The sequence below is a fragment of the Catharus ustulatus genome, chromosome Z (genome assembly GCF_009819885.2).
Source record: "Catharus ustulatus isolate bCatUst1 chromosome Z, bCatUst1.pri.v2, whole genome shotgun sequence".
Classification (NCBI taxonomy): Eukaryota; Metazoa; Chordata; class Aves; order Passeriformes; family Turdidae; genus Catharus; species Catharus ustulatus.
In genome coordinates this window covers 26,410,395-26,554,573 of record NC_046262.2, presented here as the reverse complement: position 1 = coordinate 26,554,573, position 144,179 = coordinate 26,410,395, and the positions used below count along the sequence as shown (strand labels likewise).

The window sequence follows — 144,179 nt, the reverse complement described above, 5'->3', positions numbered from 1 at the left end:
CATCATCATTTAACAGAAAGATTCAAGATACCATCTTCCTCAATACCTTGTTGAAAAACAGAACCACAATTGAGTTGGGTCTGGCTTTCTTTAATTGCAAATGAATTTAAATTGAATTTGTATATGATTGACCCAATTCTTTTAATTTTTATTCAGCACTTGACAGAGGAGAAACCAGAAGATCTTATCAATGAAGCATCTCGGTATGGATGTAGAAATTAATTTTATATCTCAAGATAGGAATTGCGCTGTATAAAAGTTCATTGGAAATGGGTCCTTTTATGGGGCTTTTTTCTCCTGCTTTGCTTAAACTGAGGTAGATTGGTGTAATGAGGTAATATATGAAAAAGTAACTTCATGCTTCATTTGATCTTTCTGCCAAGAATTGACTCTTCTATTTTAATAGTGATGGGATTTTATTTAATTGAATGAGATGCACCTGATTTGAGGGAATTAAAAGTTTCGTGTTAGGATCTCTCATGCTTGAAGCAGAACTGGAGATAAAGGAATATGTTTTAATAAATGTGTGGCCACAATAATGAAGAGTACAGTAATTTCACGACCATAAGGCGCACCGGACTATAAGGTGCACCCCCCGAGGAGTCAGCAAAATTCGCAACTTTGTAGATCATATAAGGCGCACCGGACTATAAGGCGCACTTTTTTTTTGCAGTGAGGCTCTGTCCCCAGCTCCCCCCGCGCAGTTGCTGGCCAAAGCCCCGCCTCAACCCGGCAGCCATGGGCCCCCAGGCCCGCCTGTACCCGGCAGGGGTGGTACCGCAGGCCCCCAGGCCTGCCTATACCCGGCTGTCATGGGCCCCCGGGACCGCCTGGACGCGGGAGCGGGAGCGCCGCGGGCCCCCTGGCCCGCCTTCACTCAGCAGGGGTGGTACCGCGGGCCCCTGGGCCTGCCTCCAGCCGGCTACCTTGGCACTGCCGGCTCCCCCCACGGCTCACAGCTCACACTTCTGGGTAGGCAAATTTCTCAACTTTGTCCATCAGATAAGGCGCACCGGACTATAAGGCGCACTGCCAGGTTCGAGGGAAAGTTTTAGTCAAAAGGGTGCACCTTATAGTCGTGAAATTACTGTAATTGTAACAGTTGAAGTCTTCATAAAGCAAAGAGACTTCAAGTATCACATTTCAAGGACTACACGCAAGGCAAATAGGGATTGGTAAAGTTATTAAATCACTAGGCACTTCAGATTAGATGACATACATACAGTCAACAGACAAACAAACTAACCCTAAAATAAAAGAATCTAGCAAGCCTTGATTTGATCTGTTAGGGCACAAAAGAACATATTTGAGGAGAAGTCAGTAGTACTTTAATAATTCTCCGTGATGTTCTAGTTTGATTAATGCTTGCCCTTCTGTACTAACAATGTTCATAGTATCTTTTGGGGCCATAGAAGAGATTATGTTTCTGCAAAGTATTTGTTTGTTAACAATGTCTTTTTCTCTCTTTTTTTTCTTGAAACATAGGCAGGTTGCATTAGCTGATCTTATAATCATCAATAAAACGGATTTGGTTTCGGAGGAAGAATTGAATAAAGTCAGAACATCTGTGAGGTATAAAATTTTGGCATAACTATAACACTGTACTGCCTCAAAAATTAGTTTAAACCTAGTTACTTCTTTACTGCTGTTAGAATAGAAATTAGATGTCATTATTAGATTGGCAAAAATTGATAAGCTTGTGAGGGAAAAGATACTTTCTCTCGCTAAAGGTATTCCAGCACTTCTATGTGCTTGCACAATCTTAGCATTTTGTCAGTCTAGGTAAGATTTGGTGTTATTTACTAATGACAGGCATTTCTCTTAAGTGTTTATGTTTTTACGTTTCTGAGCAGCTGTTGCCAGTTTTGAGAATTAGCAGAAGTGAAGAAAAAATCTGCTGGTAAATATGAGTTCACTAGCAAATGCAAAGTTATAGGGAGGAAGTTCCAAACAATTGTCATGGGAGCAAAGAACCAGTGGTCTGAATCAAATTAATGATCAAAGACATTATTGTTTTCTATCAATATCATGATAAACCAAATTAAACATTAAAATTTTTAAATACGTTACAACTATATTAGTTTTTTTAAAATAAGAAGATAAAAGTGCTTAGACTGAGCAGAGTGTGTTATAAATAGCTTTGGATAGGAAAATGCTATTCTCACTGGTGGTATCTTGTTGTCAGAACTTGTGAAATTCCCTGGCTGTTAGTGGAAACCAAATATCTCAATCCATATCTGGTAGTTATTTAACAAGCTGGTAACAGAGGTGGGCTATTTCCCATGATGCTGTCCATAGTGAACATATTCAAACTATATATCATAGTTTATTTTCATCTAATTAATGATTTTTCTGGTTTTTTTTAGGTCAATAAATGGACTTGTTAAAATTCTAGAGACACAAAGATCAAGGTATTAAATGGCCACTGTTACTAGGTACTAGATCTTGCTTCTTTTGTGACAGTTTAAAGTATTCTAATAAATCAGCTTTATTAAAGGAAAACTATTGAATTAGAAATATTTAATCCAATATTGATACTGTGTCTAAGCATCTAGAGAAAGATTTTTTTTTTTTTGAGGAAGTAAAAATGTATTTTTAATTTATATTTTTCTTTGTTAGTGTTCCTATCACAGAATCCCAGAATGCGTGAGGTTGGAAGAGAGCACAGTCATCTTGTCCAACCCTCTTGTCAAGCAGGGTCATTCCAGAGCACGTGGCACAGGATTGTGTCCAGATGGTTCCTGAATGTCCCCCATGAGGGAGATTCCACAGCCTCTCTGGGCAATCTGTTCCAGTGCTTGGTCACCCTCACAGTAAAGTAGTTCTTGGCTCATGTTCAGGTGGAACTTCCTGCGTGTCAGTTTCTGCCTGTTCGCTCTTGTCCTATTGCCTGGCAGCACTAAGAGCCAGGTTCATCTTCTGGCACCTTCCCTTCTGATATTTATGTACACAGAGGAGGTCCCATCTCAGACATCTTTTTGAGTCTGAACAGGCCCAGCTCCCTCAGCCTTTCCTCATAAAGGACCAGGTGCTCTGGTCCTTTAAACATCTTTGTTGCCCTCCCTGGACTCTGTCCAGGAGCTCCACGTTCCCTGCACTGAGGAGCCCAGAAGTGGGCACAGCACTCCAGGCACAGCCTCACTAGAGCTGACTGAAGCAGCAGTATCACCTTCTGTGAGCTGCTGGCAGCGCTCTTCCTGATGCACCTCAGGACACCCTTGGCCTTCTTGGCCACAGAGATACACTGTTAACCAACCTTGTGACTGAAGAGCAGCTTGCAAGGCCAGTTTGGTTTTGAGCTAATAGTTGGACGTACACTACAATGTTTTCCTTCTATTGTGTCCCCTTAAATATTATTGCTATTGCAAATAAGTTGTTCCTATAAAATGACTTTGAAAGCAGTGGAAGGAAGTTACAAGAACAGGAAAAATCATTGCACCGTTTTTCTATTTCAATTGAATTTCTGAATCAGATTTTTCCTGTAGTAAGAACTTAAATAGATATTGTATTCCCGGGAGCATTAGGAGAGCAGTGTATCTTCCAGACTGCTAGGAATGATTTGTGCAATTGTTGGATTATTGTGGTCAATGTTCATCAAGTATAGGTTTTTGATTTAAGCAAATTTAAGGAGAAGGTAATAGTCATAACCTTAACAAAGTATACTTAGCTTTTTAAAGTTATTGTCAAATGTAACTGGAAATCATAGATAAAAATACTTGCTGTTGTTGGGTGATCAGATAGCACCAATTTTCAAGAAGCTACAAAACTACATGATTTGTGTTTTAAATGGCCATTGGGGGAGATCCAATATATGATCTCTTTGCATATTTTATAGTGTCTGATGCCAGCTAGCATCAGATATGAAATTAAGTGGGCCACAGATTTAGTCCTCAATGACAACTGTTTGTTACTTGTAAATATTCTTCTGTAAATGACTCATAGGGTCTCTTCCATTATTCAACATGCCAAATGTGAAGTAAGCACAGAATTAATTTATTGTCATGTTATTTGATGACATACTCTTTTTAAGGGGGGATTTATCCCTCAAAAGCCAACATTTAAAAGGGAGGGTTACTATGTGGTTTTTTTTTAGAACACTGCTGAGAACAGCTGACACTGAGCTGGTCATGAATTTTGCACAGGAATTGTTTGTGTATTCTATTATAAGTCTTTCATTTTGGAAACTACTTGGTACAACTGCTGTTGAATGTAAAAGTTTGATGATTCTGGTTGTACTCCAGAAGTGATTTTTTTAACCTCTCTTGTTCCTTTTTATTTAGCTACATGTCATTAACTCCATCTGAAAAGCTATCAGATGCTATTAGCAGTGAAATCTATAGTCTGTATTGCTTTGTGAAGAAAAGTTTCTTATGCAAGTTTATAGGTAGCCATTCTTATAAGCAGATATGATCAGTACTGCCAGTAATAATATGGTATTCTGTATTACATTTTTCAATTGTCTGTTTCAAATTGTAGAGTTCAAGTTCCTCATAGTAGTTATTGCCTTATAAAGTTGTTTCAGTTTTGTTTGCCAACAGTTTGTCAGTATAAACTATATATATTCCAGGGATTTGTGTCTGTCTTGAGAGGCCCAAGGTTCCTTTTCCCATTTAGGGAAAAAAATTATTATTTAGGCATCCAGTATAGGGGATTTTATCGTATTTTTGGAAATACCTTGCATTTTACAGTATTTTTTAAAATTTTGTTTCTGTACTTACATGTTATTGTTTGAATAAACACAGCATTTCCTTGTAGAAGACAGTACCAACCACTGATACCCAAAAATAACTCTTAAGTATTAATGGCATTAGTCTGATAGACAAGAAGAAAAACATAAGCTTCAGTCAACACCTTTAAAACCTGACATTTAAATACATCAAAAATACAAGGCTTTCTTTTTTCCCTCTCTTTAGAGTTGATCTCTCTAATGTCTTGGACCTACATGCGTTTGACAGTTTATCTGGAGTAAGGTATGATCATGATTTTGTTGTCTTCTATTAGAAAAAATATCTGGGTATGAAATAGACACACTGAAATCCTGACTCAAATTTGCATCTATTTCTTCAAATTTTCTGTTTTCAGTTTCTGTTAGAAATTCTAGTTTAGTCTGTCCTGTCTAGACCAGGACAGTCATATTTTAAAAATTATTGCTTTATAAGTGGTAATATCAGATGGAATTCTTTTTTTCTTCAAATACCTGCAAAAACCTTTTTGACCTTATAAAGTTAAATGAGCCAGAGTGTGTGTGGTTGGCTTTTTCCCCAAAATGTAAGTTTTTCTGGTTTAATACCAGAATAGACTTATACTCTTCTCTGGTTCTTTTAAAGCATTTCAGAATTTTTCTCCTTTGTTTCTTGATGAAATGTTGGCCTTCTTAGATTTCACAGAAAAGAATGAGGGACTGAGGTTCCACAGCAAACAAAGGCTCTACAAATTCTGATCACTGTGTTTCTCATTCCTGGGTTTTTTTAATGCCAAATGGATGCTTCAGCATCCTGGATGGGTACAGAAGTAAAATGGGAAGGGAGGGGAAAAGGTCTTTCTGTTCATTGTGTGTGCTGAAGCACAGCAAAGAGAGTGAAGAGTACTGGAGCAATCATAAAGGAAAGGAGGGAAAAGGAGGGCAGTATCAGCTTCATTTTTCTTCCTAGATACACACACTTTTCATTTCATATAATGGAATGGAGCAAATTCCTTATTCACAGACTGGAGAAATTACAGGACATGCAAATTAGTAACCTCTATAAGATAAACATGTGCTTGTGAGATTTCCCTCTGAACTGATACAGTACAATCAAAATGATAGGTTTGGTCTTTTTTCTGCTGGCACTGACTGATCAGTGAAATACTGTAGTGTTTGTTTCAAGATTTCTACCAATGGCAGCATAAGGGAAATACCAAACTAGGCATCCAAAACAAAGTTAAGGGAGGAGGGAGGCTGATATATCCTTTAGAGGCAATAGATAACTGTTAGTAAGCCAGATCATACACCCATGTTCCAAGTCCTTATAATGGATCAGCTAATTGAATTAACTCATGCTGGAGCCACACAACAGAGATAAAGCAGTAAAAAGATGTGAACCAGAAAAGGATTGTTCTTGATAACAGCGGTTCACAGTTAGATCTGATTACTTGTAATACTAGGTGGTGTTCTGCGAAGTTTGCTAGTTTGCTGCACTCTACAGATTTGTTAAAGTTCTTAAGGAACTGACAAAAAATTCTTTATTGCTTTCCTCAGTCTAGTCTTCTTATTTCACTCAGTTACTTTAGAGCTTCTCAGTATTTGGTGTTCAAACAGGGGGAGCACTCTAAAATGTCAGCATTTAAAGACAAATTCTAAAAGTACCAAGAAGATTGTAGACTACACTAATTTCACAATTATAAACCACACCATTTTGACTAAAATTTTGCTCCCAACCCAGAAGTGCGGCTTACACTCAGGAGTGGCCTGTATGTGAACAAATTTTGGAAATTTCCCAACCCAGAAGTCCGAGCCTGCAGCAGCCCCGAGCCGAGCCGGAGCCCGCCTGGCCCTGGGCGGCGGGGCAGCGGCGGTGCTGCCCGGCCCCAGGAAGCATGGCAGCAGCAGCGACCGGGCAGGCCACATCCCCGCTTCCTGGCGGCAGCAGCGAGCGGGGCTGGGGCCGTTCCATGGTGGCCACCCCGAGCAGGGCCGAGCCAGTAAACCCCATGATCCTGCGATTCTTTTACTAATTGGCAACTTCGTGAAAGTTGCACACGAATCCTCGCTGTGAACGAAAGTGTGGCTAATAATCTGGTGTGGCTTATATATGGACAGAGAACGAAATGTTGCCGACACCTGGAGCTGCGGCTTATAATCAGGTGCGGCTTGTAATTGTGAAATTACTGTACTTTAAAGAAGTTTGGTTGATTTTGTTTATGTTTGAACTCAGCACAATAAAATTGCTTACCTGTTTATAGTTCCTAGATACAGAAATTCTTACATAAAATATTAGTGGTGGTTTCAGTGCCATCACCAGAGCAGAAAAACTCTTTGCATTCAACATCACTTGAACACAGTACATTAATAAATTTGTTCTTTTAACGGCATACTACAGGATCTGTATGTATCTGTTAGCAGACAGATACAACATCTGTTTGGTGTGACTGTGTGGTGGAATCTTGTAGTCTGTATGTACCCTAAAGTCGCAGGAAACACATCATGAATTCTGGATTCTATGAAGGGCAGTGAGAGACTAAGACAGCAAAGCAAAGGAAATAGGACAAGTAGGAATGTGAAATGTTGCTTCTGTAGCAGACAGTGCTTTTTCCCCCACCAAAAACGCTTCTAAAAATTTTACAGTTATCAAATTAGGAGGAGGGATTTTTATAGGCAGTGTTCTCTGAAGTAGCAGAGAGCATCATTGTAACTTGTGCTACAGTATTTATTCTCTGCGTGTTATTCACAATATAGAGAGAAAACAGAAACAGTACAGAAGACAGTAGATGAAGAAATTTTGAGCTGTCTTGATTAATCAAGACAGATGTGGATGTGAAATCTAAAGCTGCAGTACAATTTTGTGTTGTTACACAAAAAGATGCAGTAAGACCCTAAGTATTAGTTTACAAAAGAAGTCCCCAAGTTTCTTTATTGAATAGAGAGCATCTGTTTTAAATTTACAGGCACACTGCATAGTAGAAGTGAACTGTACGCCTGAGAAGTGGAAGCTGGTATATAGTATTTCAATTCATGTTACAGATTTTGTTCTCTCAAGCAACATCTTTGTATATTCTTTTTTTCTTGATTTTCAAATAATTGTAAAGTTTTTTTAAAAACCAACATCTATTAACTTGATAAATTCAAGTGGTTTATTTTTTCTTGCTTGCTTTAATGATGTAGAGTTTGCCTTTTTTGCACAAAGGAGTATCATGGATGTTGTGTTCATTGAAGTATCAATGTTTTTATTGCTGAAGATACTGCAAATCAGGACTATAATTGTCTTTGTTTCAAAAACCCCAATTTTCTAACACAGAAAATGAACTATATAAAACAAATATAATTAAACATTTTATTTTGAGATTAAAATGGAATTAACTGTTGAAGCTTATTCTGAATATCTAGTCTATATTTGATATTTCAGTTTTGCTGTACAATGCTGGAGTTTAAAAAATTTTGAAATAATGACATTTTGCCCATCCTACTCAAATGTGCCATTTAACTTTCCTTATTTTCAGTTTGCAGAAAAAGCTTGAGCATGTAAAGACAACACATGCACATCTAGATAAGGTAATTACCAAATTACCAAAAAATACTGCTTTGATGTTTTTGTAACAACAGGACTGTTCAATATTGCATACTAATCTTGTTGCTGTTTCAGAAGGTTTCAGTTAGGGAGTAATGTGTTTTAAGGTATTGGAAGATTACCTATATTACAGAAAAGGAATGTGCTTTGTTGTAGATAGATTCTAAATGGCTGTATTAAGTCTCACTTTCAAAAATAGCTTATAAGCTTCCAGTACTTCAGACAGTCATGTAATTTCTTGATTCACATGGGGAATATTAGTGAACTAAATAGAACTGCTTTTTTATTTGTAATGTATTTGCAGAAACAAGTCCTAAATTTGTAGCCAGTCTGTACTGTAGATCTTCTGCCCAAAACAAAATATCTTTGGTTGAACTGTGGGTCACAGTCCTGATGGGGGGTATCCTTAGGCAGGTGGGTTCACTCATAGGCCTCAAGTTCCCTCAGTGGCTGCAAAAAAGCAAAAACTTAATTTTTTAAAGTTGTCTTAGAAAACTGGGCTTTCTTCAGAAAGTTTCTATGATTAAATTTAATTTTCAGGTTAAAATATGATGCATAAATGCATGTATTTTTCTTCTTAAACTGTCTATTTTAACTATGAAGTTGAGACCAGGAAAAGGCAATTATAATTTAATTTTGGAACTAAAGATTAAATATAAAATCAGTTCATTCTTAATTATAATGACAATGTTCATAGTTTTTGTGTAATCAAAATTGTTAAATATGCTCAGTTATAGAATCTTAATAGATCCCTAAAGTAGATAGAAATGTTAAGTAGAAGCCTTCCTGAATGTTATGAGTTATAGTATCCTCATATCATTAAGGAGATAATTGTCAGTTCTGTAGTGTGGAGTCATTCGACAGAATTCATTGTTCATTTCTCTGTTTAGTTTAACACCCGCATATTTAAGATGATTGTTGAGACATTTGAGGCTTAAATGAGGGCAGAACACTTCCCACAGTAGGCTGCAAGTCCTTGTTGTATGACAAAGTGTGTTTGTTATCTTCCCGTTGAAGGTCAGCAGAAACAAACTGCACTGTACTTGGAGTGCAGTGAACTGCGGTCTGCTATGTTTTGAGGTGGCTCAGAGTGTTAGCTCTTGGTTGTTTAGATAAGTTTACTTGGTCATTAGACAAACATTTGCTGCTTGTTCCTTTAATTTTTTTCTGTAAGTTAGACTAGTCATCTGAAGGTGGTCATTTGAAAGCATCACAGGAAGTAACTCTCTCTCTATTCTTCCATACCATTGAGCAATTAGAGTGACAAAAATAAGACATATTATTTCTTCTTTAAATAAATTGCTAATTTTAAACTACATGTTCTATTTTCATATTTTCTTTTGATAATTGATCCCGAGCAGTCAGCTGGTAGTTGCTTTGGAACAAAATTTGACTTCAGACATCTTTATTTTCTGAATGTATTCCTACATGGTTTGTTAAGAAACAACCTTCTTACAAGGCAAGTACAGGTTGCCTTTTATGAAAACTGTGTTGATTATTTTTTGTCTGATGGAATTCTCATGAAGATCAGTGTGCAAAAAAATAGCATTTTTAACCATATTTGAAAGCTTGATCATAATAGTCTCAAAAGCAAAAAATTGCATGGTAGCAGTTAATGGTATTAAGCTGTTCGAGGCATTGTATATGCCCAATAAGTGCACACCCAAACAGAAACAAAAAGCAAAGCTTCATTTAGCAAATTAGAGCAGAACAGAAATAGAGATTTTTTTTAAATCGATGTTACCATATACTTGCCTTTTTATGAGGCCAGCTTATAAAGAACACTTTTTGAAATTACTGTAAGGAGATGTTTATTCAGTGTGATAATAGTAAGTGTATTTTCCCATTTGCAGGCTATAATTACAGTAACATTTGAAGTTCCAGGAAATATAAAAGAAGAAAACTTAAATCTCTTTATTCAGGTAAGTTATATATCACCATCAGCTCAAAAAATCATTGTGGCTTTTTATAGAAACTCATCCCATGCCACTTTGTTTATGGAAACAACTTCATCTTTTCATAGAATCTTCTGTGGGAGAAGAATGTGAAAGATAAGACTGGGTGCACCATGGATGTCATAAGACTGAAGGTTAGTCAGAAACCACCAGCTTCTTTGTTTTGTGCTTTTTATCTTTACACCTAAAAACCTGCAGTGTGCTGTGAGTTACGGACCTCAAAGGTGCTGCTGGATCACTGTAGCAGAGCAGATGAAATGGAGAGTAGCAAGTTGTTCCATGAACGACTCAGAAAGACATAGTTGGCTGAGGAGCAGACATTGAGATGCTACAGATTAGATCCTATAGATTGCTAGATGTACTTAAAATTGTTGCCATAATATGCAGAAATTCAGTTTGGCATGACATAGGAATGCAATCGTAATTGTGGTTACAATTAACAACTTCTTACAGTATTGTCAGGCTGTAATTTTAAAGATGCAGCTCATAAGTATTTGTCTCCATGGGCACTTCATATGTTTTTCAGTTGCCTGGTTTGGAGAGGAGTAGAGGTAACAATTCAGGATCTGTTTTCATTTACCTTATATCAAGCAGCTGAGTAAATAATGAAAAAATGAGAATCCAGTCAGTCATTTGGCATGCTGTAAGATGCCTGAGAACACTTGACCGTCTTAGACAGCAGTATAATTATTTTAGTTTTATTGGAAGGAAAATTTTTTTCTTGCCTTTTCAGCAACAAAATTAGAGTATCCTTGTCTTCCCCTTCCTGACAAATAGAAGAGAGTAGCCACTGATGTGTATGAAGCTGCCTGAAAAGCAGTAATGCCATGCACAAGTATGTTTTTGGTGTACTGAGCGTTGGAGTCAAACTAATCCTTTATGAGATGTGAGGCCTGTGATGTGTGCTGTCCTTCAGTTACAGACAAATACACCAAAGCAAATGAGCCTCAGGCAAATAATTACAGAACAGGTTCCAAAGTTTGTTGCTTTTATATTTATATTTTATCTGTAGTCATAACTCTTTTGGCAGTAATAGTCATAGAATTCCAACTAGTAGGTTAAATGGAGACCTATTTTATGAAATATTTTTAACTCTTTCTTTCTTTAGGGAAGTGTCCTGTTTTAGGGCAAATTTTGGGAGGAATTTTCAGAAAGCATATAAGACATGTTTTACAGAATGTGTTCCACTGAAGTATTTCAGAACATTGTACTATGAAGTGATGAAAACTGTTTTAATAGAGCTTTTGATATGTGAGTTAATGGACTCACACTGACTATAATCCCTTCTGTTGCTAGTTGTTGTACTTCACAAATGCTTATTTTTTTCTCCAATATTCAGAGATTCTGTTTCAGAAAAGTAAATATAGTGTGCATAAGAGCTTAATTGGACTAATCTGAAATCAGTCATTTCATTGGCAGGCAGTCTTTCATGGACTCCCATGTCAAACACTATATATGTATTCAAAGAGGCATAGAATATGATGACATTTAATTTTTGCTTGAGCAGGCTAGGAACTGACAAGGGTGGAACAGAAGGCAAAGTGTAATTGGTTAAGTGTAGTTCTTAGCCTTTAACAAAATAAGGAGATGTGAAAGTGGATGTTACAAGTAGACATGTTGATTGACTAACAAGTGCGTAGTTGCCAGAAATACTATTCCCTCTTGAACTGGATTAAAAGTTTTGTTTCCCCTCTTACATACTTTATTTTTAAAGTTTTGTTTATATACCCTAACAGTTATTTTTCTGATAAGGGACTGGTATCTATTCAAGGCAAATCTCATCAAGTGATAGTCCAAGGTGTCCATGAGCTCTATGACCTAGAAGAGACTTCAGTAGCCTGGAAAGAAGATGAAAAGAGAACAAACAGGCTGGTCCTAATTGGTAAGTGGAAATTACCTATCTCCTTGTTTGAGTTTAAGAAGCTGGTTTTTTCAGAGACAGTCCTCTGACTTGGCCAGTGAAAAGCAATCAGACTAAACTGGGCAGAATAAGTGCAGTGAGTATGTTCAGCATAACCCTTTCTCAGAGGTTTATCCATCAAGACCTCCTGAGGTTCAAAATTGCAGTTGAGAGGAGTCTACACTATCCTTATTTGTGCCACCAAAATCAAATCAGTAAAATACTAAGCTTTCATAAATTATGTTGGCATATTTAATGTTACTTTTAAAATCTGTAATTATAAATTGGGTGATGGGAATAGTTTGAATGTTTTGGCAAATATTGAGTAACTATAAGGAGGGCTTTAAAATGTTTAAATAAGTTTTGTTTCTGAAAAGCTTGAAGTGCTGAGTTTCTGTGTTTCTATTTTCTATTCTGTTTGCTGTGCAAAGTGTTGTATTATCAAAAATCACCTACTTTTTCCCCCTTTCCCTTATTTGTGCAGTTGAGACTTACTTGAAGTCTCTTGTTGCCTTAGTTTTAATTCTGCTATTCTCACTGATTGCTATAATGAACTTTTTCTTAGGTTAGAAGAAGCTACTTGTATGTGGATTTTTGCAATGCACTGTAAAATACAGTTAGATATTTTATTTCTCTTTACAGGCAGGAACTTGGACAAGGAGACCATCAAAGAAGTATTCATAGCCACTGTGAGAGAAGAACAAGGAAACAGTTGACAGAAAACTATAGAAAAGTTAAATGTCAGTTTTAATCCTGCAAGGATTTTATAAGAGAAAAGACTGAATGGCGTATACTGTAGTAGTTTCTCTATCCTCTTGCAGTTTATGCAACAGTTAATCCCTGAAGTCTTCCCAAAAATTCCAGCTGACCTACTGTTTAAAGATTAGCTTTTATGGTCTAGTATCAAACACAATTCTCCTATTTTGGATTTGGCTGAACCTGTGTCAGCAACATCATGTAACTGTGCTGAAATGCAGATAGGCAAAAGGCTGTTATATTCTACATGAAGTGTATATGGGGATATGGGAAACGTGTTTGAAGCGTAGTGCTTTCTCTTTCTAACTCTCTTCCACTAGGAATGAAGAAATAGTGATTATTGCCAGGGATGTACAGTAATTTCACGATTATAAGCCGCTCCATTTTGACTGAAATTTTGATCCCAACCTGGAAATGCGGCTTACACTCAGGAGTGGCCAATACATGAAAAAAGTTTGGGAATTTCCCAACCAGGAAGTGCGAGCCAGGGAGCTGAGCACCTGCTGGTAAAACCCGGGATTGCGCGATTGTTACAAATTGGTTACTGTGTTGCACGGCGGGTGGAGACGGGCTCCCTGCCGGCAGCGCGGGGCGGAGAGGCGGGGGCCTCCCTCCTGCCGGCCCTGTGGCCTGGGCGGGAGGCAGGGGACTCCATGCTGCCAGCCCTGCGGCAGTGGGGGGAGGTGGGGGCTCTGTGCTGCCGGCCCTGTGGACCTGGGGGGAGGCGGGGGGCTCCGTGCCTCCCTCCTGCTGCCGCCCTGGGTGCGAGCGGGCTCCATGCCTCCCTCCCGCCGGCACCACGGGGCAGCGCGATTCCTTTACTAATTCATTACTTTGTTGCACGTGGGTCCTCGCTGCGAACGAAAGTGCGGCTTATATTCCGGTGTGGCTTATACATGGACAAAGACCTAAATGTTGCCGATGCCTGAAGCTGCGGCTTATAATCAGGTGCGGCTTGTAATCGTGAAATTATTGTAATCACAGTACAAAATGTTTGGTGTTTACTATTAAACTGTCTTCCATCTCTTTCCACTTGCTTTGTGATTTTCGAATGTATGCACCCATCCCAGGTACTGCTAAACCTGTTGTATAATGAAACTAAAAATACCCAGGTAGCAGAGGCACTAGATCCCATGGAGTAAATGCTGTCTGCACAAAAGCTGTGAATGCAATATTTGGTCACAAAGTCAGCAGTTTGTAAGATGTAGTTGAACTCTTCAGTCTTCTAGGCCATGACCTTTGCCATTCAGGATTTGGGGAGCTGGGGACTGCACATTTCCACTGTGTTCTGTGACACTACTTTGAAAACATAGTCTGAAGCTTTTATCTCTCTACTCATTACAATTTAGAGTTGAACTTCCTTTCCTGTACATTCTCCAGTTCTCCAGTACTTTTTGTTCATCTCTTAGCTTTAGAGGCATGATTTGACTACAGCTGTGTGAAAGCAAAATTGTTGGGGGGTGAGGGTGGACCCTGACAATGCTTTTTAGGGTTCAGGGTTCTGATACTAGGGTAGGAGTGGCAAAAATAAATGAATAGCAGATGCAACGGCCTCGAGTAGTAACATAAAGCACTTTAATAATGGTGAAAACAAATGTGGGACAAGGCCCAAAAATCCAAACACAGATCACTAGGGGTTGATGGTCAAGGACCAAGATGTGGGGTGGTCTAGGGTATAAAAGGGAAGCAGGAAAGCAGGTGGAGTCGAGGTCAGGGTCCAATGGGTAGAGGAGAAAGTGGTGCAGAGGTGGGGTTAGGGAAGGTAGGGACCAATGGGGAAACGAGGAATGGGGAACATTCTGGAAACTGGGAGTGGTAATGATAACTGGGAAATGAGGGTTGGAAATATTCATAAGGCATTAACATGGGCGATCCCATAACCCCTGGGAACTTTTTTCTTTGGGATCACCACAACTTCAACTGGTGCCTGCCAGGGACAAGGGTTAGGGTACAGATCTTCCTCGGTGATGACTCCCACACAAAATGAGTCAATGCAAGAAGATAATGTAGAATTCAAAACGTTTACAAACAGAATTCTAGGATGTGCAATTCTGAAGGATGGACTTTAGCTACAGTGCTTGCTCTGGATGCTTGGTGATGTCTGAGTAAATAGAAACTTGTTTTCAGTACTAGGGGTGTATTACTTTCACACTAACATTAAAAAGAAAAGAAAGACGGCCATTCCTTCAGTCTCTCCCTCAGCCAGTATCAGCGGTCTTAAATTTTTTCACTTTGCTTCTACTGGAATATATAAGTTTGGAATTTGTTTTCAAAAGACCTGAGGATGGACACATTTATTAATCTTGCACTGCCTGGAGCTGGTGTCTCAATTGTTTAAAATATTTAAGTCATGTATCTTAGCTATGATAGAGCTCTTTAGTCTCCCAGTATGTACATCAGCAGGCATTCATTCCTCACAGTACAAGTAGTTTCAGATAGTTTGAAGTAGTTTTCAGGACTTAATTTTTTCTCTAAAGCAAAGTATAAAGAGAGAATCATCTGCTTACACAATGTTGCTTTCTGTTTAGCACACTTGGTGGCATTTGAGTGAACCGGTGTTCCTGAGTGATACTGTGACTGTTTCCCTTGGCAATTAGAAGTCTTCATTTTTAAAACTAGTATATGTTCTCACACTATTTTGGACTGTATAAATGACATACAGTCCTGCATGAAAATTTGTCAAATGATTGTCATCACTGTTATTCATTGAGTAATAAGATCACATAAATTTTAATTTGTGGATAATACGTTTATATTTTTTGCTGCTTTTACTTCCATTTGTCACAGAAAAAGTGATCAAAATACCTGTTATCTTACAAATGCCTCGTGTAATGGAAGAACTCTGTTCTCTTTAGAGCAATTAATCTCAATTTGAAAAAAAGTTCGGAGACCTAATAAGAAGAGCTTCAACTGTGAGTCATAAAGGAAAAAGCCATGGATGGCTTATACAGTTATATTTTAGATGCTTGTTTTTTAGTATCTGCTCACCCACCACACTGTAAAATTTCCATGATGACTGTCAGTATACTGGAGGTTTTTTGTTGCTGTAGAGAGGCATCTCTGCAGCTGGAAGTATATGCTCTGCACTCTGTATAGTTCATGTTGATACTACTTACCCTTTCTTGCCAGGATTTTACCTGTGCTGCTTGCAATGCTAATGTCAGAGAAGCTCTAGTCAGTATGCATATCTTTATCTCTGCTTGTTTTCTGTAAACTGGCTGTGTATTTCAAGGCATCCCCTGGGATGGAGAGCAAGCAGCTGCTGAGCAGGGTGGGAGTTTGTACTCCTCTTGCTGGCTGTCAGGATGCCCCAGATGGTCCTCAATTCTGTTGACACATAATGACACTGGAAACATGCCGAGGACCTCATCTTTATCCTTGTCTCCTGAGAAGATTGCTGGTTACATTTCTTGATATTTAACCAACCTACAGTAATTTCACGATTATAAGCCGCACCATTTTGACTAAAATTTTGATCCCACCCCGGAAATGCGGCTTATACTCAGGAGCGTTAATATATGAAAAGATTTCTGAAATTTCCAAACCCAGAAGTGCAAGCCAAGGTGCCGAGCCGAGCACCTGCCAATAAAACCCGGGATTGCACGATTATTACAAATTGGTTACTCTGTTGTGTGGCGGGTGGAGGAGGGCTCCCTGCCACTGGCAGTGGAGGGGGGAGGTGGGGGGGCTCCCTCCTGCCTGCCCCGTGGCCTGGGGGGGAGGCGAGGGACTCCGTGCCCACCTGCCGCCGTGGGAGTGGGAGCAGGCGGGGGGCTCCATGCCCGCCTGCCACTGCAGGGCAGCGCCGGGCCGGGGTGAACGAGCCTGGCGGTAGCAACAGCAGCTGGCCCCAAGTAACCCCACCAAGCGGCAGTGCCAGGCTGGGTCACCTGGCCCTGTCGGCAGCCCTGAGTGGGCCAAGCCCGCCCGGCCCGGAGCCGAGCCATTAAACCCCAAGATCCCACGATTCTGTTATTAATTAGCAACTTTGTTGCACGCGGGTCCTCGCTATGAACAACAGTGCGGCTTATAATTGGGTGCGGCTTATATATGGACAAAAACCTAAAGATTACTGACACCTGGAGCTGCGGCTTATAATCTGGTGTGGTTTGTAATTGTGAAATTGCTGTATTTTTTTCTTCTGGTCTGTTCTTACATGCACAACCCGGAGTACTATGTCTTGTCTTTACATCATGCCAGAACAAAAAGAGGAGGAAAGATAATGACAACTCTGTAAAAGCTGTGAAAGTATGGTAATATTTGTGTTATTGGGACATTATGTCAAGGATGGCCTTCTCCAAGGAATTAGAATTGGGGTGAAGTGAGGTTGTGGAGAGGGGTGAAAGGGACAAGTAGACACCACTCAGCCCTATCTTGGGGTTGTGGTGTGGATGGTGGGACAGCCAGGGGATGTCAGTTTGGGGTGAGAAGGGATCTGGTGAAGACAAGAATTAGCAGTTGTTCATGTGCAGGTCCTAACAGGGACACACCTTCTCTGAAGAAATTATGGCCATCTAGACCTGGGCTTAGTACCCAGCCAGATAGCTCCCACTAATGGTGCTTCAGTCCCTCCACCAAGAGACACAAAGCTCTAGGTAGGAAGTGATCCTGTCGACAAACCCCACACATTTTGTTCCCTAGCAGAGGCAGAGGAGTTTCTGTACTAGAGACAAATTGCAATGATTTGTTTACTCTTGTGCCTTCATGAGTACCAAACATCTGCAGAAATACACTTTACAAGGCAGCCCTTTCCCCCACAGTGTGTTTTTCCCCCTTTCAGTTTGTTTTATGATCTCTGTTTAACTTGAAACTAACAAAATCTAAATTCTTGCACTTTTGTGCCATTTGATGATATCATCTGTTGGGTTTAATCTTCAGGAATTACCCAGGAAGAGGAATGGATGATCATGGTTTTATTTATTATTTAAAATGCAGTCAGTTCTGAATTTGGTAGTATTTTACTACATTCTTACTTTTTAATCCTTATGTGTGACCTCCTGCCTGCTGGAGCAGGTGGTTGTCCATGTTCCATCTCAACTCCTGTAGGCAGGATGTGACCAGAAGGGACAGGATGGATAGGGTTGGGGTCCCAGTCACCTGCTGTCCTCATGAGCCACCCTCTTTCTCTACTGCTGTCATAAGCCCAGCTGCCCCACAGAGCTCACAGCAACAGCATCTGCCTCTCCTTGTGGGGCATTTCCTCTGCTACCAGGTACATTGACCCAAAGAGCGTCCATTGTTTCTTACTCCTCCCTCTGTCCACATGAGTTTTTTTGTGTTTGCAACCATGCTTTGCTCATCCCACACTGCTATACAGCTTCACATTGCACCCAAATTTGTTATAAAAATGATATATTCACTACATAAAGGTCCAGGTCTGCATGGTTTTAACTGATGGTAGGTGAATTGCTTCTAGCAGTGGGATTCCAGTGCTAGGTCTGTGGTGCATTTCTTATCACCCCTTATGCCTGTACAACAAATCCTACTCTCCACTTCTCAAGGCCACTGATACTGTATCAGGCATATTTCCCTATGCTGCATTATTACATTAAAGCCACGAATATCTCATCCTACACAGAATGGTACCTTGTTACTACTAGCTGTAAAAAATGCGGTTGTAACATCCAAGGATAAAAAAGTAACACAAATTAGCAATTTACACCTGGCCAGTTACAGAAACTGCTGTCGTAAATAAATTGAAGAAGTCAGAGCTTCAGGCAGGTCAGGAAAAGATTGGCCAGACCAGGTGTGGCAGACCTCAACCCGGAGGTGCTGCACACTCAGTGCAAAGCTTGTGCCTGTTACTGGCAGTGGCATCCTGCAGGATGGCAAGGCTGCATTCCCATCCCAGTGCCCTACACATAGTCCTTTGCTCTTCCAGCCGTGTACACGCAGGCAAAGGGAACAAAGTCTGGCTATGGCCAGCAGCTTCACAGAGACACCTGCTCAAGGCATCAGGGCTCCAGTGCACCTTGGCCTCAGTCCCACACACACCAACATCCTCAGAAATTTTCACTAAAGGATACAACTGCAACAGAACAACCATCAAGCAGTCTAGAATGTGTATTGCCCATTAAGAAATGAGTAAAACACTTGTAACTTGCATTTACTTTAAAATATTGATCTAAAGTGTGGTTTACTTGTAGTGCTTGCAGTCTTTGAGCATAATGGAGAGTCCCAGTGATCTTACTGTCCTCACTCAGCTAGTCTGAAATACCTACTAATTTCACATTGCTCTCTTAATAGGATTCAAATCTGTTGCATCTTTTTCAGTTTAATAATTTCAATCAACAAACACAGCTAATTTGTCATTTGATTTCTTTATTGCTTTCTCTGTACTGTTCTTGAAATGTTCAAGCTTTTTTAAAACCGGAATGAGGAGCTAATAATGATCTTAAACTGTTAAAATTGGTATTTTTTATAATTTCACATAAATGCAACAGACAAGGCTACATTTCTCTGTCTTGACCAGTGCAGAATTTTGTTTTAATTCACAAGAGATTGTTCAGAATCACAGCATTGAACCTCATCTTATGGAGAAATTTTATTAAAAACTCCTATACATGTTACAGTTACCTGCTAACAACATATAACAACATAATGCCATTCTAATGTTATATGAAAGGGCCTGGTTGTTGTAAGCTGATATGGCTGCTATCAGAGTACTGGGGGCTACCTGAGCAAAGGCTTGACATTCCTATGACATTTAAGCTGCACTTTCCATAGAATCACAGAATCATAAAATAGTTTGGTTCAGATGGGACCTTTAAAGATCATCTAGTCCAACCTCTGCACTGAGCAGGGACATGTTCAACAAGATCAGTTTGCTTGTCAATCACAGCCTGAATAAACAAAACTTCTTAAATCACAGTGGTTTTATTTGTTATTTACTATTTATTATTTATTTGTTATTAATTTGTTTATTTGCTTATTTGTAAATGTTCTGCTACTTGTTTCTGAAAACATGCCTGTAGGATCAGCATCTGCCTTAGAGGAATTGGAGGAAGGTGAGTAAAAATGAAAACTGACACAGTTGCTGGAGTTCTGGTTTGCAAACAGGAATAAGAGAAAGTAATATCTCAGAGGAAAACTTGAAGTTAAGACTGCAAAGCAGCATTTTACTTGAGCTGAAAGATTTTACTATCCAATAAGCAAGCAGATTTTACTCGGTGAAGAACTCTGCCATTGTTTCCTGGGGAAACCCAATTTGTTCCAAAAGATGATTTATCCCAGCTGCTCCATTCCTTTGTTTTTGCCTTATAATAGCCTATCTACTCACAGGCAGGAAAATACCACATTAAACGAGTATTTGGTGTCATCTAGTGGTAACATTTGTTTCAGCAACTTTGTCAGCTGTTCAACGACACAGATGTAGTATTCTAGGAAACTCTATCTGATTTTGGTCTGATGCTTTTTTCTAGGTAACAAAGGGGAGAGTTTATGAAAAATAAAAATCTGTATCCTTTTAGACTGAACCTTCCCAACATGGTCCAGTCTAAAATCAGAGATTTTTTCCCCTGCAAATTCTTTCCTTCCTCTTCTAAAAGTAAGAGAATACTGATTTCATGGTTTTGATGGAGGACTTTGATGATATAGTTGCAAAACTGAATTATGATATCAAAAATGCCTGAGAAGATCAGATTTAACTTTCCTGCACCACCACCATAGGAAGAGTGATAACTTTAATCGTGTTCTTCAAAAAGAGTGGTCAGAGTGCAAAGTGTTGTCTTCATTACACATTTTTAGTTTGGTGGGGATTTTTTTTACCTCCCTCCACCCCCCAGGTATTCCTGACTCTACAGGATGGAGAGTGTTCTGATTAATGATATAGCCATGAAAGTGACTGGATGGGAATTGGCATCATTGACATAATCTGATCCAAAGTAAAACCTGACAGGCAAAGGTCAACAAGAGCAATTCAAACCAGCATCCTCAGTTAAACAGGTAGGTAGAAATAGCCCTTCACTTCTGTGCAAAGAGAGCATCCTAGGAAAAAGAATTGGTAATTCCAGAGTAACTAAGTCAGCATGTTACTTCTGTAAAAGCATTGTGGTCTAAATAAGACAGACTTGGTCAAACGACTTCAATGACAGATTCATTTTTGCAGTGGTAAGCTGCATCAGGCAAAACCAAGAATGGAAGACACACCAAAACAGAAAGGTTAGTTTGTCTGACAACAATTTTCCAAAGGTGCATATACTAATGGATATCCCTAACTAAACAACCTTCCTGGCTTGCAGGTCATGGGAAGTGAGAGCAAATTCTTCAGAGGTAAGCCAGAAGGTTTGGTAGGTTTGCAAGAGAGAAAAATGAATCAGACTTTGGCTGCAGACAGAGTTCCACAGAGGCTGGCAGAGCAGATATGCCCACAGAAGGAGGCGCTGCTCCACCACTTTCCACACCTCACAGTGGCACCTGTAATCCCCAGTCCCCAGCTACCAGCCAGGACTTGGATCCAAATCTCTTCAGGTATCCTGAAATTACGCCTTTGATTCATTTTCTGTGATTTTTTCCCCTGGACCTTAGTCAAAGGTTTCTCCTGAACTATTTTTATAATTTTAAAGGACTGTTCTTATGTCTGTCTAATCTTCCAGAAGAAGATTGAATATGGAAGGGTTGTTTAGCAGACATGGCATGCTGCTGTGAGAAATCTTCTTCCTTTCATCAGGTATTGTCAGAAGATAAAACAGGTTCCCTGGCAAAATATTTTTTCAGGTAGAATTTAAACTATGTATGCTGAAAAATTACTTGACCCTTGACATAAGAAGAATTCTTAAAAAAGAGAAAAAGTACTTTGACCAATAGAATTCCCTTAAATGGCAGAGAAAGACACAGCTGACATGGTGAAGTTAACTATTTTTCAGTGGGTGCAAAAACACCCAAAGCAAACCATTAAGCAACTATGCAAAGTGATCTATACCATGATGTTGACACTTCTTAAAGAATCATCGGAATTCTGTCTGTGATTTCCTTAAAACAGGGCTCAAAGTGTTTTTTAAAAGGCCAGTGAATTTGTTTGTTGAACTGAGACTTAAACATACTGTGTCTTTCCCAAAAACTCAGAAATAAAGCTATTAAAATCCTCCTCCATTTGTTTTTCTATGCTGTTTGATTCTTCTTTTTTGTTTTTTTTTGTTTGTGTTTCTGTGTTTGTGTTCCTGAGTAGTTTAAGCTTTGAGTTCTTGCCAGAGATGCAGCAACTCAGAGCAGTGATGTTATTTTGCTTTTATAACCTTGCTTTATTGTTGTAGAAGGCCAACATATATAAGGCAAGGATTCCCTGTATCAATCATTATGTTGATTGTATATCTTCCTTCAGATATGTTGGTGAAGGTGTGTTGTAGGAACATTTCTTTCCCTTTGTTTTTAAACTCTCATATGTTTGGACTTAATGTTAAAAATCATAGCTTTTAAAATACATGAAAAATAGATCTCTACTATAAATTCAGTCTGTCTTTCATATACTAATCTGTTGCATAGCAAGAAAACCAGCAGTATTTCTGCAACCTTTACTACCTAGCATCCCTGGGCTAGGAGAGAGACAGGCAGGATAAATCTGAGAATGCATTTGGTGTTAATCACTGCCCAGCTCCCAGCACCAAACCATTCTGTCTCAGCTGAGGTTTTCATTTTACTCAGTAATTCCACCACTGAGAAGTATGGAGATACACACAGAACATGCTTGCTTGGAAGGAGGAGACTTCAGACCCTGAAATAATTTGTTTGCCAGGAAGCCACAGTGCACAAGTGGGTGATGATGTGAAAGAGGCCATTCAGTTGGCAGTATCTGTAAGACGCAGCACATTGTAGAACATGATGTCATCTGAGCATTACAGCCTCAGGGCCTTGTCATACATCACTCTCATTGGATGCACTGGCAGCAGCTATTTCTTGCACCTCTGGAAATCAGACCGGGAATCTGCAGGTCTGCAGCAGTACGAACGGTTTGGAAGTTGCGTTCTATTCTTTGTGTATCATGAGCTGGAACAACAATCATATGGACATATTTTCCACTCTTAATTAGTGACATAATTGGTAAATAACCATAAATGGAAGTGTAAGGCTTCCACAGTGTATCTGAAATAAGTTCCTGCTAAATCAGGCCTTGACAACAGTGCTTACTTGGCAGTACAAACAGCTTGTTAAACAGAACATATCTATCTCTGTCACACAGTCTAGCAAGATTGTGGTGACTGCACACTTAGTTTTACATAAAGTAAGATTAACTAATCTATTTTCAGTTAGAAAGAGAGTATGACTCACTTGAGAATGGGTAAAACTATTTGAATAAACTTTATGCATCCTTTGGACATTTTGGAGGATGTTGCTTTTATAGGAGTTGCTTTCTCTGTTAGGTTAATGATGACTGTCTTGGCTCCTTTTCTCAATCCTTTTCTTCCTTCCTGTTTCTCCTGATTAGATGGATAGTAACAAGCAATTTTATAAGTCAGACCTCACTTACACAACATCAGAAGTTGTTGGCATAGCAGTAAATCAGTTATCAATTACAAGAAGTATGTCTTCAGGAATTTTTCCTGTTTGGGCTTTGTAAATCAATTTGCATTTAAGTTTGTGTGAAAATGTTCCTTAAAACAATCAGCCTGTTTCACACTAATTACAGACTTGCAGCTGTAGTGAAATGTAGCCTTTCTGGGGATTAAGTAAAATTTCCAGGAAAGAACTTCATGGGTATCCATGAAATCATAAATACTACTTCTCAATAAAACTCTGCAACAAGGGAACTAAATTTCCTCTAAGGATATAAAATACATTTTATCTGACTTTTCTAATAGAAATGCTTCCATAGAAAAACTTTAATTTGTGAACCAAAAGAAAAGATATAGTCAGTCAAAATATCCACCAATTTTTAAATTTTATTTAAAATTTTTTATTTAAAATTTATTTTAACTCCTAAGTAATTTACATTTTGAAACAAAATCATTGCAAGTTTAAGAAAAAAAAAGAAAATTCCTCATTTGGAAGCACTGGAGTATAGAAGTGATTTTGCTCTTATTGACAAAACAATATATTAATTGAAATTGCAATTTTTAGAATGGATTAAATAAACTGACATTTTATTTTTAGAACTTTTTTGTTTCAGTAGCTCAGGTTAACAACTTACAATAACTGCATGCCATTTTTCATATGATAACTGCACTATAACAGGAACTGGAGTATCCAGTTCAGTGGCAGGATAAGAATTTGAACTTCAAAACATGGCACCATGGGGAATGGCTGAATTAATTTTGAGTATCCACATTTCTATCTGGAACACATATTGCATGAAACAACCACAAAAATCCGTTTCCATCTAAAACTCAGGTATTATACTTAGTGATGAACTGTGAGTTAAAGGCAAAACTCGCTTAGTTAATGGTGCTGGTTCAATTCCTCTGCAACATTTGCAAGCTGATACAAAATATATGGCAGAAAGGAAGTGTCACATCAATGGCAATTTCCTGTATGTTGGCATCGAATCAGAACTGGGCCGAGCTTCCATAATCTACCTTCAGGAAATTCCATTAGTATTTTCTGCCATCTTGCAGAGGGGACACTTCAGGCCACCAGGTCAACTAAATTAGAAGTAATTGTGTGGCTACAAAGGGCTTCTGCTGCACTGGGACAGACTTCTTTCCTTCAAGTCCACACAGGCAACAACTCAATTCCCAGCTCAGTGCAAGAAAAACTGGGCCTATAGGGACAAAGGCACCTGTAAAATAGTGGTTAAAAAAAAAAAAAAGATTGTCAAACACAAACATATAGCTCTTAAAGTAATTAACACTGCCATGTTGTCACAAGACAAACGAGTTACGGTAAGCATTTTAAGGCTCAGGAATTAAAAAGCTTTAAGAATCAAATAAAAACCCAAGAAGGGGGTGGAAACATTCCTGAACTAGATTATACACATATCAAACCAAGTTTCTAAAATTGGCATTCAGAAAGCTTATTGTTTTAGTTGGAAACAGAACAAATTTAACATGTATCCTGTCACTCCATTAAGCTGGTTTTTATTTTAACAACCTTTAAAAAACTCACTCAGAACACAGTTTGGTAATACTAAGAATACATTTAGCGGTTGTTTCCCAAGAAGATATTCCAGACTTTTAATATCATCCCAAATTGATAATTATTCATCGTTGAAGATACACAGCAGTAATCAGTAAATGCACTGCCGTACTGGCCATTTACAGAGACCCCCACTTCTCAGTGACATCTGCTGACAACAGGACTGCTTATGAGACTTGCATTGCTATCAAAAAGAAATGGAAGCCCTTACCCGTGGATAAATGTATCAACATAATGCTAATCTGGGTGATGGTAAACTGAAGAACTGAACTAAAAAAAAGTAAAAAATTGATCCTTTTCTTCAGCTTTTGTACTGAAATGTTCAGGCTCTCTAAATTAACTTCCTCATCCTTTGCACTGTTCCTGTGAAGAAAATCCTGGTACTTTATTTTTTAAAACAAAACCTGAGGTACCCCCCAAAATAGCATGACTTTATGACACAGTTTTGCAAAGCATTACAAGAGTCATAATGAAAGAGGTGTTACATAAACTTTTGGATGGACTTACCTAAAGCAGACCTTGAGTTTGAATCAAAAAATTTACAGTGCTCAGTGCAACCCATTACACTTCTGGTAGTGCCTTTGTCAAGGCAATGCTAGAAAAGAATGTAAAACATATATTTTCATTACTCTACATAAATTACTTGGGTTGAGACAAGCGATTCTGGAAAATTGTCATTGATTGTCCCTCAAAATATACATTCTGAGAATGTCAGTGTTTGCAAAGTTTTTAAAATTGATTCAAATTGATGTATTTTCTTCCAAAAAATTCCAACACATTTTCTCCATCCATATGAAAAATGCAGTCAACTCTTTATTCCAAAGACTATCACGTTTCTTCTTACTAAGTCATGCGTTTTCCTTTATTTGGATCTTATCTCTTCTTTCTAACACTTTCCATATTTGTTGCTGTTTTCTTGTTGGGTATTTGTCTGGTAGATGGCATTTACCTGATTTTATTTCAGCTCTCACTAATGCACACTAATGCAATGTCATGGTTTTATTGCTGTCAGTACCCAAAATTATTTAAGATACAGCTACCTCATTTAAATTGTGCTTTGTTTATATTAGGGGTATGAGAACTGGCGCTTCCACAGGCCAGATTTTTCCCTTTGGCTGTTTAAAAATGCATTCTGAATCAGTATAGGAAGCCACAATCATGACTACAGACTAGGAAGTCTAACAAAAGAGATAAGATTACTGCATGTGCTCTGGCCCTCTGCTGCACTATATGGCCCACTGTAAAGGTATTGTGCCAACAGAGCTAAAATTCTTGTATCTGCTTAGATGGATTACTTTTTTAAACTGAACTGCTGGGCCTTGCCTACCCTAGCATGTTTTACTGTGTTTTACTGTGGTGGCAACCTTCCATGCCAAAGACACGTATGTGTAGAAAATTATATCTTAAACTGTCACACTCTATCTGCTATGAACCATTAAAAAGCTTGCAGAAATAGGGCTCAAATCCATGACTGAGTTCCTCTGGTTACCATTCAGACTCTCACCGACTCTTAAATACTGAATGAATTACTGAATGAACTCTTAGCCTCTGTAGAAGACAAAACTGTTTTACTCCACTTTGCCTGGCCACCTGCTACCATTGCAGCTAACACGCTGCTGTGTTGAACCACAACACTCCACGGGGTTTCTGAGTGGTGTATGAGAAGACTTCTTCGTAGAAACGAGAAAAATGCAAAACTATTTTTGCCTGCTCAGATATAGGTCTATCTACACCAGGGATTTCCTAAGCACAAGAATAACATCGAGGTTACATGACTATTTTTCCCAATTCCCCTACCAAGAGAGTTGTCCTGGCAAAAGAATGCTGTGTAGGCCCAGCGTGAAAAGAGCATTTGGATGGATAATTTCAGCTGATGTTTGACAGTCACAGGCTGTCATCTGTAAACACCGCCTTTATACTGGGAAATGTCAGGCATCTTTGCCAGTGCCACCACCTCTGCATTTCATTTAAGCAGAATGAACCCACGTCAATGAACTAAGCTTTACCACACAACTGTATGAAATCATAGGGAAAGACACCTTCATGGTTGGCTTTACAGAGAGAGCCTGGAGAGAAACCAGTGCGGTCAGTAAGAAAGCCACTCTTTACCTACTGTACAAAAACTCTGCTTTTGAGCAATACAGTAAGAAGAAATAAAAAATCGATTCTCTTTGTTCGTTCTTTAATTGCCGGCTCCCCCGTTTGCTCACCTGGGACAGTACCACTGCCCGGCCTCACCCAGCCGGGATTCTCCACTACGTGCGGGGGCACCCGGGGCGGGGGCCCGGCGCTGACAGACCGTGATCCCCCCGAGCAAGTGTGCAGCGCTGGCTCGCCCGCTGCTCGCTGCCTCCAGTTACATCCCTGGCAGGAGCCCGCGGCTCTCGGCTTCGCTTTCTAGGGTTATTTTTGGCCGGGGCCGCCGCATGCTGATGGCAGCGAGCTGGCGGACCGCGGGCGCCTCGCCGGGCTGCGCGGCGCCGGCGGGGCCCCCGGCGGGGCGGGCGGCGAGGGGGCGGCGCGCACCCCGCTCCCGCCCCGGCTCCCCCACCGCGCCGGGCCCCGCCCGGGGACCGCCTCTGGGCTCCCCACGGCCGGCTCGGCAGCCTGCGCCAGGCCCCGCGGAGCACAGCCGGGCGGGCGGCAGCCGCCATGGAGCGCACCCCCATCCCCGTGCTCACCGTGCAGACCGCGCCCTACGAGGACCAGCGCCCGACCGGCGGAGGGGGCCTGCGGCGGCCCACGGCGCTCTTCGAGAGCCAGCGCAACTACCTGCCCAACTTCGTGCAGAGCCTCCTCTCCTCCGTCGACCTCCGCGATCGCCAGGGCTGCACCATGGTGGTGGGCAGCGACGGCAGGTACTTCAGCAAGACGGCCATCGAGGTCGTGGTTCAGATGGCCGCGGCCAACGGGGTAAGCTGTGCCCTCGCCCTTCCCGCCGCCCCTCGGCGGCTCCCGCTCCCCGTCCCGGCAGCGGCACTCCCGGGAGCGCGGTGCGCACCGAGCCTTCGGTGCCATCACCGACAGCGCTCCGGACGGAGCGAGCCCGGAGGAGCCCGGGTGTGCCGTGTTCCAGCTGTGCCCGGAGGAGCCCGGGTGTGCCGTGTTCCAGCTGTGCCTGGAGGAGCCCGGGCGCTGCTGTGTTCCAGCTGTGCCCGGAGGAGCCCGGACGCTGCTGTGTTTCACGCTGTGCCCGTTTGTGCGTGCCCCGGGCTGTGACGCTGCACCTTGGCTAGGTGTTGGCGGGGATGGTGGCAACCTGTGGAGACTGCCAGCTACTTCACACCTTGTTTTAGGATGAGGAAGGCAATATTTCAGCACGGGAACGCCACTCTTCAGGAGAAAATGTAGCGGTTAAACTAAAACAAAGCATCTGCTGCTCAGGATGTTTTAAAAATAATTCAAGGAAAATGGTAGTGTTGAAGGAAGAGGAATTCAGCATTTTACCCACACCTTAGGAAAATAATAGTTCTTTTCTCTTGGTCACTTGCTAACAAATTATAAAATGCAGTGGTGTCAGAAACCTCTGGTCAGACTGGATACAAATTTTTCTTGTGCAGTTTTGAAAGTAGGAAAGAATTCAGGAAGAAAACTTATGTCTTCTGCTAGATACATGTGCATTCATGTGTGAATGTGCATGTATAGAAATCTGGATGCACAAGATTATGCAGGCTTGAAGTTCCTACTTCAAAGCAGAGCTGAAACTGCTATCACTTGTTATGATGCCTAGACTGATCCTCTAGATTTGGCAAAAGGAGTGATAGAATTTTATAGGTGGGTTTTTTTGTGGTTTTGTTTTGTTTGGTTGCTTTTTTTTTTTTTTTGGTAGGGATTTTTTTTCAAAAGCTCAGTACTTTAAGGGCAGTCCTTTCAAAAGATCTTTCAATTTTGAAATGAATCTCCATATGTGTTTGAATTTCCCCTGCATGTGGGGAGTGAGTGTAGGGCTGAGGAGGTGGGCTGGTGTGTGAGGAGTTGCAAGGAAGGCGGGACAGGACACAGAGGATTGCTTCTCCCTAGCCCTATTGCCATTGCTGCTCCGTGGAGATAGGCTCACTGGTGGAATTGTACCTGTTGACTACATGACTAAAGTGCAGCAATAGCTAAAGCAGGAGCCCAGCAGCAAGAGCTGCCCTGCCGAGGCTGAGGTTCTTGCATGCTCCTACAAGAATGGGTTACAGTGCAGGGTGACCACAAGAACTGAGACGCTGAAGAAACTCAGGGCTTAGAGGAGCAGGGGCTTCCCAGCTGAAAGTTACGCTAACTAATTTTCCTGCCAGCCTGCCTCCTTCCTACTGCTTCTGTCACATTCCCGCCCCATCTTTCTGAAATATCTTTCTGACCTCGGGAGTTCCAGTTTGAGATGATTCTGACACTTTGCTGTAATAACTCTTTCCCCTTTCTTAAGTTACTGCACATTTCTTTGAAACACAGTTTCTCCCTGGTGCTTTCTGAAACCAAACCCCAAACTTTTCTGCTTGCTGTTCCCACAAATACTTGAATTCACATATGATTCTATTGCTAATGACACAGTCCTCAGAAATTCAGCAGCCCAGCTCATAGGGAGCTATTGAGAGGGCTTCCCATTTCCATTTTCTAATGCTCTATGCTCTCTAACATTCTCACCCTGCTCATCCTCACCTCTGTTTCTCTCAAGCACAACGTAAATGCATACATTTTACATTTACTTCGTTAGTACTGTTTGTATGTTTTACTTTTTGGTTGTTGAAATACACCTGTGGGGAAAATATCTAAATCTCCTTGGTAGCATTGTTCAGTGCTGTGCTATATAAATAGGGGGAGAGGAAGAGAAAACTCATGAGAGCAAAGATCTGTCCCTTCGGATGAGGTTAATATCATGAGAAAGCATGCTGCTGATTTCGCAGGGAAAGAAGTGAGTTGAGGTAGGCTGGATCAGACGAAACCTGGGGAAGGCTTGAAGGGTGCATTGAAAATGTTCAGCTGCCCTGAGTGCCAGCAGTGCTGATAAACTGAACTTTAATTTCCTTCCTGGAAGACATATACCGAGAGTCATGGGTAGTTGCACTGGCTGAGTACAAAAATAAAAGTGATTTTCTATTATCATCTGTAAATGGGCTGCCCTTTAGAGTTGCTAGGTTCCTCTTGTTCTAAATTGGTGACTCATCCCACATTCTCCCTGTGCTAACAGCCTAGCACGGTTGGCATAGGCTCCAGTACAAGAAATGAGATGAGGTCCCTTGCTCAGTCAGCTGCCAACTCTTGGCCTGCCTTCTCATCCTCGGTGCTGCTGGCTCCTGCCCTCCAGCTGCAGGTACATGCTCCACAGCCACAGCCTGCTCAGCCTTCCCGTGGTGGCAGCAGCTACAGGCTGGCTCCACGAGCACATGCTGCACCAGCTCCTTGTGTTCAGAGCCAAGGGTGGCTAACCAGGGCTGCCCTGCAGTGGGACACACAGCTGGGATGGTAGCAAGCACATTTGGTTGAGGGACTGCATGTCATGGGAAGGGCCAGACGGAGGTCCTGTACCATTCTGGGTTGCAACAAGTAGCAAAGTGGAGTGGTTAGGAGATGTTTGAGGGTCTATTTCCCTTTTTACCTGTGTTGTGCCAGTAGTAGTGTCTGTCAACCTTAATGTCTGGAAGAACTGAGGTAGAAGGCTCCTGCAGCTGCAATACAATTCCTCTATGAATTGGAAGCAAGTATTCTATTAGACCCGCCAACTGCGTGGGGTATCTCATTTTTGATGGGAAGTTTAGGATACATTTAAAAGAGAAGCTCTTACTTGTGAGTCTCAGTGACAGATCAGAAGGCAGTGATCTTACTCTGAATATGAAAGTCATGACAACATGCTAGAGAGACTGCAGAGTGTTGCTAGTAATGCTGCAGAAGTTTGAGATGGCAGAGTTGAGTTTTCTGGTTGTTGCCTATGTAATACCATATTGGTTTTATTTTCCATGGCCTTTCATGCAAATCTTGCTCTCCCTCCCTGGGTCTGTGTGATATTTATTTGCTTCTACACTGAGTGTGGTGTTCAGTCATCTTTAGGATACTGCAGTAAAATACAGGAAGGCACAGCCCGAAGTTGTTCAGGATATAATCTGCCTGCTTCATGTTCTTTCAAGTATAATTGACTGAGGTATGTGAGAGATTACTGGGAAAAATAATTTTAAAAAGCATTAAGTGACTCCATGGCAATCAGCTGAATCGTCTGAAAAGGCACAGCTGTGAGCAGTAATATTGCATAAAAGTGTTCTTGTAAAGTACTTGTTGGGGTACTTAATTCTTTCAACCGTAACTATTTGCTGAGCATCTTTGTTTCTGCCGTTGTTACTGAAAAGTACAGTGGCAAAATAGAATGTGGCATAGGGACAGAGTATTAGAAGAGATGTTGCATGCCTGTGATCTTGTAGCCATGTAAGTTTTTGAATTCCAGAGATAATCTTTCCGTGCTATGAAATTGTCCCAAGATTTTCAGAAGGGTATTACTGGAACTTTGTGAGTCAGTATGTGGGTACAGTTTGGTTACTATTTTAGCTCAGATTGTGAGGAGTCTGTAAAAACAGATATTAATTAAATTGATTAAAGAAATAATTAAATGCTAGTTTAACATTTGATTCAAAATGGAGAGATTCTGAACCAAGAGAAGACAGCTATGTGCATTCCTGACACCAAAATGAAAAAAAATCAAAGGAAGATGGATAGCACATTTATGCCTCTAAGGTCTGCACTGTCCTCAGTCAGTTTTGTAGCAGCACTGATGACCTTAATATAAGGTGAATCTTTATAGTAATCCCTGCAAATAAAACACCGATGTATCATTTATGCAATTTGATCTGTAGGATCCTTAATTTGGAATACTAAATATTGCAATATTTATATAGTACAGAAATTAGCATAATAAATAATATTTCAAAGTAGTGTAGAAATATAACCTCATGGCAAGTGCTTAAGGCAAATCAAATTATTCATTTATATTAATATTTGGCATCCAGAAAAATGGGAAAATTGGTTTGTGCATCATCTGCTGAATGGGAAGAAATTAAATATGGTGTAGAGATAGTCCTAGGTAATTTGTGCATTCTGAATAATTCAAGTATTGTACTAACTTTAAAAATACCGTATTGTGTATGAAGACAAAAACTTAAAGTTCACTACCTTAGATTTAGAAATACCAAAAACATGCTTGTCATAAGCCTGCATGCAAGTGTAAACACATTTTTACTTGAGTACCTCTGGAGCATTCAGAGTGGTTATTTTCAAGTGTTTTGTAAAATGTTAACGCTGTCATATTCCTTTTGTTTACCCATACACAATGCTGTTTTAAGAGCTGGCACCCATTTCTGACAGCTGTATTTGGAAGATTGAGTCATTGCTCTGGCTTTCTACATGCTTCATAGTTTAAAAAAAAGGAGGGACAATATTAAAAACAAAACATTTCAAGGTTTTTTAAATAATATTTTTCTTTTAATGATAATTTTTTGTTTGTTTCTTAATTTATTAACTCTCCTGTCTTCTAGCAACATTCCTTAGGCTTCAGTATTATCAGCAAAAGCTCTGAAAAGAGAAGCAAGTGGACAAACATTCTTGCATCAGAACTTGAGGTAGAAATCTCAGATAGAAAAATGGATTTTCTGCACTTTTTTCAAAATTCAAAAGCAGGTCCTGTGATTCTTAGTGGAAGATAAATGGCTAGACATAGTTTGTGATAGTTGAAAATTATCAAAAAAGTAACTAATGGTAGAAGTTGATAATTTCTTTTTGATCTTAGATTTTAAAATTCAGTTAGTTCACAAAACCAGTTTAAATAAATAATCTTCTAATCCTTTGCTCTTCTGAAATTATTTGGACCCACACTTCTAAGTAGCCATTAAGGTCCTCTTGTGAGTGTCAGAAGAAGGTAATCTCTAGATGAAGGAGCAGCTCTTTATGGACAGAAGGCAGGTAGTGACACCTCCTGTGCTACTGCTTTACCACACGGACTGTGGAGCCATCAAATCTCCTTCAAACTAGAGAATGGAATCTGAAGTTCAATTCCCAATCTGTTTTCTGATGGGAAGTGGGAGGGATTCAGTGTTCTGCCTTTCCCTCTGCCTCCCCTAACTGCCCTGCCTCTTCCCAAACTGCTGCTCAGTAGTGGTGGTGGTGGTGATGCAGGTTTATTTGATTTTTGGTTTTAGTATTGATGTTATTAAGAAATTCCAGACTTTGACCATATCCTTCTAAGCTCCGCATCATATGTAGATGCCTCAGTTCTCGTCTGTAACACTTAACCTCCCTTTTGGGCACCCCAGAAATTGGAGCTCTCTTGTATTTCTTTGTAAATACATTTCTTATTGGCTCCTAGATTATTTATGTTGAGCTGAAACTGTAGTATCTGCGTAGGGGATGGAGGCATGGTTTTGAAATTGGAACCTTGCAGTGGAACTGCACATAATACCAAGCACATTGAGTCAGTGTTTAATAACACCGCCTGAAAGGTTTTTTTTTTTTTTTATTTTAAGAATGGTGTGAACTTCCCTTGCTCAGCTGTGCCCTGGGAAACACACCCTGTTGGTTTGGAATAGCCAAGGAGTCACTGATAGCTCCAGGAGGAGCAGTGTTTGCTATGGGTCAGGACATCCAAGGCTGTCTTGCCAACAGAAGTGCAACTACAAGAGACTGCAGGTCCTAATGTGGAGTGATAGTTGTGATTACACTGAAAAGCTGCTCTACGAAAGGCAATTTTCTTTCTGTTCTTTTTCTGTTAAAGCCCCAGCCCTGCAAGTGCATCCTTGGAATCAGCCCTAAACTGTACTAGTATCTGAGAGCTTTTGCTGATTTGTGGGGTTATCTGTCAGGTTTTAGTAGTAGACTGATAGACTTGTGTTGTGCTTGGGAGCTTTGGAAGTGTTTGCAATTGTTGTGCTCTTGCTTTACTGTCGTATCTGGGCCACTGTGGTTAAGTGTACCAGGCTACAGTATTTTTTGTCAGTGCTCCAGCTTAGCATGCAACCAACTCATGGATATTTCTCTGCAAAAGGGTATGTTCTGTACCAAGACTTTACCATTTCTATCCTGTACATATATGCTTATTATGTGATTGTGTTTATATACAAATTTTCAAAAATTTAGTACTGTTCAGAGTACTTTGGTTTGTTCTTTCCGTGTAGATTGGCAGATTGGTTATTGGACAAAATGGGATCTTATCCACACCTGCTGTTTCGTGTATCATCCGTAAAATCAAAGCTGCTGGTGGAATTATTCTAACAGCTAGCCACAGTCCTGGGGGACCTGGAGGAGAATTTGGAGTCAAGTTTGAAGTTGCCAATGGAGGTATGTATTTTTTTCTTTAGGCACTTTTCTTAAAGACACTAAAACATTGCATCTTGGTATGCTGAAAATGGCCCGTGAGGATAACTAACTGTCTGTAACTATGGGTTTTCAATTTGCTCTGTTAAAACTGTGAAGAACGTAGGCATCTCTTTTTCTTTAAATAATATAAGTGTATTTGTATACATGGGTATGAAAAATAACCATTAAACATTCATTGAAGCCCTTGGGGTAGCTGCAAGGTTTCTGTAAACAACAGACTTGCCATCCGTTTTTTAGTCATTTATGTAGCCATCAGATCACCGTAACAGTTCTGATCCTTTTGTAAAGATGCCTGTGAGGGAGCTCTGTTTCCCTCATAATTCTCTATTGCTTGTCTTAGCACTTACTTTAAAGCATGTAATTTCAGAAGTACTGTAAGTAAGCAGTATAACTCACTGTCTTGTGTGGAAGAAGGCAGTTCTTATGTTTACCCAGGAAGTAAATGGTCTTATCCAGTTAGAGAGTCATACCATTTACCACTGCAATTCCACCATTGCATAAAGGAGTTTTTGTGTATAGCTGAAGTCTTGTTTTCCAAAATTGACAACTAACACGTGTAGGTTCTATATGTTTTATTTTATAGAACTGTGCACCCTCATATAACATAGCTCAGGTTATGTTGCTGACACCTTGTATACCCCACACATGTGCAGTGCTTTCCAGCTGAAAAAAATGAACTGAATGTGCTTATAAAATGTTTCCTTCCCCATTTTGAAGGTGGGAGGTGCTCTCCTCCTTAGATCGGGATGCTTTCTTCCTTCTCTCTTGTGTAGTTGAAAAATGTGCATGGTTAAATGAGTGTGATTTTATAAACAGAATAGACTTGAATCCCAGAAGGATTAAAGGGTCTGTGTCAGGTCAGCCAGTAAGAAAGCCAGGGTCACAGCACACATATACCAGAGCCAAACCATTAGGTGCATTAGTACTCTATAAACTTTAAAACACCATATGCATATAAAATCTGCTTGATAAATGGGTAACAGTTGGTGGTGCAGTCTTTCTAGTGTGCTTTGCCTTTTCAAAGACAATTCAAAAAGGCTATTAAGCTTTATATATGAAACACTCCTCAAACACAGGTCACAAGGTTTAATTATTTATGTTAATCAGCAGGGCCATAATGAAAAGTACTGGGTTTTAGCTCCAGCTGAGAAAATGTGAGTTAAGTGTTAGGCAAGGTGTTTGAACTAAGACAGTGTTTAGGCACAGCAGAAAGCTCCAAGGAAAGGTTATTGTTACTCTGTATCCTTGCTCAGTCTGTTTTGCAGCTCCAGATCAAGCAGAAGTGATTTGTCTCTGTAGCTGTAGAAGAGAATGTACAGTGACTCTGTGGAACCTCCTTAGCTGGATATATCAGTACACAATACATCCATCTGTCAAGGAAGATCTGTAGCTGATGGCATCCTCACCCTTTGGATGGGTTTGGATTAGATGAGTAAGAAATCATTTTGTAAGCCAAATGAAGAGTTAAGCGGCTGGTTTTTAGTATATTGGTTTGGCCCATCCTGGTACACTTCATCTGAGATGGAAGACACTAATTTATGTGGCAATGCACTGCATACACTAGTATTGCTAGACAAATGGAAAGTTCGCACTGAAGAAGCCTTCAAGGACATTTTGGATGAGGAGAGAGAGCACAACAAAGGGAATAAAATAAATAATTTTTAGAGTAGAAGTGTAGCTTTAATATAAGCTGTGCACATAAGCCAGAAAGGACTTGCTACAATTCACACTCTGCAGCTCAGACTCAGCCTTTGTGCTGCATGTGGCATAGTTCATCTGGTAATTTTTGCATCAAGCCTACAACTTTAATTTAGTTGACAGTAAATCTTTGAAAATAAAGCCATTTTTCAGGCTTAAGCAATGAAAGTAACTCCCAAGTAAGATGTGTTTTCTGTTTCTGAATGACATAACCAATCCAGGTCATAATTGCTAATTCTCAAGCAACTAAGGTATTTTGAATTCTAACGATGATAAATCTCATTCAGGGTAGTGAAGGGAAACTGCAATACAGCACCACTGTCAAACTGGTGAGAGTTCTACAAACGTATTTTTTTCTAATTAAATAATGTGAAACGCCAAGCTATCTGATCTTCACAGGCATGCATTTGCAGAAAGTCATATGAAACACCAGAACCTGCTCCTGAAGAACAGGCTTTCCTTCAATGGCTATGTTGAAATTGCATACAGAAAAAAGACAGTCTTTGACCCATGAACCCAAACAAATATGACTGTGGTTACCTCATCTTTCCTGCCCCTGGATAGTAATTGATTTAAATACTCTATGTGAATCAAAATGTTGTAATGCAGTCTATTTCCATGTTTTACTTTTTATGAAAAATGTTTTAATCCTATGCTGTAGTGAAAGAATAGACCTTGTTTACCACAGTGCTTTGTTTTTATATATTCCATAGTAACTCAAATATATTCAGAAAAATGTTTGCTATAGGAAATCTTTATTTAAAAGAAATGCCCCACCACATTATTTTCTGTTATAGGACCTGCTCCAGACATAGTTTCAGAAAAAATCTATCAAATCAGCAAAACCTTGGAAGAATATGCAATTTGTCCTGATCTTAGAGTTGATTTATCACGCCTAGGAAGACAAGAATTTGATCTAGAGAACAAATTCAAACCTTTCCGAGGTAAGGTATGCTTTTACTCATGCTAGATCCATTGAGTCTGTATTAGTATTGCAGCAGAATTATAATGGGTAATTATATAAGAAGAACTTCAGTTCTTCTACTAAAAGTTACCAAAATACTAGGTAGTATAGAATCATAGAATGGCTTGTGGTGGATCATTCAGGATAATTTTCTTCCAACTCTGCTGCTGCTGAAAGGCAGTGCAGATTGCTCAGATTTCCATCCAGCCTGGCCTTAACACTTCCAGGGATGGGGCATCCACAGCTTCTCTGGGCAATCTGTTCCAGTACCTCACCAGTCTCACAGTGAATAATTTTTTCCTAAAATCTAATCTAAATCTCTTCTCCTTCCATTTAAAACCCTTCCCCCTTGTCGTAACACAATTTACCTGTTTTGAAATTCTTTTTATAAGCTCCCTTTTAGGTACTAGAAGGCTCTCTTCTGAGCCTTCTCCATGTTAAATAATCCTAGTTCTCTCACTCAGACTGTCCTCACTGGAGAGGTTCTCCATCCCTCTGATCATCTTTGTGGCACTACCTTGCGCCTGCTTCAACAGGTACATGTCTTTCTGGTACTGAGAATGCCAGAGCTGGATGCAGCACTGCAGGTGGGGTCTCACCAGAGCACAGCAGAGGGGCAGAATCCCCTCCCTGGCCCTGCTGCCCACGCTGCTGTGGATGCAGCCCAGCACACAAATGGCTTTCTGGGCTGTGGGTCATGTCCAGCCTATCATTCCCAAGAAGCCCCAAAGTCCTTCTCTGAGGGGCTGCTCTCAGTGAGTTCTTCTCCCAGTTTGTACCTGTGTCTGGAACTGACCCAGCTGCAGCACTTTGTGCTTGGACTTGTTAAACTTCACGTGATTCTCACAGATCCTCTTAAGCTTGTCCAGGTCCCTCTGGATGGCATCCCTTCCTTTTGTGGTGTCAGCTGCACTACTCAGCTTTGTGTCATCTGCAAACCTGCTGAGGGGACACTCAATGTCGCTGTTGATGTCGTTGGTGAAGATATTGAAGAGCACTGGCCGGTCCCGAGACAGAGCCCTGAGGAACCCACTCCTTACTGGCCTCCACCTGGACAGAGAGTCATTGACTACAACACTCTGGCTGTGTCCATCCAGCAACTCCTTTTCCATCAGATCCATGTCTCTCTAATCTGGAGATAACATGCCATGTGGTACAGTGTAAAAATACCTTTAAGAAGGCTAGGGAGATGACACTGATGTGTCATATATCACCTGAAAGATCAAAGCAGTTGCTGGAATTGTCCTATCAGCTAGCTGCAGTCCTAGGAAACCTGGAGATTGCAGTGAAGTTTGAGGTTGCCAGTAGAGGTAGGGTTTGTGTTTTTTTTAATAAAGCAAAAAGTCTCATCCATAGACTCCCCATGTCAGGTAGCCAGTATAGACCCACAACCGCAAAAAGTCTCATGTTGATCTGCTTCTTGATTTTCACACACAGGGGCTCAGTCTGTTTATGGCTGTTTATCAGAGGCAGCTCTTCACAATCTGACCCTTCCTTAACACTGAGCACACCTTCACCACTCCTTCCCAGCCTGTCTCTTCTGTAAAGATTGTGGCCCCCAGCTGTGTGCTCTAGTCATACTCATCCCACCACATTTCTGTGATAGCAATTAGGTCATAGTTTTCTAATTGCACTGTGGTTTCCAACTGCTTTTGCTTGTGCCCAATGCTATGTGCAGTTACAGGTGAGTGTTATGTTTGTTTTGCATTTTAGGAATCTACGTTACAGACTTTTAAGTGCATCAGGTCTCATCTTTCAGCCAAGTATCTTTGCCAAATTTATGCTTGCTAGTAGTTAAACACAAAACACAAACGTTTTTGTTCTAGGAATGGTTTGTTATTGAAGTCTAATTGACAAAAGAGTAAGTGAGACTCTCAGTTTATTCAATCTTGCTAACACTTTCTGAAAAGTTGTGGGATTTGTACAACCAGTGACTCCAAATGTAAAGGGCTTGCTTAAGCACATGTTTAATTTTAGGCATAGTGAATACTTTTATGCTTACAGTTGATTTTAAATTATCTAACACAGCTGTTCTCTTGAAGGAGTCAAAAACAAATTAGGGGATCCTGACATGTATTTCAAACTTAATGTATATTTAATATATTTCAAATACTGTAAAACTCTTATGTGGCCTCAAGAACTTTTCCACATTCCTGATGCCCTAGCATTAAAACCATTTTGTTTTCTACCCAGACTTCACATTCTGAGACAACTTAAATTTTGAGAAATAAAATTTTTCATTTAAAAAAATCCTTAAGTTTTGATTTCACTGGGGTAATTTATTTTATTGCGAAGAACATGTTTGGCTTTTTTAGGCAAACAAAAAGCAAAGAGAATTTAGCTCCAGCACCACTCTGGAATCATAGAATTGCTACGGTATTAAATTTTGGTTTTTAAAGTGTTTAATCTCTCCAAATAGTATTTTTTTATTTAAAACAAGACACTCCTCCCCCCTGAATATATATAAAAGTGCATTGTATGCAGTTTTTCTGTATGTTTTTCTAAGAAAAAAATAATTTCCCAATCATGTCTTCCAAGAATACATGAGCCAGAGACGTAGAGCTGTCAGGGAACCCTACAGAAGCAATTCAACAGGCTTAAAAGTGCATGGATAAATACAGTTTACACACATTTGGATGCAGACTGAAGCTGCAGAAAGACTGAAAATAGTCTAAAAAGTAATTTAAGATACTATCTGATGTATTTGAAACTTCTGCATTTTCTTCTGTTGTGTGAACTAACTCCTGTCAATCAAGGCTACAGAGGTGTTGGAACAACTGAGGTTGGGTTTGGCAGGAGTTAAAATAATTTTTAGACTTTAATCCTTCATGTGCTTTATCTTCACGTGTGAGCAGCTCCACCAGAGTAGCCACATTTGTTTATATCTGTAAAGCTTAGGGCTGACTAAAATGCTGTTAGGAGCAGGACATGGAAGATATAAAATAATATAATATTAATGAGTGCTTAAAACTTTCAGCATATACCATAGAATTGACTCTTTTTCAAGTAGGTTTTACAGATTGTTTTTCAGCCTTGAGATCCTTTTTTTTGTTTCTTCAAGCATTTTGTTACAATCTATTTTAAGTGTTTTTCTCAGGCTCAAAAAATGTCTGTGACATTTTCGTGTTACTCTAAAGAAGAGCATTACTGAGAGGTCAGTGTTTCTGAGCAAAATTGGATGAGATTCTAAGTAATAATTTAACTTATAAGTAAGATATTTCAAGATACTTATTTAACCAGATGAAAAAACATTTGTATAACATATGCTTTATAATTTAGTCAAGAAGAGTAATTCATTCCAAGATGACTGAGAAGCATGGATTTTGACAGTTGTTTGGTTACTACTTTCATTATGACAGACTTATTTTCATTAATTCATTTTTGTTTAAGTTTTACGTCCAAAAGAGCTAGAAAAATTGTAGTGCTCTGCTATTTTGAATTTAAATTTCAAGTTGTCAAGACCTTAGCAAAAAAACCAGATGTTGTATCTGAGCCTTACTTTCCTAAATCAATAAGATCTACAGTTCAAAAGTGTAGTTTGTTGTCCATCTACAACAAACTGAACACAGATATTCCTGGTGCCAGAGTTTAGAAGAACAGGTTGTATGCCTCTCTTGAAGGAATGATGCAGATAGATACTGCTGTCAGATAGAAGAATAGAACCTCTGGTGTCAACTTGTCTTTTTCCTCGGCGAATAAACCTATTTAGCTTGCAAAGTTTTTCAGTGGTTCAGTGAACAATCTATGAAGAGTTTACTTTGATGTAACATACACTCATGAATGTCTTCAGTGAAATAGGAGCTGCCAACTTACATTATCTCTGCAGTCTTTTGGCAGGCAAAACTGTTGATCTTTTCAAGGCTTAAAGCCTGACAGTAGCCACACTGAAGGCAGCAGGAGTCTTAGACTTTTCCTTTGTGGACTTCAAAGCAAAGCTGTGTCATACGGGGGTTGTGTGCTCTGACTTTAGTCCAGTTGGGTGGAAGAGAGCTGGAAGAAATAACTTCACTTGGGTGAATAGTATCACTTTTTTTTGGTGTGATTTTTCTAGTGGAAATTGTGGATTCTGTGGAAATCTACCTCAATCTCCTTCGAAGTATTTTTGACTTCAATGCCATCAGAAACTTGCTGACTGGACCCAATCAGATTAAAATAAGGATTGATGCCATGAATGGAGGTATGAATTTAAGTGCTACTGGAACAGAATTGTAGGTACACTGAAATAATTTCCCAAAAAAGTTGTACACTGTAATGGTTTCCCAATAACAATACAGCATATAAATGTCGGACTTTTCTGTAATAGAATTTAAGGGTAATAAGAAAGGATTTAAACTTTATAATACCTACAAAGGCAATCTTAGCAACGGGTTAGATTTCTTACCAGTCAAAGACATTTATCTCACTCGATTAATAAGTAAAGACATATGTGTCCAATAAAAGTTTTCTTTCTGCATTTGGAAACAAGCAGGATGAGGTAATCTTGCCATGAGAGGGTGATGAAGTGTATTGCAGTGTCCAGTGACCGAGGAGGTTACAAGGCAGTCTCTACTAAGAGGAAATTATAAATGGTATAAAACTAGTTAAGTCTGAATAAATAAATTAAAGAGCCAGCTGAGACCTCTGTCTCACTAATGTTAGAGGTGAACAAACTTCAGAGTACTGTGGACAAGTTGAAAGAGTCACAGAAGACAGGAAGGGGATCAATGGTGTGCTGATATTAAAAAAATATAAGCTGTGTCACTTGGGGAAACGCAGACCAGGATAAGATCTATTTTAGGCTACATTATGAATATATAAGTAGGGATTTCTGCAGATAATGAGTTGAAGGATAGGAGTATAAGTAAGACTGTTCAACATTATCTTATGGAAAACAGATTACATCCAGAAAACCAGATTTCATTCTTTAATGGGATTACTAAAACAGACCCATAAAAGGAAGTGGATAGACTTAGGAAACTTCTGTAAAGCATTTTATCTAGTACAGCGTGATAGTTACTGTTTGAAATACCATAGTGAGTTCCCAGTCAGTGTGAACACACAGTTCACTGTGGCCAAGGATTATAGTCTGCGTCCAAGCAGTGTAAGCACCCAGTGTTGCCAGGCTGTGTCAAAAGGACAAGATGGGTGTTCTTGAGCAATGCAGAGGGAGCAGTGAGGAAGGCACTGCCTCTTGTCATGTACCATACTGGAGAGAATATTACTAAAATACCTGGGAGCTCTCATGTTCAGGTCTGTTCCTGACTGTTAAGAGTTTTTACATGTTGTCAAAAGATGCATAGTCTGTCTTAGGGTTAGAAAAATTGATGCATCACGAACATTGAAAGGACTTTGTTTACTTTATTTGCAAGCTGACATAGAATTGGCTTTATAACCTTGCATTTTGTGGAGAGATGGGTATCTGTAATTTATGGTACATGTAGATTATGTGTATACAAGTGGAATATATTTTTATGCTTGTACACACTGCTAATTTGGCACATTGGCAGAAAAAGGAGTAATTTGGCAGGAGTCCACTTTAGATAAGAACCTCCATCATGGTATATTTTACGGAATTAGCATCCATATTTTTATGGAAAGAAGTTTCTCTCACACAATTTTACATCAGGTCTCAGCTGCTCCAACTAGCAAGATTTGGGAGTAAAGTAGGAGAAAGAGAGAGCAGTCACTCACACATTTTTTACCTATGAGTGACCTGTTCACACCTGCGTCAGGGATGCAGAGTACTCAGGTAGTGACTGTTTAGTCACAAATACATGTAAAATGTATGGTACATAAGAGCATGGGGTTTTAGTTGGTCATATCTTCAACAAAATAATGAAGTTTTTTGGAGTTAGTTTTGAGAAAATTTTAATCTATTCCCTTCATGATAACAAATGTAGTAAAATTCTTTGGTGGACAAATCTATGGCAATTTTCACATGAGTTGGAATCTTAAGGTAGGTGTATTTCCTGTATGTATTCACCTACTCCTTAGTTTCCTTGCTATTATGTGTTATTTAGACACATAGAATACTGTTTTATTTTTATTCTAGTGAGAAAAACTCCGTTATCTTTGTGATAATTTCTTCACTTAATAATGGGTAGAAAAACCTCTGCGTCTTTCACCATTGTGATTTTCATGTTGAATTGATTATTTTTGTACTGATTAATTATTTACTTTGTGGACAATCACATACTCCTCTGTGAAATAATGGTTTGGGGGTTGTTGCAGGGACAGATGTATAGAATTGCTGAAATATGTTTTGTATGCAGTGTCCACAGTGAAAAATTTGAATGTCAAGCATACGCTTTTGTGATTGCATGGCAGATTTCTGTTTTCACAGTTATGGGACCTTATGTGAGAAGAATCTTGTGTGATGAATTGGGAGCTCCTGCAAATTCTGCCATCAACTGTATTCCTCTGGAGGATTTTGGTGGACAACCTCCTGATCCAAATTTAACATATGCAACTGCCTTGCTGGAGGCTATGAAAGGTGGGGAGTATGGATTTGGAGCTGCTTTTGATGCTGATGGGGTAAGTATTTACATCTGTCTTGAGGTTCCACCGTGGTTGTTGTTTTGTCTGGGGTCAGATATGAGATGTGTAAGTATAATTTGTCTGATTTTCAGTAACCCATTGAAGCTGAAAGTGGTATTACTTTCAGATACAGATGGTAATATTTGCAACCCATAAATCAGACACATATGTTGTAATTTTTCTTTGCAGATGACTGCAAATCAAAAAGATTTTGCAGGCAGGATAAGAATTATTTAAATATCAGGCTGGTTTTATCTTGTGCTGGTGTAACACTTTTTTCCCTGGTTAGGAACAGACAGCATATAGATGATACAGACTTTTCACAGTAAGCAGTAACATCGTTAAGTCCTTTTTGATAAGCATCACGCATTAAGAGCTTTTTAGCTAAATAAAGCATTGAATCGTAATTTCTGTTTATTTTAATTTTTAATGTCTTATTATCAGCTTAAAAAAAAAGGCAATGTATTGCAAAAGAACTTTCTACCCGGACAAAGTGGGAGAAAGATTAAAAGGTTCTGGAAAACAAAAGCTGTTTTCTATTCTCAGTAAACACAAACCACTCTCTTACTCCCTTAATAGTGTGTGTCATTGGAAAAAAAATTCTCCTACACAAGCATTCTCTTGGCAGAAACAGAGCTACTCAAGTGACATGTAGGAGGCAGAAGCTAGAAACTGATCTGGAGCTTCGATTTGCAAAGCAGGAGAGAGTGATGGTGTGATAGTGAGAATATAAACCTGCCAGGATGATGCCAGTAAATTTTTCTTTTCTTTTTCCAAAGAGGGATGTGAGTAACCCAGAGCCTGTCCTTCTCTCTACCTCCAGTGGACCTAGGAAAAGAAATGAGGTGTCCTCAATACATAGAATTTAGGATGCTATTTTAAATTTTTTTTCTTCTCTAGGACCGCTACATGATCCTTGGCCAAAATGGTTTCTTTGTTAATGCATCAGATTCACTGGCTATAATTGCTGCCAATCTGTCTTGCATTCCATACTTTTGTCAGATGGGTGTCCGAGGATTTGGCAGAAGCATGCCTACCAGCACAGCTCTGGACAAGTAAGATGAAATATTTATTTATATCACCTTGGTCATTACATTAGTTATCTCTACTTTTTATTACATAGCAATCCCAAAATTGTGAAGCCTTTTGGCAAGAGCTTCTAATTTTCCCAATCTTCATGTGCTTTATTTTTTAAACAGATTTTGACAAGATTTTGGTTTTGCCTATGCTAATTTTTCTCATCTTTACTTGCATTGAAAGAATTTAATTCAGTCTGGAGAAGAAGTAAATTAGTAAATCTCACATACAGATATTTTACTGTATTTTTCCAAAAAACTTTATTATTTTTATTTGTAAATAATGATTTAGAGCCTAATCTGGCAGCCCTTTTTATGAAAGTCATGGGAGGTGAAAAAAGGTAAAGTCATAATTCAATACTAAACAAATATTCAAAAAATCAAGACCTTCCTCAAACTGATGAAATATGAGCATCTTGTGCTAGCAGCTGAATTTTGAACAAGTTTCACCCAGGCCTAAATTTTTTGTAAGTATCAAGACAAGATGATTGCATATTATTACATTAATATATTCTGTTTGGAAAAATATTGGCTAAATCAATTGTGTCTCAGTGTTCATCTGGCTCTGTAGCTTTGCTACGACAAGAATGATCTGCTGCTCCCCTTAAATATGCCTAATCAGGAAACAGTAATTTTAAAGTGAAATGTAGGTTGTGTGGAAAGGTTGATTGCTGTATCTACAGTTTGCTTATTCAGGAGGTTTTGAAATGTTACTAAATTCAGAGCTTGCAGCTCCCTCTAATAATTGACACGGTCTTTGGGAATATATTCCTTACTTGTAGGTAGATAGTCTAGTTTAAGGAAATACTGTTAGGTCAGTCATTGATGTGTTTTGTTTATTCTGTTCAGCAGTCCAAAAATCTCATTATCGTTATATTGAAATGTGATGTAAAATAAGTAGAGTTCATTTTATATATAAACATCTTATCTGCATTTCTGTAAGAACTGAAGAAACAATGACATTTAAATGTTTTTCTATCTTCTTTTCATGAAGTTTGATTAGTATGTCAGAAAGCATGAACTCAAGTCCCCTTCAATAACACTGTGACTGTTGGAATTATATTCTTTGTGATGTTTACTTGACCTTCTGGCACAAAGATTGTCTCATGGTGGTTACTGCCTTATTTAGTTTTGTGGAGCTGAGCCTGATTATTAAATAAAACTGAGCAACTGATAATGATGGAACCATTTAAGTATTTTCCCTTCCATTCTTACAAATTTTTATTAAGTTTTCCTGTATCCAGGACACTTGATTTGTTTTTTAAATTTATTTTGTTTTGTGGTTCTCCTTGTTTTCTTGACGACTTACAAGTTACATGCTGTCGTGTAGTTCAGTGTAGATCATGCAGTTTTCACATGGATTGTGTGGTTCCGAACCGCCTGCCATGGGCGGGGATACCTTGCACCAGCTGTGTGGCTCAGGTTGTGTGACTGGACCACTTTGGCTGGTAAGGACTGTGGCAAAACTGCCACTGAGTTCCTCAGCCTTCTTCATGTCTTCAGTTGCCAGCTCTCCTGTTTCTTTCTGGACAGAGTCCACATTTTTCCTAATCTTCCTATGTGATCTCACTTATCACCAGTATACCTATAGAAACTATTTTTGTTGCTTTTGACATCCCTGACTAGATTTAATTCTTTGAGGACTTTATCTTTCCTAGTCTTATTCCCAGCTACTTGGACAATTCATTTGTATTTCTCACAAGCTACCTGTCCCTGCTTCTACCCTCTCAAGGCTTTCTTCTTGTGTTTAACTTTGTTCAGGAACAGCTTACTCATTCACACAGGCTTCCTGGTGTTTTTGCATTACTTTCTTTTTGTTGGGATGCATCTCTGTCAAGCTTGCAGGAGGTGATCCTTGAATATTATCCAGATTTCTTGGGCTCTTCTCTCCTCCTGAGCTTTGTCCTGTGTCACTCTCTCGAGCAGATCCTTGAAGAGACCAAAGCCTGCTCTCCTGAAGTTCAGGGTGGTGAGCTTGCTGTGTGCTCTCCTCACAGCCCAGAGGATCTTGCATTCTACCATTTCATCACTGCACTTCATGTTCCACACCAGCCCCTCACTGTGGTGAGATCAAGGTTTAGCTTAGGATGTCTCTGTCGCTTGGAGAAAAAAAATAATTCATCCATGGCATCCAAATACCAGGAACTTCCTGGCTTGCAAGGGACCTGCTGTGTTGACCCTTCAAGAGATACCAGGGTGATTGAAAGCCCCCATGAACACCAGGGCTTGTAAGTGTGAGGCTGCTGCTATCTGTTTGTCGACAGCTTTATTCATCTGGTCTTCCTGGTCAGGTGGCCTGTGGCAGACCCTCACTGTAATGTCTCCTGCTGTCACTGCTCTCCCTTTAATCCTGACCCATAAGCTCTCCATACCCCCTTCTCTGTCTCTGGGTGGGTGTGTTGGGGCTGACTTCATGGATTACAGCACTAATCCAAGAAAGAAGTATCATAGACGCCTTCCTTGGAGTTTAACTGAGTTTTGGCCTGCTTCTGAACTTGGGTATTAAGAGTGGCTCTCCTCTGGGGAAACTGGATTACAGTAATTTCATGACTATAAGGCGCACTGGATTACAAGGCGCACTTTTGGATGTCAGCAAATTTCTGAACTTTGTCCCTATACAAGGCACACCTGATTATAAGACACACTTTTTTTTGCAGTGAGGATCTGTGCGCAACAAAGTAACAAATTAGTAACGGAATTGCGTGATCGCGGGGTTTACTGGCAGGTGCTCAATTTGCAAACATTTTTCACAGATTGGCGTGGCCTTTAAACGCAGCCCCAGGTGTCCTCCCCGTGCATGGGCCCCAGCACTCCCGCCCGCCCCCAGTGCTGGCTTGCGAGGCTCAACTCGTGGCTCAGCTCACGGCTGGCGCGGCTCGGCTCACAGCTGGCACTTCCGGGTTGGCAAATTTCCAAACTTTGTCCATATATAAGATGCACCAGACTATAAGGCGGTCTTCTGGGTTTCGATCAAAATTTTAGTCAAAAGGGTGCGCCTTATAGTCGTGAAAGTACTGTAATGCCTGTCCACTTCACTACTGTCTTCTGAGGTGCTGGAGGCCTTTCCTGAAGTCTGTGCTAGACAATGAATGAAAACCCCCGCTTTTTATGGTGTGTCCACATTGTGTGCCCAAGTTTAGCCTAAATAATTGAACTGGAGCTTTCCTTTAGCTCTATTAAAGAGGAACAAAAATGCAAAATAACTTAAAGATTTAGGAAATCTGTTCCTTTATCACTTGTGTGCGTGGTGTGTTGCTTAAGATTTTTTCAAAGGGCATTATTAAAGAAAAAAGCAATAATCCAAAGGACTCTAAATGTTGCTTAGAAATATGGCATTAGCAAATGGAGCAGTGAATTACAAGAGAATTCACTCAAAATATTTTACCAGTGTTGAATGTGTTTGCTTGAAGTGACTGCTGGAATATACTAGTATGTACTGTAGGGAGAGGATAACACTTGACAGGAAACATCTGCTTTAGTATGCTCCAACATCAACAGGATTGTGGCAGACTTCAATTCTCTGGCAACATGTACCCTTAGGCTGGTGTTCTTTTTGTTTTGGGGAATGTGAACCTGTGTTCCCTGTTCAAAAAACTATTCTTGTTTTATATCCTTCTATTCTGATTTATCTGATGCCTGCATAACAGGAAAGGAAATGAAATACTGAGATGTTAGCTAACAGCGTACAAAATGAGAATCACAAGGGTGAGTAAAAATTGTTCCTGTAGGAAATATGAAGTTGGGTACGTGTATAAAATACAATTCCCTTCCCTTCCCTTCCCTTCCCTTCCCTTCCCTTCCCTTCCCTTCCCTTCCCTTCCCTTCCCTTCCCTTCCCTTCCCTTCCCTTCCCTTCCCTTCCCTTCCCTTCCCTTCCCTTCCCTTCCCTTCCCTTCCCTTCCCTTCCCTTCCCTTCCCTTCCCTTCCCTTCCCTTCCCTTCCCTTCCCTTCCCTTCCCTTCCCTTCCCTTCCCTTCCCTTCCCTTCCCTTCCCTTCCCTTCCCTTCCCTTCCCTTCCCTTCCTTTTCCCTTCTCTCCCCTCCCCCTCCCCTCCCCCTCCCCTCTCCCTCCCCTCCCCCTCCCCTCCCACTCCCCCTTCATCTTTGATTTCTTCTCTTCTTTTGCTAAATGCTTCCTTTTATTTTTCTCTATCTTTGTTCTCTTTCTTACTTTCCAGGTTGCCATATTCTTCCCTTGTTCCTCTTATCCCACTTCCTTCCCATTCAGCCATGACCTTACTCTTTTTATCTTTCTTCAGCAGGATAATTTGGTCTCACTCCCTCTTATCTGAAGTAGGGTCACTGTGAATTTTTTAAGACACCTCTGTCAAACTGAGTCCATGTCACATACATGCAATTTTTAAATTAGATAGAGCAGAAGGACAATTTGTGTTCTGGAATGCTGCAGAAGGACAACTGTGTAAAACCTTTATGAACATAATTTAACATGTTTGAAATGTAATACAAAGTTGGGGAGCACTGTGGTGGGAAAGGTGTTTAGGATTTGTAATTTCTAAAGTAACATTGCAATATTAAAAGTGTCCATATAAATCCTTTGTATACTTGTATATATAGTTTAAAAAATGTTTTTTTTTTCCTGTATCAGTTTTCAAATATATTCTACAATTTACACAGACATGACATGTTTGAGAAGACCTGTGGAGGAAAAACCAGCTATCATTACAAGGCACTAATGTTCTTTCTTTAGCTGTGCCTCTTAGGTTTATTTCTACAATGTTTCTAGCTGCTATCCTTTTGCCCCTGAATATTTTTTAAGCAGTGGAGGTGATTTATCATTGCGAACATTTTCTAAGATATTCTTAAGGAGTTGTCTTGGTCTTTATTTTTAGTTTGATGCTGGTTTTGTTATGCTATGCTATAGAGTGGCATGTTTGACTGTTGCAAACCCACCATATGCTTGACTATGCAGCATTTCAATATCCTAACCTGCACTGCTGAAAACATGCTAAAATCATGACAGGCTACATTTTAAATGTATGTGGGGTAAATGTTTATTCTCAACACTTTATAGGACAACAGCAGTTTGATACTGAAACGCTTTTTCAGTGAAAGATAAGAATGACCATATATCAATATATCAGCATACTGTTGACATTTACATGAGAGAATTAATCTTGTGTTCTTCAGTGGCTACTCATGAAGAAAAGGTCAGAAAACATTTTGGTGTCCTGTCCTGTGAAATATCAGTAGAATATTGATATTTCAATAATATCTGAGTGTCTGTGTTGTGCTTTATGGATTAATGGCAAGAGAGGCTAAGCAATCCCATGATTCACTTTTTTTCTCTTGGCACACAACTTAGCTTCGGGGTCTGAAAGGGATTCCCTGGCCAGGTCTGGGCCTGAAGGCAGCTGTTCCCTGTTGAGAATGGCAGGCTGCAGAGCAGCCTTGCACAAGACACAGCTCTTGCACGGAGGTAGTTGGATTCTGGCCTGTGCATGGAGTGGGCTGCTATAGCTGCTTAGCTTAACATGAGTAGGTTCATTGGTTGTGCAATGTGAAGCTTGCAGGACTGAGCACATAAAGGTGTATTGAAAACTATTAGTGTATGAAGAAAAGATGAATTGAAAACTATGCAGTATTCTGTTCTCAGCTTTATCTTTGGCTGAGAATGAGGTCAGTTTGTCAACCAGAGTTAGACAGATAAAGATTTGGTGCTTGGTGAGAAATAAATAGGTTTTGTAACCTTAATTGACTCCTGTTTAGAAGTACACGTATTTGTAGTTCTCACAAACAAACATACTTTTGTCTAGGCTTAATGTGCCATATCTGAAAAACTACCTGAGAAAAAGAAACATTTTGCAAAACGCAGTGTGCAATAGATTGATGGTGGGTAACAGAATGTCAGAGATTTCTTAGTGCATGTCTTATATTTCAAAAAGTACACAGCTACAAATAAACAGCAGGAATTCCTACAAATGTCCTGGTAAAAAGTCCAGAAGTGTTTTAATTAAAACAATCTGAGGAATTCTTCATCAAGTCACTTACAGAAGGCTTTGTGACCACTTAAAGGTTAAAGGCCCCTTTTCTTTCAAGGTCTTAGGCAGTCTTACTATGTGCTTCAACTTTGACAGGCTCCCTGGTGTGTCTGTTCAGCATGTCTGAGCATGTTTTGCCCACGCTGGAAAGTTCAACTGGTATCAACCCAAGAGCAACCTCTTCCATCAAAGGATTTTTTTGTCAATGGGTGACCTTCATAGAGAATGCTTCCTGCTGATTTAAAAGAAAACATTTCTGGCACAGAATTTCAAAACTGTGTGTTTAAAATTCTACTTCTAGAGTATATTAAAGTATAATCTTCTTAGGTTGTTTAGAAATTAAGAGCACAGTAAATTGTTCTTTACATTCTGAGTGTTTTGAAGAATGTCACTGTAAGATTGGCAGAGCCAGGGTACTTAAAAATATTTGAAGAAGTTTGAGTGCTGTTAGACTAAATTGTACTTTTAGTAATAATCACTTGAATTGTTACATTAACTTTGAAGGAGAAGAAACTTTGTCTCGTATTTCCTTTTGTGGGGAAAAGAAAGAGGCCTAAAATCTTTCCAACATCAATTTGATTCTGTAGTAATAGTCTATACCTATGGCATATTATACTTCCATATTCTTTCTGTATTTTTTCTATGAAACACTATAATATACCTGTAAAACTGCTTTCTTCCTTTCCCTTCACAGACAAGTCCTACAACCAAAAAGAGAACTTATTAATTTTCAGTCTCTAAAATCTACAGAACAGCTTGCAATTGAGAGAAAGGAAAACTAGTATAATCCAGGCCATCTAAATCTAAATAGCGTCATTGGGCTTTTGAAACTGTCCCACGTTATTCTTGTATCCATCTCAGTACTTAATGGTTTGAACAAGTGGAGAATTAGGTAGGTAAAAGTCTGGTTTGATGCTCAGGCAGTTGGTTAATGAACTGGTAAAAAGTGGGGTACTGCAGGGGTTCTGTGTCCTGCTTAACATCTTTGTCAGTGGTCTGAAGGGTGGGATGGAGGACACTCAATCCCGGTTCGTAGATGACACCAAACTGTGTGTGTGGTGCCTCTTGATGTGCTGGAGAGCAGAGCCAGCAGTCATAGAATCATCAAGGTTGGAAGGGATATACAAGATCATCCAGTCACCTGTCACTGTCACTGCCACTGTCACCCCTGAACCACTAAACACATCACCAGATCCAGACACCTCTTGAACATATCCAGGGATGGTGACTCCACCACCTCCGTGGGCAACTTATTTCAGTGCCTCACCACTATAACAGTGAAAAAATCTTTTTCTAGTATCTAATCTGAATATCCTGTATCTTAGCTTAAGGCCATTTCCTTTGTACTCTCACTGCAGGCACAGTAGAAGAGACCAACCCCTGCCAAGTAACAATCTTCTTGCAGAGAAATTGTAGAGAGTGATTTGGTCTCCCCTGAGCCTCCTGTTCTCTAGACTAAACAAACCCAGATTGCTCAGACATTCCTGCTATGACATGTTTATTAGATCCTTCATGAGCCTTGTTGCCCTTCTCTGGGCATGTTCCAGAACCTCGAAGCCCTTTTTGAGTTGAATGGCCCAAAATTTGACATGGTACTCGAGGAATACAGCACGATCTCTGTTGTGGTCCTGCTGGCCACACTGTTCTTGATACAGTCAGGGGAACCTGGACAACTGGCAGGAATGGATGGCAAAGACCTAATGAATTCAGCAATGACAAACCTGAACCTTAGAAAGGCAGAGCCCTACAGTGATGCAGACTGCAGCAGAGGAACTGAGGAACAGCTCCGCAGAGACAGGACAGCATCCTGGGGCCAGTGGTCTGAGAAGTTGTGTGCTCTGGAATCAGAAGAGGCCAGTGACATCCTGGGCTGTATGAATACGAATGTGGTGCAGAAGCTAGGGGAAGTGATTATTCTCTGCTTTTCATGTGTGGAACCATTCCCAGATATTTGGGTTTGGAGTCCCACTATAGGAAAAACATCAGTAAAGTGGAGTGAGTTCAGCATGGGATCACCAACACAGATGGGGGCGTGCAGCACAGGCCCTAAGAGGAGAGGCTGGGGAGCTGGGTTTGTTCAGCCCAGAAAAGTATGGCTTCTCTGGTGGGACCTAACAACAGCTGCCTCTACCTACGGGGTGGCTGTGGAGAAACTGGAACCAGGCACTTCCCAGCTGAGCATGTTGGAAGGACAAGAGGCAAAGAAATTTGAAAGAAGCCCATTGTGTTCAGGATATTGGACTAGAAACTTCAGTGGTTACTTCCAATCTAAATTATAGTACTGTGTACTTAGGAAGAGACCTTTGCTGGAAAGCCCTTACACCACCAAGATTGTTGAGCCTGCCTGCACTTTTGCACTCTTGAAGTTCCTATGTAGCGGCAAGGTGTTTTATAGAAAAAGTTTATGTTGCCTTATATTATTTATTTTTTTTATTTTCTTCAAAACCAAGGAATTGCCCATCTGGAGAAACTGCATTGTTTCTATCCTGATCATTTTCTGAGCTGTCCTGCTGACTCTGCATGAGAGGATGGAAGTAGTATTATAGTACTTGGGAGGTGAAGAAGCAGCTAGGGAGGCAATCAGTAACTTCTGATATGTACCTAAAGCCATTCTTTCTGTATTATTTAGAAAATTCAGAGTACTGGTAACCCACTTTGAATTGCAGTCAAGCCAAAGTTTTGTAACACATGTAGTAGATATATTCACATCTGGTTTGCATCTTCGTCAGTGATCGTAGACACAGTGAACCAGGTGACCTTACTGAAGTGAGCCAGGAAAGGCTAATGAATATGAGACATGTATTCCTGAGTTAATGGAGGGTATTTTCCCTGTGCTTAGTTCGCAGGATTATTGCATTTCCTGAAAGAAACCATGGATCATACTAGTCTTTAGTTATGACCGTATTGAGGTTCAGCTCACAATTATCTGCAGAAGAATATAAGGAGAATACCTCTTTATTACACCTTATATCATGCCATTTTTCTTCTCTGGTATAATAAAACCTTCCTGACAATTTCTGTAGAATTAGAAAATTTAGAAAGCATTTACTCATTACCTTCATAGGCCTTTGTATTGCTGAAAAACAGTAGGTGGGTTCTATATGCAGCAGTGACTGTGCAGGACTTGAGACTAGAACAGAAAAGGTCCCTGTTTAAGAGTGGGGAGGTGAGAAGTCTTTAACTATTGTTTTTTCCCTTGTTCATGCATGGGATTTTTTTGTTTTTCTGTAGTTTACATTAATTACAGACCCGGCTTTATTGTTGCACTAAACATGAAGCTTTTCCTTAATGAGACGAGGTCCACTACTAAAATTAATTTGTGTCATTTTATGCTCAAGTGTGTCTTATATTCTTACTAAGCTTCATTTTCCAGGGACCAGCTTGCTTTAATCAGCCTTTTTGTTTGTTTCTGTTATTTCCATGCATTAAGAAGATGGGTCTCCTACCTTATTTAGGAAACCATTGACAAGTCAAGCTGTTAACACAGCATACTATAGCATAGTAGTGACAGCTGTTTTTCTGTATGTATATTTAAAAACCCTGCCTTTGCTCACAGAGTTTAGCTTGTCATGGGCCATGCTGTTGGGAATGTGGCAGAGATAGGCTGTCTAATACCAAGTCACTTGTCACGAAAGAAGTTTACAGTGACTTTTCCAGAACAAGTTATCATCCTCCTGCTGCTGAGTCATGGCAGAATTTGGAGGCTAAAATGAACTTGGAATTTTTAAAGGAATTGCATTTGTTGTGTAAAAGTTTACAGAATGCTAGAAATCACCGTATCTTGATCACTGTGCCTTTCTTTGTCGTACTGAGAAGAGTTAAGTACTCTATAGGCCATGAATGCTGAAATAATAATGAGAAGTGGTTCTTATATCTCTGCCAGGAAGGGCATGAATAACCCTAGGGATTACTATAACACATCTGGAGAGCATGGCTGCATGCTTTCCAGCTGGTTGGACTTTTCTTCATTACTGCTGTGAACTCTGCAATCAAACCTCATTCTCTGTGGGTATGCAGTACATATGTGTGCAATTTGTCACTGGAAGAAGCTTTCCAGGGAAGTGGTTGAAGCACAAAGTCTGTCAGAGTTCAAGAAGCATCTGCACAATGATCTCAGTCATATGGTTAATTGTTAGGTCATCGTGTGAGGAGCAGGGAGTTGGGCTTGGTGATCCTTATGGGTCCTTTCCAACTTGACATATTTTACAATTCTAATTTAATCTCACAAGGACTCTGAATACTATGCCAGCTGTCTTATTATGTGAAAGACAAAATTCTGTTGGGGTATGTTGCTGCCAAAGCACATCTCTCTCTCTCATTATACTCACAGAAATGTGGGTGTTTGCTAGTTGTCTGTAGCAAAGCAGCTTTTGTCTCTTGCTTTATCCTTACTTCTAACCATAGCTGAATACTGTATATGTCAACAGCTGTTTCTAATCATTCTATTAGAGCGTGTGTGAAAAGGACAATGAGGTTTTCATAAGGCATGGAGTCACAGGCATGCTGTCCTGAAGGCTATACTTCCTTTGGGAGTTGACTCTTGAAACATTTGCAGAAGAGGGTGCAAAGTTATGCATTTTGGATCTGAATCTCAAACTGATGAAGCAACATGAGACAGCATTTGGTGTGGAACATCATGATGAGTACACCTGTTAACATCCCACACACTGACGAAAACAACCTCACAACAAAAGTAAGAAAGAGTTACACAGACTGCATCTTGTGCAAAGCTTTCCAGTGCATTTGTAACCAAGAGAAACAGTTGGAAACAACATTAGTTACTGCAATACATTTTGTTGGAAGTTATCAGACTTACAAGTTTGGGTTTGTGGAGAAGAACATTTCAAAGGCAATTATGGCGTTTTCACAAACTTGCATATTATACATGGAGGGGTGTGTTACTTAAAGAGGAGGTATGTTGCCCATATATATTGTTTGTGACTGTAATGCATAAACAGTTTTTTATCCTAACTGGTTTGACTGGGAATCCAGTGAGAATTTTGGTATTTTCATCACATAAATTATATCATTTGTTTGAGTTTATGAGAAGTATAGGCTTTGTTGTTGAAGAAAATTACTGTGGTTTTGCTGTCCGAGTAGAATTTATTGCCACTAAAGCAACATCATGAGGTTGCCAGGAAATTACAGAGTGAACTAAAAATTTTTAAAAGATTGCTCTTTTTTGTTTATTTAGTTTGATACTATGGACCCGAGGTATGGTATGTGTAGATTGTTTGACTGGCTTGCAGAATCTTTCTGTGATTCCAGAGAGGAATAATACAGATATAGCAAATGTCTCCATGTACTTACTGCTGAGTTGTATTAGCAAATTAGCTTGGTCATATTGTAGCTCTATTTGTAAATTATAGAATTAAGTTAAGATATACTGCGGACTGGCTGATCACTCAGTGCTGGCATAGTCTTGCTTTATCTCTGCAATCATCCAGTGTCATATTTTTCTCAGTTTCTTTCCTCCTGAGTTCATATTGATTTCTTAGAGAAAATGGAACATGATGGGACCGTAAGGATAGCTCCTTTGTGGGCCAGTCAGCATTGGTTGTCAGCCCTTGGGCAGTTGTCCAGCTCTGGGGCCAGAATCAAGACCTAATTCTACACCCTCCAAGTTAACAGAATATTAAGTAGATTGTTCTTCAGAGACACAAGAAATTGCTGTCTAAAATCAAATTAATGTGGTCTCAGGAACACTGCTGTGAGCTTATAGATTTCTAAGACTACTTTCTCTTGTTCAAATGAGTCAACGACCCATCAGGTACAACTAAAACTCTGTCTGCTTCGTTTTTTTACATCTCTGCACAGATAGAGTTTGTTTTTCTCCTTTGTCATTTGAAATGCTTAAGATGATTGGTTGATTTATTCTTGCTTTTGCTGATTAGAGGATTTTACTGACATTGTGACCAGTATGTGAGCTGTATGCTCCTCGTCCAGTTTCTTTGCAGAAATTGTCTTTGTGGTGGGTGTCACTCAGCCAGCATAATTATAGAGTTAATTAAGGTTCTTGTAACTCACTGAAATTGGTGTATTAGTAGATTGTCCTGCTGAATTTACTATAATGATACTGATCTGCAGCTTGAACTAACCCATCAGACCCTTCAATTTCTATCCTTACCGCCACCATTAAAAGTAGGATGTATCAAGACCCACTTATGTTTTTCAGAGAACTATGTTATTTTCATCAGACTAGTCAATTCTTTGTTTCATTGGGAAGAGCTGTGGAGAGCCTGGCAGTTACTTTTCTAGAAATTCTTCAAATGAATAATTCAGAACGTTAAATGTTATTACTGATGAATGGATGAGAGTCTTGGCAATGTCTGAGAGTTTAGCATGTTTAGCATGTCTAAGTGTATTACCGTACCTGAGGAAAAATGAGCAAGGAGTCTACTGTGTTTCTCCTGTGCCTGTTGCTTATGCCCCAGAGCTGTATTACATGCTCCTTATTTAATAACTTACTTTAAATCTTCTGTACTTTATCCCATGGCTTGGGAGAGTGCTGAAAATTCACCCCAAGTTAGTGGAATCTGTGTGGGCAGAGTCTTAGTGAAGGAAATTAATTTCTTATTATTCACTAGCTATTTATTCTAGAAGGTTTTCTTTCCTCATGTGGATCTGGCAAATTGGCCTTCCTCCTGTAAGCTTTGAAGTCCATCTCAGCTACAATTAACTTAGTAGTGATGACTGGTACTTTGTCAAACTAATTGGTTTGATGGGCTTCAAGTGCAGTGTTACAGTTTTTCCTCTAGAAAATAGAATTTTCCTATTGGTACTTCTGTTTAAAGACAAAGGAGGAGTCTGCAGTGGTTAGACAGGAGGAGCCCATGCAATCTGTAGTCCAGACACAGATAAACCTCTCAGCTAGGTGTAGTTATATTGCAGAATCATTTGGCTTCTTTACACAGTCTGCTGACAGCGTCCTGTTTTTCTGTATAGATTAAAAATGATCATGAGAAATGAGAAGCAAGAGGATGGATGCATCCATTTTGTACTTTGAAATTGCTTTTTCCCTCATTTTTAAACAATAAATCTTCCGCCTTATTTTTATTTAAACAGACCTATTCACCTTGGCATATTTTTTCCCCTCTTCACAAGGAGGGGTATTCCTATCTGTAAGGTACTGAATTTGTTAGCAAATTTCTTGGAAACAGCTCTTACAGTCCACAAAGCTAATCTTGCTTTATAATGGGTGTTTAATACTCAGTAAAGCAAAATAGTTGACATTTTCCTCTTGGTACCAGTTCAGCAAAATAATTAGGCATATTTTACTTTTGGGCTCATGAGAACCCCTAGAGATTTGAAAGGAAATAAGAAAACCTTTTGTAAAAATTTATTAAAAAAATAAGTGGATGGAGAATATAGAAAAAAAATCCATGAGAGTACTGGTTTTTCTATTGCTTGTTTGTTTTTTATTTTCATCCATTTTGTTTTGTGCTCATTTCTTTCTGGCACTGAACTCTTGTATAAAACACTTATTGTCCTGTAAAGGAGAAATTGAAAACTGTGCTGTGGCTGAGTCAGCATCCCTTAGCACAAACCTCCTAGGTTACATCTCCTTATAAATCTCAGTGTGGGTGGCATGCTGAAGCTGGGCCAGAAGGACATAGGACACAGAAGGGGAAGAGTGCTGAAGAACACAATTCGGGAGATGGGGTTGTATGTCCACAGACAGTAGTGTGAGATCATGTAAACACTGCTGCAGTTAAGGAAGACACAGATCCAGCAAAGCCTGAATTACCCTTCTTCATGCAGTGCGGTGTTTTATGTGGATCCAGGATAAGCCCTTATGTCTGCATGGTATCTACGCAGCAGTGCAGAGATAATCTGCAGGGTCCCACTGCCTGTGTGTTTGTGCCAGCAAAGCACCGACGTGGCCAGTGAAGGAGACCAGCCAACAGGGGCACAGTACCAAGCTGATGTACCCAGACTGCTTCCTGCTTAACTGGTAGCTCCTTCACCCTGAGCTTACAGGTACCGTGCTCCCTTGCTCGGTGTAGCTTTTGTTATTCACCTTCAGACATTCCTAAAGTGGGTGAGCATCCACCAGGACTTAAATCACTAGTCCTCCCACAAAAAGTTTGGATATGAACTTTGAAGGCCTGCCCCTGAGAAATGCTGCACACTTTTTTCTAGTCTCCTTTCTTGCTTATTCTCATCTGTCATGTCTGTGTTTTCCCGCACACACAGCTGAAAAGAAAACTATTATAAATACCTTACTTAAAATAAATGCTTGCTCTTAGCTAACTCAGTCCAGATACAGGCATTCAGGTTGACAGTCTAGGTTAGTTCTAAACACAGTGGATTAGTTCTGAATTTTATCATTCAGTGGAAGAGAAAGAAGAGGTAAGTGTTGGTAGTGTGATAAATTTCAGAGAATAAACTTATTAATAGTTTGGGATAAGAATTTTACAATCAACTTATTCCTAGTAAGAGGCAACTAAGAGTTATTTCTAGCAATTAAAAGTGAATTCACTTAAGATCTGACTTCATTGTTTGTAATGACAGCACAAATATTTCATCTGAAATTAAGGGGTTTGCATTATGATTAAATAAACTTTTCTTTAAGAAAAAGGCAGGAATTTTGGGTTTTCCCTTGACCTAACAATATATGCAATAGATACAGATGAACAAGACAGTGCTCCTTAGTACCTCTACTCATAGCAAACACCACCTAAGACTATTTATTCAATTAAATGTTATTACTATTGTACCAAAGGGTGTTATCTAGGAGGTGCATCCATTTCTGATTCCTTTTGGAAATCTGCTCCATGCTAAAATCTGCACTGTGATTTTTTTTTTAAAGCTGATAGAAGAGGTTTAGGTTGTGATGCTTTTTATTTTCTGCAGACTGCAAGGAATTGTGTGTTTTGTAGTCTGACCTACTGTGCTTCATACTCATAGCAGTATCCATACCATAATAGTCTGACTGGGCAGAGCAACTGCCACAGACTTACTGGTCAGTTTAATGCCTGAAGTAAGGGGCTTGGTGGGTTTTGAAAGACTGAATTTCCTCAAAAGGAGGGATTGTTCTCAGTTTCTATATGTACAAACTTCAATTAAATTGAATTAAACATTTGGCTCTTCAGAGAACTTCTTTCTCCTATGGAATCTTATTGCTAGAACTCTGTTCCAGATTTCATAGGGGAATTTATAAGCCACAGTTGTACTTAAGGCCTAAAAACCTAGGCCCGTGTAAGAGGACTCCACCAGCATAACTTCCTGAAAGTGATTTAGCTTTCCAGAAAGCAGATTCTTTAACGGCCCATCCCAAATTTAGGATGGTAGCAATCTCGCTATAACATGTATGTAACTTACATGCACTTGATAGTTTTAACACTGGCAGTAATTTAGTATCTTGCTCACTGCAACAATAACCTATTTGCAAGTGTGGGATGATAAATCCCGGCTTTGCATGCCATCTGCTTCATGTATTTTTTGAAGGTGCATTTACCATCCCTGTTCACCAGTGCGTTCTGCATCAGTGGCAGTTCATCACAGATTAGTGAGACTAGGTTAGAGTACAGAATCCATAAAAAGTATCCTTGCACTCCTGCCCATAGTGGACAGGATTATCAAATTAGTTTTGAAGGCAGAGGCAGACTCAGTAAGGAGCTGTGCTGGCTATTTTTACTTCAACCACTTAACTCCCTGAGGAGTAAAGAAGAGGCAGTGGCTTTCTGCAGTCCTTTCTCAGAGATTCAAAGTACAGCTGTGCTACAGTTGTTGGCCTGCTTACAAATGCATTTCAGTCCTGCAGTGCTCCCCTGCCTCTCTATGTGACTATGCAGTTAGGCATATGAATTTACTTTTACCCTCTGGGATAGAATTGGAAAGTTACCTATGGGCATCGGGACACTAATTAGTTTTCTATTATTTTGTAAAGTGTCTCAAGTAATTTAAGAGTGCTGCTTTTTTGTACACTGCACAAGGTGCTTGTAACATTTGACTGAGGTGCTGCAGAGCCCATGTAGAAAACATAATGTTGTGAAATAGGGAGCTGTGTGTTCACGCCATGAGCTTCAGGTGGCAATAAGGAATATGATTGACTGCAAGGCCCCACTCTGGGTGGGGGGAGTGCTTTGATCATCCTTGTGATGGTGCAAGTGCTCCTAAGGAAAACAGATGAAATCCAGGGAACTTTGAGGGGCCAAAGGGAAGTACTAAGTTTTAAATTTGTTTGGCTTAGAGGTTTAAAGCCAAGTGTCTGGCTTTTCCACACAATATTCCTTGGATATGGTGGGGATTGTGCTGAGCATAAGTTTTATGTAGCTCAGTTTGTTGTATGCATCTGTGGTATTACAAGACATGAGCCAGGTAGATTGTATTCATGGATTTATTAGCTAAGCTGAGCAAAGGAGAAGCATTACTGGTCCTGGACTAGTGCAAATGAGCTCATTAGAGAGGTCAAGATCAGAGGCTGACTGGCATGTAGTTACCATGCCTGGATTGAGTTCATGATCGCAAGGAACAAACGCCTGGCAAGGAACATAGTCTGGATGCTGAGTTTTAGAACAGTAAACGTCCAGTTGTTTGAAGAATTAGTGAATATGATCCCCTGGGAAACTGTCCTCAAGGGTTGAAGAGCAGACCATAGCTGGTAACTCTTTAAGATCACTTTTGTATGAGCACGAGAGCTTTCCATCCCAGTGTTTAGAAAATCAAGGAGAGCAGGACAGAAACTGGCATGGCTGAGCAAGGATCTGCTTCTCAAACTGAGGAGCAAGAAGGAAGTGCGTAGACAATAATGCAAGACTGGGGAGAGTATAGAGATACCGATTGGATGTGTAAGGATGGGTCAGGAAAGCTGAGGAAGGCACGGATGGAATGGGACTTGGCAAGGGATGTGAAGAATAACAAGAAAGGATTCTGTAACTACATAGCTCAGAAAAGGAAGGCCAGAAAATAAAGGTCATGGTAAATGAGAAGGAAGAATGGTGGAAACATAAATGGAAAGTCTGAGGTACTCAATGAGTTCTTTGCCTCCATCTTCACAGGCAGTCAGGCCTTTCCACATCTTTCAAGTCCCTGAACCTCCAGGTGGGGCCTGGGGGAGTAAAGTTCTTACTGTTGGCAGTGAAGAGCAGGTATGAGACCAGTTGATGAAGCTAAATAGGCACAAGTCTATAAATCCTGATGAAATGCGCTCCAGGGCCCTGAGGGAATTAGATTATATTCTTGCCAAGCCATTTTCTATCATATTTGAAAAGTTATGGTGGTCAGGCAAAGTCCCCAGAGACTGGGAAAGGGAAACATCACTCTTATTTTTAAAAAGGGGAGAAAGAAGACCAGGAACTACAAACCTCTTCTTTGTGCCTGGGAAGATCGGGGCAGGGCAGATCCTCATGGAAACAGTGTTAAGGAGATGATTCAAGGCAGCCAGCACAGCTTTACTAAGGAAAAATTGTGCCTGACCAACCTGGTGGCTCTGTATGATGGAGTGTCTGCAATGGCTGACAAGAGAGGACTGACAAATGTAATGTACATAGGTTTGTGTTACGCCTCTGACTTGGTCCTGCATGGCATCACAAAGAGGAGCGGCCAGCAGGGTCAGAGGGGAGATTCTGCCATTATGAGACCCCACCTGCAGTGCTGCATCCAGTTCTGGGGTCCTCAGCATGAGAAAGGTGTGGAACTGTTGCAGCAGGTCTGAAACAAGACCATGAAGATAATCAGAAGTCTGAAGCACCTCTCCTGTGAGGACAGGTTGAGAGAACTGTGGTTGTTCAGGCTAGAGAAGAGAAGGTTCTGGGGAGACATCAGAGGAGTCTTTCTATACCTAAAGAGGGCTTACGAAAAGATAGAGAACAGCTTTCCACGTGTGCACATAGTTATAGTTCAAGGGGGAATGTTTTCAAGCTACAATATGAGAGATCATCTTCAAGGTCACTTGCAATCCAACTCATCGTAGGATTCTGTGACTCTCTGATTCTATGACTTTTCCTTTCAGGTAGAACAGTTTTTAGTTTTTGCTGTTGAAAGATTTCAAAAACAAAGAAGAGCCAATGTGAGAGTGAGAGGCAGGAGAAAATATTGGAGCAGTTTGTTGGCTCAAGTTGTGTTACATGAATACCAGGAGGCTCCATTGATAGAAAACTAATTCACATACTCCTGATTAGAATTTATTGGTGATTTCTTCAATTATTAGCAATTCATTACTCAAGACTATTGTCAGCCAAAAAAATAATCCACCTGAAGTTGCCAGTTTTCAAGACAGAAACTGCCCCTGAACACCAGAGCTTCATTCAGCATCTCTTTATTCCACCTGTGTAAGTACTTTAGTTACAACATTGCAGAGGTTAGGAGGAAGGAAAACAAAAAAAAAATTCCTAATTTCTTTAGATGCTTCATAGTTAAAAGTGTCTCCAGATGCTTTTTCTTTATTGATTTCTTTTACTGTGATTGTTCTCTGTGAGATGTAGCATACTAGAAAGCAAAAGTAAGGGAACTTGTCTACTACCAATTTTTTTCTCTGCCTTAGGGTCCTGACAGCCTCTCTGCCAGATATGACAGCTTATGTCTTATCTTAGTGATGTGTCCTGGTTATCTGTGTTGTGTGCAAGGGCTTAGCATTCCACTGGTTTTTGCTTAATAAATTAAAGACTGGGAAGGACTAACACTGTAATACTTGACCATGTAAGGGAGGTGACTGTTTTAGTTCTGCTCCTTGCATAATATGCAGTTGAAGCCTTTTAAGGGAAGGTGGTGCAGACAGAGTGAAAACATCCAGAAGCAGAACATCTATTTCATGTTATAGTTGGTGCCAGTGCTCCTGCTGTCATTGCTACTACTGTGAATTTCTCACAGTCTATTGCAGTTGCATATATAAAAAGTGAAGATGGGACTAAAAAAAATTTCAACCATTTGGTTCATGACTCTTGCACCTTAAGAAATAAGAATGAAGAGAGAACTGACCAAAGGTGAGCTTAATTAGACTTCAGAAGCTGAAAAGTGAACTAGCAAAGAGCTCTCCAACATTGAGAAGAAGGGACCAAAGAGAACAAGTGGAAATACAATGCAGTGAAAATGGGATAGGGACTCAGCGACTAATCAGGCAATGAATATAGTGTCAAGAAAATTAAAAAATAGTTAGGTGTTTTGAATGTTGAAGAGAGTACTCCAAAAGAATGAAAGCACTACATTTTGGGTCTGGTTGCAAATAAACTTAAGACAAATTCCGTAGTATATGGTTAGACAACAACCAACCCAGTATCTTTAATAAAGGGATAGCAAAATTGATGAAGGCAAACATAAATCATTTTTGTTGACCTCAGAAGTGTCCAGAGTGTTAGAAAAAAATCCAACTAACTCAGCAGTAAAATATCAAATACAAAGATTTGTAGGCTAACGTTAGACTGTGTGAAGACTTACTTTCAGCTAGAGAAATTATCTTTTTGATAACTCAGATGCAGGTCCCTCATTGAGATATTTTTAATTCTTTGCATGAAGCAAAACTACAGAAGTGGAAAGAAAAACAGTTTCTCTTTGTTTCAGTAAAATAATAGTCTTGTCTTTGAAATAAAATCTGTTTCAGACCTAAAACCAAATGAGTCTTTTATCAGCTGGAGATTAGATAACATGGACTACTTCAGTGGCTAAGTAAAGATTTAGAAGACCTAGTGGGAAATCTTTTCTTTCTACAGCCATAGTAGCTCTGGAAGAAACCTTTTCAGAGGTTTGTTCTCTCTTGAAGTGCTGCTGCAACACACTATCCTTCAGTGGCCCGCATCTGTCCCACAAATTCTTTCAATTCCTGATTGTTAGTGCCTGTCAGTGCTTACCCTTCTACAAACTAAGACTTGTTGTTCTCTGAATTACAGCACATTTTTTACCTCAATGCTGGCACCATAGAGAGGAGCAGGATTGAAAATAAATGTATCCATGGGGCACCAGACAGTGTTTTGAAGCCTGTTCACCCAGGGGCCTATAAGCATCTTTCACATGTCAACTGATACCTACGGGTGGTGGAAGATGAGAGGCAAGGACATGCTACAGCTGCTTCTCTGGTGTTTCTTTCATTTACGCCTATTTCTTCCTCCAAGTTCAGACACCAGAATGAAAGTGACGCTGTCGTTTACCCTAGACAGCATTTCACCTACAAGGCAAAACTCTAGCCAGTCTTTACAAGTTCATGAGACCTCTCACAGAAATCCCTTCCCCCAGTGTTGTGACCTTTATCTTTGTGATGAACAGGCATCACAACTTTGACAGGATGATTCCGGTGGATTGACTGATCTATTCTTGGAAGTTAAAAGAGTTTCACTGGCACAAGAAAGTTGGTTTGCTGCAGGCTGTTGTATTTGAATGATTTATATTCATGAGGATGTTTTTGTGACATTGTAGAGATTAGGTTGAAAAAAACTTCCCTCTGACTCCCATTAATGTAAGTCATGGTAATTCTGCTGGTGTCAGAGATGTTTTGCTAGTGCAAAACCATCATGTCTGGAGATACCATCAAGGATTACTTTGCTTTATTAGCCTATCTGTGAAAAATAGTCTGTTGTTTCTACTGAAAACTGAAAGAAAGTTATCCCAACAATCTTTAATACTTTTAAATAAAAGAACATATTTTTTAAAAGGGAAAGTTATTTTTTTACACAGTTTAGCAAGCTAATATTTTTAGAATTCCAAGGATAATTATCTGGTCTAACAAGAGTCATGTATCCTCTGTTTCCCTGGTTAGGTGACATGTACATGACTAAAGTATAAGGAAGAAGACCTGGGATATTGCCTGGTAGTTTTCTGCATAAATCTGTTAGGTCTTTCAGGAGTAATATTAGAACTAGCTGTTATATTTTTTCCTGTCAGGAAATTTTAAAAAATTCTAGTCTTTATTAGAAGGCTATAATTATGTTCACTATTACTTTTCTTATGAGCTGGCTAGCTCATGCTTGAGTGAGACTTATTGTAGAGTTCAAGAATTTGCTTACATTTCTGTGGTGGTACTAAACTCTCAAATAATTCTGTTTTCTAAAGATGAAATAAACTGCTTTTCGGGGTTGCATTGTATACATCCTTCTAGTGTTTGAATACAAAGTGGGCAGTCAGTATAGGTAGTGTGGGTCTAGTGCTTAGAAATAAAAATGACAGTAAAACTGTGAAACAGTAGGAGAGTAAATTTAAGTATGGAACTGTAGAAGAATTTATATTCCTATTTTCATTCATTTTGTTATCTCCACATTTAAAAGCATTGCTTTTTTAAAAATTCCCAAAGTACCAGTTTAAACAACATGTGTAATTGCAAAAAGTAAAATCCACTCTTCTTTGATTTAGCTTGTCCTCTTTAATTAGTATTTCAGCATCCTGGGAACATAAACGCCATTAGTTCTGATATGGGCAGACTAAGGTATTCTAAGGTTATAACTAAGGTTATCTTTCAGTTTGGTTCCAAATGTAAATACTCTGTTTCCTAGTCCATCAAGGGGTAATTACTGCAACACGCAGACAGAAGAAAATTTACTGTATAATCTCCTTGATATAGTGAGCACTTACACTTAAAGAATGCAAGCAAGAGTAGTGTTTGAAGTCAGTCCCATTAAATGTCCAAGATGACAAGAACCAGAATGTCCGTGGTTTGTTGTCTTCTTTCAACATAGTTCATACTCATGGAACACATAAACACAGGTATATCAGCTGTGGGGTTAGACATAAATAGAATGCCTTCACTTCAGATAGGCTAGTGAAATTAACCTATTTATAGGGCATCTTTTTCCCAGTTTTTATTTTGAATTGCTCTGGGAGTATATTCCATCCATTAAGTCAGGCCTTTTAAGAGCCAATCCCTACAACGTGAAAGCTTAGAGCCCTTACAGGCGAACTGCTGCATCAGTATCTTGATGATGCACTATATATATCTAAGGATATATAAATTTACTGTATTATCTGAGACCTCTGCAAGATATAAACCAATTGCAGTACCAGTTCCAAGACTCATTTCTTGAGAGAAGTAGTATCCTCTCTCATCAAGACATCTCATACAAACAAAACTCTTTATATTTACTTGATTACATTTTTAACTCCCCAGATTTGAGGATCCTAGTATAAGTACACAGAAAGAAGAGAAACTTAAAAAGCTGTACATGCATAGTCTTGGTTGAGCTGTCTTGTGAAGTTACATTTCTAAAAACATTGTAAAATGTAATTAATGGACATGCAATTTGTTAGAGATAAAAATCCTTACTGTGACTCATCAGCAGTTCTTGCAGAGTTGCATGTTTCTGAAACCCTTATCCTAAGCATTTATTTGCCTAGCATCTATCAAGCCTGTCAGGAAGCCATATGCTCCATTAAATAGTGCTGGAAATGTTCAGTTCAGCAGTACCCAGAAACTAATTTCCAAATTTTGGTCCACAGGGATTCTACCAGTGTTAACTGGAACTTCTTTAAAAACAAATCTGGCTTCTTGCTGTAGCAGTGATTGAAACCTCTGATTTAGGAATTTTGTCTATAAAAAAACACACTGGTAAATAAAAAGTCAGAAAAAAAAGTTTTGGTAAAATGAAGATTACTTTTTTTTCACCTTTCTCTACTGAAGTAATAACTCAGTCATATTTTTAGTTAGAAAGTTGTAGATGTAGGAACATTAAAATTCCCTCCCCTTTCCTGCATCTAATCTCTGTTTTCCCTGGCTTTGAAGATTTACTAATTTCACCGTCACGTGTTAGTTTCCTTCCTCTGAGGGTGTTTTCCTGTATTTTGTGTGATTAGGTGTTTGATCTAATGCAACACATTATTTCTCAGAGTCTGCAGCTTTGAGAATTTTTGCAACTTCCCATTAGAACCCCCCCATATGTTTTCTGGGGTGATTTTTCACCATGAATATCTATAGGCTGCATAAAGGCACATTCTGCATTTGTTGAGACTTACAGTGATGACTCTTTAATTCAAAAAAAGTCAGTAAAAAAGGCTTATGCTTAATTTTCAGTGTACTTCTTACTCTGTTGAAGTATTAAGAGCTAGAAGCAACAACAATAAAAGAAGTTGCATGGAACAACTTGTCATATTTCTACTATAAACTATACATACTGTAAACTCTGTACAAAGAGAGCCCACAGGCCAACAGAAACAACATTTGTACTTTCCTTGGTACCCTAATGCACAGAATTCTTTGAAAACAGCTACAGCCTCTGGAAGCCTGTTTTAGTGGTGGTCGGGGTAAGTCCATCCTAGGCTATTGTTCCCCATCTAGAGGAATATGGAAAAGTAAATGGGAAAGCATTTCCTTCTCCAAAAACTGTACCAGGATATGGGAACATTTCTGCAAGCAAACATATTCCAGCTGTATTGTTAACTACCTTAAGAGAATTGATTTTGCTCTTCCAGCCTTTTAGGTATTGCCTTCTTGTTTACTGTGTTCTCTTTTTTTGGCAGTACAGTTCTGTTTTCAGCCCAAAGTTATTGTCACGTAGAGATTAAATTCTTTTGTGTTCTTGATTTTTTGAAGAGCAAGACACAAACCTCTTCAGCTGTGCCTTGTGAAACATCCTTTAATGGGTGGTCAGTAATATATGTAGTGCTGTATGAACACAAGGAGGTACATATCCGCCTCTGCCTCTAAACTAGAGGTATGAAATCCAAGCTTAGGATTAAAAATTTTGTTAATATTCTTTTCTTCATGTACATTTTTGGCTCTTTTCAAATAAATATCAGCAGTTCTTACTCTATCTCATTTAAAAATCGCTCATTTTAGATGTAATATATAGGTAAAAAAATGAACACCTAGGCTGAATAGAACTTAGAGAATGGATATTCTTACATTTAAAATGTTGATTTGGAGACTACAATACAATGTAGGCTAACTGTGAAAATTTCAGAGAGAATACTTAAGGGCCAAACTGTTGTGCCGCCGCTTAGGGTGGTGAATGGAAGTAAGTCCAGTTGGTGGCTGGTCACTAGTAGTGTTCCCCAGAGGACTCAGTACTGGTGCTGGTCCTGTGTAACATCTTTATCCATCATTTGAATGAGGGGATAGAATTCAGTTCAGTAAGTACACACATATCGCCCTTAGGCAGGAGTGTTGATGTGCTGGAGGGCAGGAAGGCTCTACAGAGGGATCTGGTCAGGCTGGATCATGGCCCAAGGCCAGTGCTGTGAGGCTCAACAAGGCCAGAGCTGGGTCCTGCCCTTGGGTCACAACAACCCCAGGCAGTGCCACAGGCTGGGGCAGAGTAGCTGCAAAGCTGCCCAGAGGAAAAGGAGCTGGGGCTGCTGCTGACAGCAGCTGAACATGAGCCAGCAGTGCCCAGGTGGCCAAGAAGGCCAATGGCATCCTGGGCTGTACCAGCAGTAGTGTGGCCAGCAGGAGCAGGACAGGCACTCCCTGTGCTTGGGGAGTGACACAGAGGTGCTGGATCATATCCAGGGAAGGGCAATGGAGCTGGGGAAGGATCTGGAGCACAGAGGAGCAGCTGAGGGAGCTGGGGATGTTTAGCCTGGAGAAAAGGAGACTCAGGGGAGGCCCTATCGCTCCCTACAGCTGCTTGCAAGGAGGTCAGTCTCTTCTGCCGTGCATCAAGTGAAAGGATGAGAGGAAAAAGCCATAAGTTGTGGAAAGGGGGAGTTCAGATTCAATATTAGAAAGATTTTTTTTTTTTTCTGAAAGAGTGGCTAGATATTGGAATAAATTGCCCGTGGAGATGGTGGAGTAACTCAAAATACTCAAGAGGTGTCTGGATGTGGCACTTGGGGTGATTATGGTGGTGCTAGGTTGATGTTTGGACTAGATGATCTTGAAGGTCTCTTACAACCTTGACGAGGCTGTGATTCTGTCATTTAGATATATTTATGTACCAGGTTTTGAAGGGGTCAGTTCCAGCACAGTTTGACAGTTATCCGATCTATTTTATGCACTTAATTTAAAACAGAGATGTGCCATCAGAAAACAGGTGTTTTGTTGATCAGAAGGGTGACTGCTTTGACCTTGATGCTTTTAGATAGATTGTCTTAAGTGTGTTGAATCAACCTTTGATTGATCTGCTTTGCTTTGGCTTGACTGGAGTAAAAATGAAATAAATTCTCTTGCTTCAAGAAATGTTGTTAGATATGATAGTTGAAGCAATTGTAAGGTCCTTGGTAGTTGGTCAGATTGCTTCACTGTATCTCAGTTCTTACTTTGCTTACTATAAAGCAATTAGTTCTGAAAACCCTGGGCACACAATGAAAACCAGCAAATAAAATTAGAAAGAAGATTGGTAATACCCATTCTGTGTAAATCCCATCTAGGGATTTAGAATTCTTTAGAGTTGGTGTTTTGTTTTTCCTTTCTTGTTTTTTAGTGCAAGAAAGGATTTTTTTCGTTGTAGCTTAAAACAAAAATATTTACCAGTTAACAAACTGGGGAAAAGAATGTACATCCAGTTTATAAGGTGGTTAATTTTGGTTCTTGAAAACACTGGCACATCACCCAGAGAGAGAGACAGTTTCTTGTATTACATAATAGGGGACAGGGAAAATAATTTGAAATTCAGATTGAGACTGGGAAAAACTTTTAAAGAACATCCTGCTTAATGGAAGCATTCCTGTATTTTCTTGTCTTTGAACACATTGAAAGAAGTAAAAGTATATTTTTCAAGCTTTTTGATATTTGACTACTTGTATTTCGTAAAGGAAGGTGCTTCAACATGATGCTTTAAATTCCATTAAAATATTAGTATTGCAAAACTGTCCATCCTTAGATTACAGTAATTTCACGAATACAAGCCGCACGGAGTATAAGCCGCATATCCGGTGTGTTGGCAACATTGATGTCTTTGTCAATAAATAAGCCGCACCCAGAATATTAACCGCACTTTAGTTCGCCGCGAACTTTCACAAAGTCGTCATTTAGTAACACAATTGCGGGATCGCCGGGGCTTACTGGCTTACTGGCTTACTTCGGACCTCGGAAACATTGTTTCCAAGTGAAAAAAGACACACCCTTTATTTACAAGCCGAAAAAGACAGGAACAATAGTGTGGTCATTTTGCGAGCATTCCCAATGGATCCGCATTGCCTTTAAACAGCCGCTCAGCCGCGCGGGCAGGCAGCTGAGCTCCGAGCGGAGCCACATCTCCGTGCTGGCACAGGAGCGGCCGCTCTAGCCCTCGCAGCCCCGCGGGGCGAGCGGCCGCTCTAGCCCTCTCCCTGCGGGCTGAGCGGCTCCCCCAGCCCTCTCCCTGCGAGCCCAGCCAGCCCTGCAGCCACACAAGACTGAAAACACTTTAAAAAGTACAGAGAAATATCGCACACTTTTATCGAACTGCCGAGGTAACTCACCCCGATAACAACCCCCGCCCCTCAGTAACGCTGCCATCCACAGGCAGGCAATAAGCTGTTCTCTGATTGGTTCATCTTCGGAACAACGGGAAATCATGGATTTCAAACTGTTTTCGCTCGGGACTGGACTGGTATGATACTAGGTAAGGGCAGATATCACATTTTTGTTCATAAATTAGCCGCACCCAAATATTAACCGCACTTCCGAGTTTCCACCAAAATTTTTGTCTAATTACTGCGACTTGTATTCGTGAAATTACTGTACCTGTTTCTTGGTCAGTAAGAAGAGAAGGGTACTGGTAAAGCCTATTGAACTGAAGTCCTACATTTTCCAAAATAATACATTTAATGTATAAACATACTTGGGTTCTGGTTGAAGTTAGGATCCATTTTGTATGGTAGTGTTGATCTATTTTTGGTTTTGGGATTTTTTTTTTTTCCTTCTAGCCTAGCTGTCAGAAGATGTAACGAGACCTAGACTATTCCTCAGCTGACCTCAGAACATATGTTAAAAAAGCACTGTCTTAATCATGTGATGTTTTATTGTATGTTTTCCAGAGTGGCAAAAGTAATGAAGGTTCCTGTGTATGAGACACCAGCAGGATGGAGATATTTTTCCAATCTCATGGACTCTGGACGTTGTTCCCTCTGTGGTGAGGAGAGTTTTGGCACTGGTAAGTAACACAATCAAAAATTACCACAGACTTTTAATTTTTCCTGGATGCCTCAAGTCAAACCCAGCAGAATCAGCAAGCTAGCTTTGTCTCGTACTGAAACAGAGAACTTTTTGTTGTTCACATCTTGAAATACATCTTGTAAGTGTCATGTCCAGCAGCCTGAGGCATGAAAAATGTGGAAAATGGATATTCAGCAGTGGCAAGAAATCTTACTACTGTCCAGACAGTTTCTGGAGGTGCCTGACACTCTCTTCTTACTTGAACATAATGCAAAAAAACCTCACTGGTTCCATTGCAAGTCTTTTCATAGACGGCAACACCATTTGGAGGGATTTTGCCTATATGGAAGCCACATGTTTTTTCTTAATGTGATTAGGTGTACAGCGTATGAGGACTGGTATATCTGATAGTACATCCCAACAAAACTGTTGCAGGCTCTCCTTTTTGGACCATCACAATTGCTCAAGCGTCAGATAAAATCATCATTAGAAGAAATTCAGTTACATGTCAACATTTGTGTTTTCCCCAGTTTTTTCTCCCTTATCGGTCCCAAGAGCCAATCAAACAGAATGCAGAATGAATGACAAATTTGAGCCATCAGAAATGTAGTATTTACAGTAAGCAATAGGGCAAATAATTGAACTGTATAGTCTGTAAATCTACACAAATGTGGTTTTAATTTATGAGAATAACAGAATAAATTTTGGAGTGTTTCTTTTTTTCTTTCCTGGATTCTGACACAGAAATTCTTCCTTTTTTTTTAATTGTAGGGCTATATTACAAGTCTTTTTGAAAAAACACAGACCAGAATAACTTAATATTTTCCTGGCTAATAGTTTATTCTGTGTTTTGATGTGAGTTTTACGGAGTTACCTGTTTCAAAGGTGTAATATACCTTGGCTGCAGTGCTTTCTAGAGAATTACTTACCATGCAGTGAAACTTGATTAAAAATTTCATTTTGCTTTAATTGATTTATGTCAAGTATTAAATTTGTTGGTTGGGGTCAGTTAGAGAGAAGAATGCTGCTTTTTTGAAAATAATGATATCTTTAAGCAACCATAGACATGACACTTTATGTATTATCTTCTTGTTTGCTGTATGGATCTGAATGGACTATGATTCAAGAATCAAAAATATGTTCTATTTCTCTGGGACTTATATATAAAAAGGAAGACATTTTAAATTCATAGTTAATGTTAATTTCCTTTTGTTGTCAGTGGGAACCAATGTGCCATGATTAGCAAACTGCATGCCTTCAACATTTGCTCTGAGTGGCACAGGTTTGTATTGCCTTGACTACATCTTTCGACTAGAAACTTCCTCTACAGCGTGTTCTATGAGGTCATTGAGAGAGATGTAATTTGGAGGGAGAAGGGCAGGAAGATATTGTACCTTTCAGAATCTAATGGTTTTTGTTGTGGTGTGTTGTTGAACTGCATCTCCATTAACCCATGAGAGGTCTGAACTGGGAAGTTTTCAACTCTCACTGCTTTTTAATACTTTTTCACTGGGCCGGTTCTGTACCTCTTCCCTCTAAATACTGAAGTTGCTCTTGCTCATGCAAAACTTCCATAAAATTTGTGTGGGTCTAAAGACATGGATATGACCTCAGCAGCACACAAATTATTTGAAAAAAACTCCTGGCTTCATCATCATGCTGAAGAAAGTGTGGATTCTAACTGGAAAGAGCTTGTAAGAGTTTTGATGGTGAGTTCCCATACATTAAAGTACCATAATTTCACCAATACAAGCCGCACCGTTTTGACCAAAATTTTGGTGGAAACCCGGAAGTGCAGCTAGTACTCCAGGGTAGCTAATTTATTAACAAAAATGTGATATCTGCCCTTACCTGGTACTGTGCCAGTCCTGTCCCAAGCAAAAATGGTTTGAAATCCATGGTTTCCCGTTGTTCTGACAATGAACCAATCAGAGAACAGCTTATTGCCTGCCTGTGGATGGCGGCGTTACTGAGGGGCAGGGGGTGTTATCGGGGCGAGTTACCTTGGTGAGTTACCTCGGCAGTTTGATGAAAGTGTGTGATATTTCTCTGTACTTTTTAAAGTGTTTTCAGTCTTGTGCGGCTGCGCAGCTGACCAGGCTCACACGGAGCGGGGCAGGGGGGCGTTGGGCTCGCGCAGGTGAGCAGGGGGAGATGCGGCTCTGCTCGGAGCTCGGCTGCCCGCCCGCACGGCTGAGCGCCTGTTTAAAGGCAACACCGATCCAGTGGGAATGCTCGCAAAATGACCACACCATTGTTCGTGTCTTTTTCGGCTTGTAAATAAAACTTGCAGGGAACACTGCTGCAGCTATTGTCTGTGTCTTTTTTCACTTGGAAATAATGTTTCCAAGGTCAGCACCTGCCAGTAAGCCCCGGTGATCCCACGATTCTATTACTAAATGATGACTTTGTGAAAGTTCGCCGCAAACGAAAGTGCGGCTAATATTTGGCTGTGACTTTTTTATTGACAGAGACATGAACTTTGCTGACACACTGAAAATGCAGCTTATACTCTGTGCAGCTTGTATTCGTGAAATTACTGTATATCTAGATACCTTAGGCCACAGAGTACAGCACCTCCTGCTGCACGCAGGCTTATATGTAGAGGTATATAAAACAAACAGGAGTGAATTCTCTGTGCCATATGCCGTGACAAACCACTACCACAGAATTGTCTTTGCTTGGGGAATTATTATCCTAGACCATCTTCATCTGATGGTGTTGAGTAGGACTCTTTCAGATGCTTTCTGTCTGAGGGAGAAGAGAGGAATCATTGGTTGTACTTAGTTGAAGCCATGTCCTCTTTGAGGAAACTTGCCATTTACAGTAGTTTCACAAATACAAGCCGCACAGAGTATAAGCCGCACTTCCGGTGCGTCGACAACATTGATGTCTTTGTCAATAAATAAGCCGCACCCCGAATATTAGCTGCACTTTCGTTCGTAGCAAGGATCTGTGTGCAACTTTCACAAATTTGCCAATTAGTAACAGGATAGCGGGGTTACTGGTTCGGGGCAGGGCCAGGCAGGCTTGCCCCGCTCATGGTTTCTGACGGGGCCGGGTGGCCCAGCTCGGTGCTACGGCTCGGCGGGGCCGCTCAGGGCCGGCTGGGGGGTGCTACCACTGCCACCACTGCCGGGCTCGCTGCCCCCCCACCTCTCGTCTGCACCGCCGCCGCTGCGTTTGCTCGCCCTGGCCGGCACTGCAGGCCCCCGCACCGCCGGGCTCCCCCACGCTGCTGGCCCCGGTTCTCCTGGGCTCCAGTGGACTGCTAGCCCTGGTTCTGCTGGGCTTCCCCCCGCCGCCGGGCAGCCCCACCCACTGGGCTTACTGCTTCTGCCATCCTCCCCTGCGCAGCCGGGCTCCCCCACACTGCTAGCCACAGTTCTGCTGGGCTCCCCTGCACTGCTAGCCCCGGTTCTGCTGGGCTCCCCCACCCTGCTGGCCCAGGCTCTGCCACCCGCCCCCCTGCCCCGCGCTGCTGACCCCGCCTCTGCCAGGCTTTCTCACCTCTGCTGGGGCCGGCCGGGCTCCAGCTTGGCTTAGGGCTGCCGCGGGCTCTCACTTCCGTGTTGGCAGCTTTTAGAATATTGTTCGTATATTAACTGCCCCTGAGTATTAGCCGCACTTCCGGGTTTCCACCAAAATTTTGGTCAAATTGCTGCGGCTTGTATTCGTGAAATTACTGTAAATTTTATGGTGTAGTTATAAAAAAAGACAAACATCAGATTTCCCTTTCACATTGCAAAAGCATGTTCAGGTCTTGCTAAGCAGGCTGTCCCAAGTACTGTTGGACTTCAACCCTGGAGATAAGTCATATAGAAATTAAAATAAAGTGTTTTGATCTACTATAACAATGAGGATATTGTGATCCTTGTAGGTCTGATTTTATTATCCTAAGTATCTGAGTGTGGTTGAATTTGGAAGAGAAACACTCATGGAGGTCAAGGAAGTGCCTCTAGGGTTTGACTGTTCTTGGTAGGCAAAAAAATTACCCTGACTTCTCTCTTCATTTGCCATTGACTCTTTTCTTTGCTTGTATCTTTCTGTGAGGTCTTAAAACAATTGCCTTCTGTACTATAGCCTCTTTTCCAAATTTGTCAGACCTGACCTCAGACTAGTCTCTACATTCCTTATCCCTCTGTGTTCCTTATATTAATCTGGTTCTTCTGGCCTATCATCGATTCTTCAGATTCCTGCTAAATCCAGACTCTTGCAAATGAGTGCTTGAACCTCATATTGCTGACCAGCATGGAGAGCTGGTCTACAGCAAATTCTTGGCATCCCGGTATGTTCTGATCAGATTAGCTTTGTTGTACCTGCAGCACTTCAGTGCAGAAAGCCTCTTGACCTCCAGTTTTATCCAATTCCATCTAAAGGCAAATCTGGACGCTCGAGACCCAATCCCATGGGCATCCAGAGAACTTGAGCACAGGGTTTGAATTCCTCAGTCCATGTGTAGTTGCTGGGTAAAAAAGCATGTAACAGAAGGAGATTTCCTGAAGATGTTGTGGAGTCTCCCTCACTGGAGATATTCAAGAACCATCTCTGGATGCAAACCTGTGCCATGTGCTCTGGGATAAGCCTTCTTGAGCAGGGAGATTGATCTAGATGCCCTGTTTCGGTCCCTTCCATTCTGTGATCCTGTGGTACTTTTGAGGCAAATTATGTAATGACTGTGATGTCTGAAGTTTGTTTTTCTCACTGCCTCAATTTCCTTATCATCTTTCCATTCAATGCAGATGTCTGAAAAGTGTCCTCATATGCCAGAAGGTTTATTTGTAAAACATGTTCTGGTTTGTAGATAACCAGTACTTTAGCAATTTGAGCTGTTTTTAGCAGTAAATATTTACCTTATTGCAAATCTTTTAGTAATGTCCTAGGCTGTGTGACCCTCACATGTTTCTGCCAGTATTGGGCATTTGAATAAATTTTACAACTTTTGCAGAATCATATCTATTTAGGGACCTGAAATTTGGCACTTTAGCTTTCAGCATGGAATATTTATAAAAGTATGTGATATAGTGATTGGAATGGGAAATTTACTGCTCTGTGTAAGAGAAAGGGGTTTTAAAAATCCACCTTCTGTCATCAAACTGCATTGGAAAACAATTGCTTGTGTACCCAGGTAATCAAGCCTAGCTGAAATTTCCAAGTAATACAGAGCCTTAGTTTTATAACATAAGGGACTTTGGTCTGGCAAGTAAATAAAAGCAAATTTTCTGCTATAAAAGGAGAAAAGATGGTGAAAACATCTCGTACAGCTGTATTTCCCAAACTTGTTTTCTGGCAGCTGATCTTGGAGCTAAACCAATGCTTTAAAAACTTCTTCCATTTTTGTAGCAGTGTGGGGAGCCTTGTCAGATGAGGTTAGTGTCTTTCTGATTCTATGACTAATGCCCCAGCACACAGTTCAAAGGAGGGCCTCAGCAGCAGCAATTAGTTTCTAAATTTCATCAGCAAGCTCTTAATCAGGATTAGGAGAACTGTGGGGCTGATTTATCTCTCTGCAGTTTAAACTACTTCAGTAATTGCTACAACTTTCTTAGATATGTTTGCTTCATCTCCAAATTCCCAGATTCTATTAACATCAAACCCCTTCTCCTGAAAGTTTATGTGAAAGAGGAACTAGTGGAGAATATGAAAATGTGCTGTTACTGATATGAATGAAAGCACAAAGGAGTTATCTGGTGGTGTCTGTTGCAGTAGTACAAATCTAAACTAATCTTACTAACTTGAAAAAATAATCTGATCAGAATGCTCCTAAATCTTTATTTGCATGAAATATTGCTAAGTTTCAGGCTGCTGAGTGATGAATTTGTCATGTATGTGCAAACAAAATTATTTGTTGTGATTTTGTAAACTCTTGTGATTTTCTTGTTTTTAAATCACATTTACAGAATGCAATATGATAGACTGGGATTACTAAATTAGGGAAAAGCAATTAACCTTTTATTCATGCAAAAGACCCACAAGACTTGCATTCCCTATCAGAATTGGATGTTTCAGATACAGACAGAGTTAGACAGCTTTCAAATAGTAGAAAAGTCATAAGATGAACATATTTGCATGATTTTGCTTTGTTTCTCAAGCTACCACCTTTGAAGGTTTTTCTTCAGTTTAAGACTCTGTATGCTGAGTACTTCTCTATGAATGGGAACGTGCTCTGAGAGTTTTGCCCAGGTTGCTTACTCTGAGTCTGGACATAGTAATTTACTGTAGTAAAAAATAACTTTTCCTACTGTTACATGGAGACATGAGGAATTAACGTAAAAATAAGTTGTTTAAACACTTGCAGTTATTTTGATTTCCCCTGCCTATGGTAAATTAAATATAAAGGGTTTATTGGAAAAAATATTTGTAGACTCCTCTGTTCTGTTGTCTCTTCCTGCTTCAACTCGTTGAATAGAATCAGGAATTCATTAATTCTGGGATGTTTCAATTAAAAGTAGCACTGAGAATCATCCTGAGGTTACTCAGAGGCCCAAGCAAGCTGGGGGAAGTGTTAGTATTGCAACTTCAGGAATACAGAGCTGCGAGGCACCTTTTCCTTCTTTCCTTTGCACAGGACAGGTCTGCCTCTGCAAATTCATTGGATCTATGCAGCAACGAATGGTGTTAGCTGAACTGAGGCAGCAGAGTGAACTCCCTCCCCAGAGTTTCTACAGTGTGCGCTGGGCAGTAGGACTAAGTTAAGACAGAGCAAGCGAAGACACCTACAGATGACTTTTGGTAGGTGCAAATCAGAGTAACAAAATTGCATTAGTAGATTTTAATTTGCTGAGAGAAGGAAGGGCAGTAAATACAACAGCGTATGTGTATACACGTTGATGGATGTGCTTAGTTTCACTTCCATTAAGAATAATAAGATGAAACACTTTCTGACTACATAGGATTATTGTCCTTGTAGTCATATCAGGCTAGTATTTTTAATTGGTCATTTTTGATTCTGAAACAGTTGCGATGCTTCTAGATATCCAGACTTTTGTCTCTGGCTTACATACTCCCATGGCTTTCTCTTTCCTGAGAAGCAAGGATTTATGTCCTCTGAGGGACATGCTAGGACAGAGAACATGCCAAATCTGTTAAATGTGTATGAAGAATAATATATTCAGCCCTCCTCATATAGATTTATGCACTTCAGCCTTATCAGAACAAAGTTCAGAATGCAGTAAAGAGCTCTTCAGAAATGCTTCTGTCCATGTTTCACGCGAACATTTTGGTTCAGTTAAATGTATTCAAAGTGTTTGCTAAATCAGAATGCATATCTTTAATGTTCAGCTTAGTCTGTTGCTCCATTGTCATGATACAGACAGTTTTGCTGAATGGTTGCAGTGCTCTTCACTGTATGATTTGCTGGCCTGCAGAGTGTTACATAGCAGGAGAATAAATGGTCACTCATATTGGAGCAAATTGCTGAGGGTTTAAGCTCACTTCCATGTCTCCACTTCTTGCTGGTGTGTGTTTAGACACTTAAGCCATTTAGGTGGCTGGTGATAATCATCAACAGATGACATTTTAGGCAGAACAGAGTTTTTTCTGTGCTAAGGATGAGTGGCTGAAAGAAGAGACATGCAGAGTTATGCAGAGGCATGCAGTTTAAGAAGCAAAGGAGCAGCCATGGCTGGGGTGAACCTGCTGTCCCCAGGACCCTGCCTGGCCCCTGGGGCTGCCCCACCCTGCCCAGGAGCAGCACCAGGGCTACCAGCCATGCCCCACAGCCCTGCCGGGCCTGCCATGCTCCCAGGCCTGGCCTGGCGTTGCCCTATCCTCATTCCCAGGAAGGGCCTGATGTCCTGGGGCTGGACACCTGGAGCTGGCACTGCCCTGCTGTGGGGCTGGTGGGACTGGACAGGCCCTGGCTGCTCATGCCCTGCTGTTCCCAGTCTCCTGAGCATCCCCAGCGGTGATTGATGATTTTGCCTGCTGTTACCACTGGAACAGTGTGTTTAGGGGCAAGTGAATGCTCTATTCTAGATTTCTCTTTTGGTGGCAAGGGCAGAAGCCTGCACCGTTATCTGGGAACAGACTCTTGGCTTTGGTAACAGTGACTGTGACTCTGCTGTCTGCTTTGCTTACAAGTAAGCTGACATTATTATCCATAGGACATATTGCTGGTGTTCGTCTAGAAAATATTCTTAAGCTGATCTAGCATATTACTGCGACAAGGGAGTAGAAAAGGTGAGAGCTAAACTGTAAGGTCCCTTCCAGCCCAAACAATTCTGTGATTCTGTGCCTGAATGTCTGAAGGACTGACTTTCTGTAGACGGGCATTTGTTTTCCTTTCTTATCTGAAGCTATTTGCAAAACTTTGAGAGTTCATAAATAACCCTGCCCTTTTTCTTCTGGCTGGTTGGCACTCCATACTTTCGCAGTGTTGGAGCAGGGAGCAGAGTCAGCTGTGGCTCCTCATGCAGGAGCTCCTCAAACACCAGCCCTAAACTCTGGCTGTTTTAATAGGACACTGCTTTTGTTGCAGAGAGCTCACAGATTACAGATCAAGGCAGATAGCGAGTAGCAAAAAGAGATATTCTTACTATTACGACAGCTACTTTGCAGGTGTGAAGGCATGTTACTGTCTCAGCTCTTAAATCCATCTACAGTTTTTGTAATGCCTAATACATAAACATAGTATTTATGCAAATCTTTATCCTCATCAACAAGTGTTCAGTAATCATTCCTATACAACTTGAATATTGTGCTGAATAGTAATTTGCATGTATTTAACCTTGTGGTAGTTAATGTTAAGATTAATGTTGGCTAAAGAATGTTGAGGTTGAATGCAACACAAGGAGCATAAGCAGCAGGCAGACCTATGGCAGACCCAGGACAATGGGCTCTTAGAAAATCCATATGAGCAGAAGCTGCTATCCTGATTGTTGCTCCCTCTCAAGAAGAGGGACTGCAAGTTCAAGATAACAGCAGAGATTGACCCTAGAAATCATGGTGTCTCTCTGTGCATCTTATTATTTTCCTTTTATGCCTTTAATATGTTGACAGTTTTTCACAGGATTAACAGCTTCGGTGCATCAATTTATATTACGGGAGCTGTCCTCTGCGAGTAGCAAAACACAGCTGTTCTGACAGATGACTGACTGTGTGGACCTTGCAGGCTGTTATGTAAAGCCAGGCCCTGCAAAGCAGTCTTGCTGCAACAGGATTTTTGTGTTTGAGGAAGGAGAATATTTCAAAAAACAGGTTTTCAGCCTAAGAGTTTTAAAATTCCTCTCTGATGGATTTTGTTAAGTGTCTTCTAGAGACAGATAATTCAGTTGATTGCCTCCATAATCAGTAGTTACTTCATGGAGTAAGCAAAACTTCTGAATTACTGCACTTGCTTTCTGCTCATGGTTTCAATAATGTGTGACTAGACAGAAAACCATAACGCTACAGCCAAAAAATCTTCAACCAAATTTAGTATTATTGTGCCAAACCAATGGCTACATATTTTATGTCCCTTCAAGTTTCTTGAGTCTGTTAGCTTATATAATTGCCATCAGTATCTGCTGAGGTCAAAGGTCTTGAATCTTACTTGGATCTGAGACAACATGTTAAATCATGTAGGGTATTCCAAAACTGTTTCTAGTCTTCATTGTTGGAAAAATTTCTCTCTTCATAAATACAAGCCTATGAAGGGATGTAGATTGGAGCATCCAAATCTTTTCACTGAGCGGTATGAAGAAATATAAAAAAAGGAACAGTCCCACTCTCTGGTTTGCTTAGGTTTTTTTTTTCCCTCCGGAAGCATCTTTTCAAGCTCTTCGTTGTTGTCCTGACTGGAGGTCGTGAACATTCTGGAAATTTGCAATGTTTATGAAATGGGGAAGGTCTTTCTCTGCAGCTTGACATCTGCAGATGGGCGTCTGCAAAGATAAGTAGATGCTGTTGAACTTGACTCTCATTAAGGAGAACATTCTGGCTCATGGCTGGGGTTTGCATATCTAGCCCAGTTCTGGGAAACAGCGGTAGAGGTGTGAAAACACTGTATATCAGTGAGCAGGAATAACAACTACAAATGTTTTCATACTGCTACTGTCTCTATTCAAGTACTTGTACATATTTTTATTTAACTTTACAAGTATGGGCTCTGTCATGCGCAAGTAGATCACATTTTAAACAGTAATTCTGGTTTTCTGTCTGGAACATAGCAGAGGTGCTGGGGGTGGTACTATTGATTACCATTATGTGACATACACAGTAACCTGAGACATTTGCCCAGCCTCCTTACCTTGTTTTCTGATTTGCAGTGATACCAATAATGTGCTTAATGTCTGTCTCTTTAGGGTCTGACCACCTCCGAGAGAAAGATGGACTGTGGGCTGTGCTAGTTTGGCTTTCGATCCTAGCAGCTCGAAAGCAGAGTGTGGAGGAGATTGTCAGGGATCACTGGGCGAAATTTGGCCGGCACTACTACTGCAGGTGAGAAAAATGAGGAAAAGGCACTTATGCAGCTGATACAGAATTCTGCTGCAATTCTGCAGTAGAATTGTGCTACAATTATTGCTTGTTTGGATGTGCTCAGCTGCCCTTAAGTGTGCATTCACTGTGCCTACAGAATAAAAATCTGCCACAGATTATCACTGTTTTATAGACAGAGTTTTCCAGAGGATTAAGTGTCAGAAAAAGGAGCTAGCTACATGTGTATGTCACTGCTAGTATATGAGTAATTGAATTTTTAAATATTGAATGGCAGGAAGATTTTAATTATTTGCTTGTGGAATATATAGGTAGAGCTTGTTACATGATGTTGAGAGAGAAACATAATCCCGGCAAGATTTGCTCCTGCATTTTTTTCTCTAAGTGCCTACCTGTGACAGTTCTAGTGAGAACTGAAACCTAGGCCTGCTTCCAATTCAGGATAACCCCTCCAAAGATACAAACATTTATTTTTGTTAAGGTCTCAATGTGGTGAGTTCTAGCAGTCATTTTCATCTTTGCTTCTGCCTCTCTCTTAATCCAGACTTAATTCAGAGAAGTTTGCAATTTGTAAGTGCTTTTGCACACAGCTGTTCGTCAAAACTTGTAACAAAGTTTTCTCTATTTCACTTGTTTGTTGATTGCTGCACTGATTTCGTCATTAAGTTTTGAAAGCTAGATGTGTATTGGTGGTATTTTCTATACTACTTTCTAGGTGCTTTCTGTTGATGGCCAGTGTAGAATTGTGGTTGCACGCATTTAATTGTTAGAAGGCACAGGACTTGGATGTATGTGCTGGTTTCATTTGCAATCTGTGGTACACTCCTGATTTTTGAAATAAGCAGTAAATTGCTCATTGTGGGTATATAGAGTTCTCTGAAAGCAGAACTGTCTTCTCAACTCTGGGGACTTACTTTCTGGTTCTACTGGTTTTTTTATATATATGTGCAAGGTTTGATTACGAAGCACTGGAACCCAGGACAGCGTATTTCATAATGAGAGACCTGGAAGCTTTGATCACTGACAAGTCATTCAGCCATCAGCAGTTTGCTGTGGGCAACAGTATCTACAGTGTGGAAAGAACAGACAGCTTTGAGTACATAGATCCTGTGGATGGCACTGTGACCAAAAGACAGGTATGGCTGTAGTGATGGATTAGCAAAGTTTTGCAGCTGTCACATTGTCTCCAGCAGCATTGTTTCTAAAGTTCAGCTGGCAAGACTTTCCATTTATTTACATATGGTGTTTCCTTTGCTGTGATAGATACTGCATTTCCTATTTAAGATTAGCTCAGTCTGGATAAAATAATCCACCTTGAGTTTATCTTGTGCTTGCTGTACATAACTGGAGACAAGAGTGTCACAGTGAACACAGGATGGAATTAAGTCCCTCTTGAGAGCAATGCCTGTGTAAGGAGGGTTCCTTTTCCAGAGCAGTGAAAGATACCATATGGAAAGAAGGTCTTTCCTTTTTCTATTTAAAAAAAATTGCTTGTTTGGTTTTGGTGACCCACAGAATTTACATGACTGAGATGCAATATCTGTTGTGCCAGTAGCATGCAGAAGACATTAGAAGGTTGTAGCCTATGCAGGCATGTTTGATTTCCCTAGCCCAAATTACCAGTTCCTTCTGGACTCTGTCTATACTGAGATTTCTTAGTTATCAAGAACTGCGGTTCAAACTGAACCTTCAGTGTTTGGAAATCCATTATGTGCTCAAAAAGTAACCATGTACTTTTAGCAGGTATAAATTTATATTCAAGTATCTTGAATATGAGCTGTGACTCCTATTAAAGTTTCTCTGTTTTTAAATTATTTGACCTAAACAGACCCTAAGAAATTATATTACAAGCCATTAAAACTATTGTCATGCCTTTCTGCTCAGAGTCTTTGTTGTTTCCATTCATCATTGCATCCAGAAAATATAAGCAGCCTATCTACCACTGAGCTACTTTCTTTTTGCATATGACTACTGAAACAAGATATGAGGATATTGTCATTTCCAAGTCTAGTGGAAAATTACAGGCATGGCTGACTTGTGACCTTTGTAGTTTTAAAAAGCAGCTTGTGAATTTTCATTGCAGTTTTCCTTAATTTTTTTGTTCAAAGCACTCTATATGGGAATATAATTGCTAATCATATCACCATGTAACACAAACAGAGAAACATGACTTCACTTCTTTTCAAACAGACTCTGAAATGGAGCCCATAAAACCAGAAAGCGTGTCTTTTCAAAGGGAGAAGCTCCTATTTATTCAGAGTACAGTTCAACCAGTTTGTCCTTTGACAAGGACACATTCCTAACTTCATATGTCTGCAGCCTCAGTGAGATTCTCCAAGCACGCTAAAATGAAGAGGATATTGATCTGTGCAAGTGAAACAGTTCACTGCTGCCATTTTTCTTGGGTAGCTTGCTCATCATCTAAATGCAGATATCTCTTTCAGGCTATCATAAGCTTCATGCAGATTTTTCAGCTAAGTATTCAGAAGCATGTTTCAAATTTTCTTCCCCAGAATGTAGGGAATAGAGATTTATATTCAGTGTAACTGCAATGTCTCACCAATAAGAAGCTGACTACATGGTAATTATTCAGTGTTAATAAGCAACATATTCAGAAAACAAACACAGCAACGAGAAAACAGGCAGCAAACAATACACACAGGCTGTTGCTTCTAATTAATTCTGTTTCATGAAATCCATGAATATTGTTTATCACACTACAATAATAAGACTTAAAATCAAATTAAACATTCTGTTGTTCTTGAAGACTGTTCTAATTTTTAAAGCTGTACTGTGTTTTTGCACACATCAGCATATAACAATGCTGATCCTGAGGGTCCAGTAAGCCAGGAATGGGACCAGTGTCATTTTTGTGTAAAATTTGAATTATAAGGATGAGAGGTACAAGTTGGCCATTATACTAAGACGAAAAAGGCTCCAGGGAGACCTTATTGTGACCCTTCAGTACTTCAAGGGAGCTTGTAAGAAAGATGAGGACAATTATTTAGCAGAACCTGTTGCACTAGTACGAACGGTAATGGCTTTGAACTAAAAGAGTAAATTTAGTCTAGATATAAGGAAGACTTTTTTTTACAGTGGGGGTGATGAGACACTGGAACAGGTTGTCCAGGTAGATGGTGAGTGCCCCATCCCTGGAATCATTCAAGGTCCAGTAGGATGGGGCTCTGAGCAACCAGATCTGATTGAAGATGTCCCTGCCCACTGCCATCAACATGATGACCTGATGACAACAGGGCTAGATGACCTTTAAAAGTCCTTTCCATTATTCTGTGATTATCAAACCATGCTTTATATGGTGATAAGATGCTTTGGCAAATACCTGAGGAAAAAGAGGTTTTACTTAGGTTTTTCTTGTACTTTAAGATGTTGACACACTGCATTTCCAACATCAAGCCACTGATAAAGCTGGAAAAATAAAACAAATTTTTAAAATTATCTTCTCTTATTTTTTAGTGGTTTACTGCCCTTTAAACTGAAGTAGTGAGGATCTCAGTTTGTACACTAGTCCTTTGACAACAGAAGGACAAAGGGAAAGAAAAGTTCAGTGACTATCAGAGGTTGCACTTAGTCTAAGGGTACCATTTACATAAAAGAAACTAGAATGTGTATTAGTGCGCAGCTGGTAGAATATTGCAACATTACAAGTATTTATCTGTGCAATTTAGTCCTCTGGCCTTAATGGCCTTCCTGTACAGAAACTGTGGATCCAAGGATATGGTCTCTGGTCTGTTAAAAAACGTGTTTATATATGCAGTACAAAAGGGGTGAGGATGAAAGAAAAAAAAAAAGATGTGAAGAGGGCAGCAAAGAGTAGATTTTTGGTTAATTAATGAATTAATCCTCTTTATTGTGCACACAGTTAATGTGCATTAATTAATGTACTTGAAATTAATTAGCACCTTAAGCTTTCCAAATTGTACTACAGACTCATTGAAATTCTTGCAGTCATATATTGATAGTATTTGAGGGGTAGCAACTGGTCCTGTCTTTTGTATTCACCACTGACAACTATTTTTTGTCCAGGGATTCTGTCGCTGTTTCTTAGGCTACTTACCTTTAGTGATCTTATACCTATTTCTCAGATCATTGATTTTGTGCTCTGCCATGCAGAATAAGAGCAAATCTAACATATAGAAGTAAGAGAGCATTTGTTATGAGGCATGGAAGAGAATGCACAACATAATTTCTGGTCTTCAGAGGGGGAAAAGGAGTAATGAGGGTCCAAAGTTGTGGGGAAAGAAGAATGGAGTCCAAATGACTCTCCTTTCCCTTTTATTTTGGAGCAGTGAATGGTGATTTGTAAAAGTATTGTCAACTTACATATATGCTGTTCCTTCTCCTTTCCTAGGGGCTGCGGATTATTTTTTCAGATGCTTCCAGACTCATCTTCAGAATGAGTGCTTCTAGTCATGTGAGAGCTACTCTGCGGATCTATGCAGAGAGTTATGAAAAGGATCCTAGCCAGCAGAATAAGGAACCACAGGTAATGTAATAGCATTGTAGTAAGTCAGTAAGCGAAGCGCTGCCTTGCTAGTAGCAGTGCCTACAGGTTTTCATCACTGATCAGAAGCAACACTCAGTGCTTTGACCCATGTATGTCTTTGTAAGCGATTTCCCTAGTCTTGTCAATGTACACCTTTTGAGGAAGGACCAGAAGTTTTTATATATATTGGTGTAATATCTAACACCACAAGAGTGTCAAGGACTGAGATACCTCATGTTAAATGCTGGGCAATGACTTCAGGTCTATTAAGAAAAGTCATTCTAGTTTGAATTTTTTTCAGAACTTTTTAAAAGTTGTGATTTAATTTATGGAACAATATTTTTAAAATACGATAACAGTTTTTAAAGCAGATTATCTGAGAGAAACTTAGTTAAGGCATCTCAAGGATTCCTAACAATCAGAGTACAGTTAGGAAATATGGATACCAGAGTCTAAACAATATAGGAATTCCTTGTAAGGGAAAGACTTGCAGCTGTTTAAAAAAGTTTTGGTATCTGGGGTGACTTCTGTGAGAAGTTGCTAGAATCTGCTTCTATGTTTAAAAGAGCCACTTCCAACTGACTCCTAAATGAACCCACCACAGGCCAAAACAGTACCCCTCTGTAATAACGTCCATAAGCAGGGTAATAAACCAAACAGTAATAAAGAAAGGAAGAAGGGGGTATTTGTGAGAAACAGCTCTGCAGGCACCACGGGCAGTGCAGAGTGGAGGGGGGAGTGATAGGGTGGCCTGATGGGCACCTGACAACCGGCCAAGGTCGATGCACCGCAGTTACATCAAATTTTGTTACAGCATGAAGTGTTTATCAGTTGTGATTGCACTGACCATTTTAAATAATGGTTTTACATGCAATGTGAGTAAGGCACAGATGGAAAAAAGTCACAGTAAGAGACAGACTATGAGTTGATTTTAGAGGTTTGAAGTGGATTTACAGTAACCTTGTGATATGTAACCAAAATATGTGATCTGAATGTGTTTATTGTCTGACCCAGCAAAAAAATAATACAAAAGTATGGAGAATATATTGGCAACATTATCTGGCTAAACTTTTGGCAAAACTGGCTCATTGCAAATGAGCATGAGCATTTTAAAGTGGAATCATTACTGCATTAACAGGTTGTTTTATTTTCTGTAAGAGAAGTAATACTCTGGCAGAATTTAGTCTTGTGTGCCTCCTAAGGCAACCTACAGTGAATGTTCAGTATTTAACATTCATTCTTCTAAATGAGAATGGAAAACAGCATATGTTCTCAGTGAATTTTCTACTTGTGAAGAGACTAGATGAGGGAGCAGTGATAGTCGTCAGAAAATGAGGAATGTGCTGCCTCACTGTTACATTTCTTCTTTGTTCTGCTTGAAGAACACATTGAGAGAGGTGCATAAAGTCTCACCAGCAATACAGACCATGTCCAGGGAGCAGCAGGAATGGGTGTGCTGCACAAGGCAGTAGGAGCCAGGCATCCAGACCTGCTGGACTACAGGCAGTGCCCCTTGTCCAGGGGACAGTCCTGCAGCAGGAAACTGAGGAGGACAGGGCAGCTCTCTGGTAACAAGCTCCCTCAACAAGTGATGGATCAGATTCAGGGTTATCTGGGGCAGCAGGAGATGGTACCAGAGACAAAGCTGGAGACATAGCAACAGTCTGGACCTACTCAGGAGACAGGGTCAAAGTCAAAACTGGAGACAAGATACATCATATATCCACATATATTCAGGGAAAGAAGCTGCCTAAAGCATGGCCCTGACGTGCCCCCAGGCAGCAGAGCCAGAGGTAAGGCTGGAGAGAAGCTCTCTTACAGCTTAACTCAGGGAGGGACCAGCACCCCTGGGCCTTGGGCAGGGTGCAGGGGAAGGTCTTCAGGGCATCGGTCCTGAGTAGGCCAGTGGGGCTTATGACTGCCCTTGAGGATTTCATAGCTTGGTCTTTTATTCAGCACACCAAAAGGCAATATTATTCCCAAGGACAGAAAAAAGGCTGGAAGGGATTTTTTTCTGTGCTGGTAACGCAGCCTGTCAGATCCCAGCACTTTTGGCAATTTAATCAGGACATTCACTACTGAATCCCAGGGGTAGAAACATCATTGCCTTAAAACTTGCTACAGGGACTTTCCTGCATTTATACAGTGCAGACAGGCATTTTAATATCCAGACTGCCTCAGGAAATACATGGTCCTGTAAACACTCTCCTCATCTCCTGCCATGTGCACAAAATCTGGGATAAGTAGAAGTTTCATCTCAATTAATACAATGAATTAATTTGGTTTCCCATCGAATAGTATTGCACAGTTCCCATTGCTTGTCTTTTCTTGCCCTGGCTGCATGCTTTGCCAGCAACATGAGTGGATTAGAAGCAACAAGGTCATAGATTGTATCTGACAGGCAGATGGCAGACTTCAAGACAATGCATAAATTTTAGGAGATCGTCATGTACAAAAATAACTAAATATTTCTCAGGAGAATACTTGATAGTCTTCAGCGAAGTATGTACAAGAGAGTGAATAAAAAACTTCTTTTTCAGACAACAGCATTTCTAGGAAGGGGTGTCATAGTTTTCCTGATACTGTAATTATGTCATTGTTTGATTTGCTTTGAAGTTCATGCTGACATGCGCACATCTAAAAGAACTGTGACAAATTTGAAGTTTCATAAGCTTTGTTGTATCTTTTCTGTCAGTAATGGGAACACAGCATATACGTAAGTTCTCAGTTAAGGAAAAAACACTGACATAAAGAAGTATGTTACGTATATACCTAACGTATTTAAGAAAATTGTTACATTTTGAATGAAAAATGAATATTTTTCTGTAATTGATCTTTGCAATTGAGGCGACAACTATATGTGATTTTTGTATTATTGCACTCTTTTTGAAACAGATGATCAGGAAAAGCTCCCTTCCATACCTTTTGTATTATAAACCCAGACAAGATTATTTGATGGTTGGGTGCTTAAGTAAATACAGTAATTTCACGAATACAAGCCGCACTGTTTTGACCAAACTTTTGGTCTCATACCATGAAAGCGGCTGATATTCAGGTGCGGCCAATATGTGAATAATTTTCTGACATTTTCAACCCTGGGAGCACAAACCAAGTCAGTGCAAACTGCAAAGTCGAGCTCCTGCCAGTATAACCCTGCATTTATGCGGTTGTTACAAATTGATACTCTGTTGTGCGGCAGGTGGAGCTGCTCTGTGCAGGCAACACAGGGGGTGGGGAAGGCGGGGCAGCTCTCTCCTGCTGGCCCCACGGCTCGGAGGAGGCAGGGGCAGCTCTCTCCGCTTGGCCCCGCGGCTCGGGGGAAGGCGGGCAGCTCTCTCCTGCTGGCCCCACGGCCCGGGGGAAGGCGGGCAGCTCTCTCCTGCTGGCCCCGCGGCTCGGGGGGCTCCCGTTCCCGCATGCCGCCGCCACAGGAGCAGGCAGGATCCATCCCCGGCTCCCATGGCCGCCGCAGGTGCCGGCGGGCTCTGTGCCCCCCCTGCCGCCATGGGGCAGTGCCGGGCCAGGGTGACCGAGCCCAGCGGTGACGGCGGCCGGCCCCGAGCATCCCCGCTGAGCGGCAGTGCCGAGCTGGGCCACCCAGCCCTGTCGGCAGCCCCGAGCCGTCATGGCCCGAGCCAAGCCAGTAAACCCCGCCATGCCATGATTCTGTTACTAATTGGCAACTTTGTTGCACGCGGGTCCTCGCTGCGAACACAGAGCGGCTTATACTCGGGTGCGGCTTATTTATGGACAAAAAACGAAATGTTTGCCAACACCCGGCGATGCGGCTTATACTCAGTGCAGCTTGTATTCGTGAATTTACTGTACTCAGTTGGTTCTGTTTGTTGTGCCACCTCTTTCCAGCATCTTGTTTTAGATAATGCACTGCTCCATGTTTTTGCCTGGTGACAATTCCGGTCAAAACCTGAAGTGAAGGGCAAAAATACCTTGATATATCTTTTGCTTTTTGTCACAAAAAATAAGTGTTTTTGTCTTGACAGACAACTCAGTCATGTTAGAGGTTCCATTTTGTGGAATCATTAAGGTAATTAGTTTGAGTTAATCAACTTCCCTTTCCCCCACCTTTCTCTTCAGACAAAGTTTTCCGTAATTAATCATCCAACTTTACAGCAGTATTCATGTTATTTTAGTTTGCTTCTGTAGTTTTTGACAATGTAACTTCTGATGACAAATCTTTCACAGATAAGCAAACATCTGAGCTACATTTTCCAATGTGCATGTTGAGATGTGCATATTATTCTGGAACACTAATTATGGACTTTTTGAGTTGAAGTGGACCTTCTTGACCTTTTATTCCAATTTATATGCAGGCCAGTATGTGTTGTACATCATAAGTGTTAATGAATGTAAGAGTCACACAAACCATTGGGACTCTGAGCCATTGACCACTACCCTCGGGGTGTGATTGTCAAACCATTCTTCATCCGCTGAACAGTCCACTCATCGAATCCATCTCTCTCCAATCTAGAGAGAAGGATATTGTGGGTGCCAAAGGCTTTATGGTAAAATGACAGATAAATGGCACCTGTAACCCTCCCCTTCTCCACTGCTGCCACCATCCTATCACAGAAGGCCACTGGGTTGATCAGGCAGGACCTGCCTTTGATGCAGTTTGGTTGTCTGTCTTGAATCACCTCCCTGTCCCTCCTACATGTGCACAGCTCTAGGGGCATCTGTTCCATGATCTTCCCAGGGAGAGGTGAGGCTGACAAGTCAGTATTTCCCAGTATTCCTCCTTTCTAACATTCTTAAAGGTGACTACATTGTTTTCCCTTTTTCTAGTTCACCTGGGATTTGCCCCTGACTGCCATGACTTTTCAAGTATTATGAATGGCTGTGTAACTACATCAACCAATTCACTCACTTGTGTGCTGTCTGTATTGGGTATTCTTTGAATGGGATGCAGTGAATCACAAATGCTGCAGTTACTTTTGCTGAAGACTAGTAAACAATTTGCTAGTTAGCTACAGAATCATAAAACTAGCAACAGCCTAGCAAAGATTTTGGGGCAGGAGTTGCTTCTTTGTGTTTTTATTGGAAAGGGCAAGCCAATTACAAAGGAAAAAAAATTTAAAATATTAAAAATATGTCTCAACCATCAAACACCAAATTCCTGAAATTAGTTTTGAACAGTGAGCAGCAGAGGGAAAAAACCCCCGATTTTCAGGTGGATCTTGTTTGGTATATGAAAAAAGAATTGTTACATGTGATTGTATATATGAGTGATTATGAAAAATGATTGTTTATGTTGTGAATGGCCCAAGAGAATGGAACTGAAATCAATGACGCAGATGTCCTTGGTTCTATATCACTTAATTGGGTCAAAATAAAAGGAATCTATATGGTTCTGTCAAGACACATAAAGCACAAATGCAGTTTGTTAGACAATTGTTGTCTCTTTGTTAACTTTCGAGGCATCAGAGTTTTTAGCATGGCTCTAGTTAGCTGTCAGCACATAGAATATGGTCCATAAAAATCATATAAAATTGTTCTGGTTTCATCTGGCTAGAATTAATTTTCTTCTTAGTAGGTGGTACAGTGCTGTTTTGGATTTGTTTTGGGAATAATGTTGATAACACAGTGATGTTGTAGTTATTGCTAAGTAGAAGTTAACCCATGTCAAGGACTTTTCAGTCTCCCATGCTCTCTCAGTGAGGAGATCCAAAAGAATCTGGGAGGGATCATAGCTGTGACAGGTGACCTGAACTGGCCAAAGGGATATTCCATACCACGGAACATCATATTTGATCTATTAACTGTGGGGGAGTTAGCTGTGAGGGCATGATGACTGCTCAGGTCAAGCTGGTGGTCAGTCAGTGGGTGATGAGCTGCTGTATTATGCATCACTTGTGGGAATTTGGTTGGATTTTAGTTCTCACTCTTTTTCTTTTTATTATTCATTTTGTTACTGTATCTTAGTTTATTTCAGCTATCAAGCTGTGCTTATCTCAGCCCATGGGTTTTACATTTTTCCAATTCTCTACCAATCTGCCAGCGGCAGGGGAGTGAGTGAGCAGCTGCAGGGTACTTAGTTGCCTGCTGGAGTTGAACCATAATAAAAGTTTTGCCTTTACTAGATTTTTTTTTAGAGGAGACATGGAATGTGGCGACTTACGTATGTTTGAACACACTCTTAGATAATGCAGCATCCTTGTCCTACTTAGGTAATTTAGCTTCAGATTCTTCTCAAAGTCACACTGCAGAGTGAAGAAATCTTAAATCAACTGAGACTGCAAAGGAAATAAATCATGGAATGCTAATTGTAAAATATTCCATGAATCAAGGAAATTCGTTAATCAAACCTGGTCTTCCTTCAAAGATCTTTGGATATACTGGAAAAGAACTAATCTTTTGCAAACATAGATGACTTCATGCTCCACTTGGTTTCCATTTTCCTTCTGTGTATTTCACCCCTCGTGCCAGCCCTCCTCTACTGCCAGAGGCAGCACAACTGGCTTCTTGACCTTTATTGTAGTTTTGTTTGAGTTAGCAGGCAGACCATGCACAAGAATAGAGAAGTCAGATTCCTTTTTTTCTGGGGAAGGTGTTCTTCTTCTTCTCAACTGAATCAACTGAACACCACCAGTGCTGTGGATATTAGAGTCAGTTCAGTTTTTTTCCCAATGAACCACATCATTTAGATCTTTTAGGAGAAGTGGCTGTAGCATAAACTTGTCCAAAGATTTCTGGGATTTTTGGAATGGGAGACCAAAGCAAGCATGGTGTACTGAGCTGTGTATTGAACTCTTATGGCAGAAGCTCTGTGGGATGTACAGGCACATGCTGAGCTTTTAACATGCAAGCAGGTACATTTCAGCTCTTGCTAACTTTTTGATAAACCAGATGCATTGTAGGACAAATTTTATCTGAGACCTTGATTAGAAGGGACAAAATTGTATGGAATTTTCTTACAAGATCACAGAGAGAAAAATTGCTAATGAACCAAGCAGGAATGATACGTGTCTGACAGCTCTGGTACAGATTATTACAGGCAAAAGGCTTTTAGCCTGCATTTGCCTGATGTTAGATATCTGCTTGCTTGATTTCTTTTCTTGTAATCATTCCTCCCAGTTATTTTTTTAGAGATATAACTTCTGTCTGTGATTACTAAAGCAAGATTCTGATTAAGTCAGTTATTTTAATTTTCAATTCTTAAATTTCATCTAAGTCGTAACATGCCATATGTCCTGAGCAGTTGCCAAGAGATAAATGGGCTATTTAACATAATTTCAGTTGTCACTTGGAATTGAAATGTCAATAGTAAAGTTTTACCATGTCTCAAGTAGACAGAATGAAGAATGCTTTTCAAAAAGATCTCCTTGAGATATGGAAGTCTTTCTAGAGGAATATTAGTGGTAAATGGTTGTTGGCTGAGACTTATCTCTTGCAACTGAAATGTAAACTATTCATGGCAGAGGTAAAAGAATTTTTAAAAGGCATATGTAGTTCTGTCCTGTTCTTGCTGTTCCAAATATGATGCACTTTTACCTTTTTACATATTTTGGGTGAAGAAAGTGTTAAAATTAAATTGAAGTGTGGAAAAACAGAATTTAAAAAGGGCTTTCTGTATTGAGAAGCATAACTGCAACAAGCAGGATACTTGGTAGTAATTGGAGTCATTTGGTAAGCCAAATTTTTATTTTAAATGGATGTCACATAAACTCATTTGATGCTGGGTTTTGTTCCAGCATTTGGTAAAGTGTTGCTTGTGAATTTTTTTTAAATTCAGAGTGCATTTGTTGCCTAAAAAAGCAGGGTCCAGTAAAGTGGGTTGGGAAAGCTGCTTTTTAATATTTCTTGTACTTTTTAAATTAAGGAAGGAAGTGGTGTCTTAGAGAGTGCTGGAGAACTTCAAGTGCTTTAGTCTCATCCAGACCTTATAAATTGGCACATTTTAATATTTACTTTTGCAGCATTTGCTCACAGATGTGAATTTGTGCTCTACATATTAATCTTCTCTAAGTATGTTTGACTTTAATAGACTTGTGTTCTGCTTCAGTGATTATTCTGTAGATAGATATCTACAAATATGGAGCTTTTTTAACAATAACATGTCAGACTGCTCACACTTGTGCATAACTGAGCTTAATCATAAACTCACTTGACACCAATGGCATTCATTGTGTTATTCCATGACTCTGCTTGCACAGTTAGTTGCTTCAATCTTTTGATTAAACTGACTGTTTGCATAAATAGAGCAAACACCTCATCCTGTCAGAAACTGTTAGGTGGCTGAAACAGATTCAAAGTGTTGATTATTTGGGCTTATAAAAAGATATCTGTAAATTTAAACTCTGCAGAATTACCATTCTGTTTCATTTGATTCTCAAACCTAATGTATGTGAAGCTGGAACTAATTTATTTGAAAGGGGCAGCTGTGGGAAATCTCTAGGAGTCAAAGAGTTAGTTTGGTAACCAAATATATGAGTCTCTGAAAAGCAAGTTTTCAGTTCTGCCATTTTATCTTTGTGAGTCATTTAACTAACTGAAAGAAGATCCAATTACCATTTTAAAAATTGTGTTTTCATGTGGTACTATCATAGTAGTCATCTGTACTCACCCATCCAGGCCTATAAATGGCTATTTAATAAGGTCTGTAGCCTGAAACTTGAAAGTTCGTGCAATGAAAATTCTGTTGGAATTTATTTTGTCAATACAATTGCATGTGGTGTTAGTTTAAATATGCTTCTGTGAATTATGTTAAGGTAATTAGTTGTTATGGTGCCTTCTGACACTGAATTTCACATATTAAGTGTATTTAGGAATAAATATCATCTATGTGGCTTTCCCCATCAGAATAGAAACAAGTGTACCTCTGTTATTTCTGGGTTGTTTTGTACTGCAGATTTCAAAGAACTCCACATTTTCTTTTACACAGAGGCATGATCAGTACAGTGTATATTTATCAGTTTCTCATTTCTGCATAGCTTAGGTGTACTCAATGTAACACTTTGCAAAACATATGCTAAACTGATACTTCATTGTGTCAAGTGTAACAGTAATAAACACCATACCTGTGTCAGTTTTTGATATTAGTATTTATTATTACTATTGCATAATTGTACAGTTAAAAGAAGGATTTATAAATGTAAGATGTATTTTGATATTTTTGCTTTATGTAATTCAATGTATTTCTTCATCTTTAGGCTGTGCTGAGTCCTCTTATAGCAATTGCACTGAAAATATCTCAGATTCATGAGAGGACAGGACGAAAGGGACCCACTGTCATCACTTGAAGCCATGGAAGATTGTTAAACCAGGGCCAAAAGAGGAATAGCAAGGAGGAGACAGAACCTTGTTAAAACTTGTTAGCCATTTGTGCCTTGTACGATTTTAAAAGTTAGGTGGGAAGAAAAATTCAATGTAACATTAAGCATAATCCTTTGCATTGATCTCCAAATGCAATAGTGTATTGACTTGTTTTACCTGTAGCATCTAATTTCTGATAACAGTATAACCAAAGAAAGAGGCCTTAATGTTCAAATGTTGTCAATAATGTAGCCAAAAAAGACAACTGCTTGGTTTTGAATGCTATGATAAAAGTTGGAGAAATTTCAGTTAGGGGGAGAGTGGGAGGAGTTGCAAAGTGAAGACATGCTTGGTGGGTATTGTTCGGGATTCTTGTCACCTTCTGGCAGGTTTGGTAGGTTTCTGAGGATGTGTGCAGAGCATGTCTGAGTCTTTGGGCCATGTGCTAAGCTCTGCATGGGGTGTGTTTCCTCCCCTGGCTCCGTGCCTCCTCTCAGGCCTCTCCTGTTGCTCACAGATGCACGCTGACAGCAGTGTTGTATACACAATTACACTTGCTCCCAAAGATGGGGTTATTCCATACTTTTTTACCCCTGCTTTTAAAACATATCAATGTGACTTGTGCCTTTAGATTTTCCTTATTTTTTGACTCTTTGATTGTTTTCCTCCAGAAGGAGACCTTTGTGCTATAGAGCTGATTTTTGTCCTTCCAGCAATATGTCGGGTATGGAATCTGACTGGTCTTCCGCAATATTCCTTATGTCAGAAGATGATACTGGTGCTTACTGTGTTGGAAAGATAATCTCTGCAAGTTCAGCAATTCTTTAAGAAAGAGTTGCAGAAGTTTTTTTGAGTGTTCAGAATACTCATGCTCCACTTACCACGAAGTAAATTAGTGAGAAGGATTTAAACAAACTCTAATTAATTGAATAGAAATACTAATCTGATTCACCCTCTGGACATGGTTTCTATTAGAGTATTGGTAACAGTGGATCATGCAATAAAAATCTGTGCAAGAGACGTTCCCGGCATAGATCTGAGAAGGCTGTTGGGGATATGGACATCAGCATTTTTCTGCTTGTGAAATGATTATAGCAGTTCTAGCTACAATAAAGTGCGCTGAAGAAGAGCACAAACACTTTATGCATGTGATTTGCTTGAAAGCTTTGCTTCCTTGGAAACGGTGAGGTCACTTGTTTCGTTCGTCAAGGTGGCTTTGTGCAGCTTGCCTCTTTGCAGTATATTTCAATTCATTGTGGTTGTCAAATTTTAGTACAATTTATATAATAATGCAGCAAAGGAAATGGTTTAAATTTCTTTCAACACTTCTGTCAAAAAATGGCTATGGCACTTAGTATACAATAAAGAGCAATGCTGTATATTTGTCTTAATACATCATTGTGGACAAGACACCCTGCACTTTCAAACATCCTAATAAAATTGCCTTTATTACAATTTCATTATTACTTAATTGATTCTAAACAAATGAGGTATGAATGTTCTCACTTGGTATCCTACCTTACCATTAAATGTTCCCATAAACCAAAAGAGATTTTAAGACTTTAGTTCTTTTTATAACAATTTCTATTTTATATCATATGACATTCTCACACAGTTTGGACATCTACTTTATAATGTAAGAGCAGTCATCTTCACAGAAACCTTGTTTATCTAATATTTTATATTTATTAGGGATTAAACTTCTCTAGGTGCAGGATAATAATCTCCTAACTAGTAGACCACCCATGGTCAAGCACAGACACATTCTGATTATGACAGTCAAATTACTGGGTTATATGAAAGAACCTTCTGAAAGTCAATCCACTAAAATTTCTAAAATGTCTTACATGTTGTCTGACAATAAAATTATTTTTGGTTGCATAGTAAGCTAGCTGTTTATACTATGGAGTATCCCATTTGCCAAGCTTTTCTGGAATGGGGAGAATGCAGTTTGAAAAGTAAGATGTACTGAAAGCCAGGTGTCTTTCAGGATGCAGTGGGAAGACTCAAGAACAGATGAAGACTGTGAAGAAGCACACTTGTGTTTTTGTCAGAAAGTTGTCACTAGAGTTGCAGTAGATGGCAGTCTGCTTTCATGAAGGCAGTTAACATAGACATTTTAAAATCTCTGCATTGACTTTGTCCTAGGCTGGAGAAACATTAGTTGTACCTGTGTACTGAAATGGAGAAAAGGGCTGTTCATGTGTGGTTTTTAATAGCTGTCAAACAGCAGACTTGCAGAAGTAACCTAACCCCCAATCCACTCACCGTCCCCTTTTTGTGGTGGTGGTTGATATTGATAAAATATATCTAATATACTGTCAGTTAATTGCTTTTCTCTGCAAGAAGATTAATAAAACTTTGTAAAGCTCAAGTACAGCTCTTTATGTCTGATGTGTGTGGGAGAGGACTGTAGCCACCATCTCATGGGGTGTGCTGCATTCCCTGAGGTCTTTTAATTATTAACATGAGAAATGAATGAGTGGAAAAAAGCAAGTTATGTGAACTTGCAAAAAGATGCAAAGTTCCTAAAACCAGACCATACGTTTAGCAGAGGAAAAACTATTATTAATACTGTTCATCTTATCACAGTGTCTAGGCACTGTGACAAAGACCCACACCCTTTTGTGCTATTGTTTAATTAGCAGCTTCCTTAAGTCTGGAAGTTGCAAGATTCCTGTATTATTCAGCTGTGATTGCACTGAGATTTACTTGGATAATTCTGTTTCCTAAACTCTCGTATTTTCTCTGTGTTCAGAGACAGTTTGGAAGGCAATATACCACTCACCTGAACCACAGGATCACGAAATCCTCGAGGCTGGAAGAGGCCATCTAGTTCACCAGAACTAAAATCACCTAGTCTTTGTCCCAGCTCACAGCAGAGTCAGGTAGAGGAAGCTGCCCAGGAGCATTTGCAGTTGGTTTTGATTATCTTCAAGAGATGAGATGCTAGAACTTCTCTGGGCAAACTGTACAAGTGATTGACTGCTCCCATAGTGGGAAAAAAACCCGAAAAAAACAACAAAACAAAACAAAAAACAAAAAAACAAAAAAACCCAAAAAAACCCACAAAAACCAAAAAAACCCACAAAAAACCAAAAAACACAACAACAAAAAAAACCCACCAAACCCCAAAACCTCCTGGAGTGTTCAGATTGTTTCATGTGATTTAGTTTGTGCTCATTGCCTCTTGTCTTGTCATTAAGAGCTTAGGTTCATATACTTTTTCCCACCAAGTATTTATAGAAATCAATAAGATCCTTCAAGAGCCTTCTCTCTCCAGACTAAGCACTCCCAACTCTCTCAGTGCCTCATCATATCACAAATTTTCCAGTCCTTTTTTTTCTGTAACCCTTTGCTGGACGTACTCTGGAATGTCCAAGTCTATTTTGTGCTTCAGAAGCTCAGACCTGGACCCAACACTCCAGATGTGTCTTAATTCTGCCAGTGCTGAGCAGAGGGAAAGGGTCACCTTCCTCCAGCTGCTGCTGCTGTTTTTCCTGATGCAACTCAGGATGTCAGTTGCTGTCTTTGCTGTGCAGGTGAGTTGCTGGTGAGTTGACAACTTTTGTTAAGCATGTGTCTCCCAGATCCTTCTCTGTGTAGCTGTTTTTCAGCCCACTGACCCCAGCGTATATTGGTGTCTGGGTTTGTTCATCCACAAGGGCAGGACTTCCTTTTGTTGAATTTCAATATTGTACAGTGTCATCAAGTTAAGCACAATTTACCTTTCATAAACCCTTCCTAATCCTAATCACCTCTTGTCATTGCCTTTAGCAAGGGTTGCCGGGATTGGCTATTCCATCACCTCCCCAGGAACTGAAGTGAGGCTGACCAGTTTGTAGCTTCCCAGATCCTCCTTCTTTTAAGGACAGGAGTGATACTTGCTGTTACCTCAGGGACCATTCCTGGTCACCCACAACCTTTCAAAGGCAGCAGAGGGTAGCTTGCAATAGCATAACCCAGTTTTTTTTGTGCATGCCATCCTAAGTCATTTAATGGATGTGTATTTTCTCAAGTACTCTGTTACTGTTCCTTGCTCCATCCTAGGTAAGTCTTCCTCACTCCGTATTTTTCCCCTAGTGTCAAAGGCCTACGATTCATGAAGGCTGCTTTTACCAGTAAAGATGGAGGCAAAGAAGGCATTGAGCACCTCAGCCTTTTCTGTGTCCTATTTCAACTCATGTAGTTGCAGAAACTTCCCCGTTGGCCTTCACATTTCTCATCTGTCCTACTTCTGGCCAGTACAGAGTTATTTTTGCATTTGCTGGGATGGGGTTATGGGAAGGGCGAGGAGGCTGAAGCCCTATGGCTGTGTATAGGTGATTTATTCTATACCAGTCATGTCATCGCTGTAGGGCATGGCTTTGGGTAGAAGAAAAGGCAGAGTGGAAGGACATTTTGTTCCCTCTTTACCTGTGGAAGCAAAGTGCCAAACAGAATGGTGCAGTTGGTGTGGTCTGGGTGGAGCAGTGCAGACTGGCTTGGGGGGTTGGTCCAACATTGTTTTCCATTGTCCCAAGCATGGGACAAAAACCTCCACATTGGCTGTGTAACATCCACCCTTTTCTCCTTAGTCTCAGGAAAAGCTGCATGTCACTGGCTGTGGTAACAACAGGACAGTTGGACTTCCATACGCATTTTTGGCATGTAATCACCCTTTTTTATGATGTTATTATTAGTATTGTTGCCATTACTGTTTGTTTTCCTTATCAACTGTTTTTCCGGTAAATTTTTGTCTCAACCCATAATCTCTGCCTTTTTGTCCCTTTCTCACTGGAGAGGGTGGGGGGGAAGGAAGTGGCTATTTGGACCTTAATTTCCAGCTGGTCTTAGACCACAACATCACCTCATTAAACTCCAGGTGAGCTTTGACTTTCCTCATCTCATCCCTGTATGATAGTACAGTGCTCTGCATTCCTCCTAATTCAGCTGTCCCCGCTTCCACTTACCATACATTTCCTGTTTATATCCGAGTTTAGTCAGGAGCTCTCTGGCCGTCCATGTAGGCCTTTTGCTGCCTTTGTTTAAACTCTGCATATCAGCTTGAATGATTCCTGGGCTTAAATGAGGTGATCTTTGAAAATTAAATAGCTGTCCTGGACTCATCTTTTCTCCAGGGCCAGAACCCCTGTGACCCTTTAAAGCAACTCTGAAGATGTCAGTCTGCTCTGCAAACCTCACTTCCACTCTTAGCCATTCTCCCTCCTCTCAAATTTCTGAATCCACTGTCTCATAATCCCTGCAGCAAAAAACTTCACATGCCCATGCATTTCTTCACTGTTGTGTGTGCCAAGACACCACAACAGTCACCAGTGTCAGGAAGTTGTTTGTCAATGCACTGAATCTGTTCAGAAGTTTTAGTTGGACCGGTTCATATCCTTCAGCCCAAAGAAAATTCATTTTAATATAAAATTTCCAGCTGCTACTCTTGGCAAAAATAAATTCATGCTATTAAGTATGATTGAAAGCAAAGTGTTTAAAACCATTTGCTGCCTTAAGATTGTTGACATTTTTGAGTTCTTTGCCCATGTCATTTTGCCTTAAGTTCATAATCAAGTAGTTCATTAATTGAAAAGAGAAACTTAAAGCCAGATTGTATCAAAATATTAGGTATAAATTCCAATGTTCTCCCTATCTCAGTAGCTTTTTTGTATCAAATACTTTATTGCATACTGCAGGTTGAAGTTTGTCTTCAGTTTCACATTTCTTGATCCATTATGACCTCACATTTGCAAAGGGCTGGCACTATGAAGGGGCACTGCAGGACTCTTGTGGAATTGGGAGAAAGGAAGAATTTCCTGAATGTTCATAAATATATGTGGAAATACTCTGAATGCATTTCCTACAGCAAACCACTCCAAGAGCAAACTTCAGTGGTACTCCTGCAATACTCCTAGAACTGTAGACCCAGCCATATCCCACTGGTTTTGTCTTGCTTTAATATAACCTAGTGGAAAAGTTAGATTTCCACAGGGGGGAAAAAAAATTCAGCTAAACATTTACAGGACAAGCATTTTGCTGTGGGATATCCCCTGACTAATGTGTGTTGTCTGCTGTGATTGATGCCTGCACTGATACTTGCACAGTTCTGGCTGCCTTCAGAATCTGGGACTGGAGTAAAGAAGCAAGAGATTTTGGGGGATGGATATGGTAACGCTAGGAGGTAAGGCCATAACGAGGTCACTCAAGCACATCCTTTCTTCAGCTGTTTTGAAAATAATGTGTTGTGTTCTCTGATTTTAATTGCTCTCTGTGCTGCTTCTCAGTCATTTTGAAACATATTTATATCTTCTGTCCCTTTCAGGGACTCTTTTTTCTCCCTCTGGGTACTTTACTACATTTCTCATTCCCAACTTGTCTTCAAAGGATTCTTCTTCATCCAACCCATTTTATTCTTCTTTTCTTTCTACTTACAGCAACTGAGAAACTGTATACTCTTCCCATAAAAGATGAAATTCTTTGAAAGACAAAATGGATGCAACTTTAGTTCCCTGACCTTAGCCATGGCTACCCCCATGGCTTGCATGTACAGCCGTAATGCTTAACTTGTAGTCTTACAGCACATGAACATCTGGAAAGTGTGGTAGCTTTTCTGTCTCACTGGTCTGTAGCAAAACCAGGAACAGGTTGCCCAAAAAGGTGGTACATGCTCCATTCCTGGAAAAATTCAAGGTCAGGTTGGACAATGCTCTGATCCTCCTGATCTAATTGAAGATATACCTGGTCATTGCAGGGTCTTCGACTAAATGATCTTGTCCAATCCAAACCTTCAAACACAAAAAGAAAAATTCCACCTGGTGTAAACGTTACAAGTTCAAATCAGAGTGAGCTCTCATGATGTTTTTCTTGTCACCTGGGATTATAGATGACAATGGCCTGGATGCAAAATTGCCTCAATGATTTTGTGGGAGGAAGTGCATACGTAACAGAAGAATGATGAGCCTAAGCCTGCCCTTTTCCTGGTGTTTGTTGTGTAATTATGAAGCCATTTGTGTCAGAAACAGGGTACAGGGTCCCTTTTTCAGTTCCCACAGTCTTGAGTAAGCTGTGACAGAAGCAACTGCTCTTAGAATTGACTCAGAGGAGTCAAGAGACAATTTTTCCCCCTGCAATTGATAGTTCCCCCTGAGGAGGTGTAAGCATAACCAGAGGTCTCTGTTTGGCAGCTAGGTGGTGTATTTTATTGCGCCCTTATCCTGAATCATGGGCACCTCATATCTTATAAGCAAATGCAAGGCACTTGTTTTAAATACAAGATTTATTCACAAATTCACTAGTAAAATAGCAGTTATTTTTACTCCCACATAAAACAAATAACTTGAAAGGCACACAATACAAAAAAAGCAGTTGCAACAAAAAATCTGCAAATTTCAAACAAAAGCTGAGTTAATAGGTTTCCCAAGTCAGTTAATGTTTCAAAACAAAAAATGACGGCTTTCATCTGAAACTCCTTATGAAGCACAAGTCAACACTGACAACACCATGATGCTTCATTTATCTTGCAGCATGAGAAACTCCCATTGCCAGAGATGATGACTTTACTAGGCAGCATGAACATTTCTGTCTCTGGATATTTATTCTAATTTGAAATGCTGAGCATTTTTACCTATCCCCTCCAACTCCACTCCAAGTCACAAATGATCAATGTTTTTCCTGTGCAATTTCACCCTGAGTAGTGCTACTATCAGGGATCAGTGACACAAGCCTTCTTCCAGTTTTTCCTGCTTGTCAGATGCAGGATTTTACTGGCTGGATGTCTCTCATGTTTTGACAGGTGTTGCTCTTCCTGAGGTCCTTGGAAGTCAGTATCCTGTTGGCAATTGATTTCTTGCATGGATATATGAGAATTTAACCCCCTCTGGGGTTTGGGTCTTGGTCAGCTGCTTTCTGCTGCTCCACAGATAATGTATATGGTGGTGGCTGTTCCTGCTCATTTGTTTCACTGGCAAATTCTGCACTGGAGGTGGAGGAATATTGATGAATACTTACTGTTTCAGTGTGGAGGCAACCGACAGTGGGGAAATCAGTTTTTCAGGATCTATGCTGTCTTCATAAGAAGGAGGATAGAAGTCAGGCCTAAAACAAGCAAACCAAAAAAGAAACAGATCATGGTGAAGTGTAATTTATCTCACAGAGCTTGGTTAGATGCTTTGTCTGTTATGTTTCCAAAATTTAGATGAGGCTTTAATTGTAAATAGACACCTAAGTGTGTTTAAAGCATTGAAATATATTAATATAAAAAAGCAGGCATAGCTGATATAATTTGCCTTGTATTTGTACAAAACAGCATTCTAAAAAGACAAGCCTTTCCCATGAAAATTCCCAACAATGACATACAAACACTCATGCTTGTGAGTATTTAAACAAGTACCTGAGAAAAGTTTAATTTGGAAGGAGAATGAGATCAGTGTTCAAAGTTATTTATTATTACAATAACCATTGTTTTCCACAGTTTTAAAATAAATTTGGTATGTGTCTGCTTATCTAACCAAAATTTACTGAATGTTGCTTTTAGAGTACCTTTAGAGCACCCAATGTCAGTGTTTCTAGTATGGTTTCCACAACAGTCCAGGAAAAGTAATTTGTATCCAGTGACCAAGAGTTTTGCCAGGCCTAGTGCCGATCAGTTTAAGAAACTCTCTCTCAAAGCATCAGACTTCGTTGAGAACAAAATCATAGGGGCGCAGAATGTTTTGGGGAGGGACCTTAATGGTCATTCTGTTCCTGCCATTGGCAGGGCCACCTTCCACTAGACCAGGTTGTGCGTCCAACCCCACCTTGAACACTTCCAGGGATGGGGCAGACACAGCTTCTCTGGGCAACCTGCTCCAGTGCCTCACCACCCTCACAGTAAAGAATTTTTTTCCCAATATCTGATAAAAGCATAGACTTTCTCCATTTGAAACCATTCCCCCTTGTTCTGTCACTATATGTTCTTTTTTAAAGTTCCTCTCCATCTTTCCTGTAAGTTCCCTTCATGTACATAGGATACTGTAGTCTCACTGGAACCTTTACTGGGCTGAATACTCTCTCAGCCTGTCATCACAGGAGAGGTGTTCCATTCCCCTCATCATCTTCATGCCCTCTTCTGGACCCACTGTAGCAGGTCCATGCCCTTTCTGTGGCAAGGATGCCAGATCTGGATGCAATGCTCCAGGTGGGGACTCACAAAGACACAGCTGAGGAGCAGAATCCCCTCCCTCCGTGTTGGTCACATTTCTTTGGATGCAACCCAGGACACATTTGGCTTTCTGGGCTGTGAGTGCACATTGCTGGGTCACACTGACCTGCTCATCAACACCCACTCCCAAGTTCTTCTCCCTGGGACTGCTCTCAATCCATTCTCTGCCCAGCCTGTATTTGTGCTTCCATTTGCACCAACCCAGGGGCAGGACCTTGTGCTTGGCCTGGCTGAATTTCATGAGGTTTTTAAATTGCAGGGACAATTAGACAAGAAAATTTAAGCAGGAGCCGTATAATGAAGGAGCTGAGGCCCCCTGCATGCCTTAACTTTGATAACCTACATGAGCACCTGCCTCCCTTAACAGCACATCAACAGCATCTTAAATCGTCTGATGAGATGGAACTCAGGATGCTCCTGCATGAAGTCAGAATAGCTGAACCAGCTGCCTACATTCATGACTTTGGAAGCTTTGGAAAATCTGAAAATTTCTCTGTTTCATGTAGTATACCTTACCTTAGGTATTGTTTGCGTGAATGGCTGCTTGCACATTGCTGCTAGCTCTAGCAAATCAGAATACAGTTCTCTCCACAGAAAAATAAGAAAATGGCTACAGGATCTGCATTTTGTAAAAACTTTGTATTGCTTCTTTCTTCTCACAGTATGTTTAAAAAAATAGCATCCCTCCCTCCCAATTCATCTGCAACACATACCTGTCTATGGTGCAGACATCTGATTCTCTGTGGCTGGGATTTCGAATGAAGATGCCAAGGGCCCTGTATTTCAAGACTTCATGGAAAGTGCTCCAGAAGATGCCAGTAACAAGGAGACAGAGCCCCAAAGCTAACAGGCAATAAAACACTAGCTTGTTGTTCCCACATCTGCACATGGAGGAATTCGTGGTCATGCAAAGTACTCCCAGGCAAATAGTGGAGAAACTGAGTAAGAGCATAAAAAGATGAATGAAGGTTAAAAGACATTTTGACATCTTTAACAGAAGATGCAACACTTTGTTCCTGTCTGCTATTGCTGGCTCTCTCTGCTGTACTGCTCATCTTCATGTATGGGTACTTTATATGCCACAGGACCAACTGGCTTTTACTCAATTAATTTTAACCTACTTATTAACTCTTTGAGAGACTTGTATAATTTGTAACCTTCTACCTACTTTAAGGAAGGAAGCAGAAACTTCCTGAACCATCCCTTTGCTGCCGTGATCTCTGGAGTGTAAACCTGGACTGCTACCTTCATTGCATGATTTGCAGTGGTTTATACACTTCACTGCTTTTGGGTCAGACCTGTATTAAATTTGACTTACTTGAGTTCAAAAGAAAAACAACCAACAATCTTGCTGTTCATAAATCCCCATTAAAAGTCTGAAGGCAAAATATACTTCATATAAATGCATGACAATAACATGGGAGGGAAATGGGTGTAGTAAAAGCTGCTGTTTTCTGAGGGGGGATATTGTCTCATCTTTCCCCTCTGGCTTACCAAGGTAAGGTATCACTAAAGAATAATAGTGTCTGACAGGTATCAATCTAAGTTCTACAAAGGATTTACTTCTCTAAGCACTATCTGTTGCCATCCAGTACCTTGGTCCTGAGAGCCTAGGAAGCTGACCTGAAGCACTTGCATGAACTATGCAGTCCCTCAAGTAGTCCAGCACCTCAGACTGGGACACAGGGCAGCCTTGAGGGGTGTCTGTCAACTCCCAGAGGAAGCAGCAGAAGGCAATACATCTCTTAGTGAGCAGGTTCCCTAGATGTGGAGTTACCCTAAAGATAGCTGGGCTCTGGCAAGTGCTCATAGCTTTCTCTCCAGCTGCCTAATTTGCATGGTTATTATTGGATGGGTATTACAACAGATAGCTCACACCTCCCTGTACTGCTTTTGTAACGAGGGAGCTTCAAAAACAGAAAAAAATTCAACTACAAAAGCAACTGGTGACACAGCAAACACTTCCCTTAGAAGAGCTGCTCCAGTGGAAAAGACACAAAGGGGAGCAGATTCCCAATAATGTGAGTTGTCACTTAGCATGTGTGCAGGTGCCTGTTTCTCAGGGATGATGTGGGGGCAGATCAGGGAAAACTGTTATTTTAGGCACTGGCTTCACCAAATTCGAGCCTTTAAAAGAGATGGCCCAGTTGTGACAGAGGAAATCAGTAACCAGAGAGTAAAGCCATATGTTGGGGGTAGGAATTTATGCGGGGAAGGTGTGAGTGGAGGCTGAAAACACGACAGGCAGGTGGAAGGACAGTGAAATGGTAGAATCAGTGCTGCTGGATGCCCACTCAACAGCAACAGCCGCTCTTCCAGAAATGTAACTGCAGAACTGTACTGTGGCAGAAACACATTAAAATAAACTGTTTCAAAAGACAAGTAATTTACATCTGTCTTGCCTGATACGAAGTCCACCAGTTCATCTTCCTTCTGCTGCAGGACTGCTTTCCAGGACACCTTTGCTTCATGCTCTGTTGTTTCAAATATTAATGAATGCTCTCCCTTCAATTTGTTTTCTCGTAGATTAACAGATCTAGCTAAATTTAAAATAGTCCTTTTTTTCTGTATATTTGCTACTCTTTGCATATCTGTTTAACATACTTTATTTTACACAATACTTTTTATTACTTCTGGGTTTTTTGATGTTTCAGATCTTACCTCACCTAAGTAGAAATACAAAGTTATTCATGACTGCTATCTAAAGTCCAGTTAATTAATGCAATTCACATCTTCTGTAATGTTACTCCTTCTGCTACAAGATGGTATTTATGAAAGAATGATGTTGACATTTACTGTATAAATCTGTATGCACTGACCTGTTTGGTCGTTGGAATTTATACCTGGAACATTGTAGCATCATATCTGGGTGATACAGCATTAGTTAAATGTAACATGAGAAACTGGACAGAAAATTGTATTCTCTCTATGTGAGAAAAAAATCCAAGAATTCAAAAACACTCCATTTCTATACTAGGAAAAGAGATAAAAAGGGATAATCTGAAAATATACTTAAGTTAAAAAGAAGGAAGTTAAAAAGATTAAACAATCGGTATAACTCTTAAAAGAATTAAAAGCCAGTGGCTAGGCTACACCTCACTTGGAGGGAAGAACTGGATTGCAGGATAATCCACAACAGGCTATGGAGAGGCTGCAAGGTGCGCTGACCAGAGAACAGCTAGCTCAGCACTGCCCAGGAGCTGGGTCTGGGAGTCACAGACAATGAGGGGCTGCTCCTTGCGATGCTGTGGGAGAAGAAGGCATATATAGGAGGCCCTTTTATGAGGAAAGCATATGTCTGCCTCTTGTTTTGCATTTGGAGATTTGCAGGGTTTTTTTGTAGGCTGCAGAAGTTTTGTGATTTCTCCAAGAGGGCAGATTCATCTGTGGCAACAGACTATGGGTATATTATCCTTGAAAGCAGCATTTGATTCTAAATTACTGTATCTCACCGAGTGGCCATATGAAGGAAACGGAAAAAAAAAAAAAAAAAAAAAAGTGACAATAGCTCCATAACGCTGTTTAATTATCAGGGTTCCAATATTTTTCTTATTTTCCATCATTTCAGATTTTCTGTAATGTTGTTCTTGGCCTTTTCTAATTTCCCTAACATTTTACAGCTTGATTGTTTTGTTGGCAGTGAGTGTCTTGGATTGCATTGGACTGGATGAGCAGATTTCCTATTTCTCTCACAAAACAGGAAGCAAGTTGCTTCTAATGAGATCAGGTGGGAAAAGGGAATAGCTAACATGGTGTAAAGGTTACTGAGCAGAACTGGCTGCAGACCAAGGTCAAAAGGTAGCAGTCCAGATGGAGAAAAAGCAACTCTTAGGAAGTCTGATTGAAGATGAACTTAATGGATGTTCCACTGGATGATTTGACGATTGCAATTGTTGGGCAATTTACATTTCACTTTGAAAGGTCACTGCTTATCCTGTATCCTGTTGAAACATGTAAGTCTTCAACAAACCAGTTTCTAGCTACTCAAGAAGAGATTTGTGATATCGTACACACTTTTATGAGAGTTGTGATATGCAAACTTATTTTTTTACTACTAATAAAATGAAAAACTCAATAATCAGAAAATTAAAAATTAGATCTTTTAATGCAAATATTTGGGGCTGTGTTAGTGCCAGCTGCATATCATATCACAGTACACATATGATACAAGGTAATGTCATATTAGAGGTCATCTGCTACTAAAAACTGATCTTTTACAAGAAATGTGAAGATTATATGTTTTACTCTGGTCTGAAATAAATTATTTTCAATAGAATTAAAACTCTGAATTTACACCAGTTTTGTTTTTTTCTTCTGTAACTTTCTAGCACCCGTAGCCGATATGATTTATTGTAATAATTTGCTCAAAGGTTTTTTATGCTGTCCATAATTCAGAGCAGATTTGCCAGCAGGTTTCTTTAGCAATTTCAATACTCTTTAAAAATATGTAACAGAGGTAATGGGAAATAATTTTAAGTTCTGCAGGTGTTATCTCTTCTCCATATCATACCTGAGCTAGTGACAATTTTGAGAGCACAGAAAAGTTTAAGAATGACTGAGAGTCGATGCAATATGAACATCAAAATCACATTCACAGACTAGTTTCCAATCTGAGAATGTGATGATGCCTACGCAAAACAAGGTGCATGAACACAGCCAGGGCTACTATTTGTGTTTGAAGGTATTGCTATTTCTGGAGTTGTGGTTCCTATTTGAGAATGAATGATTGAATTTCATAATGCAAACTGGGTAAAATTCATTCTACAAATACTTGAAAATATCAGAAATTAACTAATTTGATTGAAATAATACACAGAAGGATTTTTATTGAGAAATTTTCCCAAATGGTTGAGAATAGTTTGCTCCAGATACGGGTAACAGAAAAAAAGCAATAAATACTTAAAATAAGGAGAATTAAGAGACTAACTTTTAAAATCACTGGAAAAATATTTGAGGCTTAACAGATGATATTTGAACAAATATTTAAACTTTATTTTTGGTGAATCAAATATTCCTTCCCCCACCCCCCACCCCAGTACTATTTCCAAATTTTATTGTTTTAGTTATTTACTAAAAGAATGACATACAGCAATTGTGATAACAATTGTGATAACTAACAATAGTTCAAAGTTTAGCAGTTTAAAATTTTAACAGTTTAAATAGTTTAAAGTGATGATGTGAACTGGCTAGTCAGAAAATTACACATAAATAAGACAACTCCCTAATGAATGTGGAGTTATCTTTGGTTTATCAGGCTATTTATTGATATATACATCAGAATGGTATATTTTTGTAAAGCTTTGAAATTAATATGATGGATTATCAGGACATCTGAGTCATTGCCTTTTAATTTATATATGTCAAAACAAGAATTCTAGCTGTGTCAGGAAAAAAAATACAGTAGACACTGCTCTTCTTTTTCTGTTAGCAAGAAGTTATAGTGGAAGGCTCTGGCAATGAAAATACAGGCTTGCTGTATTTGTCTCATGTTCACATCTTTAAAAATACCATGTCTTGCATTATATCCGGGAGCCTGGGGAAACTATGAATTGCATATGAACATCTGTTGAAACAGATATTATGATTCTTTCTGTGGAATTAAGAGTTTAAAAAATTGTCATGTGTACCGTGAAATAGAATGCTTTCAACATGAAAAAAAATAAACCCAAACCAAACAGGAAAAAGCAAGCCCAACAAACAGATGGCTCTGGTGTCTATTTACCTAAGTCTAAGAATCAGAGCTGTGAGTAAACAGAGTGACAGCCTGGCTGAGCAGTATGGATTAAAAGGTGTGCAGGACCATAATCTCCATTCTGCTCTGTTCCAACTGTTTGTGGTGCCTCCAGCAGAGCTGTATCTGCACAACTCCTGAGCAGGAAACAATTTTACAGCACTGCTTAGCAAATATGGATAACTTTGACCCCAAGAAATGAGGATCCTCTGCATATGAGACAAGTTCCCTTTTGTTCATGCATCAGTACTGTAGATGATGTGCCAGCTGAAATGTTCATTTTACAGAAAGATAGTACATTACACATGAGGATTGTGGCAGAGTTCCAATCATGAATTATGATTGTATGGTAAAAAATTGCCTGTTAAATAATACTGCTATCACAGGTAATTAGCTGGTTATACTGTTTAATGACAGTAAACTGGGGGAAAATTTTACTTAAGGGAAAAGTGAACAAGCATTTTTTTCCATTCAAAGTTTAAGTGTCACTCTTCTTTTTAACTTTCACTCCTCCTACATACTTCTTTTCTCCAGGAGATGGTTGTCCTAAGGATTTTAAAAATGAGGTCAAGGTTTAAAATATGTTTTTGTATAAGGAGTCAAAGTAAGACATGCAGCTTGTATAGATGCTTTCAAGTAGGGCTCAGATAAGCATGAGAACATGGGGCACTGCCCATACAAACAGTGTTGCCCTCCTCCAGGAAAGGCAAGAACTGCTCTGAGCACTTTTTAAATATATCTCTAGTTTTATGGTATGGAAGGCATTGAAGCAAAGTCCTGTAGGTACTGATGCCTGTTGGCCTTTGGCAGCAGGAGCAAGGTCAGGTATCCTGTCTTGGCTTGAAGATTTCAGCAGCTCTATCAAAAGCAGATCGGAAGTGAACTTTGAAGGAGTTGCTGGTAGCTCTTGTTCTAAGAAAGCACAAAAAACTTAGAGAAAAAACTTAGAGTAGCTGTTTGGCTGTGCTGGAAGGTTTAATATTAAAACAAGACTTCCTATTGGCTTTCAAATACAGTTAAATGTTGTAAAGCAATTAGATTGAACCTCCTGAAACTCTTCTTTTTTGATGTCATTTTAGTAGGACCACAATCAGATATTGTCTACTAGTAGAGCTTAATTATCATAGGTGTAACTTCTATGAATTTTAAATGGAATAGATAAAAAAGTCCTGCTCTTGGTTAGAGGAATATCCTGTGAATTTTACAAAATATTGACAAATTGTCTCAGGTACTGAGATCTTAAAATATTTTTCAAAATTATTTTCAGAGTGAATCTGGTGTTAGAAGTTATAGTTATCTGTATTTGTTTCCATAACTGCAGTGCATGCTTCAATATGTAATTTTGCTTGCAGAGGTCTACTCATTTCTGATTTGGAACAAATGAGTTAATGAATACTCAAGTAAACCTCAACAATCTAACCTTTAAGCAGGCAGGTTTGTATAGAAGCAGATTTTCAGCACTTACAACATATGTGATTTACCAGAGAGAATGAAGAAAGTGGATCTCAGAAGACAATAAAAAATAATTTTAAAAGAGAGAGTTAAACACATTGGCCTAAGCAGCAGTTAACACAAATTAATTGACTGGGAAAGCACATAGACAAGAAGTACAGATTGTGGTGTGTGCGAAGCTTGCATTGTGCCAAGATTTCACACTTCTGTGCAAATGAACAGGCCTGACTTATGGAGAGCTGGTCAGCCAAACTAAAAAAAAAACCAAAAAGCAAAAACCAAAAAAGAGGCCAGAGTAATAAGAAGTGTCTTAGGAAATGGGTGTTTGAGATGAAGGCCTGCATTTTGACAAGTGGACCCAGAAACATCAGCAGAACCCCAAGGCTCTTTAATTTTGAGTTCATAAACCAGGCTGCTGATACTGGCAGGGAATATCTACACAACACTGCTCATTAATGCATGGAACAAGGAGACCTACATTTAAGCTGCTGCTTTGCAGAAAAATGGAGTGTGGGCTATCCCCCTGATGATTCGAGCAGAAATATCTCCAGCCACTATAGGATGTGAAATGCAGGACCCACAGGTGCATACATAGGCTGGCAGTCCCATTGCAAAAGCTGACTAATTCTGTGCTTCTGGGGAGCATTTCTGGCTTTTTTGCAGGCTTTTTTTACAGAACACTGTACTACATTGCTTCTCATGATTTGGAGAATCGTGAGATTCTCTATACTATACATGATACAGGAACATCTTCAGCCCCTCAAAATGCATGTGTAAACACTGTCATCTTTGTAGATCACCAGACTTCTCTTACAGAAGAGTGTAGGGCACTTCCCACCTCAGAAGATGCATCTCTTAGGGTAATCACGAAGGTTCTGCAGGAACCTGTTGAAGACTTTCCACGGGTGCAGAGTGACAGAGCAGACCCTGTTTCTGGTCAAAGAAAAACAGGTACAGACCCCTTACAGTCTTCAGCTTCCTTGCAGGAAGAAGAGGAGGGACAGATGCTGATCTTTTTCTTCTGGTCACCAGGGACCGGACCTGGCAATTGTATGAGTTTGTGTCAGGGCAGGTTTATGTTAAGCATCAGAAAAAGGTTCTTTACCCAGAGGGTGGCTGAGCACTGGTAGAGGCTCCCCAGGGAAGCAGTCACAGCACCAAGCCTGAGAGAGCTCAGGATGCATTTGGACAGTGCTGTCAGGTACACGGTGTGATTCTTGGGGTGTCCTGTTGTTGGGCGTTGGTTTTTTCCTTTCCTCTCTGCCTGTGGAATTTTTTCCCATTGACATGCTGAGGAGCACTGATGGCTAGCTCCGTGAGACCTAGAGATGGGGGAGGGAGAGCCTTGAGATATGGGGCAGGGGAAGGAGAGGGGGAACACTGTGAGCTCAGGGGCAGGTAGAGGAGAGCTGGGGGCAGCTGCTCGCTACCTCGCTCTTTTGGCTCTGGGAGAAAGTCTGGAAAAACCACTGGCCACTGGAAAACCTCGCCCTGCCATCCCAAGGCCGGGAGCTGCCCTTCCTCAGCTGTGGGACCCTGTACCCCCTGCTCGGACTGCCCCAGCTGCCACCTCCAGACATCCTGTTGGAGCACCGGGACCGACACTGCCCTGAGATCCGTCTGTGCTGCACCCTTCCCATCCGGACACAGCCCCCATCACCCCCAGCCCCTCCACACCCCTGCGATCACCGCATCTCCCCTGCTCACCGGGAGCCGGCTGGCACTGACTGCCAGCTGTGACCGTAACTGCACCGAAGGGGCAAGGTGTCCACAGCCAAAAGAACTGTCTCTGGTTCCTGTTCTGGTTGTTGGTAATTTTCTGGCAGTTGTTATTTTGTTTTGCCTTGTTATATATTAGTAAAGAACTGTTATTCCTATTCCCATATCTTTGCCTGAGAGTCCCCTTAATTTCAAAATTATCCTAATTCAGAGAGAGGGATTTTACTTTCTCCATTTCAAGGGAAGGCCCTGCTTTTTCCCAGCACACACCTATCCTTTCAAACCAGGACACCTGTGCAGGGCCTGGATTCGGACTACAATAATACTTCTGGGTCCCTTCTACCACGAGATATTCTATTCTATGAACTGGAGCTGTTGTCAGTTTGGTTTTGATGAGTTCATAGAGGTTATGGTCCAGTACCCCATTGGTTACCCCTTGATGGGTTCTATATTCACAGATGAAAAAAGGTAGCAAAGACCCTCATTATTCTTTAGGATAAAAAATTTGGGGATGTTTTAAACAGTGTAGTTGATGGGGCTCATACTAGAAGCACCAAGTAGAGCCACAGCTGGTGGTGATGCAGCAGGCAGAATCAGTGTTAGGGAGCCCTTAGTTGTAACACGGACTTTTGCTTTCCACAAATCATTAATGATCTAGTGGATAACATGATGACACCCAAAAAGAATCTGAGAAAGTCACTACTTTTGATTGATGGATTTTCGCTGATTTGATTACAGGACAAGGAGTAAAGGTTTTAAACTAAAGGAGGGTCTATTTAGACTATATATCTATAAGAAAGAAGTCTTTCATGATGAGAGTGGTGGAACATTGAAACAGGTTACCCAGAGAGGTGGTAGATGCTCCATCCCTGGACAGGTGAGCTTGGATGGGGGGAGTATAGTGAAGGATGTCCCTGCTCTCTACAGGGCATTGGGACTGGATGACTGCTGAACTTCCCTTCCAACCCAAATAATTCTGTGGTTCTGTGACTCTATGATTGAAAACACAAGGAAGGAAAGGCACAGGAAAAAAAACCCAGCAAGCTAACATATAACTGGAAAAAAAAATTAACTTTTCCTTTGGATCACGGGTCAACTAAAAACATTGTCTAGATAAGTAGGACAGCAATTCTGTCTTGAATTTAAGACTTAAGAGGAACTGATGAATCCAAGCAATATCAAATATATTCTTACTAAGGAGAAGAAGAAGCAGGAAATGTAGGTCATACTGGACTGACTCAAGATCCTTGGAACCAACAGGACTACACACAGAAAGACAACACTTCACAGAGAGCATTTCTGGCTTCACAAGAGAGGAGGCAAGAAATCTGCAGTACTGCTGATGACAAGGTTCAGTGACACAACTGTAATAGACACAGATATGACCATAGGAGGCCTCAAGAAAGATCTCTTCTTCAGGGATGAAGAAGTGTTAGTATTTATATTCAAAGGTGTTGATTCCATACATGACTTACCACGTCCTGGTCAAGGTTCCTTTGAACCCGTAGCAGACACACAGAAGTGCTATTTAGTGAAGGGTGAATGAACACCCCATTGTACAGGAAGCAACTGAAGGTGCTGGACATGCTGTACTGGACAAAATGAAAGCTGAGAGGAAATATGGTTATTGTCCACAAACACATCAACAAGGGAACACCAAGGGCAGAAAGCTGTCAAAATTATTAACTATGGACGCAGAAGAAAAAAAGGATTCAAAATAGTCAGGAGAAACTTAGCCTGAAAATGAGTGGACTTAGAAGATGGAAATTCCTCATTCTTCTCAGAATCAGACTGAAAACATATAACAGCTATAAAACTAACTTAATGGAAAAGGATAAATACCAGTGAATGCATATCTCCAGTGACATATGTCCCTGCCCTGTATTCCCAAGACACCTTGAATAAACAGACTTCAATAAAGGAGGACCCTGTAAGGGCTATGAAGTTCATTCCAGTGTATTAATCTGAACCACATTACTGTTTTGTGAACTCAAACAACATACTCTAATTAAAACAATAGTGTAGTCTTTGACAGAAATCATGCAAAGCTTTCCTTTCCCTTTTGTTGCCTCCAAAACAAGAAGGAGTAAAAGGCTTTTGGAGGTATTGTACCTGCAAAGTTTAAGGTGAACCTGCTTTTCAATTCATTGTCACAGCAATTTAACTCAGTTCTGTTCCTGATTGACTGTTCTCTGGAGAAAGAAAAAATATGAACCTTTAGCCACACACATGCAAGAACTTCATGCTAGCTTGATGGCTAATACTTCATTTTCCCAGCTAAGTCACTTGGAGTCACCTTCCCAGCTTCCTCTTCCCCGATGACCATCAGTGATCAATTTTTCTGCTTGAACCGTGCTAGGTCTCATAAGTATGATGTCCCACACTCCTGATATCTGTTGTCTTTACCATCACATTCCAAACATCGAACCCATAGAATGCTTCTCTGAAGCATGCCAAAAGCTATTAGAAATACAGCTTCAGAGAATTCTCCCTTAAGAATGTAGTGCTGAGTAGAATTTGTATTTTCTAATATTCAGATTCTTTATCCAGACATGATCCCTGGATTTTTTGGGGTTGTGTATCTTTCAAAGCCTTCAAAAATCTAACCTTGAAGGAGGAGCAGAATTGCAGTCCTGTGTGTTTACTTCTCAGCTCCTATTGAACAAGGTGCACATGTAATTTAAATTCTGGAAAGATGCTGCAGCCCATCAGTCAGCATAAACCACTATCCAGGGGATTATGTACTTATACCCTATCTCACGGTCAGTGCCTTTTGTCCTTCCCATTCCCTCTTTTGCTCCTTTCCCATTCAATCCAGCACTTACATTCAAATGGCCACAGTCTGAATCAGAGAAAATTACTTTTTTTTTCTCCTTTTTTTCATTCTTTCAATTCAGCTTGCAGCTGCTCAGCTCCTCCACCCAAGTGAAGGAGTAGCTAGAATTGGGCAGCTGGGTCAGGAAAAAGGTCAGCTTCATTTTTGGTAATTGTACTTGTTGATTATAGCCTCACAGGAGAAACAGTTCCTACCTGTGTTCTGAGTAGAGTTTTTTATTTCTCAGGGTGAAGTTCTGCTCTCTGCTTCTTGTTCTCCCTCTTCTTCCAGCTCTTCATTTTCACCATTTCCCCCTAGTTTCTTTCTGCCCCTTACCCAATCCTTTTTTCAAAGCCAACTTCTTTCTTTAAAGACGCTGAATCCTTCTTTAAAACATGCAGCATTTCAAGTTGAGCTGCACGTAAGTGTCCAAATTTAATTTCTGATTATAAAACAGATATCAATATAGTTTAATGACTGTTGGTATGGACGGCTCAAATAACTGCAGCTGGAGTATAGGAAAATAAAAGGTTATGTAGAGAGTTCTTGTTAAGCCCAGAGGCAGAGGTGGGGAAACTAAAGCAGCCTTCCATCTCCTGGAGGGAGATTACTGAAAAGGAAGAGAGTTTATTATATGACAACTCACTTTGGAAACCTTGCAGACTAACCCTTCTTTACAGTGTGTTATATTCTTAATGAAGACAGATACATTTTAGAGACTAAAACTATCCAGTACTGATGGGTTTCAACATTTTTCACTATTTTTCATTTTTCTAACTGACTCCATCCTAGTTCCTTTCAATCCACTCTCCTGAACTCTACAGGTCCTGTTCGTGGTTACCGAAAAAGGGAATCCCTTGCTGATGCAACTACCAAAGTTGGTGAAGTCTTTACCTACCATTCATTTGCAATTTGCATTGCTTTCAGCTTCGTTTAATCTCAGTGTCTGATTTACTCCTGGGTCATTTCCACTGGAAATGCTGAGGCCAGAAAAGACGATCTGCATGAAGCGTGACAGAGACCAAGCACTCACACGAAAGTACATCTGTGCACTTTATGAGGTTTGGCTGTTGGAAACTTTGCTCTTTTCTTTGAATTCTCAGGTACAAAGCACCTCAATATGTGTAGAGTTCTGATAAGCAGAACTGGTCTTTTATCTCTGCTGTTATTCTTCTGACTCATGATGCTCAGCAAATGTAAACAAGCTTTTAAGAGGAAAAAGAAAGCTCTTTGGCATTTCTTGTTATCCTTAAGCATAGAATGTCTGCATATAAACTGGAAGAGCTCCACATAGATCTTAGACAGGAAGAAAAGGGAGAGAAGAACATATGAGTGTATTAAAATTTAGGCTTTTAACATAATATTTCAGTCCATATACACAATTTAAATTCTGACAGTGGTCAATGTTTCTGTTTCCTGCAGAAGATAAGATCTGCCTTCATCTTCACTGCCTTAAGCATACCTAGAGAAGATTGAAGATAAATAATTAATTTTTGCATTGTTGCTTTCTTGTAATGTAACTTCAATAATCTCTCTCCCAACCGTGCAACAATAAAGACAGCTTTGGACCATGCAATTTGTGACCTCACTGTGGGAGCTATTTCCTTCGATGTAATTCAGAACATTTTGAACTTGTATTGAATAGTGATAAATGTAATGTTAAGGCTCTGTTGTGCTCTGTTTTCAAACTTACCTGATGAAAGGGAGTCTTGCAGTGGTAAGGAGAACCACCATTCCCACTGCAGTCTAATTACTCCTCTGTGTGCAAAATATGGCTTTGCAGCATCAACCCCACTCCCCTGCCCCCAGACTTCTCATTTGAGTTAAGATTTTGCTCTTAACAAGGTGCACATTAAAATTGATGGTCAAGGCAAAAGAAGGAGACTGTGCCTTCAGCCCATGCACTGGGAAAACTTTATCTTCTGTACTGAGTGAAACAAGTGGGTAATTAAGTAGTTCCATCATTTTTATGGAAGTCAATGTCTATTTTAAGGTTCCATATGACTTTCCTAGTTATTACTTCTAAATTAAAATCTGAAAAAATGGTAATGTTCTTTACAAAAGTAAAACAAAAGGGTAAGTATAAATCTTTTTGTCTTCCCCACTATCCTGAAATCCTCTATCTCAACCCATAGTTCCATACCTTGCTGGCACCTTTCTATCTCATGTCATTTCCCACCTGATAATTTGGCCCTCATGAGAATATAATGAGGCACTGAAAAAACATGAATTGAAAAAAAACCTCTTTGAGCATAAGAGATGTCACATTAAATACAGAATATAAGTGATCACAAATTCTCTCCAGTTTAAGAGAGAGGGCTATTGTGAGGAGCTGTGTTGAAGGCCTTATAGAAGTCCAGATAAACAATGTCTGTAGCCCTTCCCTTGTCCACTGATGCCATCATCCCATCATAGAAGGCCAATAGATTGGTCAGGCAGGACCTGCATGCTCGCTGTTCGAGCATTGGCCCTGACAGGTACCTACCATCGTTCCTCTGCAATGCTGTCTGTGTTGAACGCGCCTGGGGCACAGCTGACATCCAAACAAGTTGACTATCCAGCCCAAGCAGCAGTGTGTGAGCTGTATTTTGAGTAGCTTAAAGAGGGAAATGTTTCCTTACACCTGATTGACTATAGGGATAATGCATCATACAAATTGCCAGCTAACCACATGGTGATGCATGACTTCAGATAAAAATGTTCAGTTTTATTCTTTGCATACTCATAAAGAGTGCAAAGAACCATAGAAACCCTAGAAGAACTCAGCCAGGTGGGGAGACAGAGCTGTGCATGGCTTGGGCATTCAGACATTTGCTCCATGACTCAGCTGCTCACAAGTGGCCACTGTTTGGAGGTGTAAGCTTGAACATTGTGAAGGACTAGAGCTGAGGGCTCAGAAACAACCTCAGAGAGAAGTTATACTGAACTTGTTTCTCCTTCTTAACACATAATTGGAGGAGTCTGCAAGACTAACAGAGTTGGAGCTAGTTCTAATGGAACGTTTTTCCTCCAAATAAAAAAAAATCACCAAACCCACAAATTAGCTCAATGGGACTATACAATACAATAATTATGAATTTTCCCTTGAATTCTGTGTAGATACTGTAGAGATTTTGATGAAGAATGGCAGCTGGAGAGGTTTTCAGTTGTCAGAACTGTTTGTACATCATTAGGCATTAAACCACTGATAGTAAACAGCACATATTAATGCGTCTGTGCAGACTCTAGTGTTGGTTTGGTTGCTCTTCCAGTTACATCTGAAGGGTTTTTGAATAGCTGTAAGTTAAGTGGAATTTTCAAAAGATGCACTAGTTAGCATAATGTAGTTCTACATCTGCTTACACTTGACATAAAATCTGATGAACAGTCATTTTTGTTGGGAAACTTCTACCACACTTCAGATTTAAACATTATTTTTTTCACAGTGGCGTAATATTTGTATCTGCATATTTAAATACATTCATGTATTATATTGATTTTTTTTCTTTTAGAAAGCAAGAATTTACATTACTTTTCATTTCAATGTCAGGAAATTTTTTTAATACACTATTTTCTTCATTCAGGGAACAATTTTCCATGTTTTTCCATAGGACCTTCTTCTCATTTCTATAAGCAACCTGCATGATTGAAGCATTGCACCTTATCCCTTCTCCTACAAGCTAGAAGTTTCACACTTCTGAAATGATCATATGCATAATTATTCTTCTCAATTAACATGCTAACAGCATCACAATTGCAACAACCATTATTTCATGAGTTTCACTGTTAACATCCATCTCAGTCCTTTTCTAATTCCCAAATTCTCTACATTCTTTGTAAAAGATATATTTTTAAAAAGTTAAATTAAGGAAAGTAAGATCTCACAGAAGTGAGAGTTTCCATAGGATGTGGGACAATGCTTACATGCCTTTTATTAGTTTTTCTAGAGCTGCAGTGTTAAAACCTCTGAAGGGCACAGACCAGCAAGCACTGCAATCCTAGCTCCTGACTGTCTAGAGAGCTGCACCCAGCCGTCCCTTCCAGACATGTCTGTCAGAGGCAAAGCAGCTCAGCCTCATCCTGCAGCTGAATGTGCTGATCTGAGGAGCTCTCTCCTGCGCTGGCTTGGCTGGGACTGTGCCAGCCTCAGCAGCTGATAGTAGCACCGCTCTCATCTGAAGCCAAGGTCATTCCCAGCTGCACCATGAAATGACTGGAGAAGCCATGTAGCTGTCTTCCAGCTTGATCTGTAGCTCTGTTTTGACAAGGGAGGGTGATTCTACACCACAGTGTGTTCCTGTCAGAAACACTTGCTCACACAGCTAGGATGATACAGAGCAGTGATCTCCTCGGGAAGGACTATACACCTTTTTCTCCCTTACAGCAAAGTGCTTTGCATCTGCAACTCCTGTGTAGGAGGTGTGTATCCCCAAATGGTGCCAGGTGGTTCCTGCAAGGGGATGTCATATCCTGCACCCCCTGAAGGAACCCTGCCTGAATGGAGATCACAAAGATGCAAATAATACAGCATTTGTACAGGCAGACCCCATGAGAGTGCAGCTGTCTAGCTGATCACACATCCCTGAGGACAGCTGCCAGGACTAGCCCCCTCTCTTTGCCACAACAGTTCTCCTTAAGACCCATCTTGCCTTCAGGACTGCAAGAGCCAGATGTATGCCATGAGCCTGGGCTAGGTGTGGGGACTGCAAAACGGCCACATCCAAGATGCCTCTCCTCTCCTCCACCCCTCCAGTAGCACTCAGAGTACAACACTTTGGGAAGCCTTAATTTGAAGGGCTGCAGGAGGCACTAAGAGTCTGGATGGAATTGGCATGGAAAAGCACAAATGAGGCTGAGCTATCCAGTGCTGACAGAAAACATGAGCATAGACCTGCAGAGTCCAGGAAAATCAAGGCAAAACACACTATGAGTTTAGCACATGGATGGAGAAATGGGAGGTGTCTGGCCTGTGGAATTAAATGAAAAGAGATGGGGTTTTGTGCTACAAAGGAAAGGATTAGATCAGTGTGGAAGGGAACTGCTCTGCTGAATTGTTCAGCCTACCTCATTCTAGGAATGTTTTTTCTGAACTTGCCAGGAAATGTCTCTTGAAGTCCTTTTAAAACTGCATGCTTTCCAGGTGATGATGAGCCTGCAGTCATGGAGTTAAGCTATGTTAAACTTCTATGTTTGAAGCCAACTCAGTGGCTTTCTGCGTCATAAATATCAGAAGTGATGGTCTTTCACTGACACCTGTGGATATAAGGCAGAATTGCACACAGGCTTTTATACTCTGAAAGGTAGGTATTTCAGCTACCAAACTTTCTGGAAAAGAGTATCTTCCCTCAGTCTTTTTTGCCTGAGGAGTCATTAAAAATGTTCATGATACTGCTGCAGTGATACACATGCTAACTTGTGAGATCCAGATTTGTCAGTCTTTCTCACTTTCCTGGGGGGGAATTATCCATGTAAAGCAATTTAAGGATTTTGCTTTTTTCTGCAAAAGCTAACTGTGTGTTTGCTGCTCACCTAACCATGTGTTTTACAAGATCAAGAGCAGGGAAAGCAGAATGCCTTTTAGTAAAATCAGGCATGAAGCACTGCTGCCCACCCAGAAGCTGGCTTTGGCCTGATGATGGTATTGTCTGATGAGGAGAGCAATGGGATGGGAAGAGGGACAGTATCTGTTTCACACTCTGCATTGCTATTCCAGTTAAAAGTGTTGCTGAAATAGCAATAATACCCTATGCTAGACCACCTTAGGTTAACACAGGCTCACATTTAGCACAGGTTGAAGCACAATTATAATCATGTACCTTTATGTGCAGGGTAAACTTTTAAATAATTATTTTGCTAGTACAGGTGTGAAAATCCTTAGACTGACATACAGGATTTCTAAGAAAGTTACTGGCTTTTTGAAGGCAAGCTGCAGCTTATATGAAAACTTATACATGAAACTGGGATAAACTGGCCTCAAACTAGGATGATTTCAATGCCTAAGATGCATATTTTTATAAGGCTAGTGCCATGAACTTGAAGAATATAGCAGGAATTAATTTACAGGCAGCATAACAGAATAATTATAAAAGAGAGAAGGGCAAGGCAAGGCAAGGCAGGGCAAGGCAAGGCAGGGCAAGGCAAGGAGCATTTTTCACCATCCTGATAGTCCCACCAATGAGGCCAGTGCCTTGCTAGAGTCAAATGAAAAACTGGGTGAGGGCATTCCTCACCAGCACAATGTATCACCACTCTCAGTTTACTGTGATATACAGCACATGCTCTTTAGGAAACATTTCTTATCTCCACACCTTTGTCCTCTGTGATTGTCTTGACTGTCTTGATAAAGCAACAGCTCTTGCAAGATCTCTTTTGTCCCTGACACAAAGCTGTGCACTAACATTATCTGCAGCTGAAGCCAAGCCTAGGAAGAGTGTGGCAATCATTTGACAGTCATTTGTGGTCATGTGGATTAACTGCAAAGGTACCTTTCCCAGTTGCAGAGGTACCGTCTTCTCCAACCTTCTTGTGCAGATTTGGGTGCTTTGCAGCAGCTTTGATTTGCAAACCCTTTATTGCAAATGGGTTTTGAAAGAATTATGGTATGTAGTGGGGATTCTGCTACATGCTGGAAATCCCAACTTTTCTGAATCATTTTCTCTGTGACATTTGTGGTGTTTTGGAAATAAGCAGTGTCAGATCTATGGCATTACTGGGGCTAGGATAAAAAGAAAGCCACAGGATTTTTGCATTGCTGTAGGATCTTCTTGAGACCAATGAAGTTTAAACAAAAAGGTTTGGTTAATGGTGGGGCCTTGCTACCATACCAGCAGAGAAACATGCACTCTCATGGCTTTCAATAAATGAGGGTCTGTGAGCAGCCCTCTGGCAAGGAAGGCTTGGGTGAGAGAAAACCTTTTGGTGATAGGATACTCTGTTTGCAATAGACATTGTCACACACTATGGTGGATTTTTGGTATGTTTTAAACCTTTTTCAAGACCTTGGAATAGATACAGATCTCTCTCTCAGGAACTCTTCGTATTTGGCAGTGTTGGCACCCTTCTCTGTATGCTGCTCCAGTGTCATATCAGTAACTCCCACTGAATGGCAGTAGCAGGCTGTGCATGTAATTCTGGCACAACTGAAATGTCAGGTATTAAATTAAGTATGCACAATAACACCATTTAAATGTTGCACTGCTCTGAGCTAATCTGGACACCTCCCCAGAACTTCATAAATACATGTTGTATTTACAGTTCTGTGGTTAGACTGAAGCAAGCTATCACCATAATGATTGCACTCACCCTGTATATTCAATATGATAGAAACAACTGATACATGCTACAAACCTGGTGAAGGCACAGTTAGATCAGAAAGTGACATCTTTCTCCTTAAATAAGGGTTATTGCTTGTACCTTTACAAATCCGTACCATGGTGACCAGAATTAATCTTCTTCATATATGTGGTTTATATATGACATCTTTGTACAAGGATGGTGTGGTCCTAGCTCACGCTTCATACATCTTTTGCCAAAGAGTTCCAGAGTGAGGAAATTAATCCATTTTTAGAGAGGCAACAATTGCAGTGAATACTCCTTGATTAAGGTTTCAAAAGGATGTCAACAGGTATAGGACTCTGTGGTTTATTGCTTAAAAAAACACATTCCTCAGACCTTTTTATGATCTGTATGTGCATAGAGTTGATGAAAGCAATACTTTAACTTGTAATTTTGTGGTCATTTGTGCTCAATGCAGGAAAATATCTCTGTCTTTCCAGCCCTTATTTATGGGAATCAAAATGAAGAGTTTACCACCTCTGGTTATCAAAGAACCATAGAATGGCTTGGGTTAAATATGACCTTAAAGATAATCTGTTTCCAATACCCTGCCATAGGTAGGGACAACTTCCACTAAACCAGGTAGAGAAAGCCCCATCTAACTTGGTACAATTATGCTAAAGAATTTCTATGCAATACCACATTGTTATCACTAGTGTCCTCTTGGACTGTTCAAATTTCTTATTTAGCTTAAACAATACAGTGAGATGGGGTAGCTTATCACTGAGATACCTCTGCTCAGACTGCTACCAAAACACCAAATATCAAACATGACTCCAGTGCACCAAATATTTATGCCTCATTAAGTCTCTCTTGTTACCTCTAAAACACATAGCTAGCTGAAGGATGCCTGTGGCATGCTGGGCTGTACCAGCAGCAGTGTGGCCAGCAGGAGCAGGGCAGGGATTGTCCCCCTGTGCTCAGTACTGCTGAGGCCACACCTCAAATCCTGCATTCAATTCTGGGCCTCTCACTCCAAGCAAAATATTGAGGTGCTGGAACATGTCCAGAGAAGGGCACTGGAGCTGGGGAAGGTCTGGAACACCAGTCCTATGAAGAGAGTTGAGGGACCCGAGGGTGTTCAGCCTAGAGACAAGGAGGCTCAGGGGAACCTTATCACCATCTACAACTGCCTGAAATGAGGCTTTATGATGTGGGTGTTGTGTCTTCTCCTGGGAACAAGTGACAGGACTAGAAGAAGAGGCCTTAATCTGTGCCAGGGAAGGCTTAGATTGGATATTAGGAAAAATTTCTATGTCGAAGTTTTTGTGTCAAGCATCAGAGCAGGATGCCTGTGAAGTGATTGGGTCACTGCGCCTGGAGTTATTTAAAAGACATGTAGATGTGGCACCTAGGGAAATGATTCAGTGATGGACTTGGCAGTGCTGGCATAATGGTTGGACTTGCTGATCTTAAAGGTCTTTTCCAACACAAATGATTCTGTGATTCTAGAGAGATACACATTTGTTACAAAACTGCCCCATTCAGCATCTCCAAAAGTGGAGCCTTACTTGGACTTCAAGTAATAAGACAATATGGAATTAATTCTGCATCTGGCAAATTCTGAAGAAGACAAAGGAAATCTTAAGCTTAGCATATATGGAATCTCACTGAAACTGCATCTCATCACTGCGGAAGATTCCCAAATAAGCCGTGCTGTTGTTTTACAAGTAGCTGGGTTGCTACTTGCTATTGTGTTAGAGGAGATAGTGATGGCTACCAGTAGCATGTAGGCCCATGGAAACCAATACTTAATTTTGAAATATATCTAATAATTGTTCCTTTTAAGCCACTTTCGAATGTCTCCTTGCTAGTATGCTAATGTAAAAGGCTACCTTAATTTTTTGAATAGTAACTATAAACGGAATAATTGCTAGAACATATAATGCATAGAAGTATCACATTAGGAAAATACAGAGTTGCAAGTATTTCCCCTGCTACTAAATTAACTAACAAAACATGGGTTTGGAGCTAGTAAAGTTCTTTTGCAAAATGCAATGTTTGGGGTATTTTTAAAATTTTGTTTTTGTGCTCTTATCTGAAGCATAGTTAAGAAATGCAATTTATCACAGGTTGCTCAATAAAGACTGAATAAAAAAATGAACTGAATAGTTTAACAGAAAACTGATTTTTCACCTTATCCAGGACTTGACTGATGATAAGGAAAACAAGCAAAAAGCACCATAATATGCCCCAGCTACTTCAGTCCATAAAGAGTGACATGGTTAATGACCATGATGATGAAGACCACAACAGGGTCATGAAAGAGGGTTATTAATGGGGTGCTTGAAAGGGGAGAAGGCAGGGATAGCTGAGCAAGAAAGGAGTATTATGGCAGCCATAATAGTTTCAGTAACATTCAGTATGTGTGTGTCTGAAGCTGGAAAAAGGGCAAAGAAGGAGAAGCAAAGCCAGAGAGCATGAAGATAGGGGAGGTCTTTGCCCTCGGCTCCAGGGAGAGCTCTGACCACAATGAAATCAAACTTAGGTCCTGGGTTGTTACAGCTTGAAGATGGTGGTTTTCTTCCTTGAAGTCTAGTCTAATGTAGTCATCAAGACACCATTTTTTAAAAAAAATAAAAGTTCTTCCCACACTTAAACAAACCCCAAAAGCAAACAGTTGTGCTTGTTGTCTTATCCCTTACCACCACCAATGTTGACCAAAAAGCTGACAACAAAGATACTGAGCCCTGCCATCTCCAGCAGCTGCTGATATGCCTTTGCCACAGAGTTTGGGCATGTGCCAATGGGGCATCACACCAAAGCACAAGCAATGCTCATTTCAGTGCCTGTCAGAGGAAACTACATGCCTTGGGAATCAAGCTAGAGCTAGGGAAATTAGAAGGAGGTGTTGGGAGCCACAGCAGACTTTGAACTGGAGAACACCAAGGGTTTGTGGTCAAATCCCTGCTCAACACCAACTATGGGTTTCTTTCCACAGATGGATATGGGTATTTCACAACCTCATCAAGCAACATGCCTGTGTGTTGACCAAAGTGCTGTAATAAGGGCCAGTTAGAGGAAAAGCAGCTACAGATCCTGGGATCAGATCAATCTCAAGGGCAAACTGAAGTCAACTGGACCTGTAACTTCATGGGTTTTTCAGACCAGAATTTAAATTTGGCCTAATTCTTGTTCTGATTTTTCTCAAGATCTTAAGGAAAAAAATATTAACATAAGAACATGTCTGTTGTTACTTAAGTAAAAGTGGGTGTTTACACCACAAAACATGAGTAGATGGTGATGTCAGAAAACAAACATTTTTGAAAGATTATAGAATCATAGAATCCCAGGAACAGGTCAGTTTGGAATGGACCACAGTGGTCATCTGGTCCAACCTCTCTGCTTGAGAAGGACCCCCCAGGGTGTATGACACAGGATTGTGTCCAGACAGTTTTGGAGTGTCCTCAGAGATAGAGCCACAGCTGCCCTGGGCAATCAGCTCCAGTGTTTAGTCACTTGCACAATAAAGTTATTTCTCATGAAACTTCCTGTGCATCAGTTTCTTCCTTTTGCTGGCAATGTTCTTCCTAATGGCCCCCACGACACCATTGCTTTTTTGGCCACCAGGACACTCTGTGGTTACCTACAATGTTGTCTGTGCTGCACTGCTGTGTGGTGGGCACCATTAGCACCCATCTGTGCTTTAAAAAAAAACTCAAGTAAAAGAAAGGGCTACAGAAAATATGAGATGAAATAATTCCCATTTTGAAAAGCCTGTTACCTGATATTTTCTGTCATGTGCTGAATAAAGCATAGATGTATGTTATTGTCATTCCAAAAAATAATTTTCTTTGCGAAGATTAACGACTAATTATTCAGAGGTGTGAGGGTGGGGAGCCCCTGATGTAAGTTCAACAGGGGCACATGGCTATTCCTCATGCCTCCCAGGATGCAACCAGGGGGCAGGACAGGGCTCCCTGCACCCAGTGATTCTCAATGCACTCACCCACTTGCATGGTCAGCAAATGGTACAGACAATGCAAACAGAAGGGCATGGATCAGAGCTTTCCCAAAAGCAATTTAGTCAGCTTTTTAATCTCCTTTTAGAAAGGATGTCCACTGGTAATTCTACTGGGTAATTTTATAATGTTTTTATTATTTTAGGAAATGACAGTGGAAATATCTAAAAATGCAGGAGCAATCTAATCACCCTGGCATTCATAACACAGGAAGCAGTGAGAACAGCTGATGTAGAGATGCCTCATCTGTCCTAAGATAAACAGGGAAGAGGCCTGTGTTCATAACCCAATGTTAAAATTAACAGGATTTCTTTTCAGATGAGTCCTGAGACATTGATGGCTCTGAATGCAAGTCTGAGGATTTTTTGTAGTTTTCTTATGTACCTAGTAACACAGCTACCTATTTATGAATCTCTTATTTAAGATCTGGCAGCTTGCTTGGTATACTGGAAAGGCAGTCCTTTCTCCAAAGGTCTTGAAAAGCAAGTGCCCAGATGTTTATTCTCAATGTCTTCCTAATGTGAGGCAAACAAAAGGAGGACTAAATCAATTCTGGTATAGAAAATGCACAAGCTGTTCTGAAAATCCCACACCATGGAAGACTCCGGTTTTTCCATCTGCAACCACAGCTCCTTAGCCTGGCAGTGTCACAGGGTGGTCCTGTCCCTAGGGAAACTCTGTTTCCTGGGTTTGGCTGAGATAGAAGCAGCAGAAATAATTGTGGTTTATGCTCTGCTTGTTTTGCTCCTCCTGATGTGGGACCAGAATAGGAATCGTGATTACTGAGGAAAACAGTTGATGTTTAAAATCCATCCTTCTGATAGTCAGCTGTAATTAGGATTTGGTTTGAAAATGATGATTTAGGTGAATGAAAATGTGTTTCCTCTCACCTCAGTAAGCACCCTGCAAGAGGCCAGGAGTGGTATAACACAGCTAAATTTCACTCTTCTGAGGGGTGAACCAAGTTCTCCAGGGAGTAAAAAGCCTGAAAAGGGGATCCCCTCTAGTGGTGAGGATCTAGCTGCTGTTTCCAGGTACCTAAAGAGAGTTACAGGGGGCATGGACACAGAGCCTTTTCCAAGATATAAGGATAAAAGGACACAATGTACACCAAAGGAAATTCAGATAATGTACTAGGCAAGGGTTCCTAATTTTGACAGTCTTTACACTGAAACCGGTTGTTGAGGGATGCTTTGGGATCTCTGTCCTTGGAGATAAACAAAACCTTTTTGGGTGAGGCCATGAAAAATCTCTTGCAATTTTGGTACCCACTCTGTTTCAAGCATGGTTTTGGATTAGAGAGATTTTTCTTCCAATCTATGAAACTAAAAAATATATTGATGAGGTAAGTTGATAAGTTATGACTAATTATTCTATGAGATTTTTAGACTCTCAGAGACTATCTTACTATCCAAGGTTAAGAAGAAATCAGCCAATGAATACTGAACATGGGAAAGCATGTTTAATCGGACTCCTCTCAGACAAAGGCTTACCAGAGAATCCGGTTTTGTAGCACACTCTCCCCTTTTACAATACTCTCATGTCAAGCTCGTGTAAATAAAGCAGTATGTGTATTTGTGAGGTGATTACAATGACTGTGGGTATGTTTAATGGAGCACAATGTAGCATGGTATAGATAATTGTCTATCCTAAACAAATGTAATTGGGCTTTGTATTAACAATTGGTGGTGAATATACTATTTGATTATATCAGTTTTTAGATAAAGTACACAACCTTGACAAGCTAAGCAAGACATCAAGAAATCGTGCATCTATTGCTGTCTTCTATGAGCAAACTCCTTGCTGATGTGCTCCTGTGCGACCTCCAAAAACACCTGTGATACTCTAGCAAAATAATCCTTTTGCAATGGAGCTTGCAAAGAGAATTGCAGTGTCTCATTGCAATGCTGAACTTTTAAGATCCTTTTCCACTTGGATTTCATTATTTCTGCCCAGCAAAGCTGTCATCACAGGGTACATTTCTGTCTGTAATCACAGAATCACAGAACGGTTAGGGTTGGAATGGATCTTTAAAAATGGTCTAGTCCAACCCCCCGCCATGGCCAAGGACGCCTCTCTGGGCAACCTGTGCCAGTGTTTCATCACTCTAAGTGTAAAATTTTTTTCATATTTTATCTAAATTGAGCCTCTTTCACTTTGAAATCATGATCCCTTGTCCTGTCACAACAGACCCTGCTAAAAAGTTTGAGTTAATCTTTCTTACAGCTCCCCTGTGAGTACTGAAATACCATAAAGTCTCCCCATATGTATGTATTGGAGTCTCTTACACAATTGCTGTTCCTTTTCCTTTTCCCTTTCTCACCTGAGCAGAGGGAGCAGGACTTGTCCTCAGGCTGTGGGAGGGCTGTGCCAGCCGTGCAGGACAAGGTGGGTAAGAAAAGAAGGAGAGAAGGGTGTTTGCTGCCCTGTCCCTTTCAGGGACACTTCATGTGGCACAGGGTGATGAATGCTGTCTCCCTAGGAGAAGTGTGAGGCCTGGGAAAGCCAGTGCAGCTGCATGGCAGATGGCTGTCTCTTGCTAGGCACAGGCAGCAATGCAAACAGGGGATCAGGCTAAGTGCATTGACTTAAAATCTTAACTTCAATATTTAATTAACATTTCCAAAGTTTCCTTCATCCTTATGAGACTCTTCCCTTTCTGCTGAGAATCAGCCAGTATTGTTGTTGGGCAGATGCCCAATTTTTTGGCTTTAAGTTTGTAAGTCTGAGCCACACTAGCTGTTTCCCAAGCTTTATGTCTTGATCTCTGATAACATATTCACTTCTCAGATGGAAATAGCAAGTCTTTACAGAGCTCCTTACATCTTTTCCCATCCAAGTGTGCGGCTGTGCACATACCCTGGAGCCAATCTGCTTGAAACTCACATCCAAGAATTGCACCAAGGTTTGAAATCACTGTAATGATTTTTTAAAAATGTAAATATAAAATATACATATCATAGAATATTAAATAATTCATCTATGTCTGGTTTCTGGGAAGGGTGGCTTTCAGCTCCAGCAAGCATGACGAACATGAAAGAGGATATAGAGGTATGTAGAATAAAGGGATCCAAAACCAGCACAAAGCAGTGAGATTTTAGAAAGGCTTGGGATGAATGCCATTATAAATCTCCCTAATGAACACAAGACCTAGGTCTTGTTAGAAAATTCTACAGGGTAGAAGGTGCTTGAAGGGGCTGTCCCAATGGTTTAATTGTACATCTAATCTGAGCCAATATAATGCAGTCTTACACACCAGGGAGATAAAATCCTTGCTTAGAGAGCCTTGCTTAAAGAACACTCTTAAAGGAAAATTCCTGTGTAATCTGTACTGCTATTTTGGCATGTCCTTTATGCTGAATATGATACAATACATTTGAACAATTTCATTGCCTCTTCTGACTTTTTGGGAGAGACAATATTTGTTCAAGTATGATTTGGAAAAGACAAATATCTGAAGGAATAATTAAGGAAATGTAGACTTCATAAGAAGCCTTTATTTATTATTTAAATTTATTTTGTTATTAGTCTTCTCATTCTTGCTCTGCTCTTTAATATAGGCACTGAAACCCTGCCAATAGTGTACATGGCAGTGCTTGGCCTTGCCTACTCCTGCTTGCTCAAGACACTGCAATTCTAATTTCAGGTGTATAGTCACCAGAGGGAGGTGGACACATGAGCCAGCTCTTCTCACGCTCATCCCAGGAAAAAAATTCGTAAGTAGTGACCAGAAAAAAAACTTTCCAAACTCAATGCATTTCTATATAAACCTTTTCAGGTGATGTCTGTTGTGGAGTTATTTGGAAAACATCATTAAAAATCTATACAAACAAACAAAAACCCCAACCCTTTCCTAGCTATGAACATGTCTTACTGAGGCAGCCATACCTCAGCCAGCAACGTCACCTCAGTAAAGTGTTTCACCTGCATCAACAGAGGGCATGATTCCCACAGAAATCACTCTTTATTTAAATGAACCATGCAAAGCCTAGCTGCTTTGGATCTTAAAGAGAAAAGCATCTGCTGCCGCTGCTCCCCCGCGCCGGTGTCCAGGTGGTTTTGGTGGGCGTTCTGTATTTCACAAGGGCATTGTGCAAGTATTACCATAAGTGGCCATTACCGAGGTTAATTTCCTACAAGCTGTTGAGGTAATAGGTCTCCAGTTTTTTAAACTGGTTGTTAGAACCTGACACCAAAAATCCTTTTAAATGTAGCCTATTGAATCTACACAGCCAAGTCTTGGTTTTTTCTGATGGTTGCTGTGTCTATGTTCCTTGTGGAAGCATCAACAATGCATTACTTTTATAAATTTCAGCCTTAGTCAGCATGTCCCTGGATTTCAGACAGATCCTTCTACTTCAGTAGTTATTTGATAATAGTCAGAGTTCATGGTTTGCTCTTATAATCCTTGTGGTTATCTCTCCCTGCAGCACATCTTACCATCTGCTTTAGCATCGCTGCCTGGGGCATTGAAATTCCTTTTTGCTCTCTCTTTCTAAAAATTGTGTAATCTCCTACATTTCTCTAGTCCAGGAGAAATTAGCTGATTTCAGAAGCAGAATACAATTTTTTGCCTTAACTTGCAGCAGAGCATCTTCAGCCTTGGTGGCACACGGAAGAACACCCCCAGACCAGTGTGCACCATGGTCCTGGGGGATTCAGCTTTGCGTTTGGGCTCTTTGATCTAGTTCCAGCTCCAAAGGATATAAAATTGCAGTTTCACTGTGGGCACACCAAGAAGCAGTTGAGTGTCATTTGGCTGTTACTGGGCTTGAGGCAGGCAGGGACCCAGTGCAGAGGTGGGAAGGAAGGGAAGGCTTCTTTTCTTTTTTGTTTTTACTCAGGGTGGATGAGAGATACAGGTAGAGCTCAGTCCTCATACCTGTGTTTTGGAGAAGCTAGAGAGTGATGTTTGTGGTGGTGTTTTCTGGAATGGTGGAATTGTGAGTGATGTTACAGCAAATGTAACACTGCAGCTCCTGCCAAGGAGTTTTATAAAGAACCCGCAGCAGCAGAGTCCTTTTTTTCAAGATTGCAGCTGTTCTGCATGTGGGCAGTGTCAAAGCGTGGCAGTCTGGCAAACTCTGAAGACCTATTATCCAAAGAGACTCAGCTGGGTAGTAGGGACAGGAACCCAGCTGTGGCTTTCAGAAATTGCTATTGACTTGGGTATCTGGCTATGGCCACTGGTAGTACAAAATGAAGGCTGGAGGAAGCTATGTGTCACTCCAGTGTGGCATGGAGAAGGTCTGAGACTGGACTCATCTTGGAACATTATGTCAAAAAATAATAGAAAAATCTCGTAAATGCTGTCCCCATGCTCTTGATTTTATTTTTCTCTTTCTGGATAGAGTAGGGCGTTTCTGTCCTCTTTGAGTTCATTACCCAAAACTCTAAGGAAAAAATAACTAAAAGGAAGGTTATAAAAGCGTGGGTTGGGTGCATAGTGTTGCAGGTTGCTCTGTGTATGGTTGAGAAATAACTGTGTCTCACAGTTCTGACTTGGGTACTGCTGAAATAGAAATATCCTAAAAGATGTCATTTAGACATAATTTAGACATTGATGCCCTTAGCGTTTGCAACCTTGCATTAGCTTCCCCATTCACCATTTTCACTAGAGCTCTCCTTGAACAGGCAGCTGTGATGGAGAATGTCACACTGGAATCCATTTAATGTCCTCTTGAGAGCCTTTAGAAGGCAGATTCTTAGCTGATATAGGTCAGCATGACTTGCAGGAGCTGACATTTTGAGATTCACTCTCCACTGAGACTAATTAGATAGTGCATAGGAGTAAGTTCACATATTCTGCTGCATGAGGCAGGGTGTGTGCTGGTTTTCATTAAAGAAATCTGTGGAGGATGCTTATGGCCTGGGAATAGCAGGCTGGTCTAACTAGGCACCGTCCCAGTTTGTGTGGAAACCCTTTTGGCTTCCTCTGTGTCCTCAGAAATCAATCAGTGCAATCAAAAATATTTTCTCTCTGCTCCATTCAAGACTCACTATAGGCTCAGAATTTTCTTAACCAACCTGTAAGAGGAAAGCTAAACCACACACCTGCATGAGTCCTCTCTGCTGCTGGTCCCTCCTGCTTCACTAAGATGGACAGATAAGAGGAAGGTTAAAACTCGCTCATTACCTGGAAGCTGTTTGAAATCAGGAAAGAACTGAAGTCACCAGCTGGGGAATTTCACAAAGTAGCTGTCAGGTTGACCAAAGCCAGGCTCAAATGAAGCCTGCCTTTTAAAAAGCTTTTAGAGACTGAAATCTTGGACTGCAGGAACAAGGCATTATAAAAATCAAGCACTAATAGAGTTATCTATTTTAAGCTTGTTGTGCATATAGGAGGAAAGAATAATACAGTAGCATTTGAGATATTGATGTGTTTGTAGCTGTTTTTACTTTTACTGCTGTAACAGCTGGTGATGGCTGATGCCATTCTAATGAAGAATATTCTTCCATAGAAAAGTAGTGATTTTCTTCAGTGTTTATTGTTATCTGAGTTTTGAGTTACTTGTGGTTTACTGTGTGTTGCATATTGTATTATTTTCCAGTTCGATTGGCATTTTGCTGAGTCACAGCTTGGTTTTCAATTTCCAAGGGATGCAGGAGCTGGTAGCTGTTGTGTGGGAATATTCACTGCAGTGCTGGGCAGTATAGTAGCTCAAGATACAAAGGACACCACAAAAACAACAACAACAACAACATCAAATACCACCTTGTGCTTTGCTGTAGTGGTTGGATTTAGCTACAGTGATCTTCTCGTTCCTGGATTGTAGGGAAAAACAACAGAGGAGAAAAGTCCTCAGTATCAAGGGGCCCCCACCTCTTGTTTCAGAAGTATATTTTATCTGTAAAATTCAATTTTCAATTAGGTGTAATAATAACCCTGAGGAAAAGAATTTATTGATATATTGTGTGCTTCTGCCAGGAAAACAACAGCTTTTCCAAAATACCAGATTACAAAGTATCTAAAGGAAAGGAAGGCCTGGATTTCTGCTTTTACTTTAGAGAAAGCAAATGAGACAACTGCTACATCAGCTGTGGTCTTTGCTAAGCTGTTTGCTGATAAATGAGGGCAGATGTTTGAATGCCATAATCAAATATCTCTCAAACATCACACCATCCATGGCTTTTCTTTGCATGAAGAAGTCTGCAGAAACACAGTCATTGCAGACTTGCTGACTCAATCCCTCCATGTTCCAGGGTCAAAAGAGAGTTGCTAAATACAATTCTGACTAAGCTAAATACAATTCTGACTATTCAAAGACATCCCCTTCAGGGACATGTTCTTAAAATTCAGTCTGCAATAATACATGACTGACTTTGGCTGTGATTGCTGTGACAGTGAGAATCAGTGCTGGCCCACTGGAAGCAACCTCCTAAAGGATGGCAGGAAAGAGCCTGTCATTATAAGATTTGCATAGGAAAATGTTTCTTTGTCTCTAAAATTCACAAATTAATGCATTATGTTTGATAGCAACAAGCAGTCTCCTCTCCTGTATTCTGTCCAGAAGATGTGTAAAACAGTGTTTACCTCTCCTCTTCTGACAAGTGCAGTTTTGCCTTTGGAAAGATCACAGTGGCAAGACTCAAGGAGTAAAGTTTGCAGAGGGTACAATTTTACTGATTCTTCCTGTGGGAGAAAAACATAGGAGCCAGTTGAGCACTGGCAAAGTGCTCAAAGCCCATAGACCAGATCCACAACTGTAGTTAAAAGTCTATTGAGCTCTCTTTCAGATAAACACAGGGCAATACTTTGTACCAGTTCCAGTTATTGGAAACCAGTCACTGCCCAGTACAGTGTCTGTACAACCCCTGCAGTATTTTCCATTGCAAAGCAAGGTGTTATTCCACAGGGTTTAGGAGGAAAGCGGGAACATGCCATCATATCCAGAGAAGATGTGTACAGACAATGAAATATTCCAAGACGAGAGTTTGCAAACATCCCAGCAATTCCAGGCCTTGCAGCAGGGTGTCCTAGGAGAGGAGAAATGGGAAGCATCCACATCCAAGGTGGATAGAGCTGTTGGTGGAGACTGTGTGGTTGCTGTGTACTGTGAGGAGGAAAGGCCATGTAGCCCAGCAACAGAAAAGGGGTAAAACCTGGTGCACAGCCTGACCCTTTGCAATGGAGAGGGAATTTCACTTTCCCACTGTGGACTGTGTGAATTCAGACTATATCAACCCTGGGCATTGAGTACAGAAGGGGATAGAGGAACAGGGAAGAGGACAGTCTGTCATGTTGAGTGCATGTATTTGATATGTGAATGGTTATAATGTGAATTCTTAATTCTTCCTAAAGTACATCTTTACCAAATTATAATTTCTGCTCTTCAAAAATAAAAGTTCAATAATTGTAATTTTCATATTACTATTTAAAATGGTACTTTGATGGATACAAATGATGCAAAGGTCTTAAAAGATGCATACACAAACACTACCGTGTTTCTCAGTCTACAATATTATGGATATAAACAAGTGCTACCAAATTAATGGCAAAATTGAGACGTTGAAAGGCCAGCATCTTTTCCTACAAAATATAAAATAGGATAGTATAAAGCAAGATTAACTTGTCTTGATAGCTAACTCTGTTCTTAAAATGCAATCAGGCCTGACACTGGATGTATGTGAGAGTGAAATCACTTTCCCTTTCTCCACCTGATGACAAGATGTTCCCAGACTTATACTTTCTTAACTCTAGAACAAATCAATGTGCTGAAGCAATGTTCAGGCCCCAACTTTTTCTTCAAGGAATACATTGTCAGTGTATGTTAATGCATATAAAGTCAGATTTTTTCTAATTGACCTAGTATTCAGAAGTAAAATATAATAGCTGATAGACATGCTTAGTCTTTCAGCAGTAGGTTGAAGCTGTAACTGTGTAGTGAGAGGATGCTTTGATATTCAGGAATGTTCACATTTGACAAAATGAATTTTTTATCATTCTGAAACACTTTTGGCAGATGAATAAAAGTAATTCAGAATATATTATAGTCTTGAGGATTAAATTATTGCTATCTATGGATGTATTTTGCTGCATAGTTTATCATCTAAATGGAACAATTATCTAGAAGTAAATTTCACCCTACTTTTCTATTAGTCTCTAAATAGATAGCGTCTCTCATACTGTGTTCCAAAATCATCTGCAACACCTAATCTGTTGTCAAGATTCAAGCTGTTTGGCTGTAGCATACCCTTTATAAATAAAAAAGTTCATAATGCAGCAGTCTTGTCTAAAAAAAAATCCCAAAGCAGCAATCAAAAACCCTACCAAATCCTGGGATTATTTATTTTTAATTCTGCGATAAAAAACAGATAGGCAAAAATTTGGTTATTTTTAGAGTTTCAGTCAAACTGTGCCTATATAGACAACTATGCATACCTGAGATGAGGCTCCAGTTTTATCTTCTGCTAAAAGAGGGAATACTATATTGAGGCAATATGTGATTTTTTTTTTGTGATCAAAATGTGTAGTACAACTATATGAACATCTTGAATAAAAATTACTTAATTTATCAGCATGGGTATGAATATGAATAGCATTTTAATCCAGACTTTCTGCTTGAGTCACTTTGCCATCATCTTCTCCATTTTCCCATTTCTTAGCAAGAAAACATTCACAAGCTTTGCTAGAAGCTGGGCTGGAATGTCTTTTATCATCTGCTCAATTTTCATGGTGCCTTATGGTGGAGAAGTTTCCATAAAGCCTTATGGCAGTTATTGTTATCTTCATAGATCTGTGCAGAATCACTTCTCTACACCTTCTAGGTGTAGAATATCTTCTTTAAAGGGGCTGGTTTGAACTGCTGTGACAGATTACTAACTGTCACACTATGATGTACACTCAAATTAACTTGATCACTTGAAAATACATAAATAGAACTTTATGTTTAACATTAGGTCATTCTCACTCTCTCTGTTCTCTGCATTAAGTATACCACACTGGCTTGATGCAAGCAGTAAGTAAATCGGGATAAATGTACAAGCCTGAGATACCAAAAGGTGGAATTATAGAGGTTAGTTCTCTGAGATTTCTTGTAGGCAGGCAGGAGCTATTTGGAAAATACTTTTCAGATATTGGGGTACTGCGTTTTTGGGTTTTGGTTTGGATAGTTTGGTTTTGGTGGTGGTTTTTGTTTGTTTGTTTGGTTGGTTGGTTGATTGATTGGTTGGTTTTGGTTTTATTTGTTTGGTGTTTGTTTTGGTTTGATTTGGTTTGGTTCGGTTTGGTTTTACATAGAAGCTACTTCTCTACAAAAGAGAAAAAGGTCAAAAGGACAAATATATGTCCTCAACTACTAAACCTCACCAGAGACCTCCACACAAACTACAAATCCATCCCCTCTGCTCCAAACTTGCCTTTGCACCCATTAGTACAACAGTGTAACAGGACAGTGATGCAGGGCAGTAAGCCTCTCTGGCTCCAGCCTTCCCTTGCTCTCTGGCTGCTGCACCTGGGCAAATACTTGCACTGACCTTTGGGAAAGTCTCTCTGGAAGCTTGTGAGCCTGCTGGACACAGCTGGGTGCAGCAATGGTCACATTTCTGCCTCCTCCTGCCTGGCAACCTTCTGTCTGAGGCATTTCAACCAAGGTTCTTATCCCTAGCACCCAAAGTGACCCATCCTGTAAGTCCTGTCCTCTGCGTACCTTTCCATTATGAGCATTACAGGTGCAAAAGCAGAGGTACTGCCTTTTGACAATGAGTCAAAATCTCAAGTAGTAGTTTTCATTTCACATATGCTATTTAGCTCTGCTCTAAGACTAAGTTTCTTTACAGTGAAGACTTTCCAGCCTAAGAAATTAATCAAAGAAATAGAAGACAGCGAGCCAAGACATGGGGTGACTCATTTGACAGTTGAAGCCCAGCTCTAAATGCTTCAGGCCAAGAAAAACATGAACTGAGAGAAGTTTTATATTTCAGTTGTAGCACTAATATCTTCAAATCTACTTTTTTGGTGGTTTACTTTTTAAAATTCAAAACCAGCTACATTTAGCATGTAGTAAAATAAGTGAGCAAAAATATTTCATTATAATTATGCCTGTACAAAAATAACATTCTGCAGAACTTAAAAAAGTATTCAAAATATTTTACATTGGTAAGATTACTAATTAGTTCTTTGTATGGTAGTAATTTTGAATTAATCTCTAAGAAATGTTTATGAAGGAAGGTTTTACAGAGGCTTTGTAGACAGAACCATATATTCAGTTTGAGCATTTCTGTGTGATCAGATACATTAATAATGGCAATCTGGTTTTTTTTAACTAATCTGATAATTAGCCATTTTTACCAGTAGGATTGCTAGAGTGAAATTCTTAAATATTGAAGAAAACGTGATTTTGTCAATGCACATTTTTGTGTATGGCCAAGGCAATAGCTACATTGCTAGTAACAGGGGTTACCACTTGATTACTTAGGGAAGATCCTGAAGCAATTTCAGTTGAAATGGATGTTTCAGTGCTGACTAATATCTTGAAAGTACTGTCCTTGCTAGGGATCTCCATGCTGGGATGGACAAGATTTCAGGACAAAGAAGGGGAAGTTATTGGCTGAGTATGTATTTACTAATATGAACATGTTAAATATATAAATAAATAAATAAATCAGTCTCTTTAAGCACATTTAACATGGTTTTGCATTCCTTTTTATTATACTTTTTTGGAATGGCAGCTTGAAAATTGTGATAGTGGATGAGTTTCTAGTCTAAATCAGTATTCACCAATGAATGAAACAGCTTTGAGACACACATGAAAAGGTTCTGATATGGGCAATCATAAATTAACCTTTCCAGAAAAGAAGGTTTTTTAATAATCCAATTTGATGGGAAACTGGTGCGTGCCCTGAATAATGAAAGCTTATAACATTGCCAAAACTCAGCTTTTCTAATTAAATGTTTTACTGTAATGATAGTTTTTATCTTTCACAATGTAGTTCAGTTATTGTGATAACTGGATCCTGTGAAGCTCTTTCCCTTAATGGTGGAGCAGCATGTAGCTCCTGGATAATGCCTTTTCCCAGTAATTTTCAAAGCAGTTCTGAAGAAGGTCACTATAATTAAAATATTCTCTTTTTTAAACTTAAACTGCATAATGAGTTTTATGAGATAAACTGCTTAAGAAATGGTTTCACAATTTAAAGTATGCCATTCTTTATGTACACATAGGAGGGAAGAAACAGAAAATCTACCCTGCTTTTTTTCCAACCTTCATTTGATTCTTTGTTATCATCCACCACTTGTTTTCAGTTATGTTTCTTAATATTTCCACTGGGATCTTATATAAAACATAGAGAATGAAATTACTGCCAGAAGTACTGGAGTCCATGTATTATCAGCAGATTTGGGTCTCTCTTATGAATGATCCCATGAATGATCTATATTTGGCCATCTGGTATTTCACTGTTTCTCAGTCTTGGGACACCAAGAATCCCTACAGCTCCAATCTGTGGGTCTGGCAAGTATCCCCCAAGCTGAGCATCTACGCTTTGGGCATTCCTGTTTTTTGGCAACGAGGAGCACAGGGATGTGTTATCCCCACTTTCTGTGTCTGTCTGGTAAGCTTTGTGGTGCCTGTACAGGAAATCAGGTGGACACACACAATGTTACACTGGAAACACCATCCTTCTGCAGTCCAGTTCTAGCTGTCCCACTGGCTCATCCAGTGGAGGTCCCCAAGGCGGGGGCAGTGATAGCCAGGCTGTGGGGCTTGAGATGAGCTGTGGCTTCTGATTACTGGTTCTGAACAGCACTTCTTGGCTCTCAAAATGGAGGTTATGCTCCACACTGCAGATGTGCAAGGATTATGTCAGTAATTTGCAACAGTGTTGGGAAACTGTTTTTGAAATTAGTAAATGGATGAATTTACTACAACAATCTGAGTCAAACCCTTGCCATGACCAAAGCAGTGATTTGGGCTCATTAGCTGGATAAAACACAGCAAAACAATTTTGAGCAGCAGTTGTTAAAAACTGTTTGTGAGTTATTTCTGAATAACACGCATTTTAGATGAGTCCTGCATTTCTTGTTGACAGCATTGAAGAAAGATGGCATTTGTAAGCCACATAGCTCTATGATCCATGTGTTTTCAGACTGAAGGTGTTCCCTGCTGTGGTCTTCTTCCTCCTTTTCCTCCTAGTATGATAAAACCTTAGTAGCATGTGCTAAATAATTATACATACACATCAAACATGACTTTGTATTTCTCAATTCTTCTGTCTTACTGAGCCATGTAAGTTAGTTTTTGGGTATCTTCCTTGCTCTCAGGGAACACTGAAGTACCAAAAATATAAACTCTTACTTTATTTTTTTTTAATACGTTTCTAATCTTCAGGTGCTGCTGTACTTGCACAGATCCATGGCAGTACACCAGGGCTGAGCACAAGGAGGGAGGTGCTTCCATTGCTCACACTGGGGAGGCAGGAGGTCCTGCACCCGGGCACAGACTGGCCCTGAACATTTAGGGCATGGACAGTACCTGGATGCTACTGGGGACATGAGCCATAAGCAGCAAGGGTTGCTGGGCCATGCCTCTCTCCTGTTTAAGTCACTATGCCTGATAATGCAGCGGTAGGCGTGCATTCTCTACCCACCACCCCTTTGTCAGAGGAGTGCGAGTTTGTGCACTACAATAGCAACAATGAGAGTATGAGACTGTTTCCCCACTAACAAAAGTGCTGAATTAACCAAACTGTGAACAAACGGAGCAATGCTGCAGAGAGAAATCTTCTGCAAAATCCATGTTCTACCCCAAGAGTGATCAGATGTTTAGCTTGTATAATGTTTCATTCCCCAGACAACATTGTTCCATAATTCTGATTCAATGTCTGGCATCTAACGCTTTATTAATTTTTAATTTTCTTTATTCACTTCAATGTAAATACCCAACTAGCACTAGAGACAAATAGAAAATTCTTTCTGTTGCCTCACACATTTCATTAACCTTCTGTCTGCCACTTTTTCCTTCAAAGAATTTCCTCCTGAGGCTTCACTGTCATATCAGGAAACTGTTTTTTCCCCTTTTATGGAGACAGGGGCGTATTTAAAATATGATGCTCCTGAAGTGTGAGTGCTCAGGCATATCCAGCCAAGAGACACCTGGCACCATGGCCCCATGTTAGGACAGTCTGGGAGATCATTAAGATGTAGTAGCCAAGAAGAGCAATTATGTATGACTGTAACCTCGTGTGTGAGTAGCAGAAATTATTTTTATAGCTGAGCTTAGGCATAAAAACTCTCCAACGGGCCAAATTTCAGAAAGCTAGCCTTTGCCCCTGCTTCTCCTTTCCTTTTTCTTTATCCTTGAGAAAGGAAATATCCTTGCTTAAGGACAGAGATAAAGGAATTAAAATCAGAACAGATACTACAATGTCCTCTGAGATGAAGGACTAATCATATGGTTTCTGTCTGTCTATGTGTTCTCATTATCAATCTGTTGTTGAAGACAACACATGCAGAGGGAAGTAAGTAGATGATTGATTTGCATGAAAAAGCTTAATACAGGTCATTGCACTTGACAGAAGAAAAATACCTTAATTTAGGATCTGTGAAGGCATCAATGAACACAACAAACTTGTCAGTGAAAACCTGTCTTTGTCTGCAGTGGGAAGCTTGACTGTGTCACTGCTCTGGGAAGCTTGTCCAAAATGCAGTGGAGTAGATGAGAGGCTGATGGTCTGAAGTGTGGCACCAGAGGAGGCCCATGGAAGAAGGTGGCTATCTGGCCTTCGAGTTGGCCCAATATAATGGTTTAGTCCCAGCCAGCAGCCAGGGCCCCACAGCTGCTCATTCCTCCAGCAGCGGGACTAGGGGAAAGATCAGAAGGGTAAAAGCTGGAAAACTCATGGGTTGAGATAAAAAAGCAGTTTAATAGGGTAAACAAAGGCTGCACATGCAAGCAGAAAAAACTAATGAATTAATCCAATGCTTGCCATGAGCTGGCAGGTGTCCAGTCATTTCCAGGAAAGCAGGGTCCCATCTCTCACAATGGTTACTTGGGAAGACAGAATTCTGTCACTCCAAATGTCTCCTCCTTTCTTCTTCTTCTCCTCACTTTATACACTGAGATGATGTCACACGGTCTGGAATATCCCTTTGGTCAGTTTGTGTCACCTGTCCTGGTTCTGTCTTCTCCCAGCCTCCCAAGCACCCCCAGCTTCCTTGCCAGAGTAGCAGTACAAGAAGAAGAAAAGCCTGCTGAGCAGGCTGAGCATTGCTCAGCAGCAATAAAAAAATTTCTGTATTATCGACCTGTTTACAACACAAAACCAAAACACAGCCTCATACTAGCCTCTGTGAAAAAAATTACCTGAGACAAAACCACAGTACTCAGGATCAACATATTATTTGTGTGACAATTTGGAGACACAAGTCATAAAAAAAGCTTTTGGGCTGGAAAAATGGCAATTCATACAGACAATGCATGAAATGCATTCCATAGTTCTTCAGCATGGTCCTAACATTGTTCCCTAGCTGCTGGATGAGCATCCTTGTGTCAAGAAGATCCTTGTGTCATTCACTTTCTCCTTTCATCATGCCATGGTGGGGGACCTGCTGAGACCTGTCCCTATCCCAGGCCTGCTGCTGCTACTGAAGGGACTGCACTGAAGAGCAGCAGAGTCCTTAAATTGCAGAGAAGTGGTGGGAATAGAGCAGGGCCGGATAGTGTCTTTACTTCTACAGCCAAATCAATGCTGGAAGATGTGAAGGTTGGATTAGAAACATTATGATTGCAGACAATAAAAAATAGCATTCCTCCACCCCAGGAGCATCTGCCCAGAGTACTGAGCCTTGCAGTGTGCATGGGTGAACAACAGATCTCTTCTAGTTTTGCTCTCACCTCATTGTGAACGCGCTGATGCTCCATCAGGACAGGCCAAAGATGGGATAAACCTATGCTGGACCACCACCCATGGCATCACCATGGTCCACCTGAACAACAGTGTTCATTCCTGTGCAAGGGAAACTTAAAGTTTCATGAAGGATAGAGAAAGCAAGACTTTTGCTGAAATGTCTGAGGAAACGAGTACCCCTCTTGCTCCCACTGGTAGCCTCCAGAAAGGCAGATCTTGTTGTCTTCGCATTGTCCCTTCTCAGCAACCTCCAACTTCTACTTCTGGCCTCTTTATTTGGCCCAGGTGTCAGTATTCCTTTATTTGACTTCTTACTACCACCTGTAGAGCAGCAATACCCAGCATTAGAAACATGTAGAATCTTTTGCTGCAGCTGGATATATAGGTGTGTGTGATGACCTTTTATGAAGGCAGGAGCTTGTACAAACCAACAGCAATGACATGTTATCTTCCACTAAGAGGTTAAGCATGCCTTTATACATTTGTACCTAATTCCTCTTGGCTGCT

General features: G+C 40.3%; 3 protein-coding genes and 1 long non-coding RNA gene across 7 annotated transcripts in view; 2 read left to right on the top strand and 2 right to left on the bottom strand.

Annotated features, from left to right (window-relative positions):
• Positions 1–13,745, top strand: part of LOC117010918 (COBW domain-containing protein 1-like) — a 22,717-nt gene extending 8,972 nt beyond the window's left edge. The window contains exons 7-15 of one of the 4 annotated variants that reach the window (XM_033086008.1): positions 157–203; positions 1,486–1,572; positions 2,367–2,411; positions 4,914–4,970; positions 8,197–8,248; positions 10,118–10,186; positions 10,288–10,353; positions 11,972–12,101; positions 12,762–13,745. In XM_033086008.1, coding sequence (XP_032941899.1) covers positions 157–203; positions 1,486–1,572; positions 2,367–2,411; positions 4,914–4,970; positions 8,197–8,248; positions 10,118–10,186; positions 10,288–10,353; positions 11,972–12,101; positions 12,762–12,835 — 627 coding nt within the window. In that variant the 3' untranslated portion in view covers positions 12,836–13,745. Of the gene's footprint in view, positions 1–156; positions 204–1,485; positions 1,573–2,366; positions 2,412–4,913; positions 4,971–8,196; positions 8,249–10,117; positions 10,187–10,287; positions 10,354–11,955; positions 12,102–12,761 lie in introns of those variants that run through there. The other 3 variants (XM_033086009.1, XM_042780166.1, XM_033086010.2) reach the window with 3 other exon arrangements.
• Positions 13,746–23,800: 10,055 nt separating this feature from the next.
• On the bottom strand, positions 23,801–27,410 carry LOC117011039. The gene is made up of 3 exons (XR_004420837.1): positions 27,152–27,410; positions 25,449–25,536; positions 23,801–24,585 (listed from the first exon to the last, which is right to left on the bottom strand). It is a non-coding gene; the product is annotated as an uncharacterized LOC117011039 (long non-coding RNA).
• A 142-nt stretch (positions 27,411–27,552) lies between these two features.
• Positions 27,553–97,106, top strand: PGM5 (phosphoglucomutase 5). Its single transcript, XM_033086254.1, has 11 exons — positions 27,553–27,854; positions 34,073–34,235; positions 36,770–36,916; positions 40,988–41,113; positions 43,259–43,449; positions 44,353–44,507; positions 71,342–71,457; positions 81,743–81,878; positions 82,828–83,011; positions 86,245–86,379; positions 95,547–97,106. Exons 1-11 carry the CDS (start codon positions 27,594–27,596, stop codon positions 95,634–95,636), a joined length of 1,704 nt encoding a protein of 567 aa, XP_032942145.1. The 5' UTR covers positions 27,553–27,593; the 3' UTR covers positions 95,637–97,106.
• Positions 97,107–103,394: 6,288 nt separating this feature from the next.
• TMEM252 (transmembrane protein 252) lies at positions 103,395–105,821 on the bottom strand. Its single transcript, XM_033085746.1, is given in 5 exon segments — positions 103,395–103,444; positions 103,447–103,509; positions 103,512–103,610; positions 103,613–103,728; positions 105,547–105,821. Coding segments are annotated over 5 exon segments (603 nt in total).
• Positions 105,822–144,179: the final 38,358 nt, after the last annotated feature.

Excerpts from the sequence above, each read along its gene's own strand:
- PGM5 (XM_033086254.1), top strand. The coding sequence starts at position 27,594 with ATGGAGCGCACCCCCATCCCCGTGCTCACCGTGCAGACCGCGCCCTAC. Across the intron at positions 27,855-34,072 it reads AGATGGCCGCGGCCAACGGG|ATTGGCAGATTGGTTATTGG; the intron begins GTAAGCTGTGCC and ends CTTTCCGTGTAG. Across the intron at positions 83,012-86,244 it reads GCACTGTGACCAAAAGACAG|GGGCTGCGGATTATTTTTTC; the intron begins GTATGGCTGTAG and ends CTCCTTTCCTAG.